At 42.1% G+C, this 144,179-nt stretch overlaps 1 protein-coding gene across 1 annotated transcript; it reads right to left on the reverse strand.

Moving 5' to 3' along the window:
- Positions 1-1,795: 1,795 nt before the first annotated feature.
- LOC124798250 (putative ribosome-binding factor A, mitochondrial) lies at positions 1,796-74,947 on the reverse strand. Its single transcript, XM_047261571.1, has 7 exons — positions 74,502-74,947; positions 63,667-63,853; positions 48,954-49,122; positions 28,407-28,546; positions 8,759-8,878; positions 5,295-6,158; positions 1,796-5,132 (listed from the first exon to the last, which is right to left on the reverse strand). Exons 1-6 carry the CDS (start codon positions 74,657-74,659, stop codon positions 5,841-5,843), a joined length of 1,092 nt encoding a protein of 363 aa, XP_047117527.1. The 5' UTR covers positions 74,660-74,947; the 3' UTR covers positions 1,796-5,132; positions 5,295-5,840.
- Between the last annotated feature and the right edge of the window lie 69,232 nt (positions 74,948-144,179).

Raw genomic sequence — 144,179 nt, forward strand, 5'->3', positions numbered from 1 at the left:
AGAAAATTGTTCACTGTGACCACATTTTGCAAAAATGCTATTTTTGATCATTATCAATATGTGGAAGATGGAATAGTAGACCTTGTATTCAGTTGTGCTTTTGGCTGATAATGTATATTACTGGAGGAACTGCACCAATGATGGCACCAGTGACACTTGACTATCACCATACAGAATGTAATAGGATAATAGCAGCGGCGGCGGTGGTGGTGGTGGTGGTGGTGGTGGTGGTGGTGGTGGTGGTGGTGGTGGGGACAATGGTGGAGATTTTGGCAGTGGGGGAAGTGGAGGAAGGAATGGGTATCAAGGTTTCTTCCTTACAAGTTCAGAAGATGAAAAACATAGTAATTATGCTTGCAAAAAGAACAAATCATTCAGTTTCTTGTGTCAAACAGCTTGTAACCAACAACATAGTAAACACAAAACACATGAATCATCAATATAACTTGCATTTAAATCACAATTAAACTTAAAGAAACAAGATGTGTTAGAAAATTAATGAGACCTTTTTTATGAAGTTTATTTTTTTTATACACAAAATAATTCCTTTCAGCAGTTTAGTGTCAGAGGCATCACTTCCAGTCTTTGCAGTGGTTCTGGAAGATTTCTGCTGCAGTGCCTTCCAGCTCATCAGTTATGTTCTACTGTATATCGTATCAGTAGGGGGCCTGAGGAATTACAGAAGAACTATTTTCTGTCAAAACTTCATTGATGGAGATTGCCATCTGACAGGTCAGACTGCTGTGGTCAGCATTCAAACGTGCAATGCCTGGTTGCACACATGCCATACTTTCCCTGAGTCTTTGAAGTAGTTCCCAATTCTAAGTGTGACTGACTAGTTATCCTGGAAGCACAAATTCTTTGTGGATAGTATCCCAGCTGACAATTAAAAAAAAAAAAAAAAAAAAAAAAAACTTTTAGATTTGCTCATTCTCACTTTCTCAGGATGGGGGAGGTGGGAGGGGGGGGGGGGGGCGTATTTGTCAAACCCGACTTTGGTGCTTTGTGTTGAGAACTTCGTCAAAAATACATGATTCATAACATGTGACAACATAACGAAAGAATTCTGGTCCATATGATCAAGACACACACCCTTCTGATTGTTGTTGTGCTCAGACGTGAGATTCTTTGGAACCTTCTTTATGCAAACCTTTTAAGTGTCCCAATTCTGAGTTAAAATTTAATGGACTTTAACCATGTTCAAATTTCACTAATTACCGACCATTCTCACCATCAACCAACAATCTGACCCCACAAGGAGGTTCAGTCTTTCCACACTGACATTATTCTTAAGGTTGAAAGTCTAATCACATGAGTTTTATCGTCACCTCCTTCCTGGCCTGATAAAAAAGACTTGTACCATCTAAACTCTTTGTTTCCTGGACATAGAATGTTCTCCATAAGCCCTTTGTAACTTTTTAACTTCAAACAACATTTGGGTGCACAGTGGTGTTGTTGGCAGGAGGGGGGGGGATTTAGGTGCTGTCAACATTCATTTCACAGTAGTAACAAATTCAAACTAGCACTGAGTCAAGGGCACAATTCAACCTAACTGCAAAATGGAGGGGAGGGGGGGGGACAGCAAAACTGTTGGTTAATGCACAGTGTTGCCAGTCTCATAACTTTTCTAACCCACCTCATATGTATATGTGCTGATACATTACTTCACGTAATTTTATATTTGTTAAATATATATATTTTTTAAATCAGTTAATAAGCAGCTGAACAATCCAATTTCAATAACATGTTTATATGAAACAATGTTACAATCCTTGTAAAGGATTATACACAGACCAATGCCAAAAATGAAAAATATTAAACAGTAAGAGCAAGCTCTCTTTCTTGTTCCTTTCCTAAGTTATGTCAATCCAATTTGTTACAAGAGATCCCATTTTCAGCAGCTCACACCAAATTTGGTATCCAAGTATAACTGCACGAATATAGAAGCATGAATTTGAACTCACATGCTTAGTAATACTGGTTTAAAAATTTCTGAAATAATGGCAGAAATTTGATTATAGCATTTAGTTTAGCTGCACCTCTTCAATTTGTTCAAAAGAAACTCACTGCTTACTCACAATGACATACCCTCTAGACCTATGCCACATGTTGTTCGCTGTTACCCATCAATGTAAATATTCTAGGAGAACAGAATGCGAGTGTTCCTTCTGGGTTAATAGAGTTTGGAAAGAAAGAAAAAAAGGGCACTTCTTAATTGTTTTCTTTATGAACAATATCATAAAGTGCCACAAATATTTACTAATTCACCATGCTCAAAATGCTTAGTAGACACGTATGATAAGCAAGTAGCTGGAATCGTAACCAGCTAATAACAATATAATGTGCAATAATTAGCCCTGCAGCTAAAAATAACACAGGAAAACTGAAATAATAAAAAGCAATAATTAAGGTTTTGGATTCCCAGAGCTACCAATCGTATAAATTACTCAAAAAAGTTTTGCACCACTTGTATATCTACAAACAGGTGTAGGATTAGATTCGAGGGGACCAGGGAATGAAACAGTAAGCCTTGTGTTGTCTGTATTTTTTATTACTCAGCTCTGAACAAGGACTCTGTCCAAAAGCTCAGATACCTTGCCTTTTTTTGTGTGCACACGCTTGTTGACTATCTTTTCCTGTTCTTTTTATTAAACCTATGATTTTTAGTTACTATTAAAGAATGAAAATAACTTTACTATGAAACAATAACAAAACAATAATCAGAATAAAGGTACTCTGTTTGAAAACCAAATCTTTGCAAATGTGTGAAATCAAAATCCATTGTTGGGTAAATTCAATACTGTGTACTGTGTTGCTCCATGCTGTGCATTGTAACGCACTCGGATCCTCCTTGACATGCTGTCCATTAGGAGGTTGACATAATGCTGCTGAATCTTCTACAGCAGCCCTCCTGAGATCATCTGCTACATGAGGGGAGTGCCCACTATGAAGCATAGCTAGTTTCAAATGGTTCCAAACAAGCTCAGTCAGGTTCACATCAGCACAGATAATGTCCACCATTCCATTTGCTAGATTCCTGCCTCCCGGAAGAAAGAAAAATTAGGATTTGACATCCTGTTGACAATGAGGACAGTGTCTATGAGACAGGTGAAGAGTGCTTATGCTTTATAATCTTGAAAGAGGAAATCTTTACCAAAATGTTGATTGTAGGTTAGGAGGATTCTGTTCTGATACTGTACAGCTCTCACATTATCCTCCAATAGCTATGAGGCATGAACTAAATGCAGAAAAATCTAAATTAATGCAGATGAGTAGGGAGAACAACCCCATAATGTCCAAATACAGCATTAGCAGTGTGCTGTTTAACACAGTCACACTGATTAAATATCTAGGTGTAATGTTGCAAAGTGATATGAAATGGAACAAGCATGTAATGATTTTATTGGGAAGAGGAATGTCAACTTTGGTTTTCTGGGAGAATTCAAGGGAAGTTCAGTTTATTTGTAAAAGAGACTGCATATAGAACACTAGTGCGACCCATTCTTGAGTAGTGCTTGAGTGTTTGGATCCCCACCAGGTCAGATTAAAGGACGACATTGAAGAAATTCACGAGGACGCTGTTAGATTTGTTATCAGCAGGGTCACTTGACACGCATTGTAGACATGCTTTGCGAACCTAAAAGGGAATCCCTGGAGGGAAGGCGAAATTCTTTTGAAGGAATGTTATTGAGAAAATTTAGAGAAATGGCATTTGAAGCTGAGTGCTGAATGGTTCTACTGTTGCCAACATACATTTTGTGTAAGGACCATGAAAATAAGATACAAGAGATTCAGGCTCATACAGAGGGTTACAGACAGTATTTTTCCCTTGCTCCATTTGTGAGTGGAACAGGAAAGCAAAACACTAGTAGTGGTACAAGGTACCCCCCACCACACACCATACAGTGGCTTGCGTAGTATGTATGTAGGTGTAGCTGCAGATGTAGAGGTTTCTGACATTCACACATCATATGAGCACAAAGCATGACCAACCCATCTCTCTGTTGCTCTCATGGAAATGCATGCCTGAGGTGTGCACTGGTAACTGGCCACCTCTACAGTCATTACGACAATCATCAGGTGTCAGTCAAATAACGCTTCCTTTGGCGAAGAGAAATTGATACCATTAATCAACATTCCAGTTCAGGTGTTCCCTTGCCCACTTCTTCGTATACCACAGTACACACAGTACTGTTGTTCATAAGGGATGCCTAGAGGCCTAAACCGATCAAGTGAAGATGGTTGTATAGTGTCTGTGGAGACACAGTCCTCCCAACTGCCCCTGCTGAACTGCACTGAAAATGTAGGTTATGCAGGTACCTGTTCACAGTGATTTCCTAAGGTTCAAGGTGTACAAAGAAAGATGATTCCCATAAAAAAACACAAATTGTCCCAGTCATGAGAGTAGTGCAAAACATTCTTGAGGCTCTTGTAGACTAATATAAATCTGCCAAGAGAATCAATGTCTGATCAAATTATCAGCTCTTGGTACTACTACATAGAAAAGAAAATGAGACCTGTTGTTTTCACTATTACTGTACTGTGTCAATACATAAAATGGCACTCTATGTGACAACATACACATTCCCAATGTATTAATTCACTACATTCTTGTTGAGTCTACAACTGGATCATACAGTCACTTCAACACAATATTACTGTGGCCCACCTTGTCACAATCTTCAGTATAAAAATGCCACAGTTCACAGCAGGAATCAGTTAATTATCTTGACACAGTATTTTAGCAGTCCATCTAGTCACCATGTTCAAGTGAGAATGCTGTTTGCTAAATCTCACCGCACCCGATTCCTGCCGTTCACAGCAGGATTCAGTTCCATTAAAATTTACCAAACTGTGTTCTCACCTGGAGACAGCAACCAGATGCACTGCTGAAGTATTGTGTCAGAGTGACTGTACGAGCTTGCTGCAGACCTGACAAGAATACAATAAAATGACAATTTGCCCATGCGATTCTACAGTGCAATTCCTTCGATAGTTTCATCCAGTGTCTTCTTTGGTATAACACCATTAACTGTGGAATTCCTCATGGTTGTGAAAGTAATTGTTCTGCAATTCATTCTTTTTTTTCTTTTTCCAGCACCTTCCTTGTTTCGGAAAGTAGACCATCAGTTCTGAAAGATCAAGGATTTATTTTCTACACTACTGATCTATATCTAGTTGAATACTATTTTATGATCGAAACTAAATAAAGTAAGTGTTCCATTTATTGCAATACTATTATTTCAGATTACGGAATATCTTATTTATTTCTTTTGAGACAATGATGCACTTACTGACTGATGTCGCCCAACGAGGACAGCTTTCTTCAGTTCCTGTTTGATGTTATGTCAGAAACCTGTATACTCCCAATCATTGAATTCTGCAGTCCATTTCATTTAATCAGTAACTCCAATTTTTCTCTTCTTTACAAGTGAATGATATATGATGCATTTATCAAGAAACAGTTTTAATTTCAAATAAGGACTGATGCTTCTGATACATGGATTACAGTGGAAATGACTGTTTTATGCTTTCACTAAAGGCAACATTGTTACAATATTTGTTAACTATAACAGCTGTTGGTTATATACACAAATCATCAACCGCATATTAAACATTGCCAAGAATCTGCTGCCATATGCACCACTTACTAAGCTGCATCATGCCAATAACTGCTAGGTATTCAACATAAAAGTCAAATACAGCATTCACTGTAAGCTCGCTATTACAGCACCACACTGAAAATATCAATTTTTAACAGCCCAATAACGTTTAAGACATTAATTTTATTTGATTATTATTCCTTGTACATTGAGCAACATCCTTTGAGCACTTACAATTCAGTGTCTTCTTAAGTAAGAATCATCATACTCAATAAAATCTTGTTCCTCTTTATCATCATCCAAAAACTGACTGAAGGAACTGCTGTGAGTGATGTTATTCACATCCAACATGTCCAAATCCACATTGGACCTTGTGCGAATCTTGTTTTTAAGATTCTTCCGTTGTGTTAGAAATTTACTTAATTCCAGTCTTTGTTGCTTTGGAGTTAGATATGCAATATTCTGATCTGTATCACTTTCTGAAAGAGTGCCCAATGGCTTTTCAGGACCCTCAAATCTATGAGATGCTTTTGCTTTTTTCATTGACCTCACTATCTGTAAAATGAAACAACATTCAAAAGACTCAAAATAACACAAATACTTTTAGAAGTTGTTATAACAGTATAAAAACAGTAAAAAAATCACTAATGACACTATTTTTCTCATTTCAAATAATTAGTCTCATTTGTACCATTCATGAATCTTAACTGATACACTCATATTAAGAGAAATTTGTAATAAATATTGGGCATTTTTATTACTAACTGAAATCTTTATCAGGCTGTACAGTAAATATTTCCTTAGGACAAAAATGATATTTATGAACTGTTAAATCTCTTAAAGCAGAAATTACCTCAGAATGTTAGTGAATTCTGTATAAACACAACAAAAATATTTTGAGTTTAGAATATTAGCTGCATGTTGGAAAGTGAGAAGCTGTCTACAACAGAGCCACATGATCTTCATCCATATGACAATCAAGTCTTGAAATGCACAGTACATAAATTAATATTTTGTGTGCTGCTTCAGTTATTAAGATCCTCATGACTGTTCATGAGACAAACTATCTATTAGCTTCAGGCACCAAAAAAGGTATAACTCACGCTGCAACACAACAAAGACATTACTCTGGATGAAGATTATGATGCTGCTGCTGATGATTATCAGGAGCAAGTTATAGGGATAGTGGTGAGCAAATGAAGCAAACTCAGTTAGTAATGAGATCATCAGAGTCAACTGAATATCTGAGAGAAACTGCTCACAAGGATAACAGAGCTGGATGAAGAATAATGACTTCAGATGGAAAACTGACACACCGCCAAAATTACTCCATACAAAAACAGAAAAACGATTAAGTGAAGTAGAAATGGTAATATGAACAGTTTAATGAAACAATGGAAACTCCAGCTTGGAATATCCCGAATACTAGAAAAAGGATAGATTTCTAATTACTGTAAAGATAGATTGCTAGTTACTGTAAAGATGATCCATTGAGTTGCAGTCTGAACAAAGCAAACCATTACACAAGTGGTTTCTCCCAAATCTGTGCTGGTTTACTGATGGACACTTATTTTCCTCCACAAAATTTCCTACCAGTTGAACTTACTATGTGCCTTATGTCTCTGCAACATATCAGTGATCTTGGTCTGTAATTCAGTGCACCCTATCTTTTACCCTTTTTCTAAAAAGGAATTACCTGCACACTGTTCAGGTCACATGGGACCGGTGCTTTTTTTTCTAAAAAAAAAGTTTGACGGTACTCCGACATTGGATATCATGCAGTGAAAATTACTTATAACTGAAGCATTGGATACCACCCGTCTGCTTTTAGCCATGACATCAACAACATGCCGGACAAAAAAAAAAAAAAAAAGGAATAAGAAGAACAAGAGAGAGAGTATCAGACTCTTCAGTTGACTCCATTTCGAAGATGCAGCAACTGTTCTCAACAGCTGAATCGCTGGCAGCCAGTTCGACAAGCATGTAGTACCCTCGCCCGTTAATAGTGGGCAATAGTAGTGCTAAACATATATGCGATATGATATAGGTTAAAATATGTGTTCGGTAATATTTCCTTGTATTGTTTTGTATGTCAAAGGGTTGATTGGATTCACCTGTTTCATTTGAGGTGTATTAGAGGTCAATTAAAGTGTACGATACCATTTTCTTTTATTGTTCAGGTGTTGATGGGAATCGCATGCTTCAGCTGAGGGGATGTAAACTGAAGTGTTCAATACCACATTCTCTTGTATGTTTGGGTGTTTCTCGGTATCGCCTACTTCATATGAGCTTAAAATGCCTGAAACAATCAATGACATCGCTTTTCCCACCAAAAACTGCACTGGTATTGTTTGTATTGCATTTACTAACACAAAAAAATGAAATAAAAAATTTACGTCCGTGAAATAAATCTTTGGCATTCTTCCAAGTTCTCAATGTTGTAAAAAAATTACTTTGACAATGAAAAAGTTTAGGGGTACTCATCCCCCAGTATTCCTCAGGAAAACAGCACTGCATGGGACTATGAGTATTTAGTAATCTGCATTTACCTAGACTGCAGGTGCGCACATAAATACCCCCCCCCCCCCCCCCCACATAACTGTTGAGAAAAATTGACTTCTTAAAAAGAAAATCAACAAATTTGTGATAGTTGTGGTTTTAGCTGTGGCTAAATACATGAAGAAATACAATAACCAGGTGCTGTCAACTGGTTGCTGTATTTATTCACGGAATCGACAAATCACGCACAACAATGGATCTGAAATAACGCCACAATAGGAATAAGAAGTTCCTCTTATGTCTGTCCTGAATCTATTTTTATATGAATCAGCATAAGAAATTTTCCCATCTTATGTTACTCAGTACACGTTTTTACATCATTCTACATTCTACACTTTTCAATTACTGTAATACAGCAAGCATCAACTCAAACACTCATTATTAACCACTTTAAGTTTCTGTTTTTATCCTCAGCTGCATCTAATTTTATGGACATTAAGTATAACATGTTATCTATCATGTTGATGTCAGCTGCAGCTTTATTTTTTATATTATTGTGCAGATTATGTAGTATGAAATGAGCTTAACAATATCAGAATTTTTTGTGAAAATGAGTAACTCTTTAGAAACAAATGACAAATTTGTTTTAAAATTACCTTTTTCATTATTGCACTATGATCAACACCCAACACATCCATTCTCATGACTGGTAAGTCCAGGTCATCATCATTATATTCCTCTTCATTTAACAAATCATCTTTACAATCCTTTTTCTCCTAAAAGCAGAAAAAAATTTATAAATGCAACAACAGTAATGGTGAAATCTAAGGGAAATAATCCAGTTTACTTTACCAACATTCTTGGTATATCTTACAGTTACAAAGTAAATATATAAGAAGCAGCAATATCACTAATCTTCAACAGGATTTCTTTTCTTTTCCTTTTGCAGTGGTGTTGCTGACATGGTTTTTTGGGTGCATGACAATTATGACTGTAACTCCCATACATTACATTGTATCAGAAAGCAACTTTTAAGATATGAAGAGATTTTTGAGCTGTTGCTCTGAAAGTAAACTTACATATTTATTCCACAAGCCAGCTTACAGTATGTGACAGAGGGTAACTTGTGTACAACTGTCACTTTTCACTAATGACTCAATATATTCACTTCACAGCGACGTTTCAAGTTTCTTACATGTCATTTTTTGGCAAAGTCTCCAGCTCCTGCCGAATTCCATTACTTATTCATTCTGGAATATGTCTTCCACCTCCTCGAGTTGCACTAAGCAAGTCAATCATGAATGCTCATGTAGATGTCTGCTGTTATGAGCACAATTTATTTGGCTTTTTACACTGATACAGTAGAAACAAAATGCAAAGACAAAAACGTACAAGTCTGACGTCACACAAACAGAAGATAGCTGGGCAATATTAAAGTCCATACAGAGTCCAAGATTACAGCTAAATTTGTCAGCAGATAGCAGCTGGTAAAGAGAACATTCAACTGAGCTGCAGCACAAGAGAATGAGAGTTCTGCGCAGCATGTGCAAGATTATATCTGATTGGAGGTCATGGGGTCCTGCCAGGTGACATAATGTGAGCTCTGGGTGTGTACAGAGTACTTCTTGCGGAGACAGCTTGTAGATTGCAGCACCACTGGCAACGAGGGCTGGAGGTAGGGATCAATCTCCAACAACTGTGACAGCTCCATGTCACTGTCAGAGTCCATTACTACAGCTTGGAAGTGAGTGTCAGTGTGTTAGTGTGCCTAGCCCTTGGCAGCAATGTGTCTCATCTATTATTGTCCGAGCACTAATCAGTGAACACCAGTGCCCAATTTTTTATACTACATCATCCTAAGTTCAGCTGAGATGGAAGCTGTTCCTTCTGTTCACTGGGTTTTCATGCTCTCTTATTTTTATTGGTTCCTTGATTACAGAAACTCTGAAGTCCCTGGCATGGTATAACATCTTTGTGTCTTCAAAACTGAATGTGTGTCCCTCAACACTAATGTGCTCCACCAATGCTGACTTGTGTGTGCAGCTGAGGTGGAAGTTCCTGGCATGTTCTACTCATCTCTCTAAAAAAACATGAGCTGCGTGTGGCCAATGTATTGGTGGTCTTGCTCACACGTCATGCAAGACACACTTTGTGTTCACAGTCCTAAGGGATATTTTATGGAGCCCAAGATGTCTCTTAATTTTGCAGACAGGGTGAAAATCACCTTCTCTTCCCTGGGTGGTACAAGTGTACATTAAAGAAATGACAGGCACTTGCTTTCATCTTTTCCTTTTTCTTCTTGTCCAGGCACTTGCTTTCATCTTTTTCTTTATCTTCTTGTCACCTGTCCTGAGAGCGCGTTTTATTTGTCCCTCAGAAAAAAACATGACAGTGCGATTCCTCCACCTGGTGATGTTCCACAAGATGAAAGACATGATTCTGAGTGGGTAAATAACAGTATCTGATAAGACCCAGACACTCCATCAGAAGATGACTAGTAAGTAATGATTTTGAAAGTAAGACATTGTCAACCGACCTGAGTAAAAACCCTGAGATTTTGGTTATATGTAAAATCAGTAAGTGGATCAAAATCATCTATTTATTTCTGTGACCACACTGGCACTGAAACTGAAGATAACAGAGAGAAGGCTGAAATACTACATTCCGTTTTCTGAAATTGTTTCCCCATGGAAGATCGTAACACTGTCCCTCCTCTCAATCATCATATGAACGTCAAAATGGTAGATACTGAGATACCCGATCGCGGAACTGAAAAGCAGCTACAATCGCTTAGTAGTGGAAAGGTGTCAGGACCAGATGAGATACCTATAACATTCTATGAAGATTATGCAAAAAAACTTGCTCCCCTTCTAGCAGGAATTTATCATAGATTGCTTGAGCAATGAAAAGTACCCAACGACTGGAAAAATGTGCAGGTCATTCCTGTTTTTAAGAAATGTGGTAAGACGGATCCAGACAGTTACAGACCTATATTGTTGACGCCAATCTGTTGTAGAATTATAAAACATGTTTTATGCTCAAGAATTTTGATCTTTTTGGAAAATGAACATCTCTAAAAATTCAACATGGATTCTGCAAACAGAGACCCTGCGAAACTTAGTTCGCTCTGTTCCTCCATGAGATCCACAACACATTGGACAATGGCACTCAGGTTGATGTTGTTTTCCTTGATTTCAGTAACGTGTTTGACACCGCCCCACATAGCCGTTTAGTGAAAAAAATTGAGCTTATAGAGTATCGAAGCAGACTTGTGATTGGATTCAAAACTTTCTTGCGGACTGAATTCGACATGTCACTCTTAACGGAACAAAATTGACAGATGTAAAGGTAATAACCGGAGTACCACAGGAACGTGTGATAGGACCGTTGCTGTTTACAGTATATATAAATGATCTAATAGAAAGCATCGGATGCTCTTGAAGGCTATTCAGAGATGATGCAGTTATCTATACCAAAGTAGCAACGCCAGAAAATAGTAAGAATTTGCAGAATGATCTGCAGAGAATTGATGAATGGTGCAGGCTCTGACAGTTGATCCTGAACGTAAATAAATCTATCATATGGCGCATACACAGAAAAAGAAATCCACTACTGTACAGATACACTACTGATTACAAACGGCTGGAGACAGCATCTGCCGTAATACCTAGAGTGACCGTAAGTGGAATGAGCCAATAAAATAGATGGTGGGAAAAGCAGATACCAGACTCACACTCATCGGAACAATCTTAAGGAACTGTAACGCATCCATGAAAAAAGTGGCTTATAAGGCACTTGTTCGCCCAATTCTTGAGTATTGTTCATGTATCTGGGATCCCTATCAGGTAGGACTTATAGAGGAGATAGAGAAGCTCCAACAAAGAGCAGCGCATTTCATCACAGGATCATTTAGCCGGCAAGAGAACGTTATGGAGATGCTAAACAAACTCCACTGGCAGACATTAGAAGAGAGGCGTTGTGCATCACAGAGAGAGTTACTATTGAAATTTCAGGACAGCACTTTTCAGGAGGAGTTGGACAACATATTACCTCCCTCCACATACATCTCGCATATTGACCACGAGGAGAAAATTCGAGAAATTAGAACCAATACATAGGCTTACCGACAATTGTTCTTCCCATGTACTATTCGCGAGTGGAACGGGGTTGGAGGGATAACGTAGTGGTACTGAATGCACCCTCTGCCACACACCATTAGGTGATTGACAAAGTGTGCTGTAAGCAGCAGAATGTTTTGGTAGCCATGTCAGGCACAAGCCGAGGTGATGTTTGTATTTGGCCACGCAGATGGAAATGGTTGATAGGCAGCACGGTTATAGCACAACAAGCTCCCTCACACACACACACACACACACACACACACACACACACACACACACACACACAAATCGCATCATACAACATTTCAAGCTCTCATCACCTGCAATCCCATGGAGGCCACTCTGAAAGTCTGTTGCAATACGGATGCGACGCAGCTCTGTACTGTGTTCTGGGACAAATTGTTGTTGTTGCACATACATTGTCCTTTCTGGACACGTTTATAGAGCCTTTTTTCGTCCATTTCTTGTCAGGAATCCATCCCTGCAGTATGTCAGTTTTATTAATGTTCACCCCGTATAAAGCAAGGTGGTAGTTTAACGTTTTTGACAGAAAGCTCAAAAAGTATGTGACGAAGCAAGCTGGGATATTTTTACTTCCCCTCTTGTTTTGCCATCTGCCTCCATAAAATTAATTTTTTTTCATTTTTGAATTAATTACCATTAACATACGTGAATATAATCTGAATTTTTATAGAAGAGAAAGATTGGCCCTCAGTTTTAAAAACACCAGATCTAACTTTGTGCTTAACTGATTTTCTAATTTATTTCAACTATTCCTAGTTAGTATCTTTTGTTATAGGGTGAAATCAGTAATTGTTTCATAACTTAAATTCTATTGTTGACATAAACAAATATAAATTCTGTACTAATTATAAACATTTGGGAGACAAAACAATAGCGTTCTTAAAGGATCTATTTGGCTCTATTCGAAAACATGTTAGCAAAACCAGCCCTTCATTAATTCCAAAGTAATTAACAGTTTTGTCAAAAGTATTGTTTACATAACTATATATGTTAATTTCATCATTTACACAAATAATTCGTCCTAAACCTTCAAGTAGAAGAAACCATTTAAAAGACTGAATTTTTTGATGCAATCAGTTAATTTAATGAATTAAGTTTTAATTTTAATTTCTGTAAATTTAACTTCAAACAATCAGTGTTTTTTTTTTTTTTTTTTTTTTTTTTTTTTTTTTTTTTGGTAGGGTTTAAGGGCGCTCAACTGCCTAGGTCATTAGCGCCCAGTCACTGGTGTTAGAGCACATGGAATCTGCTAAAACTCAAGGGGATGGGGGGACACCAGAAGGACCTGACAAAGATGCAGATAAAATAAGTAAAAAGGTTAAATGTCTTTGGACAAGCCAGTTAAAGTTATAAAATGCAGAATACGAGCAGCTGCTCAAGCGTCATCAGCTAAAACATCCGGTAAAGTAGATGGCAGGGACAGGACAACACGAAAGTGACTAAAACGGGGACACGACAATAAAACATGGCGCACTGTTAATGCCTGACCACAAGGGCACTGCGGGACTGCGTCACCAGAGAGCAGGTAGCGGTGGCTAAACCGGCAATGCCCAATCCGCAACCTGGTCAGAAGGACCTCCTCACGCCGAGATGGTCGGGAGGATGTTGTTCAAGCAGTTGGGAGCGGTTTTACTGCCCGGAGCTTGTTTCCTTGGAGGGATGACCAGGCATCCCACCACAACGACACAAGCCTCTTACATACATCCCCACGAACGTCAGATGACGGGACACAATGGGAGGCTGGCCGAGGCAGGAGGACTGCAGCCTTGGCTGCAGCATCCGCAGCCTCATTCCCAGGCACTCCTACATGTCCGGGAACCCACAGAAAGCTGACAGAACCACCATTATCAGCGAAAGAATGGAGGGACTGCTGTATCCGTTGAATCAAGGGATGGACCGGATAGGGAGCTCCAAGGCTCTGAAGAGCACTGAGTGAGTCAGAGCAGAGTACATACGATGAATGGCGGTGGCGGCGGGCATACTGAACGGCCTGATGGACAGCAAAAAGCTCAGCCGTAAAGCTGAAACATTGGTCGAGGAGCCGGTATTTAAAGGTGGCGGCCCCGACGACAAAGGCACAGCCGACACCATCGTCAGTTTTGGAGCCATCGGTGTAAATAAAGGTGTGACCGGCAAGTCGAGCACGAAGTTCGACAAACCGTGAGCAATACACTGCAGCCGGAGTACCCTCCTTCGGGAGTGAGCTGAGGTCGAGATAAATATGAACCGGAGCCTGGAGCCAAGGTGGTGTCGGGCTCTCACCCTCTCTGAAGGTGGTAGGGAGGGCAAAATCCAATTGTCGAAGCAGGCGACGGAAGCGGACTCCGTGGGGCAGCAGGGCAGACACATACAACCCGTACTGACGATCGAGAGAATCGGCGAAGAAGGACTGGTAAGAGGGGTGGGCGGGCATAGACAACAGCCGGCAGGCATACCGACACAGCAGTACGTCGCGCCGGTAGGTCAATGGTAACTCGGCAGCTTCAGCATAAAGACTCTCAACAGGACTAGTGTAGAAGGCTTCGGTCGCAAGACGTATCCCCCGATGGTGGATGGAGTTGAGCCGGCGTAAGAGGGATGGCCGAGCAGACGAGTAGACGAAGCTCCCATAATCCAGCTTCGATCGGACTATGGATCGATACAAGCGAAGCAGGACAGTGTGATCCGCTCCCCAAGATGAACCGCTAAGAACTCTGAGGACATTAAGAGAACGTGTACAACGGGCCGCCAAATAAGAGACATGTGGAGACCAACACAGTTTCCTGTCCAACGTGAGCCCTAGAAACTTAGTTGTGTCCATGAATGGGAGAACAACAGGACCGAGATGTAAGGATGGCGGAAGGAACGCTTTATATCGCCAAAAGTTGATACAAACCGTCTTCTCTTCAGAGAACCGGAAGCCATTTGCCACGCTCCATGAGTAGAGGCTGTCTAGACAACGCTGAAGGCAGCACTCCAGGAGGCATGTTCTCTGGGCACTGCAGTAGATCGCGAAGTCATCGACAAAGAGAGAGCCTGAGACATTAGATGGAATGCAATCCATAATTGGATTGATCGCGATGGCAAAAAGGGCTACGCTCAAGACGGAGCCCTGAGGCACTCCGTTCTCCTGGAGGAAGACGTCGGACAATACGGAACCCACACGTACCCTAAACTTTCGATCCGTTGAAAAGGAATCAATAAAAAGGGGCAGGCGACCGCGTAGGCCCCACCTGTGCATAGTGCGGAGGATACCTCCTCTCCAACAGGTATCATAAGCCTTCTCCAAGTCGAAGAACACGGCTACCGTTTGGCGCCTTCGCAAAAAGTTGTTCATGATGAATGTCGACAAGGTCACAAGGTGGTCAACAGCGGAGCAGCGGTGACGAAAGCCGCATTGGACATTAGTAAGTAGTCGTCGAGATTCAAGAATCCAGACTAACCGAGCATTAACCATGCGCTCCATCACCTTACAGACACAGCTTGTAAGAGAAATGGGGCGGTAACTAGAAGGAAGGTGTCTATCCTTCCCGGGTTTGGGTATAGGAACAACAACGGCGTCACGCCAACGCATGGGGACTTTACCTTCGGCCCAGACGCGATTGTAGGTACGAAGAAGGAAGCCTTTGCCCGCCGGAGAAAGGTGTGCCAGCATCTGAACGTGAATGGCATCTGGCCCCGGAGCAGAGGACCGGGACAGTGCAAGCGCACGTTCGAGTTCCCGCATAGTAAAGGGGGCATTATAAGTTTCCAGATTCAGCGAGTGGAGGGAAGGTCGCCGAGCCTCTTCTGCCTCTTTCCTGGGAAGGAAGGCAGGATGGTAATGGGCGGAGCTTGAAACCTCCGCGAAAAAGCGGCCAAAGGCGTTGGAGACAGCCACAGGATCAACAAGGACCTCATTACCTGAGGTCAGGCCAGGTACCGAGGAGTGGGCCTTAATGCCCGACAGCTGGCGCAGGCTACCCCAAACGACGGAAAAGGGAGTAAAACTGTTAAAGGAGCTGGTGAAAGAGGACCAACAAGCTTTTTTGCTGTCTTTGATGACTCTACGGCATTACGCTCGGAGTCGTTTGTATTCAATACAATTCGCCAACGTAGGATGGCGGTGAAAGGTGCGTAAAGCACGTCGTTGAGCACGGATAGCGTCCCTACAAGCCTCGTTCCACCAGGGGACGGAAACGCGACGTGAAGAAGAAGTAGTACGAGGAATGGAATGTTCGGCAGCATTGATGATAACAGCCGTGAGGTATTCGGCCTGACTGTCACAACTGGGAAAATCGTGGTCCGGAAAGGTCGCCAGGGAGGAGTAAAGTCCCCAGTCAGCTTTCAGTATGTTCCAGCTCGAAGGACGTGGGGATGGGGTGTGGTGCAGGAGACGAACGACACAGGGGAAGTGGTGGCTTGAATAGGTGTCAGAAAGGACATACCACTCGAACCGACGGGCAAGAGTGGTAGAACAGATCGAGAGGTCCAAGTGGGAGTAGGTATGAGTAGAGTCTGAGAGGAAAGTCGGGGCGCCGGTATTGAGGCAGACAAGATTGAGATGGTTGAAGACATCCGCCAAGAGTGAGCCTCTATGACAGGATGCAGCAGAGCCCCAAAGGGGATGATGGGCATTGAAGTCGCCAAACAATAAGAACGGCGGGGGAAGCTGAACGATCAGGTGCATCATGTCAGCCAGACTAACAGCAGATGACGGTGGAGTGTAGATGGTACAAACTGAAAAAGTAAAATCAGAAAGAGTAATGCAGACAGCTATTGCTTGGAGTGGGGTGGTCAATGGGATGGGATGGTAATAGACATCATCCCGAACGAGCAACATGACCCCACCATGAGCTGGGATACCGTCCACAGGGGTGAGGTCATACCGCTCCGAGGTATAGTGGGTAAAGGCAATACGGTCAGTCGGGCGCAACTTGGTTTCCTGGAGACCAAGGACGAGCGGACAGTGCAGGCAGAGGAGCAGTTGTAATTCCTCCCGATTAGATCGAATACCTCTTATGTTCCAATTAAACAACGCCATCGCTAGTCAAAAAGTTGGGGGAACGAGACGGGGGAAGAGCTGGTCACCTCGACGGCCGCAGAGGGCCAGGTTGCGAGGGAACAACGCTACAACCGACGGGAGGCGGATCCGGTTCCATCGACTCGTCGCCAGCCGCGGCCGCTGTCCCTGGTTGTGTAGGAGGGGCCGCATCATTTGCCGACGAAAGGCCGGCGGAGCGCCTGGCAGCAGAGCATCCCGGCGAAACGGAGGACGGCCGGGAGCAGCGACTCACGGATGGAGCGTCAGACGAAATGCGCCGGGGTGGAGAGGGGGATAGAGATTTCTTCTTGGAGGCCTTCTTGGAAGGCCGAGGAGGCACAGGGATGGTGGGCTGGACCCGAAGAAGGTCCTCACGGGCGGGGTCCGTTTTGGAACGCCGGACCTCGGAAGCTGGGGTCCGGAACGTTTCCCCGATGGGCACCTGAGAAGAGGATCGCTTCTCAGGTGGCGTGGGGGGAGGAGGAGGAGGAGGAAGGGTGGCCCCTAGGGCAGAGGGGGTGGGGGCCACGGGGGAGGAGGATTTGGAAGGGAGGGATTTGGGAGGTGGAGGCAGAGCCTCCTGATGGGCGGAGGAGGCGGAGGGGGGACAGGATAGGGGTGAGGATACCGCGGAAGGAGTGGATACAACTGAGGCAAACGAAGTGGTCAATGGCACGGGATGGAGGCGGTCGTACTTCTTCCGGGCCTCAGAATAAGAGAGCCGATCCAAAGTTTTGATTTCTTGTATCTTCTTCTCCTTCTGATATGCGGGGCAGTCTGAGGATCTAGGCGAGTGGACGCCAGGGCAATTAACGCACTGAGGTGGTGGGGTGCATGTATGTTCCTCACGAAGAGGACGTCCACAATCGCCACAAAGGGGCTCAGCCTCACACCGTGACGACATGTGCCCAAAGCGCAAACACCTAAAACAGCGCATAGGAGTAAGGTCGCACGTCACACCGGTAGCACATCACCTTTACCTTCTCCGGGAGAACGTCCCCCTCGAAGGCGAGGATAAAGGCCCCGGTGTCGATGCGACGGTCTTTGGGGCCGCGCTGGACTCGCCGGACGAAATGCACGCCTCGGCGCTCCAGGTTGGCCCTGAGCTCCTCATCAGATTGTAGCAGGAGGTCACGATGAAAAATAACCCCCTGTGTCCTATTTAGTGCCAGATGTGGGACAATGGATACTGGGATGTCCCCTAAGCGGTCGCACGCCTGGAGCGCCGCCGACTGTGTGGCGGAGGTGGTCTTGATAAGAACGGACCCTGAACGCATCTTGCTGAGAGCCTCGATTTCCCCGAAGATGTCCTCAATGTGCTGAACAAAGAACATGGGCTTGGAGGTGGCGAATGTCCCCCCATCGGTTCGAGAACAGACCAAATAGCGGGGGAAGTACTTCGCCCCAAGCCGGCGGGCCTGTCCCTCCTCCCATGGAGTGGCCAAGGGGGAAAGGGCAGGAGAACCAGGACTAGAAACGGTACCTTTTCTTTTGAAAGACTCGGCCGCAGAGCGACCTGATACGTGTTGATGTTTCATCTGCGAAACGTCCGCCCCGATACCACCCACTCCGACCAGGGGCTCTCCCCACGGGCGCCACCCAGCCGCAGCAAGGGCCACCTGCCAGGATGACCATTGCCGGGAGTCCTGATGCCCCAAGGAGACGGGCATCTACTCCTTGGCCGACGTGGGGAGGGTGCAGCTCAGGTATCGGCAGTACGATCCCTGTGTTGTCAGGGGGCTACAACCTAGAGGGTACATGACGACCCCACCACAACGGGCTGGCTACCGTGCTGGATTTCTGGTGCCATGGTAAGTCCATCATGATCGCTGGTGCAGATGGAGATGCACTATGGGCGTAACTTGGACAACCCATCAGGCGTTTAGGCCCAATTTGAGGAATAGTGGGTATGGTTACAACGCCGATGCAATGCTGAGTGCCAAGGTCTTAGTGCACTTAGGACCAGTGGTACACCACGTAAGGTGTCCTTCCCCAAAAGGCTCCTACTTCAGTAGAATTTTGAAAAAACGGAGGTCAAACCCCAAGTGGGACCAACACATGGAAGGCCGAAATGGTTGAAACTCCTTTTAGTCGCCTCGGACGACAGGCAGGAATACCTCGGGCCTATTCTTACCCCGGACCCGCAGGGGGGACAATCAGTGGTGTCAATAGTCCGTATGAACCACAAAACTAGTGCTCTGTCGAGTCTCCATCTTAACTTTACTTTAGTCAGTTCTTTGTTATACTTCATACTGTATGGACACAATGTCAAGTGTAAATACCGGGTTATCAAAAAGTCAGTATAAATTTGAAAACTGAATAAATCATGGTATAATGTAGATAGAAAGGTACAAATTGACACACATGCTTGGAATGACATGAGGTTTTATTAGAACCAAAAAAATACAAAAGTTCAAAAAATGTCCGACAGATGGTGCTTCATCTGATCAGAATAGCTAGAGTTAGCATAACAAAGTAAGAGATAGCAAAGATGATGTTCTTTGCAGGAAATGCTCAATATGTCCACCATCATTCCTCAACAATAACTGTAGTTGAGGAATAATGTTGTGAACAACACTGTAAAGCATGTCCAGAGTAATGGTGAGGCATTGGCGTCAGATGTTGTCTTTCAGCGTCCCTAGAGATGTCAGTCAATCATGATACACTTGCGACTTCAGGTAACCCCAAAGCCAATAATCGAACGGACTGAGGTCTGGGGACCTGGGAGGCCAAGCATGACGAAAGTGGCGGCTCAGCACACGATCATCACCAAACGACGCATGCAAGAGATTTTTCATGCATCTAGCAATATGGGGTGGAGTGCCATCTTGCATAAACATCATACGTTCCAGCAGGTGTTTATCAGCCACACTGGGGATGATGCGATTCTGTAACATATCAGCATACCTCTCAGCTGTCACGGTAGCAGTTACAAAACCAGAATCACGCATTTCCTTGAAGAAAAAAGGTCCGATAACGGTAGATGCAGTAAATCCAACCCATACCGTGACTTTCTCGTCATGCATTGAAGTTTCCACGACAGTTCTAGGTTTTTCAGTAGCCCAAATTCTGCAGTTGTGGGCGTTGACAGACCCTCAGAGTGTGAAATGAGCTTCGTTGGTCCACAAAGCGTTACTCAACCAATTGTCATCTTCCACCATCTTTTGAAACGCCCACACCGCAGATGCCCTCCGCTCCACTAAATCGCCAGGTAACAGTTCATGATGCCGTTGGATTTTGTACGGATAGCATCGGAGGGTACGCCTAAGTGCCAACCAAACAGTAGTGTATGGAATGCCGGTGCGACGACGTGCAACTTCCCCGCTACAGTCTCCATTTCTTCCTAAACTGTCTCAGCAGCATTACACCTTGTGCTCGGTCGGCCACTACGGCATCTATCGTCTAAATAACCCGTGGCTTCAAACTTCGAAATCATTCTCGTCACAGCTGCGTTCGTCAATGGACCTTTACCCGTTCGAATCCCCTTCCTATGGTGATAGGATAGTAACGTTGAACTAGCACATTCCCCATTCTGATAAAACAGCTTCACTAAAAGCGCCTTTCCAAGTAACGCTGGCGCATCTGATTCTCTCTCTCATTACAGCTCCTTTTATACACGTCATGCGCAGTCACTGATGTTTTACTGTCCAGCACCATCTGTCGGACATTATGTGAACTTTTTTTTTTTTTTTTTTTTTTTTTCCGAGCATGTCTGTCAGTTTTTACCCCTCTATCTACAATATTCCGTGGTTTATTAAGTTTTTCAAATTTATACTGACTTTTTGATCACCTGGTATATACGTGCTACAACATATATGGGAATTAAGTTTTCCATATACCGATTACTGATCCCTATCCCATAGTGGTGACCCCGCAGTTCGCTTGTGTTTCGCATCTCCCGCGTCTGTGTTTATGCAACAGGTTATATGCACTACACAATAACCACGCCAAACAATGCCTTGTTCGAAGATGTGGAAGCACAACTCCGCTCACCGAGTTTCGTCGTTTCTTCGCCAACGGTGTATTCATCATTTATGCACAGTGATTCTTTTATGCATAGTGATTCACGTTCTCAACCAACGCCATGTGCTAACCTCATTAGTTTTCAACGGTCGACAACTACACCGTTAGAGCAAATAATGGACTCAGGTTTCGTGTCACTGGATTATACCAATCCGACAGTGAAATGTGAACTGAACAATATTTTGAATTGTGTCTCCTCAAATTGAGTGTTTCAAAAACAAAGTTATCTCCATTCATAAACGTGTTTAGCCACCCACCGGCATGCTACATCAGTAACTGTCGGACCGTGTGCAATGCCGCCACTACTACAAACCGCCGGATCCATTCCGCGCATGTGGTGTTCCAGTTGTGTCTAATTTACATGCACAATTCAGTATTTCACATAACATGGACCCCTTATCTCGTCTCAGTGGCTCCCCCACATGCACTACAGGCATGTAATGCTTCGGATAGTTTCCACGCAGGTGGCGTTCTCAACCCCCCCCCCCCTCCCAGGGGTCCTCGTTTCTGGTCGCTCAACTGCCTGCACAACACCGCCTGTGTCTGCCGTGCCAGTCTCTCGCCCTGTTCCGGAAGCGAGTCGTTTCCATCCAGCACTCGTCACTCACGGTCAAGTTTCTGAGCCCCACTCATGTGCCGTCCATCCGCCCGTTTCCATGGTGCCGTCCGTTCCTGCTGCGCCATGTTTTCATGACACACAGTCAACTAAGTCAGTTGCCGCTACTGCAGATTCACTCACCTGGTTTAAATCCAGGCCTACTGCGCTAGCCTCTGACAACCTCAGTCCAGCTGCTACCCCAGGAGACACCAAAGCCACTGCTGTCATTCCCTCCTGGCTGCCTGCCGAAGCTACTGCCCTTATACAAGGACAACCCGGCATTGTGGTTCACACTTGTCGAGCATCTGTTCGAGTTACATCATGTGTCTGGCAACAACTCAAAGTTTCTCTGCCTCATCACACACCTCTACAACCACTCGGATTTGATTTGTCACCTGCTCCTTTCGCCGCCACCTGCTCCAAAATACGAGTTTGCAAGGAAGACTATAATGGAAATGACTTGCCTGCTCGCCACAAGAGTTAATAATCAAGATTCTCTACAAGGAGCACCTGGGGGAACATACCCCCTAACAACACTGGCGCCGCCTTCGGTTGCTCGTGAACAAGCATACCAAGCCTGACACCACACTATGAGCTGTGTGGTCTGCCAAACTATCTACTGATCTACAGATCCATCTGTTACCATATTCGTTCGAATCCATCGGCTCCCGCCTAAGCATCGCTGACCAGTTGTATTCGCTGCTTCGGCAACATCAGCCAGTTCATTCCACACCGTTCATCGGCACAGCTGATCCTGCATACTGACCTTCGGGCGGTAGAGGCGGGGCTCGCTCCGCTGTCACCTTGTCTACTTCTCCTGGCAGTGTCGGCTCACTCTCTCCACTGTCTGAGAACTCCAGGATCGCCCACACACCTTATGTACCGGTTTATTTACTGGAACAAATCAACAAGGACAAGCCGTCCCCACTGTCGCAGACTCCACCTCCTCCTCATCCTGCTCGCCCTTTCTGCTGGTACCACAAATTGTTTGGCGACAACGCCAAGAAGTGCAGGTTGCCATGCCAACACCCAAAGGCCGATCAAAGGAACTAAGAGACGTCGAGTCCTGCTGGGAACCTAACAGGTGTCCTCTTACATTACACTCTGTTCACTCGTCCGCCCGGCCAGGTGGTCGTCTCTATGTTACTGACATTGCTTCACATCTAGTTTTTCTGGTCGACACTGGTGCTGACGTGTTGATCGTGGCTCGTACCTTGCTTCTGCAACTGCAGTCCACGGTGCCACCACCTAAACAAGATTGATCGGCCAAGCCTAGCTCGAACTCTCACCAGGTTAGTCCAGAAACTTTACTTGCGTGTGATGTTCCCACCCCCCACCCCCCATTGTCACGCTCGCCTCATCCAGTGCCGTGTGTTTCAAACAATGCTGCTAATGACAGTCGTGAGCACGTTGCAACCACGCCCACCTCTCGGACAGCTACCGCACGTGTTGATAAGCATTCCCCCTCTCTCACTCACTGGCCATATGACCCGGCCGTCATTGTGGCCCCACGTGCAATGCCTGCGCTGCTCTCGTCCGCACCGGTTGTCCAGTGCAAGGTTAACAGCAGACAGTGCCTTCGCTCGGCACTGCGCGTGCACCCACCCCCTCCATACAAGCACACAGCGTGCTCCTGTAAGAGACGTGTGACTCTGGTGCTACCTTTCCTCACTCGCGCTAACGGCTATGCCTCGTTGCACCCTACTTGTCCGAAGACTCGGCACCAGGACGTTAACCAATCTCATGTGCAGTTCTCAGTTTCTTCCATCACTGATGAAACGACACACAAGATAGTTACCACTGCCGGCCCTCCTATTAGGCATAAGGTCCGACGCCTCAACCCTATCAAGTTGAGTGCGGCCCAGCACCCAATTAATGAACTTTTGGCAGCAGGTGTTCTGTAAGCATCAGACAGCAACTGGTCGTCACCAATCCACCATGTCCCCAAACACTATGGATCTTTTCAAATGTGCGGCGATTACAGGTACTTAAACACTCATACCGTCATGGACAATTACCCAGTGCCGAACATCAATGACTTCACTCATATGTTATTGGGTGCCACAAATTTCAGTGTTATTGACTGTAAATGCACCTACCACCAGATTCCCGTGGCGCCGAAAGACATTCCTAAGACAGTTATTATCACGTCGCTCATTTTATTCCAATATCACTTCATGCTGTTCGGCCTGAAGAATGAGGTGCAAACATGGCAATGTTTCACTGACTCTATCTTGCGACAGTTCGAGTTTTGCTTTGCTTATCTGGATGACAACTCTCGTTTTCAGCAGCTCAGCCTCCCAAGTCTCGTGTGCAGGCTATCACGTCTCTACCGCCCCCAGCTACTTACAAAGAGCTACGCTGTTTCCTCAGCACCATCAATTACTATCACTGCCATCTGCCCTCCGCCACTGCTGTTCAGGCACCCCTGATGTTTGCGCTATCAGGCAAACAAATTTCCGGTATCAAACCCGTCTCTTACACTGCTCCGATCAGGGTCGACAGTTCGAATCCTCCCTTTTCACCATCCTCTGCAACATCTGCGGTATTAAAAAAATACACACTACCACCTATCACCCACAAAGCAATGGGTTGGTGAAGAGATGGCATCGCACCCTCAAGACAGCCATTCGATGCCATGATTGTCTCTGGTTGGAAGCTCTCCTATGGGCGCTACTTGGTCTATGCTCAACCTATAAACCTGATCTACAGGGGACTATACCCGAATTTGTTTTCGGTGAGAATCCGGTCCTACCGGGGGAACTTATTCTTCCCCAGGTTAGTGAGGATCTTCCCCCCTCGCCGGATTTCATTTGTGGGATGCGCATGCATTTGCAACAAACGCGTTTGCACCCACCCATCAGTCACTCACTGCCAGAGACTTATGTTCCCAACACACTCTCCGATTGCTCCCACGTCATGCTGCATGATGATGCAGTTAGGCAGCCTCTTCAACACAACTTTTGATATCATAATAAAAGACCACACATAGACAGTTTCACTGCATCACCTGAAACCGGTTTTCGTCGACCCTGATGGTCTCACATCGCCGCAGTCAGACTCTGCAGACGATCCATCCTTGATCGGGAACGAAGAGACAAATAGGTGCTCCCATCTAGCTCACCGCACACCTCTCCCGCCGAAGACTGTTTGCCACCGTTCACTGATTTCCCAACCTCGCCTCCTGTTTCACCCTGCATAGGTTTCACACACACACACACACACATACACACCTACTATCAGTTTGACCTGCAGCATGCCACTGCACCGAGTGACCAACGTTTCTATAGTATGTTCGACAACCAAGTGTAAATTCTTTTGAAAGATACCGAGGTCCCGTCATCGGACGGTCCCTTACACGTCAACATTGCACACAACCTCTCACTCCCGTGCGAGTGTGACCGAGCATCTCTACGTGCTTTCATTTCTATGGACGGCTCAATCCACTTAAAGGCCACACACGCCTCCACCACCCTGCCCACTTACTCCCAGGCCGGCTGCTGTCTCATCCAGCCACGGTGGCTGACTGACTACAAAGTGGACCTGCCTGTTGCCACCCCACCGGCACAACCCACCTCGTTCGAGATGGAAGTACCTGTGGTGCAACTGCCTATGCGCACGATTTCCACCTTCACCCTTGGACATCTGTTGTACTCTGCAATGCGGGGGGGGGGGGGGGCGGGAAGGGGGGGGGGCTGTGTGGGAGCCTCCATCTTTACTTTAGTCAGTTCTTTGTTATACTTCATTCTGTAAGGACACAGTGTCAAGTGCAAATATATACAAGCTACGTCATACATGGGAATTAAGTTTCGTATATACCGATTACCGATCCTGTTCCCATAAATGTGCAGTTTCAGTACTTATTATTGTGATGACATATAAGGGCCTGATTTCTGGTCCCGAGTCAGTCAGTCCATGGCTGAGTTTCAGACGAGAAACCTGTGTTGGTTAGAAAAACAACAATGCTTCAACTTGACTGTGGGATAAGTGTTAAACAATTAGGCCTTGTGTAAAAACAACAACAGTGTCTGTTCCATACTTACCTTTCTATTCTTCAAGAACTGTGAATGTTGTTGATGTTGTTGTTAGGTTTTTACTGCTCATAGATGTCCAATAGTAAACTATTGTAGCAGTATGTGGAGGTTTGCCTGCACACTATTAATGAGGCTTATCAAAAGTTAAACAATAATGCACTGGCCATATAACTGTGTATTATTTGGGGGTTGTGATCAGTGAAATTAAAGTACTGTGAAACACAACCGTGTACCTGTCACCTTCATTATTTACAGTAGTCAGTGTCGGAATCCACAACCAATTTTTCAGCCAGTGTAGCAATGCAGTATGTTGACACCGAGGACAACAAACAAAGAAACAAAGTAGCCGAACTGCTACAAGTTTTTGACAAATTTACTTCAAATGTTTATATGATACTGCACTGAACATTCAGAGGGCATGGGCATGGTTGGTTGTTTGGGGAAGGAAACCAGACAGCGTGGTCATCGGTCTCACTGGTTTAGGGAAGGAAGTCGGCCGTGCCCTTTCAGAGGAACCATCCCGGCATTTGCCTGGAGTGATTTAGGAAAATCACGGAAAACCTAAATCAAGATGGCCGGACACGGGATTGAACCGTCGTCCTCCCGAATGCGAGTCCAGTGTCTAACCACCGCGCCACCTCGCTCGGTGCCATGGGCTAGATATTTTTTAAATAACAATGTACAGGTTTTCTGTTAAAACTGGCTGCAAGAAAGGAAATGCTGTGCTGTGAAAATGTGTGGTTTAGTTTTCTTTCTCACAGTCAGCTGTGACTATGATAGTGGCGCATTTAAACCATTAGACAAACTGCTTCTCTAATTTATATAATTATAATACTTAGCAGAAATTGTATACACAACAATGTGCTGTTTCGTTTTCATCCTCACAGGTGGTTTCAACAGAAACCAGAAAAGTTGTGTTCACACCTCATTGGCTTGTAATAAGAATACTCCTAAGGAATCTGAATAATATAACACTTTCTAAGGCTACCTGTTCGCAGGTTAAAAGTATGTGAGACAATGTCACTGAAGCTACTATCCTCATATATCCAGCAGTTGGGGAGGTCTCCTGCATACCAGTGATCTCAACTGATTTACCCATTCGTTTTAAGCAACTTCAGTTCCCAATCAAGGTTTGTTTGCAACCACAATGTACAAGGCTGAGTTCCGAAAGAAGGGGGAGGATATGACACAAAAGAGAGGGGATGACGAGGAGGAGGATATGGACACAGAGCAGGGAGGAGAAGCTGGAGGAAGATAGAGGGAGGGAGGGAGAGACCAATGCCATTACCCTGAGCTTTCGGGATAGAACTTTAAAAAATTTAAGTGTATACTACAAACTTATTCTGCAACATAACAGAACAAAATAGGGTGCACAACTTAATGGAACAGGAAACTATCTACTAACTCACTCTTATAGGAACATACACTCTCATAATTTTTATAGTAAACCACAATGATGCACAAAACCTCTTATGGCATTTAGCACTAAAGACGTATCATCATCAAAGTGACACTTTTGCACTAACTAAACAAATAAGTTATGAAACATACTACTCCTACTTGGGTCTTCTGTATTTCCTCCATTAATCCCATCTGGTGACAGTTCCACACTTATGAGCAATACTCAAATATCGGTCAAACGAGGTTTCTGTAAGCTATCTTCATCACGGGTAGTTTTCACTTTCTAAGGACTCTCTCAATGAATCTCAGGCAGGCATTTGCCTTTCCCATGATTAATTTCATGAGGTAGTTCCACTTTAAACTGCCATGTAAAAATACTCCCCGATATTTAACAATAATGACTGTTTCCAATAATTGCTCAGCCGTCACGTAAACAATGATGGATCTCTCTGCCTATTTATCCATAATAATTTTGTTGATGCTGTGAATTGATTACCAGTTTCTGCACCAAGGATCAATCCTCTATGGGCCTTCTTGAATTTTTCTAAGAATTTCTGGCTGCATGACCTCTCTACATACAACAGCATCATCTGCAAACAGCATTAGGAGCCTTCCAATATTATCATATAGTCCTGTAACACTCCCATGGTGTATGCCCAAAGCTCCTTTTCAATCTGAATACTTCAATTAATGAAAACACACTAGTGTTCTCTCGGTTACAAAAGTTTCAATACGATCACAAAGTTGACTCAGTATTTAATATACTCTTATGTTGTTCATTACGCAACACTACAGAATTGTATCAAATGCCTTCTCGAAGTCAAAGAACAAGGCACCAAGCTGTTTGACGGTATCTACAACTTTCTGGGTCCCATAGAGTGAGTCAAGTCTTTTACTATTTTGTCATTTGTGGTACCCATGTTGATTCCTACAGCAGAGATTTTGGTCTTCAAAACATAATAACATGTGAGAACAAAAATGTGTCACATATTTCTTCAGCAATATAGCTGTATAATTGTGTGCATTAGTGTGACTTCTTGGACGTGGGACTGAACTGCACACTTTCCAGTCACTTGCAACACAGCTAAAAATACTATTTACCTCTTTCCTTTGATTTAGTGTGTATTCTTCTGTAAATTCTGATCGGATCGAAGAACCATCGGCAGAAGGAACATAATCTTCACCAAAATCTGCAGTTTGCAACAGACGTTCAACTTCAGCTGTTTTTGAGTAATGTTTATCTGGAATAACAATAATAATATTTTTTTTAAAAACATACTTTTCAGAAGTTAGAAAGAAAGATGTACAGAGAGATGTATTCAATCACAATGAACGAAAGATATTAAAAGCTTTCACCTTCGAGGGACTGTTACTGACTTGTGACAGGGGTGCTACCCAATGCTATTTCTTTTCTCATGTCTCAAGATTAATTCAAAGCCATTTAACTGCCTTAGGAAGTAAATTAGACATTATTAGTCCAACACTAATCATATTCATGCAACAAACCACTGCCACTGATTGTCAACCATTGAGGATTGTTGTCTATTGTCTACTCATGATTGCCAGCGGTTTGCAGCTTCAGTTGGTATATATTGGCTTGTTTAGATAAAGAATCATTCATTGTGATCTCAACTTTTCAAATTTCCAAGTATCTGGCCTTGGCAGCAAGAGACAGTTGTCACATGTGTATGAGTTGCATTTGTGTGAAGGTTGTCTAATTCAGAAGGCGTTTAGCCTAAAAGCTTACTTGTTTATCTGTCGTTTTGTTGTGCCTGCCTGTGACTCGGTATCTCACTATATGGTGATTAGCAATCTATCCTTTACATTATATCATTTAGTAACATATAAGGCAGTATTATTTATGTTACTCTGACAGATGACTTAGGCTACAGTTTAAATAAGGCAAATTTAAACTCAAACACATTTATTAAATAAATAAGTATTGTGATGTACAATACCGTGATTCTGACAAATGTGTTAAAAGAGAAATTCAAGCAAGCTACTTGTTCTCTTTAATATACACTCCTGGAAATTGAAATAAGAACACCGTGAATTCATTGTCCCAGGAAGGGGAAACTTTATTGACACATTCCTGGGGTCAGATACATCACATGATCACACTGACAGAACCACAGGCACATAGACACAGGCAACAGAGCATGCACAATGTCGGCACTAGTACAGTGTATATCCACCTTTTGCAGCAATGCAGGCTGCTATTCTCCCATGGAGACGATCGTAGAGATGCTGGATGTAGTCCTGTGGAACGGCTTGCCATGCCATTTCCACCTGGCGCCTCAGTTGGACCAGCGTTCGTGCTGGACGTGCAGACCGCGTGAGACGACGCTTCATCCAGTCCCAAACATGCTCAATGGGGGACAGATCCGGAGATCTTGCTGGCCAGGGTAGTTGACGTACACCTTCTAGAGCACGTTGGGTGGCACGGGATACATGCGGACGTGCATTGTCCTGTTGGAACAGCAAGTTCCCTTGCCGGTCTAGGAATGGTAGAACGATGGGTTTGATGACGGTTTGGATGTACCGTGCACTATTCAGTGTCCCCTCGACGATGACCAGTGGTGTACGGCCAGTGTAGGGGATCGCTCCCCACACCATGATGCCGGGTGTTGGCCCTGTGTGCCTCAGTCGTATGCAGTCCTGATTGTGGCGCTCACCTGCACGGCGCCAAACACGCATACGACCATCATTGGCACCAAGGCAGAAGCGACTCTCATCGCTGAAGACGACACGTCTCCATTCGTCCCTCCATTCACGCCTGTCGCGACACCACTGGAGGCGGGCTGCACGAGGTTGGGGCGTGAGCGGAAGACGGCCTAACGGTGTGCGGGACCGTAGCCCAGCTTCATGGAGACGGTTGTGAATGGTCCTCGCCGATACCCCAGGAGCAACAGTGTCCCTAATTTGCTGGGAAGTGGCGGTGCGGTCCCCTACGGCACTGCGTAGGATCCTACGGTCTTGGCGTGCATCGCTGCGGTCCGGTCCCAGGTCGACGGGCACGAGCACCTTCCGCCAACCACTGGCGACAACATCGATGTACTGTGGAGACCTCACACCCCACGTGTTGAGCAATTCGGCGGTATGTCTACACGGCCTCCTGCATGTCCACTATACGCCCTCACTCAAAGTCCGTCAACTGCCCATACGGTTCACGTCCATGCTGTCGCGGCATGCTACCAGTGTTAAAGACTGCGATGGAGCTCCGTATGCCACGGCAAACTGGCTGACACTGACGGCGGCGGTGCACAAATGCTGCGCAGCTAGCGCCATTCGACGGCCAACACCGCGGCTCCTGGTGTGTCCGCTGTGCCGTGCGTGTGATCATTGCTTGTACAGCCCTCTCGCAGTGTCCGGAGCAAGTATGGTGGGTCTGACACACCGGTGTCAATGTGTTCTTTTTTCCATTTCCAGGAGTGTATTTTTCACTTTACTGGAGACAACACGCAGAATGTTCAATACCGCTGTGAAATTCCTTTGCAGGGACACAAAGACACTCACTGTAAAGTAAGTAGTGTTTTGTGACATATATACCAGTTTCCTTCTGTAGACCATAAATCTGTGAGAAAAAATTCTCGAATGTCCTCCTATCAACAACCATCACAACTATGAAAGTTGCAAGTTTGTCCATTTTGCTGTTTCCACTACATTTTCCCCACAGTACCAAATGAGATATATACATGGAACAAAATGTTATCTACAATTTGTGTAGAAACCAATCTGATGTTCTGTGAATCGAGAAACATGAAAGGCAGGTAGTAGCTGAGAAGAGACTGAGATACGATTGAAAGCAGCCTCCTAACAACCAAAGAGAAACTTGGGAAGGGGATTGAAGTACAGGGAGAAGAAATAAAAATTCGGAGGTTTATCAACAACACTGTTATTCTGTCAGAATGTGTAAAGAACTTGGAAGAGCAGTGGAACAGAATGGATAACATCTCGAACAGACGTTATACGATGAACAGCAACATGTAATGTTGTGAGTATGTAGGTCAGCAATTTGGCTGCCTAGAGTTGGCAGGAGGTATGGTGAATTTGCGTGTGCAGGCCTGGGGCTCAGGGAACAACGTGGTCACTCAGTCAAATGGCTGCGGATGGTGAACCACAGTAACTGGTACAGACCAGCCAGGTGCAGAGTTGAGCAGCACGGCCAGATATGGGTTAAATCCCAGTACAGGGAATTTTGACGTGTTGATAGCTTTAGAGGACAGACAGTGCTCCAATAATTGGCGGGGTGTCAGACTAACTGAAAGATCATTTCTTACAGCTCTCTGAGAGTCTTAGAATAGTTTGCAATCAAATATTAATGCAAATCTGAATACATCGGCAATCCCAGAAAAATGAGAGGCCACCAATATTACAACAATAATTTCAATATCTGTAAAACAACAAAAGTTAATAATTTACAATGAACCTCTGAATTAACATCGTTTAAACACTTCATTTGATTTCAAAGAATGATATCTCAGATAGCTGTTGTTATAACCTTTAATCACCAATAATTGTGTGGATATTCAAACACACTCACTTAGAAACAATAGCTGGTTACATAATAACAACTCAGTATCTCTTATTCGACTGCCATGCCGTGACATGCGGCCGGCGCCGTTCGTAGCTAGGTGACGCTCCCGCGCTCAGCCGAGTTGCAGAGCGCCTCTATCGCCGTTTGCGCGTACTGTCGTGGTGACACTGTTAAATGTCGTGGCACTGTCACAACACTTTTCTCCCATTGAAAAAAAAAAAAAAAAAAAAAACTCTCACTTCCTTGGAGACATGGACAGTGCGGAGACATCCATGGCCTCTTGTGAGGCCCCGAGAAGATCCCGCGGAGAGACACGAGAGTATGGTTGAAAATGTCCACGACGGAAGCTCGTGCGTGGAACGTGCCTCCTGGATGAGATGATGGGTGAAAACTCCGGAGCAGCATCCATAGGTGTCGTGGACCTGGGGGTGTGCTCCAGCGAGATGGGTCCCGGAGAAGGCAGCGTCGCGACTGGGGCCGGTTCCGGCGTACTCGGAAGCGGTAGCAACATTGGCTGCATCAACACGTACGGTAGATCGGCAGCAGTGACAGGACTGGCTTCTCGGGCTGGTGGAGGCGAAGGAAGGGGCAGTGGCACCAGCGTGGCCACCACTCGTGGGCGCATCTGGTTGTAATGGCGAACAACCATGCCGTCGTCTGTAAGTATTTCACAAAGCCGGCAGCCGCGAAGAGCCTTGACCACCCCTGGAATCCATTTAGGGCGAGATCCATACCCTCGTGCCCACACGTCGGCGCCCACCGAGTATTTTCCCGCACTAGGGGACACAGCACAAGGCCTGACAGGGTGAAGCAGGTGAAGTAGAGTGCGCGGTTGGCGGCCATGCAAGAGTTCAGCAGGGCTGCGATCACCCAGACGCGTGAAGCGATAAGAACTCAGAAACGGCAGCAGAGCGTCATCTGTGGAAAAATCACTAAGGAATGTTTTCATCTGGCTTTTGAAAGTGCAAACAAGGCGCTCGACCTCCCCATTCGATTGCGGATGGAAGGGCGGTGCTGTAACATGATGAATCCCTTGTCCAGTACAAAAATCACGGAAGGCCTGCGAAGAGAACTGAGGGCCATTGTCCGTGACGATCGTGGATGGAAGACCTTCTAGCGCAAAGATTTTGGACAAAGCCAGCATCGTCACCGCAGAGGTGGGAGACGGACATAGAACAACAAACGGAAACTTCGAGAAGGCATCAATCAACAGTAGCCAATAAGTACCGAGGAAGGGGCCGGCAAAGTCAGTGTGCACCCGTTCCCATGGCTGCGCCGGATCAGGCCACGGAGAGGGCATTGTACGAGGTGCTGCCAGTTGTTGAGTGCACTGACCACACACAGCAACCATGTGGGTGATGTCACAATCAATACCAGGCCAATAAACGTGCCTGCGGACCAGGGGCTTAGTCCGAGAAATACCCCAATGGCCTTCATGCAACATTTTGAGAACATCTTTGCGAAGAGAGGCTGGCACCACGACCCGTGGAGATGCGCCATCCGTGGCCAGAAGAACAACACCACCACGAACAGACAGATGAAGGCGCAAGGCATGGTAGTTGTGAAGGGGATCCGATGCCCAGCCCTTGGTCCTGTCCGGCCAACCCCGTTGAACAAAACCGATCACCTGATGCAGGACCAGGTGAATCTCATAGTGAAAACGAGACAAGTATAAGGCCCAACGTTGTGGGCGGTGAGCTGCCTTATCCGGAAGCGACGCCGAGGGGCTGAACAGAGAGACCAGCGGCTTGTGGTCAGTGATGAGGTTAAACTTAGAACCATACAAAAAGAACGCTGAACTCTTTTAGAGCATAAATGATAGCGAGCGCCTCTTTTTCGATTTGAGTGTAACGCCGTTGCGCATTGTTGAGGGTCTTGGAAGCATAGGCGATGGGTCATTCCGACCCATCCTCATACCGATGGGCGAGAACAGCCCCTAGGCCATACTGTGACGCGTCAGTCGCCAGAATCAAGTGCTGACCTGGACGGAATGTGGCAAGACAAGGCGCCGACTGTAAATGAGCCTTCAGGCGGACAAAAGCCTGCTCACACTCATCGGACCAACAGAAAGGGACGTTTTTGCGTCACAGCTGATGCAGAGGATGAGCTACCGCCGCCGCAGATGGAATGAATTTGTGATAATAAGCAATCTTGCCTAGAAACGCCTGAAGTTCTTTGACTGTAGATGGCCGGGGTAGAGCGTTAATGGCCGCAACGTGCTGACGTAGAGGACGTATACCCTCACGGGACAAGTGGAAACCAAGATACACAATGGAGGGTTGGAAGAACTGTATCTTGTCCAGATTGCACCTCAACCCAGCCGAATGCAAAACCCGAAACAGTGAACGCAAATTGCGAAGGTACTCCTCAGTGTTGGCCCCCATGACAACAATGTCATCCAGATAGTTTATGCAGCCGGGAACGGAGGCCGTGAGCTGTTCCAAAAACCGCTGAAAAATGGTAACCGCTGGTACTGATACAACCCACAAGGAGTGTTGATGACGAGAAATTCCTTGGAAGAAGCATCCAACGCAGACTCCCGTTTGGTTTAGAAACTACCACGATTGGCGATGCCCATTTGCTGGAGGTAACAGGAAGGAGAATCCCTGAAGCTGTTAACCTGTCTATCTCAGCCTTGACACGTGCACGCAACACCACCGGAATAGGGCGTGCCCTGAAAAACTTAGGGTGAGCTGTAGGTTTAAGAGTAATGTGGGCTTCAAAATCCTTGGCACAACCCAGACCAGCAGAGAACACAGACGAAAATTCAGAACACAATCCATCCAGCTGTTGATACGGAATATCCTCAGGTATGAGGTGCACATCATCATCAATGGAGAACCCGAACAACTGGAAAGCATCATAACCGAACAGGTTTTCAGTGCCTGCATGATCCACCACATAAAACGTGAGGGGCCTAACAACAGACTTGTAGGCAGTGGAAGCATCAAACTGGCCAATGATAGGAATTTTCTGTTTATTATAAGTTCTCAGATTTCGCGTAACTGGAGACAAGGGAGGGGAGCCCAACTCCAAATACATGCGAGAATTAATGAGAGTTACTGCAGAGCCAGTGTCCACTTGCATGCGAATGTCTTTATCCAGAACACGAACAGTAACAAACAACTTATTTGTTTGAGAAAGCACACAGTTAACATCCAAGTCCGATGCCTCGTCCTTGTCGACAGGAACTTTAGGGGACTGACACACAGAAGCAATGTGGCCTTTTTTCCTACATAAATTACACGTGGCCCAATGTTTTGGACATGCGGCCCTGTCATGCTGTACGAAACAACGTGGACAATAAGGAAGTGCGGAACGAACCTGCTTCTGTGGTTGCTGTTTTCACTGCGACCATTGCGGCCCAACGTGATGTTGTTTACGCGAGTGAACCGCCGCCACCTCTTCATTCTCCTGTGAAACAGGCAAATTGTCCGTGTCAAAAGATGACTGTACAGCGCCTACATCACACCACGCGTCTATTTGCATGCCAGCAGCGTGAGACACTTCAAAGGATTGAGCGATGCTTAGAACTTCCGCCAACGACGGGTTTGGCAGTTGTGGGGCACGTTGCCAAACTTCTTTATCAGGAGCAAGCCGAAGAATAGCATCCCGAACCATTGAATCAGCATAAGACTCATGATGAGTGTCAGTGACAAACTGACATTTCCTACTCAGACTGTGTAGTTCCACCGCCCAAGCCCGGTAAGATTGATGGGGCTGTTTACGACACCGGTAGAACGCCACGCGGGCGGCAACGACGTGGGTGTTTTTTCGGTAATAGTTAGACAATAAGTCACACATTTCTTGGAAGGACAGAGAGGCAGGTTCCTGCAGAGGGGCTAACTGAGATAGCAGCTGATAGATCCATGGGGAAATCCAAGATAGACCATAGTGCTCCGAGCCAAATCCAAGATAGAAATAACGACTTACACATAGGAGCGTCGACAACGCCAAAAGCCAAGAAGTGTTGCCGCAAACACTTCTCATAATCCTCCCAGTCTACAGCGGCCTCGTTGTAAGGAGGGTATGGAGGCGGGGAAGAGGAAGACAGACGATGAGTAAGTAACGTCGACAACGCCTGAATAGCAGACGTCAGCTGTGTTTGTTGTTCAATGAGCGCTTGCATAAGCTGTTCCATGTCTGCCCCGTCACGAACACACAAATCCACAATGCAGTGAAAATATCCGACCTCGTCACCAAAAAGTGTTATAATAATTGCGTGGATATTCAAACACACTCACTTAGAAACAATAGCTGGTTACATGATAACAACTCAGTATCTCTTATTCGACTGCCGTGCCGTGACATGCGGCCGGCGCCGTTCGTAGCTACATGGCGCTCCCGCGCTCAGCCGAGTTGCGGAGCGCCTCTATCGCCATTTGCGCATACTGTCGTGGCGGCACTGTTAAATGTCGTGGCACTGTCACAACAGCTGTCATCCCTGAAAGTCGCTCATCTGCATCTGTTTTATTTCCTGACTTATGATATCTTTTTATTATCCAAATTTTTGTCAGAATGTTGTACCCTCTACAATAAAACAGCAAATGAAAACTTGCAGTAAATTAATTTAAATAATAATTACACTTGCTAATACACAATCATGCTAATTTAAGAAGTGGTCAACTGTATGTATTAGTTTGCACCATCTTTGTAGAACAGTGCCAAAAGGAGTTTCTGACAAGCATGCCTAAATAACATCTACACCTACATTTACATGGCTACTCTGCAATTCACACTTAAGTGCCTGGCAGAGGGTTCATCGAACCATTTTCATACTACTTCTCTACCATTCCACTCTCGAATGACGCGCGGTAAAAAGGAACACCTAAATCTTTCCGTTCGAGCTCTGATTTCTCTTATTTTATTATGATGATCATTTCTCCCTATGTAGGTGGACGTCAACAAAATATTTTCGCATTCGGAAGAGAAAGTTAGTGATTGAAATTTCATCAATAGATCTCGCCACAAAGAAAACCTCCTTTGTTTCAGAGACTGCCACCCCAACTCGCGTATCATATCAGTGACACACTCACCCCTATTGCGCGATAACACGAAACGGGCTGCACTTAGCACTTTTTCGATGTCCTCTGTCAATCCTATCTGGTGAGGATCCCACACCGCACAGCAGTATCCCAGCAGAGGACAGACAAGTGTAATGTAGGCGGTCTCTTTAGTGGGTTTGTCGCATCTTCTAAGTGTTCTGCCAACAAAGCGCAGTCTTTGTTTCGCTTTCCCCACAATATTATCTATGTGGTCTTTTCAATTTAAGTTACTCATAATTGTAATTGCTAGGTATTTAGTTGAATTGACAGCCCTTAGATTTGTGCGATTTATTGTATACCCAAAATTTGTTGGATTTCTTTTAGTACCCAAGTGGATGAGCTTACACTTTTCTTTGTTTAGTGCCAATTGCCACTTTTCGCACCATACAGAAATTCTCTCTAGATCATTTTGTAATTGGAATTGATCGTCTGATGATTTTACTAGACAGTAAATTACAGCATCATCTGCAAATAATCTAAGGGGGCTGCTCAGATTATCACCTAGATCATTTATGTAAATCAGGAACAGCAGAGGGACTATGACACTACCTTGCGGAATGCCAGATATCACTTCTGTTATACTCAATGATTTACTGTTTAATGACAATCTGTCAACATTTATCGTGAGTGCACTTGCGCAAGAATACTTCCTTATTTATTTATAGACAAACCTTTATTTATACTTGTTGTGAATGGTCCGAGAGGCCAAAAGTTTATAACATTTATTTAGTTGAATATTGTCATAATATATTAGTTCAGTCTGGGAAAAGTTGAGTCAAATTATGTTTCTAAAACATAAGAATTATGTACTTTTGGTGGGGAGGCCCTTCAACCAATGGAAAAGCAGACAGTAGCGAAACATTACGGAATTAAGAGGAGACTGGGACTTTTTGAGTGAAGAGCGCAAGGGAGTGAGTCTGGCGATTTTTACGTGAGTTCTGGAAGAAGTCAGACCTGCCCATGCTAACGAGTGGTATCTATTCATGGAGGTGTTTGATTTAGGGCGCTGAACAGCTGCTACCATACTTCAGCTTCAGAATGGAATTTATGTTTAGAGATGTCTGAATATATACCAGTGTAGGATTTTTTCCACTTGTATTATAGAAATGAGGCTAGGCAGAGTATGAGTTACTGTTCTTCGTATTGTATATGTTAATTAGTGAATCGTCATGTTGAACTCTGAACTGTTTTGAGCTGGTGAATATTTCATGTGTTGTAGTTATGAAGCAGATTTATTTTTCACATATTTTTGATCAAAATTTAGTATGGGGATTTTGCTACTATTCTCGTAACACTCTCAACCTAACTTTACTGCATTTGATATGGGTATTTTCTTTCTGTATTTTAACTGAACATTGTAGGACCATTCCCATTTATTTGAGATATCCTTTCTTGAATGAACATTATTCAATATAATTCTCTATCATCTACATCAATTACAGACGTTAGAATAGAACACTGTTATTAAATCATTCATTTCACTCTTATTTTGTATTTTGGCGTATTTTATTAACTCGCAATTCTAGCCAATGCACAGACTATTTGACTGCAGAATCACCGTTACAGATTATTATTTGGAATGAATTAGCTGCGGGGCTTGAACGCAGATGTTTGCAGTTTGATCCTATGACTACATTGAGCTATTATTTTTAATCAGAGCTGCGAACAGCCCAAGTACCTAAAGTACGAGTAACCGCTGGTAAAGACATAACTGGTATGCTCTTATGGGATACTGTTAGGAAGAGCAACTACGTTAACTGTAGCCATCAGGAATGGTTGTAATTGGGGTTTTCTCATCCAGGATATGAGTCAAATCACCTTAGAATTGCAGTCGTAATTCTAACGCTCCAATCATAAGGTTTTGCAGCAGTTACATGCATGAGAATCAGGAGCAGAAGTCAGGTGTTGGGAAGTTGGAACTTCAAGGAAGAAGAAAAAGGCTAGGCAGTCATGATGAGTTCATGTCTGCAGCAGCCAATAGCAGTGGAGATTTCAATGACATGCAGGCAGCAATGGCGGAAGTGGCAGCTCAGGCCACCAGCAGCGACTTCGAGTTCATCAGCATTGACACTTCAGGCAGCAAAGGTAAAGCATCAGCAGCTAGTATGACTGATAAGTTAAGTACTTGAACCATTAGCATTAATATGTGTGGTTCAGACAATGTGAGAGGGCCAGTTAGTCTAATTCCCTCAGCATCACCTGATTTAATTTGACTAAATTCCATTATCCTCGTTTTGCTTCGGTTAATGTTCATCTTATATCTTCTTTTCAAGACACAGTCCATTCCATTCAACTGTTCTTCAAAGTCCTTTGCTGTCACCTTTCCTTTTCATAATATTGTTACATTCTATCCTGGATTTTCCACTGAAGAATTCATGTTAGTATTCTGCAACTGTGGCTTATTAAACCGATAGTTTGGTAATTTTCACACCTGCTTTCCTTGGAACTGGTATTATTTTATTCTTCCTGATGTCTGAGGGTATTTCATCTGTCTCACCAGATGGAAGAGTTTTGTCATGGCTGACTCTCTCAAGGCTATCAGTAGTTCTAACCGAATGTTGTCTATCCCGAGGTGCTGTTTCATCTTTGGACTTTCAGTGCTCTGTCAAATTCTTTACACAGTATCGTATCACTCACCTCATCTTCATTAATGTTCTCTTCCATTTCCATAATACTTCCCTCAAGTACATCTCCCTTGTGTAGACCCTCTACATACTCCTTCCACCTTTCTGCTTTCCATTCTTTGCTTAGAACTAGTTTTCCATCTCAGCTCTTGATATTCATACAGGTGGTTTTCTTTTCTCCAAAGGCCTCTTTAACTGTCTTGTAGGCAACATGTATCTTACCCCAGGTGATACATGCTTCTACATCCTTACATTTGTCCTCTAGCCAATCCTGCTTAGACATTTCGCACCTCGTGGCAACCACATTTTTGAGACATTTTTATTTCCTTTCACCTGCTTCATTTATTGCATTTTCATATATCCTCCTTTCAATTAAATTCAATATCTCTTTTGTTACCCATGGATTTTTACTAGCACTCGTCTTTTTACCTACTTCATCCTCTGCTGCCGTCAGTATTTCATCTCTCAATGCTACCCATTCTTCTCCTACTGTATTCCTTTCCCCCATTCTTGCCAAAACGCTCTCTCTGGAACTCTACAACCTATGGTTCTTTTAGTTTATCCAGGTCCCATCTCCTTAAATTCCTACCTTTTTTGCAGTTTTATTCTACAGTTCATAATATAAATTGTGGTCAGAGTCCACATTTACCCCTGGAAATGTCTTACAATTTAAAACCTGATCCCTAAATCTCTGTCTAACCATTATATAACCTTCCAGTGTTTCCAGGTATCTTTCACGTATACAGCCTTCTTTCATGATTCTTAAATCAAGCATTAGTTATGATTAAATTATACTCTGTGCAAAATTCTATCAGGCGGCTTCCTCTTTCATTACTTTCCACCAGTCCGTATTCACTTACGACTTTTCCTTCTCTTCCTTTTCCTACTATCAAATTCCCCATGACTATTAAATTTTCGTCTCCCTTAACTATCTGAATAATTTCTTTTATTGCATCACAGTTTTCTTGAATCTCTTTATCAGCCGCTGAGTTAGGTGGCATATAAACTTATCATCTGTGGTGGGTGTGGTCTTTACATCTTTCCTGGCTACAATAATGTGTTCACTATGCTGTTTGTAGTAACTTATTCATGTTCCTATATTTTTATTTGTTATTAAACCTACTCCTGCACTACCCCTATGGGAGTTATAACAAGAATAAAATGGGGAACAATTTTAAGCAGTCCAATCATAAAGAGGGCACAAGAAAAGTTGTAAAATATGGAGAGAAATTTGATAATGAGGATTCTTTCTCTTCTTCTGTGGCTCTACAACTCATTATGAGCCTTGGCCTCTTCAATTGCCTCCTTTCATTTATCCTGGTCCCTTGCTAGCATTTTCCAATTCCTGTAACCCATTTTCCCTAGGTTTTCTATGACTCCATCCTACCCTCTAGTTTTCAGTTGACCTTGTCCTCTTTGTTGTGGGCTTTCAAATAATGAAATGCAATGATGTGAGGTGGTGGTCCTCAACTACATACCCTCCTACTCAGAGTTGCAATATTAAAAGTCTCAGCTGGTTTCATAGTCTAGGGGCTGCGATATGTAGTTGCTGCATTAGAGGCCAAATACTGCTAAGTCTACAGTATACGATAAGAATAGACACATGAATCAAATGGGCCAAGGTTTCTATCACTCAGCAATTGCGAATTATGAAAGTAACATATAAATTCATAAACGAAAGATCTCAATTAAATAAAATCTGCAGGTAACGCCTTTAAATGATGAGTACGATAGTAGAAGCACTTTTGAGAATGCAGTATATTTCTGCAAAACACTTATTTGATGTCGATGGTCCAGCAATTAAATAAAATATAAGTTAAATAACAGGGAGACAATAGATTCCTACTTCACATAATTAGTTATGAACAACGACATAGCTCACGAGATATTCACTTCTGAAGGCATACTACAACTCCACTGCAGAAGCCCCGGAAATCACACAAGAGCACAGGTCAGCACTCCCAAACATTTCTATCCTCTGCGACCTTGCGCAAATTGCTCCACTGTCCAAGTCTTTCCTCCGACTCCGCGTCTGTCGCGCCATCACGTCCAGCGCTTCCCGTGTCCTGTGCCCTACACTCCAGAACTCCCTGTCCTCTCTCGAAATGATCCTCCTCCCCCATTTCCATACAGTCTCACCATTAATTAGCGCTGTGATTGGCTAGAGCATTCCCTCCAAGTCAACGTACACTCACAAACATATTTCAACTCATACAAAATACTGGAGTTACATTTAAATAACTTGAAATTAAATAAATATTCCTACAGCTGGACCATAAACACGCTCTAACACACATTATTAAATACATAAACAAATTAACATCCCCCCCGCCCCCCCCCCCCCCCCCATGCACCATGGACCTTGCAGTTGGTGGGGAGGCTTGTGTGCCTCAGCGATACAGATACCCGTACCGTAGGTGCAACCACAACGGAGGGGTATCTGTTGAGAGGCCAGAAAAACGTGTGGTTCCTGAAGAGGGCAGCAGCCTTTTCAGTAGTTGCAAGGGTAACAGTCTGGATGACTAACTGACCTGGCCTTGTAACACTAACCAAAACAGCCTTGTTGTGCTGGTACTGCAAACAGCTGAAAGCAAGGGGAAACTACAGCTGTAATTTTTCCCGAGGGCATGCAGCTTTACTGTATGGTTAAATGATAATGGTGTCCTCTTGGGTAAAATATTCCGGAGGTAAAATAGTCCCCCATCCGGATCTCCAGCCGAGGACTACTCAAGAACACGTTGGTATCAGGAGAAAGAAAACTGGCGTTCTACGGATCGAAGCGTGGAATGTCAGATCCCTTAATTGGGCAGGTAGGTTAAAAAATTTAAAAAGGGAAATGGATAGGTTAAAGTTAGATATAGTGGGAATTAGTGAAGTTCGGTGGCAGGAGGAACAAGACTTTTGGTCAGGCGAATACAGGGTGGTTGTTGTTGTTGTTGTTGTGGTCCTCAGTCCCGAGACTGGTTTGATGCAGCTCTCCATGCTACTCTATCCTGTGCAAGCTTCTTCATCTCCCAGTACCTACTGCAACCTACATCCTTCTGAATCTGCTTAGTGTATTCATCTCTTGGTCTCCCTCTACGATTTTTACCCTCCACGCTGCCCTCCAATGCTAAATTTGTGATCCCTTGATGGCTCAAAACATGTCCTACCAACCGATCCCTTCTTCTAGTCAAGTTGTGCCACAAACTTCTCTTCTCCCCAATCCTATTCAATACCTCCTCATTAGTTACGTGATCTACCCACCTTATCTTCAGCATTCTTCTGTAGCACCACATTTCGAAAGCATCTATTCTCTTCTTGTCCAAACTGGTTATCGTCCATGTTTCACTTCCATACATGGCTACACTCCATACAAATACTTTCAGAAACGACTTCCTGACACTTAAATCTATACTCGATGTTAACAAATTTCTCTTCATCAGAAACGATTTCCTTGCCATTGCCAGTCTACATTTTATATCCTCTCTACTTTGACCATCATCAGTTATTGTACTCCCTAAATAGCAAAACTCCTTTACTACTTTAAGTGTCTCATTTCCTAATCTAATCCCCTCAGCATCACCCGATTTAATTTGACTACATTCCATTATCCTCATTTTGCTTTTTTTGATGTTCATCTTATATCCTCCTTTCAAGACACTGTCCATTCCGTTCAACTGCTCTTCCAAGTCCTTTGCTGTCTCTGACAGAATTACAATGTCATCGGCAAACCTCAAAGTTTTTACTTCTTCTCCATGAATTTTAATACCTACTCCGAATTTTTCTTTTGTTTCCTTTACTGCTTGCTCAATATACAGATTGAATAACATCGGGGAGAGGCTACAACCCTGTCTCACTCCTTTCCCAACCACTGCTTCCCTTTCATGCCCCTCGACTCTTATAACTGCCATCTGCTTTCTGTACAAATTGTAAATAGCCTTTCGCTCCCTGTATTTTACCCCTGCCACCTTCAGAATTTGAAAGAGAGTATTCCAGTTAATGTTGTCAAAAGCTTTCTCTAAGTCTACAAATGCTAGAAACGTAGGTTTGCCTTTTCTCAATCTTTCTTCTAAGATAAGTCGTAAGGTTAGTATTGCCTCAGGTGTTCCAACATTTCTACGGAATCCAAACTGATCTTCCCCGAGGTCCGCTTCTACCAGTTTTTCCATTCGCCTGTAAAGAATTCGCGTTAGTATTTTGCAGCTGTGACTTATTAAACTGATAGTTTGGTAATTTTCACATCTGTCAACACCTGCTTTCTTTGGGATTGGAATACAGGGTTATAAATACGATATCAAATAGGGGTAATGCAGGAGTAGGTTTAATAATGAATAAAAAAAATAGAAGTCTGGGTAAGCTACTACAAACAGCATAGTGAATGCATTATTGTGGCCAAGATAGACACAGTGCCCACGCCTACTATGGTTGTACAAGTTTATATGCCAACTAGCTCCGCACATGATGAAGAAACTGATGAAACGTATGATGAGATAAAAGAAATTATTCAGGTAGTGAAGCGAGACAAAAATTTAATAGTCATGGGTGACTGGAATTCGACAGTAGGAAAAGGGAGAGAAGGAAACATAGTAGGTGAATATGGATTGGGGGTAAGATATCCGTCTGCACATACACAGACACAAGCGGATGGATATGAGTGTGTGTGCGAGTGTATACCTGTCCTTTTTTCCCCCTAAGGTAAGTCTTTCCGCTCCCGGGATTGGAATGACTCCTTACCCTCTCCCTTAGAACCCACATCCTTTCGTCTTTCCCTCTCCTTCCCTCTTTCCTGACGAAGCAACCGTTTGTTGCGAAAAGTATTATTACCTTATAAATGAATAAATAAACAAACTTTTTTATTTTAAATTCAGTGCATTAGTATTTGTAAAACAACTCTTTCATATAGTGTTCATTAAAAAATGATGACCATTCCACTTGGAACCTGTGGAATGGTACATTAGCTTATTTGTTTTAGTTGTAAATATTTGTCATGTATTGTTGTTTTTCTGACATGTTCTACATCCTGGAGGACCTCCTCACTACGGATCAATTGGAATGAATGTAAACCTAATCTAAAAAAATTGTTCCCCTATTCAACATATCTGCTTCTCTCATCACCCTCTAAAATGCAGCATTGAATAGGAGGGGTGCCAATTCATCACCTTTTCGTACTCCATTGAATTTCCAAAGTATTGGAGCACATTCATCCAGTTTTTATGCTACCATGCATTCCCCTCATTGTCATTTTTATTATTCTTATTGGTGGTTTTCTCTCTCTCTCTCTCTCTCTCTCTCTCTCTCTCTCTCTCTCTCTCTCTCTTTTTAATACCAGTTCACCTGGAGCCTGATACGGTTGCTCTCTGTCTATACTATCATACATTTCTAAAAACAAAGATGATGTGACTCACCAAATGAAAGCACTGGCGGGTCGATAGACACACAAACATACACACAAAATTCTAGCTTTCGCAACCAACGGTTGCTTCATCAGGAAAGAGGGAAAGACGAAAGGATGTGGGTTTAAGGAATGACTCCTTACCCTCTCCCTTAAAACCCACATCCTTTTGTCTTTCCCTCTCCTTCCCTCTTTCCTGATGAAGCAACCGTTGGTTGCGAAAGCTAGAATTTTGTGTGTATGTTTGTGTTTGTTTGTGTGTCTATCGACCTGCCAGTGCTTTCATTTGGTAAGTCACATCATCTTTGTTTTTAGATATATTTTTCCCACGTGGAATGTTTCCCTCTATTATATTCCTATCATATATTTCTTGACACTATGACTACATCAAGCTATTCTTGTTCAATAGAGCCATGCCTAGCCCAAGTACCTAAAGTATGAATAACTGCAGGTAAAGATATAACTGGTTTGCTTGTATGGGATAGTGTTAGGAAGAGCAACTACACCAGCATTAACTGACAGGTACAGTCACAAACAAAACTAAAACAAATTACTTGGTACGAGGAGCAATCACAGTTGTGATGACACATTTAGCCTCATGAAAACTACAACAGCCGCATCAAACTTATTTATTAATCACAGTTAGTTTTATGACATTACAGTCATATCTTCATATAAAAACTGTTTACCTAAAAAGAAGACACAATGACTGTAATTAGAACTATCTTAAAACTATATGCTGAACTGATAAAATTCTGACTGACATGTGAGCTGTATGGACCTTTCAGTAATGTCCTTGAACCTCAATCAAGGTAGGTGATACAAATCCCCTATCTTCCAGCATGAAATTGGTGCCCCAAAGTACACAGCCATCATGAATAAAATAACCAGAGAGAAATTCGGAAACAAGAAAAGGTGAATAAGAGCCAGAATCATAACCATGGAAACAACCCCCAAATCAAAACAAGATGACTGACTTCTTAACATAATTTTACCTGCCCATTATTACCAAATCATCTAAAATGTTAAGCATATGGCCCTTAGATTCATTATGCAACATTTTTAAATTTTTGGAACCATTAGAAATAGAGTGTCTCTCATCACATAAGTGTGTACTGGGTGTTGTTTTTTATTTCTTCCTAGCTAATTGTTCTTTTAATCCAACCTTAAAACTTCTCCCCATCTCCAAAACATATTTCACTGGGCAACAGATTCAAAAAACCCTATACACACCTGTACCACTGAAGGGGTTAGAATCCAATGTCTCTTAATGTCTCATGGAAGCACCAACATTCTTGGGTATGAAAAAAATAAGAATAACCTTCTCTGCACACAATGCTTTGCCAGTTCCTTCAGATGTTCTACCAAGATAGAGGATACTATGGTACATCCTATGTCAAGGCTCACAGTCTAGAGTTACAGTGATAAAGTGATCAGAGCTGGCCTCAGTGGTCCCATGCAATACTAAAACTGAGGAATGACATAGTGAACATCATAAAGGAACAGTTTGGGAATTATTAAGACACAAGAGAAAACAAATGAATGGTTCAGGCAGAACACTTGATAAAGAGATGTAATTATGAATGCTATGGAAGGGTGGGCAGAACATACAGTTAGGTGAATGTACAACAGACAGACTAAGAAAATTTTAGCTGCATTCCAAGGGATAAGACTGAGACTTCAGCATAACGGACAGTGGGTTGATGAAAGAAAACATGCAGGAGCCACCAGGATGAGTACAGCTGAAAATCGTAATGTATGCAAAAGACTGGAGGACATCCAGCAGGGGTTGTCAAATGGCGGATGACGATGTGATGGTTTGGGGGTATGTCTGAATACAATGTTGTGACCATGTGTAATATATATTATGATACGAGGGCAGTTCAATAAGTAATGCAACACATTTTTTTTCTGAAACAGGGGTTATTTTATTCAGCATTGAAATACACCAGGTTATTCCCCAATCTTTTAGCTACACAACACTATTTTTCAACGTAATCTCCATTCAATGCTACAGCCTTACGCCACCTTGAAATGAGGGCCTGTATGCCTGCACGGTACCATTCCACTGGTCGATGTCGGAGCCAACGTCGTACTGCATCAATAACTTCTTCATCATCCGTGTAGTGCCTCCCACGGATTGTGTCCTTCATTGGGCCAAACATATGGAAATCCGACGGTGCGAGATCGGGGCTGTAGAGTGCATGAGGAAGAACAGTCCACTGAAGTTTTGTGAGCTCCTCTCGGGTGCGAAGACTTGTGTGAGGTCTTGCGTTGTCATGAAGAAGGAGAAGTTCGTTCGGATTTTTGTGCCTATGAACACTCTGAAGTCGTTTCTTCAATTTTTGAAGAGTAGCACAATACACTTCAGAGTTGATCGTTTGACCATGGGGAAGGACATCGAACAGAATAACCCCTTCAGCGTCCCAGAAGACTGTAACCATTGAGGGTATGGCTTTAAACTTTTTCTTGGTAGGGGAGTGGGTGTAGCGTCACTCCATTGATTGCCGTTTTGTTTCAGGTTCGAAGTGATGAACCCATGTTTCATCGCCTGTAACAATCTTTGACAAGAAATTGTCACCCTCAGCCACATGACGAGCAAGCAATTCCGCACAGATGGTTCTCCTTTGCTCTTTATGGTGTTCGGTTAGACAACGAGGGACCCAGCGGGAACAAACCTTTGAATATCCCAACTGGTGAACAATTGTGACAGCACTACCAACAGAGATGTCAAGTTGAGCACTGAGTTGTTTGATGGTGATCCGTCGATCATCTCGAACGAGTGTGTTCGCACGCTCCGCCATTGCAGGAGTCACAGCTGTGCACGGCCGGCCCACAAGCGGGAGATCAGACAGTCTTGCTTGACCTTGCGGCGATGACGACACACACTTTGACCAATGACTCACCGTGCTTTTGTCCATTGCCAGATCACCGTAGACATTCTGCAAGCGCCTATGAATATCTGAGATGCCCTGGTTTTCCGCCAAAAGAAACTCGATCACTGCCCGTTGTTTGCAACGCACATCCGTTACAGACGCCATTTTAACAGCTCCGTACAGCGCTGCCACCTGTCGGAAGTCAATGAAACTATACGAGACGAAGCGGGAATGTTTGAAAATATTCCACAAGAAATTTCCGGTTTTTTCAACCAAAATTGGCCGAGAAAAAAAATGTGTTGCATTACTTATTGAACTGCCCTCGTAAATCACAACAGCAGCTGCCATACAGAGAATTTTAAGGCCAAGGTACTGACTCCATCAGGCAATTTCACATCATAGTTCAACAGTTCAATGACAAGTCACATGAAGAGAGTATGTATTAGCAGTCTTCAAAAAGGAATTGGTAGCCCTTTTCCCATGGCCTGCACTTTCAAAATTGATGAAGAATGCAAGCTTAGGCTTTATTGGTGTCAGTAACAAGGTGACTACAGGCAAAGCATAAGGTCAGATAGGACAAATCTGAAGAACTAAACTGATGATATTTTAATTTTTGAAAGATACCACCCCAGCATTCAGCTTAAGTAATTTAGGGAAAGCAGGAATTCCAAATCTGAACAGCCAAGCAGGGATCTGAACCATGCTCCTCCTGAAAGCTAGTCTAGCTCATGTACATATGACAAGTTGTTCATCAAAATTGGTTTGCAACTTGTATGCTGAACCAACAACAGTTTATGCTTCATAGACTCATATTTGAACTGTATGGTATAAAATTCTCAACAAAAACCTCCACGTGGTCTTTAATTCCATACCAAAACATTCAGAAGTCCTCAATCGAGTAAACACAGACTTCACAGTATACTGAATTTTGGAAATTGGTGAATGTGCACAGTGCTGTATTTATCATTTGTGTATTGTAATGTAACTAAAGAGTGGTATAAAGGTAATTAAATTGCTTGTATTCTTCTTGGTGTTGCAATGGAGTGGAACGCAATTGTTACTGAACCTAATGTATCTGAAAGAGACGCCAGAAGGCTTCGAAAGGAAGTACAAAAATTTGCTGGCCTACTAGAACGACAGATAACATCCACTTCACATTGGAAATGCTTTTAACATAGTATGCCTAGTATACCTTTAACAAACTGTATCCTGGGCACAACACCCATCACTCTAAGCTGAGAAAGTTCATGTCGAAGCTGTCCTGCCACTGACTGCAGTGTTTTTTCAATGTCTTCATCACCTCCATCTCCCTTTGCACACCAGTATACATTTACCAGATTAAAGTCAGATGCCACTTTCACCTGCAAGCAAGTAACTGACAACGTTCACCCAACCAAAATCTCTGGTTTACTTAACTGTAGCAGTAGGTATAATATTGTAGTTTAGATGTTACAGACATTAAACTGTGCAGAGTTATTAGTAAGTATCTTAGAGATTTCACAATAAGACAATGTGACAAATACAAGAAATACACAAATAAGGACACACAAATGTAGCACAAGTTTTAGACATACATTACAAGTGTTCAGAGTTATGCAAGGCTTTGACTAACAACAAAATCAAAATTTCAGATATAAATGACTCATCGAAATCCAGTATTATAACATACATATAGATAGTAAAAATTACAATTATTCACATGACATCATATACATTGACTTTTGCCAACTCTCAAACTGTCACCTTTCAACCCAGCCTAGACCTTGGGCCATGCTACAGATCAGTTCATTACCACAAACTACATTTCAAAAAATAATTTAAACAAAAAATAAATATTATATGTGTCAATTCTCTTTCTGTTTATGTGCCTGTGACATGACTTGCTACAACACCATTACATCATAAGTCAAAGCCAATGTCTAGTATCGAGACGCTCAGTTAACCCCATATTTTCAGGTCTTTGTTACAGCCAACAAACAAGGCAATGCTGCAGAGGAATGAGAACACACTTTGCTGGTGGAATAACTAATTATTGAACATTTCAACAGAGGCAACGTGCTAGTTTTATAAGCTGTAAAAAATATGTGTAGATGGTATAAGCTCACATACACTGCAACCATTAAGTAGCTGCTACACAAATTTGTAACTCATAACTAGGATTATTTCTAAGTAAGAAAATGTGACTGTGCTCACAAAATGTGAAGTTTTACAGCAATATCTTATTCACTGTAGAATTGATAAAATAAGCAATGTGGCCAGTTTCTTGCATTTGTCATAATTGTGATAATATGACTAACCATAAAACAATGGAAATACTGAAACTGGCCATAGATAATTGATCACAAAATTACAATCTGATTCGTGCCTCATCAAAGTTGACACTACATGAAAAATAACTGTAAAAGCATTTACGTCATTCAAAACAAGAAACAACACTCTTTACAAAATTAAAGAATACACAACTGCACGATTTCTGCTCTGCTGTGGCATTGTAATCCTAGTTGACGTTTTTAATGACATTAGCTGCATTTGTGTACTGAAATGAACCAATGGTAACAGGTGAAAATTTATACCAGACATGGCATCAGGAACTGCAAGAAAGGTGTTTGTGGGCAAGTGAAAATACATCGGAACTGCTCAGATGGCTGAGGCAGTTAAGGTAACTGCTCACATTAAGTGAGAAATCCAGGTTCCAGTTCCAGTCCAGCAAAAATTTCACCTGTTGCCATTTTAATGCAAAAATGTGGCGATGTAACCAAAACCTTTGACACTATATTTGTATGGTTGCTGGATCAAATAAAGGTGTTTATTCTGTTGGACATGACCAAAAGAACAGACACGACAAATACTATATAATTCTCCTCAAGCGAGCTGAACTTGGAATGAGGTATAAGTCATCATGAAATGATTATACTGAAAGGTTAGATTCCTATTCACCACACATAGGAAGTGCTAGTGGCAAACAGGCGCACTGACCAAAAAAAACTGTACATGTTACATAAAAAAAAAAAAACCATTACCCCATGGGCCTTGCCGTTGTGGAGAGGCTTGCGTGCCTCAACGATACAGATAGCCGTAACGTAGGTGCAACCACAACGGAGGTGTTTCTGTTGAGAGGTCAGACAAACGTGTGGTTCCTGAAGAGGGGCAGCAGCCTTTTCAGTAGTTGCACTGGCAACAGTCTGGATGATTGACTGATCTGGCCTTGTAACACTAACCAAAACGGCCTTGCTGTTGTGGTACTGCAAACGGCTGAAAGCAAGGGGAAACTACAGCCGTCATTTTTCCCGAGGGCATGCAGCTTTACTGTATGATTAAATGATGATGGCGTCCTCTTGGGTAAAATATTCCGGAGGTAAAATAGTCCCCCATCCGGATCTCCAGGCGAGGCTACTCATAGGATGTCGTTATCAGGAGAAAGAAAACTGGCGTACTACGGATCAGAGTGTGGAATGTCAGATCCCTTAATTGGGCAGGTAGGTTAGAAAATTTAAAAAGGGAAATGGTTAGGCTAAAGTTAGATATAGTGGGAATTAGTGAAGTTCGGTGGCAGGAGGAACAAGAATTTTGGTCAGGCGAATACAGGGTTATAAATACAAAATGAAATAGGGGTAATGCAGGAGTAGCTTTAATAATGAATAGGAAAATAGGAGTGCAGGTAAGCAACTACAAACAGCATAGTGAACACATTATTGTGGCCAAGATAGACACGAAGCCCACGCCTACTACAGTAGTACAAGTTTATATGCCAACTGGCTCTGCAGATGAAGAAATTGATTATTATGATACGATAAAAGATACGATAAAAGAAATTATTCAGGTAGTGAAGGGAGACGAAAATTTAATAGTCATGGGTGACTGGAATTCGACAGTAGGAAAAGGAAGCGAAGGAAACGTAGTAGGTGAATATGAAATAGGGGAGAGAAATGAAAGAGGAAGCCGCCTGGTACAATTTTGCACAGAGCATAACTTAATCATAGCTAATACTTGGTTCAAGAATCATAAAAGAAGGTTGTATACCTGGATGAAGCCTGGAGATACTGTCAGCTTACAGACAGATTATATAATGGTAAGACAGAGATTTAGAAACCAGGTTTTAAATTGTAAGACATTTCCAGGGGTAGATGTGGACTTTGACCACGATCTATTGGTTATGAACTGTAGATTAAAATTGAAGAAACTGCAAAAAGGTGGGAATTTAAGGAGATGGGACCTGGATAAACTGAAAGAACGAGAGGTTGTACAGAGTTTCAGGGAGAGCATAATGGAAAAATCGACAGGAATGGGGGAAATAAATACAGTAGAAGAAGAAGGGGTAGCTTTGATGGATGAAATAGTGAAGGCAGCAGAGGATCAGGTAGGTAAAAAGACGAGGGCTAGTAGAAATCCTTGGGTAACAAAAGAAATATTGAATTTAACTGATGAAAGGAGAAAATACAAAAATGCAGTAAATGAAGCAGGCAACCACGAACCTACTACGGTGTCGTAGCAGGCGGAGAGGTGATACTCCAACGTGGCGCGTCCCAGGTGGCGGATAGGGGGGTCCTCACCGGTTTACCGGCGGACTTGAGCAAAATAAAATAGCTCTCGCGGACCAAACACTAAACAACCTCTACGGCTAACAACCGTAGTTGTAACTCGGAGCTTGCTCCATACAAGGTTGACTACCTTTGAAAGTCAAATATGGAAGGAAATCTTTCAAGGAATAATCCACCGCTTGGCAATAACCAAGGAAGACTGCACTCGGATACGGTGGGCAGTAACCTGAAAGATAACTTGGATGAGTCGGAGCATCTGAAAATACCCAAAACGGACAGATGACCAAAACTCAAGACAGGACAAATAAACTACATTGCGACACACAATATAAATTCCCTCATACAACCAGGCAAACTCAAAATTCTGACGGATGAAATGGATCGCAAGGGGATTCTCATAACCGGACTTCAAGAAATGAGAAATACTGATCAGGAGCCGATAGAATCACAAGGATATAGGATTTATAAGGGAATACCAGGGAAAAGAGTCATGAAACAGTGTCCAAAATTTGGAACAGGATTCGTGGTGAGTCTGAAAATAATAGAGTCCATAATAGAATTTAAAGCACAATCTCCCAGGCTCTCAACATTAACTCTAAAAGCTGCAAATAAAATGTACACAATAATAAATGCCCATGCCCTGACAAATGATAAAAATAATAAAAAAGAACACAGAGAAGAGGTAGAAAAATTTTGGGAGCTCTTAGATCAAACGACGAATAACATTAATAAAAATCACATCAAAATTTTAATTGGAGACTTCAATGCCCAGTTAGGAAGAGAAAAGAGATATAGAGACATAATAGGGAAATGGACAGCACAAAGAAGAACAAACAAAAATGGCATAAGACTAGTGGAATTTTGCAGAAACCATGACATGATCTCAAAGTCGACGTATTTTAAGAGAAGACCAAGTAAACTAAAAACTTGGAAACATCCAGACTGGAAAAAAGGAGAACGGCAACTGGACCATGTCTGCATGGATAAGAATTACCACAAGGAAATTTACAATGTGAAAGTACTGAGAGGGACAGATACCGGATCAGATCATTACATGATAAAAATTAAAATTAAATTAACCCCATTAGCAAAGAAAAAATCCCACCAGAAGAAGAAGAGAACCTATGACCCTCATAAACTGATACAAAATGAGGATTATGAAGCACAAACCAGGGATATAAAAATAACAGATGATCTGGAAGAAATAATTCCCAAATTGAAACAAATAGCTGAACAAGTTGCCCCTATAAATCCAAGGAAAAAACACCAGTGGTGGAGCGATGAATGTGATGAAGCAGTGTTGGATCGACACCAAGCCTGGTTAAGGCATCAAAATGAAAAAACAGAAAAATCATATTTGGAACTCACAAAACAAAGGAAGACAACACAAAAAATAATAAGGAGAGTTAAACGTCAGCACCAAAAAGATATACTTCTAATGATAGAAACAAATAGTGAAAAAACAAACTCAAGAGACTATTACAAAATATTTGGCAGACAATTACAAAGATATGATCCTCCAACATTAATGTTAAAAGATAAAGATAATAACCTAGCCCATAGCAATAGTAAAAATACAGAAATTCTAGCAGAAACATTTAACAAGTTACTAAATTGTGAAGATCCCCCAGAACTTCTTCAGATAAACACAGAAACCCCAATTAAAACACCAGCAGAAAATATAAATCCACCTACAATTAATGAGGTCTACAGAGCTTTGAAAGAACTCAAAAACTACAAAGCAAGTGGAGAAGATCAAACGTTTGCTGAACTTTGGAAATATGCAGCAGAACCAGTAAAGATAGCATTACACCAATGCATAGTAAAAATCTGGAATGAAGAGAAATTACCAGAAAATTGGACTACTGCTATAATACATCCATTACATAAGAAAGGAGAAAAATCAAATCCAGACAACTATAGAGGAATTTCCCTTTTGGACTGCACGTATAAGATCATGTCAAGAATACTACACAACCGCTGTAAAGATCAATTAGAACTGGAACTGGGAGAATATCAAGGAGGATTTAGATCCTGGAGAAGCTGCCCAGAACAGATAATCACATGAAGTTAGTTATGGATGTCTACAAAAGAAGGCAAAAACAACTAGTCATAACCTTTGTAGATTTCAAAAAGGCGTATGATTGCATCCATAGATCTTCAATGATGAAAATATTAAGCAATTTTGGACTTCATCCTAAATTAATAAAAATGATACAGTTAACCTTAACAAACACCAAATCCAAAGTAAAATTTAGAGGAGAAATATCTGAACCATTTACGATTAAAACAGGGTTGAGACAGGGAGATTGTTTATTACCATTGATATTCAATTGTGCTCTTGAATATGTAATGAGAGAATGGTACAAGGAAAATCCTATGAATATTAAAATTGGAACTAAGAAAGATAAAATAAACCTAAATTGCTTGGGATTTGCTGATGACCTAGCATTACTAGCTAATAATATTCAGGAAGCCACGAAACAAATAACAAGCTTACAAAATATAGCACAAAAATTATGACTCCAGATATCATTTGAAAAGACTGAAATAATGGTAACGGATCCACTTGTAATAGATCACATCACAGTGAACAATAGGGAAATTAAAATAGTGAAACAATTTAAATACCTGGGTGAAATTATAACACATAAATTGGACGAGAAACCTGCATGGCGAGCAAGAACTAATAAAATGATAAAAGCTCAAAAACTAACATGGTCTACGTACAATAAAAAATGTCTATCAATTAAAACAAAATTAAAACATTACAAGACGGTGGTTCAACCAGAGGTTACATACGGAAGTGAAACTCTTTTTAAAGTCACCCAGAAAAACAGAATCGACAAAATTTTAAAAGTAGAGAGAAGAATTGCTAGAACATGCATAAATAAGAAATATCAAAAAGCTGGGCAATGGCGGATAGTTCCAAATGAGGTGGTATACAGAGAACTGGAGCCCATCACTGATACTATACGAAAGAAAAGGATCTCTTTTTGTGGTCACATTCTGAGGACACCAGAAACCAGATTATCAAGGAAAATTATTGAGAAACTCTGCAATTTGAAACAACAAGGAAGATGGCTTAAGGAAATAAGAGAGGATATGGAAGAACTGGAAATACACTCTTGGAAATGGAAAAAAGAACACATTGACACCGGTGTGTCAGACCCACCATACTTGCTCCGGACACTGCGAGAGGGCTGTACAAGCAATGATCACACGCACGGCACAGCGGACACACCAGGAACCGCGGTGTTGGCCGTCGAATGGCGCTAGCTGCGCAGCATTTGTGCACCGCCGCCGTCAGTGTCAGCCAGTTTGCCGTGGCATACGGAGCTCCATCGCAGTCTTTAGCACTGGTAGAATGCCACGACAGCGTGGACGTGAACCGTATGTGCAGTTGACGGACTTTGAGCGAGGGCATATAGTGGGCATGCGGGAGGCCGGGTGGACGTACCGCCGAAATGCTCAACACGTGGGGCGTGAGGTCTCCACAATACATCGATGTTGTCGCCAGTGGTCGGTGGAAGGTGCACGTGCCCGTCGACCTGGGACCGGACCGCAGCAACGCACGGATGCACGCCAAGACCGTAGGATCCTACGCAGTGCCGTAGGGGACCGCACCGCCACTTCCCAGCAAATTAGGGACACTGTTGCTCCTGGGGTATCGGCGAGGACCATTTGCAACCATCTCCATGAAGCTGGGCTATGGTCCCGCACACCGTTAGGCCGTCTTCCGCTCACACCCCAACATCGTGCAGCCCGCCTCCAGTGGTGTCGCGACAGGCGTGAATGGAGGGACGAATGGAGACGTGTCGTCTTCAGCGATGAGAGTCGCTTCTGCCTTGGTGCCAATGATGGTCGTATGCGTGTTTGGCGCCGTGCAGATGAGCGCCACAATCAGGACTGCATACGACCGAGGCACACAGAGCCAACACCCGGCATCATGGTGTGGGGAGCGATCTCCTACACTGGCCGTACACCACTGGTGATCGTCGAGGGGACACTGAATAGTGCACGGTACATCCAAACCGTCATCGAACCCATCGTTCTACCATTCCTAGACCGGCAAGGGAACTTGCTGTTCCAACAGGACAATGCACGTCCGCATGTATCCCGTGCCACCCAACGTGCTCTAGAAGGTTTAAGACAACTACCTTGGCCAGCAAGATCTCCGGATCTGTCCCCCATTGAGCATGTTTGGGACTGGATGAAGCGTCATCTCACGCGGTCTGCAGGTCCAGCACGAACGCTGGTCCAACTGAGGCGCCAGGTGGACTACATCCAGCATCTCTACGATCGTCTCCATGGGAGAATAGCAGCCTGCATTGCTGCAAAAGGTGGATATACACTGTACTAGTGCCGACATTGTGCATGCTCTGTTGCCTGTGTCTATGTGCCTGTGGTTCTGTCAGTGTGATCATGTGATGTATCTGACCCCAGGAATGTGTCAATAAAGTTTCCTCTTCCTGGGACAATGAATTCACGGTGTTCTTATTTCAATTTCCTGGAGTGTAACTCTGGATGATTTGCAGAACAAAACGCCAAATTTAAAGAAGTTGAGGGACACAGAAATAAGATTTAAACCAAAAATTGACAAATGACATACAATGAAAAGGGTATTTACAGATAAGGAACAACGAAAAGCATCGGAACGAATGAAGAGATACCGGGCCACTCGGAAGGGGAAAATACCAAAGAAGAGGACCAGAAATGATTGACTGAAGTGGTCCAATGAGGCCGTAAAAGCAGAAGAAGAAGAAGCAGGCAAAAAGGAATACAAACGTCTCAAAAATGAGATCAACAGGAAGTGCAAAATGGCTAAGCAGGGATGGCTAGAGGACAAATGTAAGGATGTAGAGGCTTATCTCATGAGGTGTAGGATAGATACTGCCTACAGGAAAATTAAAGAGACCTTTGGAGAAAGGAGAACCACTTGCATGAATATCAAGAGCTCAGATGGAAACCCAGTTCTAAGCAAAGAAGGGAAAGCAGAAAGATGGAAGGAGTATATAGAGGGTCTATACAAGGGCTATGTACTTGAGGACAATATTATGGAAATGGAAGAGGATGTAGATGAAGATGAAATGGGAGATATGATACTGCGTGAAGAGTTCGACAGAGCACTGAAAGACCTAAGTCGAAACAAGGCCCCGGGAGTAGACAACATTCCATTTGAACTACTGATATCCTTGGGAGAGCCAGTCCTGACAAAACTCTACCATCTGGCGAGCAAGATGTATGAGACAGGCGAAATTCCCTCAGACTTCAAGAAGAATATAATAATTCCAATCCCAAAGAAAGCAGGTGTTGACAGATGTGAAAATTACCGAACTATCAGTTTCATAAGTCACAGCTGCAAAATACTAACGCGAATTCTTTACAGACGATTGGAAAAACTGGTAGAAGCCGACCTCAGGACAGATCAGTTTGGATCAATCTGTACAACTTGTACAGAAAGCAGATGGCAGTTATTAGAGTCAAGCGACATGAAAGGGAAGCTGTGGTTGGGAAAGGAGTGAGACAGGGTTGTAGCCTCTCCCCGATGCTCTTCAATCTGTATATTGAGCAAGCAGTAAAGGAAACGAGAGAAAAGTTCGGAGTAGGTATTAAAATAAAAACTTTGAGGTTCGCCGATGACATTGTAATTCTGTCAGACACAGCAAAGGACTTGGAATAGCAGCTGAACGGAATGGACAGTGTCTTGAAAGGAGTGTATAAGATGAACATCAACAAAAGCAAAATGAGGATAATGGAATGTAGTCGAATTAAGTCAGGTGATGCTGAGGGAATTAGATTAGGAAATGAGACACTTAAAGTAGTAAAGGAGTTTTGCTATTTGGGGAGCAAAATAACTGATGATGGTCGAAGTAGACAGGATATAAAATGCAGACTGGCAATGGCAAGGAAAGCGTTTCTGAAGAAGAGATATTTGTTAACATCCAGTATTGATTAAAGTGACAGGAAGTCGTTTCTGAAAGTATTTGTATGGAGTGTAGCCATGTACGGAAATGAAACATGGACGATAAATAGTTTAGACAAGAAGAGAATAGAAGCTTTCGAAATGTGGTGCTACAGAAGAATGCTGAAGATTAGATGGGTAGATCACATAACTAATGAGGAGGTATTGAATAGGATTGGGGAGAAGAGAAGTTTGTGGCACAAGTTGACTGGAAGAAGGGTTCGGTTGGTAGGACATGTTCTGAGGCATCAAGGGATCACCAATTTAGTATTGGAGGGCAGTGTGGAGGGTAAAAATCAAAGAGGGAGACCAAGAGATGAATACACCTAGCAGATTCAGAGGGATGTAGGTTGCAGTAGGTACTTGGAGATGAAAGAAGCTCGCACAGGATAGAGTAGCATGGAGAGCTGAAATCAAACCAGTCTCAGGACTGAAGACCACAACAACAACATTACATAAAATAAGGGAAACACAACCACCCACTACAGCAGACTGATGTGTGGAGTGCAGAAACACATAAGAGAAAACAAGAGCACCCTCATGGGTAAAACATACAACCACATCAGCCATTTTGGTGTTGTCCCTTAGCACCAGCGGCAGTGTGTCAGCAAGTTTAAAGTTTTGTCGTAAGGTGGCCAAACTGGGGCAGCTAAGTAGGATGTGGGCCACCATCAGATGGACACCACACTGACAAGGGATGGATCCTCACTTTGTAGGACGCGGCCATGGGTCAGCAAAATGAGGCCAATGTGAAGCTGACACAGAATTGTGGATTCCCGGTGAGAAGCATTAAGGAAGACTGCCACATGGCTGTGGCCTCTTCATTGCTCATAGTTTGAAGAAACCAGGGTGCACTATCCATGTCTCAAGCCTCCAACAACTGATAGTGTTGAGTTGATCGAAGGTCCAGTTCCAGTACCCCAGCTCCTAATTTAGCATCACTGTAGACAACTTGGCCAACCAGTCAGCATCCTAATGTGACCTGGGGTCGAGACAAAGATGGCCAGCTGTCCGGCTTGATGATGGTCAAAAAGGAGATCCTGGATAGCAAAAACCAAGAGGTGTTGAGGGTAGCACTGGTCGATAGCCTGAGGACTACGCAGGGAGTAACTGCTGATTACGAACATCTCAGCAGTGCATGAACAAACATGATTGAGGGCTAGAGATATGGACACCAATTCTGCAGTGAATACACTGCATCCACTAGGCAGAAAGCATAGTTCACTGCATCTTACATACCAGTAGGCAAAACCAGTTTACTTGTTGACTGTGCAGCCATCAGGGTATACCATGTCCTGACCCAGAGATGCATAAGGGTATCAAGGAACAGATGGTGAAAAACCATGGGTCAATAGAGTCTTTCAGTAGAAAGGACAGGTCAACACAGATTCGAGGATGGGTCATGCAGCATAGTGGTGTATACAACTGTTATCTGGAAAGAGGCAACAGTCGGGGAAGTTGGATTTCAAAGCAGAGACACTGTATGCAAACTGTGATAATGACTCCGGACGTGGGCCACTGTTGTGCGAAGTGGATCTCCCTCCCAGGGAAAAGGGTAGTAGGAGCACTCCCAACCACCTGGGGACTAGACAGACTCAGACATCCCTGACGGCCTGATGTAAAAGACATGAAGGGCAAGGGCACTTCTGCTACAAAGGAGGATCTCATTGTAGCCACAGTAAATTTCATCATCATATATACAGGATGCTAACAATCACATTTCTTCTTGGCCTCCTGATACATGATATGGTTCAAAATCTTGTATTCTTGGATTTTCTTTTTTCTTTGGAAGACAGGGCAGTCCAGTCAAAAAGGGAAATGGTGCTTCCCACAGCTGACGCAGACGGGACGAGGGCCACAAGGAGCGTTCATATGCAACTGACATCCACAAACCCTGCTGACGAGGCTGGCATTCAACTTGGAAGTATGTGCCAGAATACTATGCATCTGAAGCACTGCAGGGGAAGGGGAACATGTAGTTCAACATCACTTCGATACACCATTATGTGACCCTTTTCAGATAAGTCACCTTCAAAGGCCAAGACAATCAACCCTGCTGTCCTCTAGTCCCTGCTGGACATGACAGACAAAATGTACACCCCACCACTCCAAATTAGCATGCAACTCTGTAAAAGAAGGTCATGGTGCACCATAGTAAGACTGTTAAGTAGAGGGCGGCACGGGAGGAGGGGGTAACAGTTACAGGTAAATCACCCAGCTTGTCACACAGACAACAGCACCCATGACTCAGCAGCGTATGCTGTTTTATCAGAACTGAACCATTTTTCATTTTCGAAATCACTGTCCTCAAAATGTTCAATGAAGACTAATGGCTTTGTTGCCATAAAGAAATCCTTGTTGGTCTTAGAGTAAACTAAGTACTGTGGGGAGTATTTTTACCCTCCACACTGCCCTCCAATACTAAATTGGTGATTCCTTGATGCCTCAGAACATGTCCTACCAACCGAACCCTTCTTCCAGTCAACTTGTGCCACAAACTTCTCTGCCTGGACTCTCAGCCTTAATGCTCCTCCCACAGCACAGGCAAGGAAGGAAACATTGTGGTATCATCCCTCTCCGCATTTTAGCAATTTTTTGCTTTGAAAGAGATTGCTGGGGCTATGAGGCCACAACTGGGAGAAAATTTATGCCGCTTCAGTTGCAATTCAGCCACCCACTTCAAATGGGATCTCTCCCCACAGGCACCATCCAGTCATAGCAACAGTAACCTGGCTGGTTTACCATTGCCCAGACTCCATGTGCCAAGACGGGCACATACTCCTCGGCATAACCAGGGGGTACCATCGTGCAGATACAGGATAACCCTCCCACAATGGGATGGTTACCATGTTAGGTTTTGGTGGTCAATCTCTAGCCAGAAACGAATGTTGCAAAAACAGAAAAGCACAAAAGGTCGAATGTACACCATATTAGGTGATCTTCCCTGCATAGTCTACACTTCTGTAAAAATTGGATGAGGAATGGTAAGTCAAACCCAACCATAGGGACTGAGTAGTGAAAGATGAAAAGCTGTGTAAAGTGTTGGGGGAGAAGGGTGGAATTCTTGTGCCCAAAATTATAAACCAAATCAAAGCATGGTCCTACAACAAGAAGGCTGTCCAATGGAAAGACAGAGGGGTAAAACAATATTAGAAGGATGGACTTGCAGTATGGAAAGCGAAGTAACACACAACGTCCAGGGCACTGTGCTGCCCAAGCACATACTCATAAAAGAGATGTGAGCTCTCTGTGGGGGGAGTGGTGGTGGTAGTGGTGGTGGTGGTGGTCGGGGGGGGGGGGGGAGACCTTTTGACTTTTTCTGCAGCTGCTGAGTCATCTGTCAAAATACCTGCCACATTTTATCCCATTATCCCCTCCTTGCCTTGTGTGTCCTTCCCTACCTTCTCCCCACATCCATCATCCCAGGCAACCACCAAGCAAGAAAAACATTGGGTTACATTAGAAATTAGAATTAGTTAGCTCAATGGATTGAACTATGGCAACTATGGCTTAATGGTAAAAATGGGAGGATATAGAAATGGTTGTATCAATAAGCACTGCCTTTTAGTATTGATGATGATTGCAAGACTTAATGCAGTTTTGCAATAACATAACCCTATCACCAGCCCCCATAATTTTTCTACTATTTTGCTTGGTACATATCATCTTTGTTTCCTCTTCATCCCATCCAGAAGTCTTTCCTGACTGGCATTCTGGGCGGCTTTCTCATAACTCTTCCCATTTCCCAAATGTCACCAGTCATTTTCCTTTATCCTCCTCCCTTTCCCTTCAACCCTTCTGCCAGAAGAATGAGCCACTGGCTCTGAAAGGTCATGTTTCCACATCTTTTGTGTGTCTTCACCTGCTTCTGCTCGGTGAGTAGATTTTTTATCTGCCCATTTTATATTTTCAAACATAGACTATTTTCGTTGATATCTTTCTTTATTCTGGTCACACTATACCACAATATATCGAACAGCCAAAAAAGTACCACATTTGTCATGTCAGAGGTCACCCATTTCTGCTACCCATATCTGACAAGTTTTCATGCACCACCACTTGGGAAAAAATGTAAATAAGGGCATGTGTTTTCAAGTTTAATTCAAGATAAGATAACAGCCAGATTGTAATGGATATGCTCCTGCACTTAATCAACATAAATGACCTACTCAATAACTAAAACCATATACACCCATGTGACTGCTGGAAAGACTTACAAGCAGTCAACATTAACACTGTCCAATATCAAACAAACAAAACTAACTTGCTGGTACCATAAATAAACATTAAGGGTTGCATACTCTATTAAACAAAATATATATGAAATTTCTCAGTGTGTTAACAAAGACCAGGGTGCTAACTTATTTTGCATACATCCAGTTGCATTACTGAATTATCATCTGAAATTAACCAGCTAACATGAAGTGGGCATTTATCAAGTGAGGAGTAGTAATAAAGTATATAGCAGATAGCTGTACATATTACAGATGCCTCTTCAAAGTTCATTAAATTCTTACACTCTCTTCCCACTGTACTTACTTCCTAATGATATGCCGACTAGTAACACATATTACTGCCTTTTGATATGTGCTTCACGAAATCAGAATACCGAATGACAAACATAGTGTTCACATGGACTGTGCCTCCTTAGGGAGAGTTCCGAGTGGGGTTCTGCATTCTGGAGCAAAGACTGAAGACACTGTTACCTCTACAACACTAATGTTCATTATAAACAGCCCTCTATTCTTACAGCAAATAGATAAATGATTATCTATGATAAATATCGATGCAGTCCTCCAAATATTAGGCTAGGAATGAGAGATAAGCAGTCACTAGTTAATGCAAATGACCAGTTAGAATCTTTTTAAAGTGGTAGATTTTGTGCTACAGTACGCCTACTTTTACTGTGTTGAATTCAGCTTGCAGAAGCAGAAATTGCTGGCAGCAGTTATCTATTATTTACACAATCTACAACATGTGATCGATTGGGATGGATGGATGAATGGAAATTGCTATTCTATGCCAGTGATCAACTCTCCATTTAATAGAACATTCTTATTTTCTCCTGCACAGTAATCCATCTACATCTAGTTACAGAATGTGGTACAGACATGGACTATTTTGGCAACAAACCTTACAAAAACAACAACTCTGACAAACAAACTATTTTCATATAAATTATTCCACATCTGCTAAAGGATGTTTAATTATTTTTTCTATACTACCAATTACTGTCTCTTACCATTAAAACACTAGAAATATAGCACAGCCTCCTAAAGTCTGTTAATTCCAACAGGTTAAACAGTTGGATAGCATTAATTTATCATTCATTTGATATTCACAACATTAAAATAAACCCTGAACTGACTACTAGTAAACCTGTATGTGGTACAAATATTTACCTTTGAGATTTCAATTCCTTTCCCAATAATTTCTGCAGCTACTTCTCCTGTTGCCATCAAGCCTGTTATATTTTTCATAAATAATTTATTTAAAACAGCCACACGTTTTGCACTTTTCCCTCCAGTTGGACTTGCCATCTGTGTAGCAGAAGGGACAGAGTTGTCTTCAAAGGAACTCCAGTATTTCCTGCAAAATAAATTTTTATACTGAATTAAGACATATATCAATTAAATATTTTTAAGTAATGATTCACCAGCTCCAGTTTACTGTTATGTGCATTAAGTATTTTCAGCAGCAGGGCACTGTACACATTTTCATCATGGGTGGGCTTCCGAACAGTCTGTTCTAGGTAGTCGTTAGAAAACACATTTAGTAATGTTGTCATGTGCATCCACAGCCTTTCAGGACTGATTCAAACTCTGGCACTTTGTTGTGAATGCTTTGACAGTTAATCACTAGAATTGTAGTACTGTCCCCATATGGTTAGTTCTATAGGCCCTACAAAACACATTACCATGCCTAATAGGGCCCGGGAAACCTTTTGGCATTCAAAACAGCTTCCAGTCATCTCAGAATAGGTAAATACAGGTCCTATATGGTTTTCAAGGGAATCTTATACCATTCTTTTGGCACAATAGTGGCAAGATCTGGTAATGATGATGGAGGCAGACAGCGATCCCACACCCTTTGCTGTTACTTTGCATCTGTGATAACATGCTGTGTCCTTACCATCAAGAAATCCTCAGTCCAGTCAAAAATTTTGCTTGGTACCCCATGTGATCGCTTTTAATAATAAACAGAGACATGGTTCTCAGTCAAATGTTTTACCAAATTCAAGAGATACTGTATCTACCTGACCATCTTTATTCATTGCTTTAGGATGCCATGTGAGAAAATAACGAGTTCCGTGTGATTGATGTTTTCAGAATCCATAAGGCTGGTACATAGGAGGACATTGATATGTAGGCAGACATTCTGTTCGAGATATGTCGTTACTTTTGACATCAAAACTTGTTGCAAGAAAGTGGATGTCAAGTATATTGGACTGTAGTGTTGCGGACCACATCTGCTACCCTTCTGTTCGAGGGATCTTCAAAACATAATGGTTAAAATATGTTATGCAAAACAGAAATGTACATTTCATAATTTTCCTAGCAGATTGAATGTTCAAACAAATTTTGGGCTCGCAACCGGTCATTGTCTAAGTCATCCCACGATATTTTGACTGGCAGGTGCCCAACTTAAATACCATGGGATGAATTAAACAATGACTGGCTGCACGCCCAAAGTTTGTTTGAACAGAAGTGTCTTTTACATCAGGCCGTCAGGGATGTCTGAGTGATGCACATGACAACATTACTAAATGTGTTTTCTAACGACTACCTAGAACAGACTGTTCGGAAGCCCACCCATGATGAAAATGTGTTGGATTTAACAGAAGCAAATACACCAGACATCTTTAAGGATTCTGCAAAGAAACTTGTATCAGTGAGCAGGAGGGAGTTGAAGCAACAGTGATTGCCAAAATAGCAAGGGCAACTAAAACGTGTAGAAGGATCTATAGGTTCACCAAAGTAGATGAAGAGGCAGCAGCGATGAGCTATCTAAATAAGGCACTCGAAACATTTTTAGGCTACAGAGGACATGTAGAAGAACTATGGCTCAGGTTTAGAGGAATAGCTGATCACGCACTTTACAGATCAGCATATAGAAAAACAGTTCATGATGGGAGAAACCATTCTTAGTATACAGTCACCATAAACAAACAATGACTATTGCATAATAGGTTTAAAACAAAGCATAGGGCTACAGACAGGGAGATGCTGAATGAAACACATTGGGATGTAAACAGGGCAATGCAGTCTTGAAAGACTACCATAGCAGAATATTATGAAAGGATCTCTCACAAGACCCAAAGAAATTCCGTTCATATGTAAAAGCTGTTAGTGTCTTGACACCCATGGATGAGACAGCAATTGAAACTGATGGTAGCAAAGCGAAATCAGAAATGCTGAAGTCCATTTTCAAATGTTCCTTTAGAAATAAGAATCAAGGAGTATTGCCCCAATTAATTACCAGACCACTGCAAGGATGAGTGATACAAATATTAGTATCAGTAGTGTTGAGAAACAGTCGAAATCACTACAACTGAACAAAGCTCCAGGGCCTAACAGAACCTACAAGAGTCTATACCAAATGTGAGAGTGAACTAGCCCTTCTGTTAACCATAATCTACCATAGTCTCTTGAGCAAAAACCCATCGCCAGCTGTTGGGAGAAAGCACAGATCACACCCGCCTACAAGAAGGGAAGCAGATGTGATCCAAAAATATCCTTTACATCCATTTGCTGTAGAAAGTTAGAACATATTCTGAGTTCAAATGCTGTGATGTATCTCTAACAGAACGACCTCCTCCATGCCAAGCAGCATGAATTCTGGAAACATCAGTCACACGAAACAAAGCTCGTACTTTTCTCACAACATCCTGAAAGCCCTGGATCATGGCAGCTGAGTAGAAGCAGTATTTTTCGATTTCCGAGAGATGTAAAAGTGTGCATGTCACAAAATAACAAAAGTACTATCCCACGAATACGATATCAACAGGTCACAGTTGGAATCAGCTAACATAAATACAAATATTAGGTTGTCGCACTTTGCAGGGATATGAAATGGAATGCTCACATAGGCTCAGTTGCAGTTAAAGCAGGTGATAGACTTTTGTTTATTGGTAAGTTACTAGGGAAACACAATCAGTACACAAAGAAGACTGCTTACAAATCACTTGTGTGGCTCATCCTAGAATATTGTTCAAGTGTGCGGGACATATAGGCCTAACAGAGGATAAATGTATACAGGGGAGGTCAGGATATATGGTCAAAGATTAGTTCGACTCATGGGAGGGCAATGCTGAAGAAACTGAACTGGCAGGGACTTGCAGATAGATACAAACTATCCAGTAATTGCCTATTTAAAAAGTTTCATGAACCAGCCTTAAATGACGAATCTACAAATACATTACACCCCCTACATGTTGTTCCCATAAGGGATTTTGAGGACAACATTAGGTTACTTACAGTAGGCACAGAAGCATTTAAATGCTCATTCTTACAGTGTTCCATACACAAATAGCATGTTTGTCGTTTGGTGAAGTGGCGCCTGTTTATAGTTTGTCCCCACCCAAAAACCCCCAATTTCCAACGCTTGTCCCGTTAGTTTGATTAGGTTTTTTGTGGAAGGTGTGCGTGTTGGTTTTTCGACGTATTTTCGTGTTTGTTGTCATGTTTTACGTAATGATGTCATAGGCGTGATATTGGAGTCATACTGGATGGTTGTTTCCGCCATATTTGTGACGTCTTGAGTCAAAGCAGATGGGTGTAATTGGACGCTTCCGTATTTCCGTGTGTGTGTGTGTGTGTGTGTGTGTGTGTGTGTGTGTGTGTGTGTGTGTCATTAGTTTCATTTTATTTTTGGAGCAAGACACCATAATGTCATTTTTATTCACATTTGTTGATATGTGTAGGGAGTGACATCACAATCACTGTATTGTATACATTGGAACTTGCCGTATTAATAATGATGTGGGTCAAAGCAGATGGGTGGAATCGGATGCTTCTGTAATGCCCATTTCTTTGTACTGAGTCTTGCAACAATTCAACCATAATCAAATTGCTTTGAACTATCTGTTTATGTTTTTGAATGCTTCATTAGCTGTCTTTTCAGTGAGGAGGCTGGTACTATTTTATATTCCTATACTTGTACCATCTGCAAAAAGTACAAATTTTGCATCTACTGACACTGCATGTGGAAGATCATTTATGTATGTCTTTGCGTGTTTTTGGGTACTTGCATTGTTTAATTCATAAATTTCGGGTGTATTATAGTATTTAAGAGATGTAGCATCGCTTTTTAGTACCTGAATAGTGTAAAATCGTGTAGTCTACTCCTGCCGCCGAGCAGTGTGTCAGCAGTGCACAAGTAGCAGCATTACTGCGTTTACTAAGCAATCTTGTATTTTAATAACCATTTAAATTTTGTGTTGAATTGTTTGCGCTCTCTGTAGATTAGTTCAGACATTCCTTGCACAACAGTATTTAGCATGGATAGGGACTGCGACTGCTGTGTTTGTATGCAGGCTGAGTTGGCATCCCTTCGCTCCCAGCTTCAGGCAGTGTTGGTTTCAGCCACACAGCTTGAGGCTGTTGCCAATGGGCATCACTGTGGAGGTCCAGACGGGGTTTGTCGGGGACGGCCAGCTCATCCCACGCATCCCCGATCGGACTACGGCTGTGGCTGCCCGGGATACTGCCCACATTGAGGCTGACCCCTCACCCGTGGTAGAGTGAGAGGTCATCTCGAGGTGTGGCAGGGGGCGAAAGACATTCTGGAGGGCTGAACGGAAGGCCTCTCCAGTTTGTCTGACGAACTGGTTTCAGGCTCTGTCTCCGGCTGATACCGATCTTCGGCCGGAGATGGCTGCTTGTCCTGTTCCAGAGGTTGCCCCTCTGCAAGATCTGGCCGGTCGCAGAGGGTGGGCTTACTGGTAGTTGGGAGCTCCAATGTCAGGCACGAAATGGAGCCCCTTAGGGATATGGCTGCAAGGCTGGGGAAGAAAACCAATGTGCACTCTGTGTGCATACCAGGGGGAGTCATTCCAGATGTGGAAAGGGTCCTTCCGGATGCGATGAAGGGTACAGGGTGCACCCATCTGCAGGCGGTCGCTCATGTCGGCACCAATAGTGTGTGTTGCTATGGATCGGAGGAAATCCTCTGTGGCTTCTGGCGGCTATCTGATTTGGTGAAGACTGCCAGTCTCGATAGCGGGATGAAAGCAGAGCTCACCATCTGCAGCTTCATCGACAGGACTGACTGCAGACCTTTGGTACAGAGCCGAGTGGAGGGTCTGAATCAGAGGCTGAGACAGTTCTGCGACCGTGTGGGCTGCAGATTCCTCGACTTGCGCCATAGGGTGGTGGGGTTTCGGGTTCCGCTGGATAGGTCAGGAGTCCACTACACCCAGCAGTCGGCTAGACAGGTAGCAGGGGCTGTGTGGCATGGACTGGGCAGTTTTTTAGGTTAGATGGCCTCGGGCAAGTAGAGAAAGGACAACAGCCTCAAAGGGTGCAGGGCAAAGTCAGGACATGCGGGGACCAAGCAGCAATCGGTATTGTAATTGTAAACTGTTGAAGCTGCGTTGGTAAAGTACCGGAACTTCAAACGCTGATAGAAAGCACCGAAGCTGAAATCGTTATAGGTACGGAAAGCTGGCTGAAGCCAGAGATCAATTCTGCCGGAATTTTTACAAAGGCACAGACGGTGTTTAGAACGGATAGATTGTATGCAACTGGTGGTGGCGTGTTTGTCGTTGTTAGTAGTAGTTTATCCCGTAGTGAAATAGAAGGGGACAGTTCCTGTGAATTATTATGGGTGGAGGTTACACTCAACAACCGAGCTAGGTTAATAATTGGCTCCTTTTACCGACCACCCGACTCAGCAGCATTCGTGGCAGAACAACTGAGAGAAAATCTGGAATACATTTCACATAAATTTCCTTGGCATGTTATAGTCTTAGGTGGAGATTTCAATTTACCAGATATAGACTGGGACACTCAAATGTTTAGGATGGGTAGTAGGGACAGAGCATCGAGTGACATTATACTGAGTGCACTACCCGAAAGTTACCTTGAGCAATTGAACAGAGAGCCGACTCGTGGAGATAACATCTTGGACCTACTGATAACAAACAGACCCGAACTTTTCGACTCTGTAAGCGCAGAACAGGGAATAAGTGATCATAAGGCCGTTGCAGCATCCCTGAATATGGAAGTAAATAGGAATATAAAAAAAGGGAGGAAGGTTTATCTCTTTAGCAAGAGTAACAGAAGGCAGATTTCAGACTACCTAACAGATCAAAACGAAAATTTCTGTTCCGAAACTGACAATGTTGAGTGTTTATGGAAAAAGTTCAAAGCAATCTTAAATGCGTTTTAGACAGGTACGTGCCGAGTAAAACTGTGAGGGACGGGAAAAACCCACCGTGGTTCAACAACAAAGTTATGAAACTACTGCGAAAGCAAAGAGAGCTTCACTGCAAGTTTAAACGCAGCCAAAATCTCTCAGACAAACAGAAGCTAAACGATGTCAAAGTTAGCGTAAGGAGGGCTATGCGTGAAGCGTTCAGTGAATTCGAAAGTAAAATTCTATGTACCGACTTGACAGAAAATCCTAGGAAGTTCTGGTCTAACGTTAAATCAATAAGTGGACCGAAACAGCATATCCAGACACTCTGGGATGATGATGGCATTGAAACAGAGGATGACAGGCGTAAAGCTGAAATACTAAACACCTTTTTCCAAAGCTGTTTCACAGAGGAAGACCGCACTGCAGTTCCTTCTCTAAATCCTCGCATGAACGAAAAAATGGCTGACACTGAAATAAGTGTCCAAGGAATAGAAAAGCAACTGAAATCACTCAACAGAGGAAAGTCCACTGGACCTGATTGGATACCAATTCGATTCTACACAGACTATGCGAAAGAACTTGCCCCCCTTCTAACAGCCGTGTACCGCAAGTCTCTAGAGAAACGGAAGGTTCCAAATGATTGGAAAAAGAGCACAGGTAGTCTCAGCTTTCAAGAAGAGTTGACGAGCATATGTGCAAAACTATAGGCCTATATCTCTGATATTGATTGTTGTAGAATTTTAGAACATGTTTTTTGCTCTCATATCATGTCATTTCTGGAAACCCAGAATCTACTCTGTAGGAATCAACATGGATTCCAGAAACATCTATCGTGTGAGACCCAACTCGCTTTATTTGTTCACGAGACCCAGATACAGGTTCCCAGGTAGATGCCATTTTCCTCGACTTCCAGAACTATCAGTTCAATAAGTCACGGCTGCAAAATACTAACGCGAATTCTTTACAGACGAATGGAAAAACTAGTAGAAGCCGACCTCGGGGAAGATCAGTTTGGATTCCGTAGAAATATCGGAGCACGTGAGGCAATACTGACCCTACGACTTATCTTAGGAGCTAGATTAAGGAAAGGCAAACCTACATTCCTAGCATTTGTAGACTTGGAGAAAGCTTTTGACAATGTTGACTGAAATACTCTCTTTCAAATTCTGAAGGTGGCAGGGTAAAATACAGAGAGCGAAAAGCTATTTACAATTTGTACAGAAACCAGATGGCAGTTATAAGAGTCGAGGGACATGAAAGGGAAGCAGTGGTTGGGAAGGGAGTGAGACAGGGTTGTAGCCTCTCCCCGATGTTATTCAATCTCTATATTGAGCAAGCAGTGAAGGAAACTAAAGAAAAATTTGGAGTAGGTATTAAAATCCATGGAGAAGAAATAAAAACTTTGAGGTTCGCCGATGACATTGTAATTCTGTCAGAGACAGCAAAGGACTTGGAAGAGGAGTTGAGCAGAATGGATAGTGTCTTGAAAGGAGGATATAAGATGAACATCAACAAAAGCAAAACAAGGATAACGGAATGTAGTCGAATTAAGTCAGGTGATGCTGAGGGAATTAGATTAGGAAATGAGACACTTAAAGTAGTAAAGGAGTTTTGCTATTTGGGGAGCAAAATAACTGATGATGGTTGAAGTAGAGAGGATATAAAATGTAGACTGGCAATGGCAAGGAAAGCGTTTCTGATGAAGAGAAATTTGTTAACATCGAGTATAGGTTTAAGTTTCAGGAAGTCGTTTCTGAAAGTATTTGTATGGAGTGTAGCCATGTATGGAAATGAAACATGGACGATAAATAGTTTGGATAAGAAGAGAATAGAAGCTTTCGAAATGTGGTGCTACATAAGAATGTTGAAGATTAGATGGGTAGATCACATAACTAATGAGCAAGTATTGAATAGGATTAGGGAGAAGAGGAGTTTGTGGCACAACTTGACTAGAAGAAGGGATCGGTCGGTAGGACATGTTCTGAGGCATCAAGGGATCACCAGTTTAGTATTGGAGGGCAGCATGGAGGGTAAAAATCGGAGAGGGAGACCAAGAGATGAATACACTAAGCAGATTCAGAAGGACGTAGGTTGCAGTAGGTACTGGGAAGAAGCTTGCACAGGATAGAGTAGCATGGAGAGCTGCATCAAACCAGTCTCAGGACTGAAGACCACAACAATAACATATAAATGACCTAGTAGATAGTGTCGGAAGTTCCATGTGGCTTTTCGCGGATGATGCTGTAGTATACAGAGAAGTTGCAGTATTAGAAAATTGCAGCAAAATGCAGGAAGGTCTGAAGCGGATCGGCACTTGGTGCAGGGAGTGGTAACTGACCCTTAACATAGACAAATCTAATGTATTTCGAATACATAGAAAGAAGGATCCTTTATTGTATGATTATATGATAGCGGAACAAACACTGGTAGTAGTTACTTCCGTAAAATATCTGGGAGTATGCGTACGGAACGATTTGAAATGGAATGATCATATAAAATTAATTGTTGGTAAGGCGGGTGCCAGGTTGAGATTCACTAGGAGAGTCCTTTAGAAAATGTAGTCCATCAACAAAGGAGGTGGCTTACAAAACACTCGTTTGACCTATACTTGAGTATTTCTCAACAGTGTGGAATCCGTACCAGGTCGGGTTGACAGAGGAGATAGAGAAGATCCAAAGAAGAGCGGCGCGTTTCGCAGTGTAGCCTGCGGTCCAAGTTTTGAGAGGGTGCGTTTCTGGATGAGGTATAGAATATATTGCTGCCCCCTACTTATAACTCCCAAGGAGATCACGAATGTAAGATTAGAGAGATTTGAGCGCACATGTAAAGTGCCCTCCCCCACACACCGTTGGATGGCTTGCGGAGTATAAATGTAGATTTAGAAACAACAGAGGACCCAAAGTTTACCTTGTGGCCCACCATGTCTCATTGCATCTAATTCTGAGAGCTTATTGTTATGTGACACATGGAATTGTAAGACATTTGCTTTATGTTATTCACTTACGATAAAAACCATGAAATTGTTGTGTCTGGTATCTCATAATATTTTCGGTTTTTCATTAGGATAGCATGGTTTGCAGAATCAAATGCTTTCCCCAAGTCATAATATACTTCCAATGGTGACAATTTCTGGTTTTACTGATTCTAGTTTATCACCTGTCAAGGTACATATTGCCTGGTCAGTTGATAGGCCTTTACTAACTATGTATGAAGTTTATTGCACAGTACATTATTATCTCAAACATTTTTCAAAATGCAGGCAGTAATGAAATTGTTCAGTAATTCTTTACTAACATTTTACCTTATTTTTTGTGAACTGACTTAACAACAACATGTTTAAGTCTCTCTGGGGAGGTACTGCTGTGAAAAGATTCAGCACAAATGTCAATTAATATAGGCTTATTGCTATGTAGAGCAGAACATTTAATTTTTTTTTTATCACCAATTTCATCTTAGACACTTGAACATGCTTTGAAGATAGATGTTAACACTGAAACCTCAAATGCTAGTTGTAGTTGAATTTTGTGAAACTTGTTTTGGAAAGCATTTCTTAGGAACTGTGGGCTAAATTATCTGCTACTGACATAGAAAAGTTGTTAACAGTTTTTGTAATTTTTGGGGCTATGTTTGGTCAGTTCATTATCTACCTTTACAGAAACTGCTACATTTTCCTGATTTGTTTTTATTGTCACATATCTTACTCTGTTCCAAACAGTTTTTATATTCTTGCTGAAGAAGCTTATTTATGCTTTATTCTTGAAAGTACTTACATTTTGGTGATCTTCTGACTTTGCTTAGAATTTTGAATTACAGTTTGTAATGTAATTTAACCATGTTATAATCTGTGCCCCTTGATGCCAAATGGAGTCTCTTCTTAGTTTCTTGCTATGTTTTGATACTATTTGTAATCCAATAGTTATGCACATTTAATCTGCTTAAGAAAACTCTCTGCAAAACAGCCTATGACTATGTTACATTTTATTTTTCATTGACACCAGATGTGTTGTGCACTTGTCAGTATTTCACATATTATTCTTAAATTCCTTAATTCCACTTTTAATTTATTATTCTTGTAGTTTTCCAATTATTTTAATATGAATCATGTAGGCTAATCTGATTTTAAACATTAACAGTGGTCTGAAAGACCATTAACTGTGAGTATTACATTATGACTCTAGTCTCAATGCATTTATAAATGGGTTCTCAACAGCAGTGCTAATGGTTTCCACAGCCCTCATTACAAATTGTGTGAGGGTCAGCTAAAGCTACCAAAGCTGTACTTCTTCAATGTTGGGCTTCTTCATCTTTCAGAGCAGCCAAAGTACAGAATGATCCTGATATTCCGTTGTTCTATAATCACATTCGAGTGTGTGGTACACATATATAACATTTAATATTTCGTCATAGGTTAACTTCTGACACGTTCACATGTTACTAAATTACAAAATGTAACTACTTGGCGAGCGCCAAATACTACTCGAATATGGCTACAGAGCAATGGGATACCTGGATCATCCTGTAATTCGGTTGTTCTATTCTTAACTTTTATGAGTATCAACATTAAACAAAAACAGGTTCAGTACTGTGGGTTTCGTTAGCAACACTGCACCGCGCAGAATGAACATGCATCTAATATACGTAACGTACCGCCTTCTGTATCACAATGCTTATGTTGCAAAAACAAACGTAAGGTCTCATATTTTCAACAGTGTGGAAACGTTTATCTTACCGGTGACACATCGTGGAACACGGTTTTCAGTGTTCATTTGTGTAAGCCAGTATTGACATTACAATAAATTGTACTAATGCAGTATTACCTCTGCAATGTTAAGATTTATAATGAAGCAGTATACTCAGATGACAAAAGGAAACTCACTTCTTCTTAGGACCTGATTTCATGACCTTTGCCAAGAATCGTCCTTCCCGTGCCGCGTATTTGTTCATTGCCCCACAGGACAGACATAGGCTCCTTGCTGTTGATTGGTAAGCAAAAGTTCTCAGTTTGTTAGAACACACTTGGCGAACCACCTGCATCTTGAAAATGCTTAGGAATGGGGGCCCTCGTCTTCGTACTAAAAGATCACGTAAAAACCGGGGTAATGCTTGCCAAAAGTTATTCTCTCATGCATCCTACATGGAGTCAAATGTGTGTACATTATTTCCACCGATACAACACAATACTATTAACTTCAGCTAATAATGTACCACATGTTCCTAGATCCCTAACTCTATTCCCTACAAGTAAAGTAGTAAATAAACAAACATACAATTCACAACATCGAAGTTCTCAAAGAATTTCATGCTGAAGATAAAAGTAACCACAGACGAGAATGTTTTTATGTGATCGGAGGCTTTGTCGGCGTGTGTGTTGTTTCCAGGGCTCTCATGTGCCCAGCCGGATGCGATCGTTGAACTCTTATCATATTTCGGCTAATATTCTCCAAAATATCGAGGGACTTCAACGATCGCATCCAGCTGGACACCCGAGAGCCCTGGAAACAACGAGAATGTTACTTCCTGGCAGATTAAAACTGTGTGCCCGATCGAGACGAGAATGTTTCTGATGTATTTCAGCCACAGTCTAACATAACAGTCGCGACACTTCGCCTCGATTTTGTTGCCTTCAGCGCCAGCAGCGCTCCAAGCGGCTGGTAGGTTGAACTGTGAGTTCGGCGCGATCGTGAAAGCGAATAGTGATTGTTTATTTTGATTTATACAATGGTTTTTACGATCGGGAGCGTTTGTAACGCAATAATTTGCAGCAGCAATAGGCAGAAGACACCACAGCCGTCTTTTTTAGATTTCCTAAGGATCCTGAGAGGTATATACCATCATGTTACTAAACTGTATCGTCATGATTCACTTGCAAATGTATGTGTATAAATGATGAATGTTTCGTTTTAGGAGCAAAAATATGGCTAGTTAATAGCAGACGAGAAGACCTTATGAAGAAAGACCCGGTTTACCTGTATAATAATATTAGGTTTTGTTCGCTACATTTCGAACAAAACCAGTTCACGGACGCAGACAATAACAAACTCGCGTGAAATGCAGTACCCACACTGTTTGACATTCCAAATAAGCCACCTCAACTGACGATGAAGAGGAAACTGCCACAAAGATTCGACAGTCAATCTAAAGCTGTAAAACAGTCCTATGACACAGAAGCAGCCAGTTCAACTCTCCATGTATTAGTGCCAGATTCGTGAGAATCGTCAACACAGACCTGCTTTGACGATGAATTGGTTAGATTAAGTGCAGCTGTTCGTGTCTTACAAAAGCGTGTGAAGTGTCAGAATGTGCAGATCGCTAGACTTCGAGCGAAACTGTCAAGGGACAAGGAGAGTGCCTACAGACAGATTGTTTGAAAATTATTCAAATATTTGATTTTTCGTGAAATGTAATGTAATCAGCTCATTATAATGTTTTCAGCATATTTCTCCCACTATTTGTCAGTTGCTTAGAATAATATAAAGATGAAGCTCGTACTTGTGGCAACAGGCGACAATGACAAACACAGTAGGCCTACAGAACGATAAACGAGCTGTCCATCGCTTTTGCATGTCTGTGCTTCTTACATGTGAATCTGTGTGTTTATATTCTTTTGATATTAACGTGGTAAGCTGCAATTCTGCCCAATGTCACAAGTGTTTCTTCACGAATGTGTTGTAGCTTGCCATACTATTCATGGTTTTTGTCCACACTTGCGCTTATTTTAGAATCATTTTTAGAAACATATATGCCTTATGATACTACATAAACTCTTGGAGGCAAGAAACTAACTCGAATAATTCGGAAATTACGTAGGAAACGGATGCTAACAAACATTATGCTTACGACGTGTCTGACGTTCACCTTACCTGCCGCTTGGAGCGCTAGTGTCGCTCCATCTGTCAAACGGCAACAACTTTTACAGCAGTGAGTGTCGCGACTGTTATGTTAGACTGTGTTTCAGCGCTCAACAAATGTGTGATCGAAAGTCTGATGCCGATACATTGCCAGTGAGTGTCATCGATTATGGTGAGATCACAGCCAAAACCAATCAATATTGTGCTATAGAATTAAACAGACTAAACCTAGAAGTCTGATAAACCATTATATTCCCCAAAAATTCAGTACATACATAAAAGATCTTATGAGAACTCAAACTTACATTCTCGCTGACAAATATTGTTCAGCATTCCATAATAACTACATTACGCAAGTGTAGGATAAACAAAGAACCAAGTCAACAACTGTAAATAACGAAAGTAACTATGCCGACGACGGCAAAGATGTTTTTTACAGTCCACGATAATTTCCTTCTCTTACTGCAACGAAGCGTATCGGGGTTTCGCTTTATCAGCCACCCCCTTGCCTCTTTCTTAAAAACAAAAATGGGTGCCTTCAGTATGTGAGGGAACTGGCACTTAATCTGTCTAGCACAGGCAAAGATTGCTCCTGGTCTGTGGTAAAACCTTCAGTGTCTTCTACTGGTTCCAAAGCTCCAGCCTCTTCATTGGAGTCAGATGTTGTGGTGTGAGAAGAGAACATACACTCGTCAGTATATGCAGGCTTGAATCGCTCTCTTCATACTGTCTCTTGTTTATGGTCTTTTTCAGTCTTGGAAGTGTGGCTTCAGCTTGCAATTACTCTGTATGGTCCTGAATGTGGCGAAACAAAGCATAGATGTATGACATCATACCTGAGCCACATGTGGAGCAAACACCCACTGGTGTCTGACAGGAGCGGCATGTTGAATAGACTTCGTTGTGAGCCTGAGTTATTGTGCAAACTGTGCGTATAGCTCTGGTACAACATTGTGCAGATACTACCGAGATCAATTCTCCCAGAACCCATAGCTGCTCACTCTTGACCAATTGTGCTGGTGAGCACTGGAGGTCCTCCTCCTTCAATGCTGTTGTCAACCTGGGCAAAACTAGTGGCAATGATTCTGATCAGGATTATGAACTGCACATTAGGGCCGTTTTGAGTACATGGTGGAATCACTCTACAATGCCACTGCTCACTGGATGGTAGTTTATAGTGTGGAGATGGCTGGAGCTGCACATAAGGAGAAATTCACTGAAAAGCTGGCTTTCAAATTGTTTCACACAATCTGTAGTTATGTCTTACAGTATGGCAAACCTGGAAAACCAAGTGTGCAGCAAAGCTCCCAAACCAGTTCAGCGGATTTATCTTGTATCGCGACGATCTCTGACCACATGGCAAAATGATCAATCATCCTTAGCAAATAACAGTATTTGGCAGAGGGTGGTAGTGGTCATAAGACGTCCAAATATGTGTACTAAAATGTGGTATATGGCACCTGGAAGTACACAACAGGTGTGGAGAGATGCCTACCAATCTTATTACCGCAGCATGTCAGACACGTACATGCTAGTGCATGACAAATTTCCTGGCTACAGAACTTTAGTAGAGACTAACTTTGCTGTCGCTCAGACTCCTAGACATACTAGTTTATGCAGTGTGTCGAAAACTTCCGGACAGTATTGTCCCTGTATGTAGGGTCACAGCTTCCCTCTTGCTATGTCACATGTAATACTGTCTGGCGCACAAACGAGCTGCAGTGTAGTTCACTGTTCCTACATGAGACAGCACAAAAGAAGATTTTCCTGTTGCTTTAATGCTGTCTCTGCCTAACGAATATATAAGCTGGCACATTTTCGAGACAGTCAATCTGAAACCATGTTGTTTCCCCTGCTAAGTGCTGCATATTTCTTGAGAATTGTGCAGTGCACTCGACATTCCTGCAGTGAGTTGAAATCACTGTTGCACTGAAAGTTGGATGGAAAAGATGGATGGAAATGCTTAAGTGACAAACACATAGCAAACAACTCATGATCAGTTGCACTCATTTTTGTTGACACTGAGTCACGTTCTTAGAGAAAAAGACAAGTGGCTGCCTGTTGCCCTCGACTTTCTGTTGTGTCTGTTTGGCTCACAACTACCACAAGTGTCATGGGGGTGTTCAATCATGGGTGTCCCAGGAAGATTGCCTATGCCTATGTTTCTTGAGGTCTTGTAAAGCTGCTTCAGTATCTGGAGTCGACAGTATTCTCGCTAGCGAGAAATGGTATTAGCGCCTATAGGATGGCAGTTAATTGAGGCACGTGCCATCGTCAAAGGTTCAGCATGTCTAAGAATCTGCAAAGCCCCCTGTAAGTTGTGAGAAGAAGTACAAAAAAAAAAAAGGTGCTGAGCACTATGGGACTTAACTGCTGAGGTCATCAATTCCCTAGAGCTTAGAACTACTTAAACCTAACTAACCTAAGGACATCACACACACCCATGCCCGAGGCAGAATTCGAACCTGCTACCGTAGCGGTCGCACGGTTCCAGACTGTAGTGCCTAGAACCGCTAGAAGAGGTACATCACACTGCTTCGACCTAATCTGGCAAAGGTGACTGTCCCACTGGGGAGAACAAGTATCACAAGAATTTCCCCAATACACACTTTGCTATGATAATAGTTATGTCATTTTCTTTTGTAAGGCACCCAGATTTTATGGACCTTACATGAACTTTATCCATAATAACAGGACGATACAGTATGAGATCCTCAGAAAATAATAATTATAATACACTCCTGGAAATGGAAAAAAGAACACATTGACACCGGTGTGTCAGACCCACCATACTTGCTCCGGACACTGCGAGAGGGCTGTACAAGCAATGATCACACGCACGGCACAGCGGACACACCAGGAACCACGGTGTTGGCCGTCGAATGGCGCTAGCTGCGCAGCATTAGTGCACCGCCGCCGTCAGTGTCAGCCAGTTTGCCGTCGCATACGGAGCTCCATTGCAGTCTTTAACACTGGTAGCATGCCGCGACAGCGTGGACGTGAACCGTATGTGCAGTTGACGGACTTTGAGCGAGGGCGTATAGTGGGCATGCGGGAGGCCGGGTGGACGTACCGCCGAATTGCTCAACACGTGGGGCATGAGGTCTCCACAGTACATCGATGTTGTCGCCAGTGGTCGGCGGAAGGTGCACGTGCCCGTCGACCTGGGACCGGACCGCAGCGACCCACGGATGCACGCCAAGACCGTAGGATCCTACGCAGTGCTGTAGGGGACCGCACCGCCACTTCCCAGCAAATTAGGGACACTGTTGCTCCTCGGGTATCGGCGAGGACCATTCGCAACCGTCTCCATGAAGCTGGGCTATGGTCCCGCACACCGTTAGGCAGTCTTCAGCTCACGCCCCAACATCGTGCAGCCCGCCTCCAGTGGTGTCACGACAGGCGTGAATGGAGGGACGAATGGAGACGTGTCGTCTTCAGCGATGAGAGTCGCTTCTGCCTTGGTGCCAATGATGGTCGTATGCGTGTTTGGCGCCGTGCGGGTGAGCACCACAATCAGGACTGCATACGACCGAGGCACACAGGGCCAACACCCGGCATCATGGTGTGGGGAGCGATCTCCTACACTGGCCGTACACCACTGGTCATCGTCGAGGGGACACTGAATAGTGCACGGTACATCCAAACCGTCATCGAACCCAACGTTCTACCATTCCTAGACCGGCAAGGGAACTTGCTGTTCCAACAGGACAATGCACGTCCGCATGTATCCCGTGCCACCCAACGTGCTCTAGAAGGTGTAAGTCAACTACCCTGGCCAGCAAGATCTCCGGATCTGTCCCCCATTGAGCATGTTTGGGACTGGAGGAAGCGTCGTCTCATGCGGTCTGCACGTCCAGCACGAACGCTGGTCCAACTGAGGCGCCAGGTGGAAATGGCATGGCAAGCCATTCCACAGGACTACATCCAGCATCTCTACGACCGTCTCCATGGGAGAATAGCAGCCTGCATTGCTGTGAAAGGTGGAAATACACTGTACTAGTGCCGACATTGTGGATGCTCTGTTGCCTGTGTCTATGTGCCTGTGGTTCTGTCAGTGTGATCATGTGATGTATCTGACCCCAGGAATGTGTCAATAAAGTTTCCCCTTCCTGGGACAATGAATTCACGGTGTTCTTATTTCAATTTCCAGGAGTGTATATCAACAAAAGGTAATTGCAGTTAACCTCATGTACCGAAAACTAACAAAACAATATCTACCAATATATGGACTGGCATTAATAAACAAGTTAAAGTGAAATGCATTTTAGGGATAAACCGAACAGTTGGTTAATGATATTGTAAAACTGCCACTTAGCAAGAGAACGGCGAGCTTCAGCATAGAAAGGGATAAGGTCAGAACAGTATGTTATTCCTTTTAATGTACATAAGGCCAGGACCAAGGGTAAGTGGCTGCACATCAATAACAGGGCTAGGCTGCGACCCAGCAAGAAAAGTAAAAATGTATTCACCTCTGGTGAGACAGTGAGTGGCTGAATCCATATTTGGCGACGCAGACATGACACGGTGGGGAGATCACCATTACATAAAAGCATTTTGAGAACTAAAATTAACACTCTCTCTCTCTTTCTCTCTCATCTCACAGTGGACTGCACAAGTGTGTGGAAATAAGTGAGGGCATTGAGAGCTTTGCTTTCTGCAAAGTGAGAACGATAAGCTTAAATTATTGTAGCGACAGATAGCAAAGTAGTAGTTAATTATACCTGCAGGATTTTTTCAGACAAAGAAATTGTGCACATTGATCCAACCCATAGCGAGTGTGCAATAGCCTTTATTTCGATTAGGGAAAGATTAATGTTGTACGGAACACAGGAAAGTTGGGACTGAGTGAATTCAGTCTAGGTCAGTGTAGCGAATTAGCGTTTCAGATCCAGTATGGAGAACGCCTTTGCAGGTGCTGCTTGGTAAAGTACCATCTCGCATTAGGCCACAGTAAATATTGAGTCTAAATTTTACTCACTCCAACTTGTGTATGCTTTGACCACTGAATATCAAAAGCTTAGATACTAACCTATCCTCACATTGTGTACATGAGAGTCTTTTTTCATTGGTTTAAAAAGTAATTTTACTCTCCATCATCTCAGTACATTGACCAGCTATGACAACATAGATTTACATGAGTTGATGAGGATTTTTAATAATCATTCTTTCCTGTGACAAAAATTTTTTCGTGTGTAGAGATAATGATTTTAATAATCGTCATTTCAATATGTCCAAGAATTAAATATTTTGTTATTGAGTGTCAAAAGTACTTGAACATAATTGTTGTTTATCACTTGACCCTGAAAGCAACAGTTGATAAATTATAGGTAAATAAAAAGGGGAATAGCTATGTTGTCTTTCTAGATTAGACACAAAACTTTCACTTTTATTAATGTATGCATTCTAGGTATGACAGCAGCATTTCTAATGATTTTATTATGATCTGCACCTGATATTAGCTGCCTTATAGGGCCAGGGTCATATTTATTTAGAATGTCTGTTTGTCACCCTGGGCTTGAGAAGACAGTTCAGATGTTTGATCCATTTGTGCACTAAGTGGTAAGCTAAGTTTGCACACATTAGTACACTCACTGTGCAGATACAAAGGTCAGACGTACGACAAAATGGCGACCCTGCCAGGATGCGAAAGTGTGCCATTCTGCAAGATTGAGGGTTTGCTTTTGATAGGTACAAAACACATAAGCCTCCCAAACAATAAGCCGAAGCAAATTGGAGCAAGAAAATGTAACTCAACTGTGTAGTAAGGGTAGACAGTATTGTATTCATGTATTTCTTAGTTGCTGATGCACCACATCGTTGAATTGGGTTGTGCTGAGTTCTGACTCAACTCCAGTAACCAAAAGGCTATATAAAAGACGAGGAAATGGGTTCAAATATTGAGTATAGGACTGTGGTTGATATGTCTTATGATCAGATGTTAACGTGCAGTCAGGTTAGGAAACTTCTCGAACAGTAACGCTTAGTGGAACATTCAAAAATGACAGAAAATAATCGATTAAGACAGAGACAAGTCATGGAAGATCTTGATAGGATCGAGTTGGACACACAACAGGTACATCGGCGTGAACAGCACGAGACAGAACACGCAGAAATACCGAATGAGACCGAAAATGTAACACATGATGTTCAACATGGTCCAAAGAAATGAAATGAGAACGACATTGCTAAGGAATCAGACGCCGAGTCTGTAGATAGTGATTTACAGCATATTGAACCAAACATAATCATATTGAATCAGTCAGGCTTGCAATTGCATGGAAGAATGAGTGTTAGTGCTCCTACCCTATGTTCGGTAGTGAAGGAAACGGCTCACGAGAAATGAGATAGGGAATGGTTGCATCTGATGGCAACTAGCGAAAATGGTGTAGATGAAAAAGCCAACATATTTGGACTGTTGCAGCGTTTATTACAACAATATCAGGAATCAGAAAAGCGTATAGAGGAGCGCATAACACATTAAACTACACAGTTCCAAGAATCAGAAAAGCATACAGAAGAGCGCATAACAGATGGGCAAAAAGAATTAGAAGGGAGCATAACACTGAGGCTGAAAGAAACTCGCAAGAAAATACAAAAACGCGTGATAATATTCAAGGCCAATCAGATTAAAAGCGAACTGAAGCTAAGGAAGCAGAAAACACGCTTCAAACGTTCGTTATAGAGCACAAACAACTGAGAACATACATTGACACTGTCCAAAGAGACATGGTTACGTTGCGTGAAGATATGTAACGAAGTGTCAAAGCGACGACGAAAGCGAAACATGTTATTGCTGAAACGACATCTCGTAATAGAACGACAAAAGCAGCATTAAAGAAATTTTCGATGCTCATATTCTAAAAATACAAGAGAAAAACGAACGCCAATTTCAACGACCGAGATCAGAAGTTTTACGTTCGATCGAAAGTCGTGGTGACGTAGAAAGCGTTAGTGAGGACTTGCAGACGACGACAGAATCCCCTTTAGTGTCAGTAGATACTACTATGAATACTGCAAAATTACAGTTGCCGATAATACGAGAGAAAGGGTACCCGAAATTACGTGTGACGTAAGACGGAAAGGCACTTGTGGATGCCAGTGCTAAACCGCCAACCGCGAACGGAAATTAGTCCAACCGAGCGTATGCCAGAACATCACGGTAACCGTAGGGAACAGTTCGGATTGCGACCACTTGTTCAAGAAAGAATAACTGGTCAATCTGGAATAAAAGAGCGTGATTTGCAGCAAGGTTCAGTACGTCAAGCACAAAGGGTGACATACGCTGATCAAAACATAGTGACGCGTTACGCAACGACACAACCTGTAGGACGAATACCGACGGGTTACAGAATGACGTCTAACAAGACAGAATTGCTTACACGTCAAGATACAGAGCCGGCAGCGGCCGTTATGCACACATACTGCACAATGAGACCTGCAAGTGATTCTACGACACAAATGTCACAGAATGAATCAAGTTACACACGTTTGCGTAGATTTGACGCAAACTAAGGTTAGAATTCCAGTCTTCAAAAATGGTTCAAATGGCTCTGAGCGCTATGGGACTCAACAGCTTAGGTCATAAGTCCCCTAGAACTTAGAACTACTTAAACCTAACTAACCTAAGGACATCACACACACCCATGCCCGAGGCAGGATTGGAACCTGCGACAGTAGCAGCCCTGCGGTTCCGGACTGCAGCGCCAGAACCGCACGGCCACCGCGGCCGGCAGTCTTCAAAACCCAACAGGTGCATCACAGAGACAATCGAGAGATTTTGATGATAACCACTGTCCTACAGAGCGGGATATACCAGTACTATAAGAAAAATGCAAATATTCTCCACCCCCGCACATTTATTGGCCAATTTAAAGTAAGAATACCGACACATTGGCCGTTGAAACATAAGTTAGATTTTATTTGCGCACATATGGAGGGAAGCGTTGCTGAAACTATGCAGAAGATAGCACAAAATTGCGATTCGTATGATTCGTTTAGAGGTGCCTTTGTAGCAAAATATTGGTCTCCTGGGGCTCAGATGAGAATAAAATACGGATTATTACAAAACGTCTCATTCGAAAATTCGCATGAGAAAACAGCAGGCAGATGCTTTGAGAATAAGGTTAAAAGCAACCATTACTTAGATAACCCATATAGTGACGGAGAATTGATTCAAATATGCAAAACGAAAGTGCCAATGAAGTATCAACAAGCCTTGATAGGACGTGGGGGTGATAATGTAGAAACTTTCAAAGGTGTTTTGAGAGAAGTAGAAGACGTTGCGATTTAGGACAGAGTAATCCTGAAAGAACACGTAATATTAAGGAGAATAACAATAATGGTAGCGATGGTATTGGGATTGAATCTTGGACAAAATGGGAATAATTAAAGAAATGGGAGTAGTGGAAACACTAGGCCACAGCGTAATGGATATGGTTTTAATAGTGGTTAGAACAGTCGGTGTATAGACGAAAACAGGATTGGAAACTAGAGAACTCGGGATAACCGACAGACTGACTTTAATCAGCGATCTCGAGGTCCATGAGGAGAGAGCAGAGAACGCAGCCACAGACAGATACTTCGGGTAATTACCGGAGAAACGAACCACACAGACGGATATTGAATTACGACCACCAAAGCGTGAGGATTGACTGACGTTTGGTATTGCAGGAGTTCAAACAGACAACACACTTCCTGCAGAATTGGGTGACAAGGCGTCCGCAGCAATAAGTAGGTTAAGGTGCGACGTACAAGAGTAGGAATTGGGAACAGGAACGACAGAACGATCAGCAAAGGTATCCGCACAGATACTACAAATAGGGAGGAAGTCACAGCTGAAGTAGCCCGCCGCGGTGGCCGTGCGGTTCTGGCGCTGCAGTCCGGAACCGCGGGACTGCTACGGTCGCAGGTTCGAATCCTGCCTCGGGCATGGGTGTGTGTGATGTCCTTAGGTTAGTTAAGTTTAACTAGTTCTAAGTTCTAGGGGACTTATGACCTAAGATGTTGAGTCCCATAGTGCTCAAAACCATTTGAACCAGTTTTGAACAGCTGAAGTGTTGGGACGAGATAGGTTGGACTGACAATGACGATGAGGATGAACTCCCAGCATTACCTGGTAATGAACCATTTGATTATGATGAAGCATTAATGTATATGGTACATATGTTTGATTCTGCACAGACGAAAAATTATTTTCAGCAGGATAATACATATCCTACTGTAACCTGTGACAATACGATTGATAATGACGATAGGATTAACCGACAAAATATGGCTAATACTGGTCATAGAAAAAAGAAGGAAGTACGGATAAGTACACCTGATCAAAACTTCGACACGCTACAGGATCTTCTAAATACCTCCCACAAAATTTTGGAAGAAAAGGCACTGAGGACTGCCTGAGGCACTGTGGACTGCGGGAGTTGAACAAAATCGGCAAGAACAAGTCGATAATGGAGAGGAAAATGACAGGGAAAATATCCCGTCGCAATCGGAAAACGAAGCAGATTATAAAGTATGTGGACAGTCTGATAAATCAGATTCAAATGTATACAATTTTGGCACATACGAGGACATAGTACGGCAGTATTACCGAGACTATGTAACTATCACACCAGACACAGAAAACAGCGACGTAACAAATGACTACACAACTCAAAATTTGAATCTGCAACTCTCAGTGGCAGATAAAAAATGTGATAACGAGTTGAATCAGACACACTTAACGTAGAATCTGATGACTCCCCAGAATCTAAGAGTGAAGTACTGTCACGCTTAAAGAATACTTACCAGGCTCTAAAATCCAAATTAAACACGTTCACACAGATGCGTGACGAGGAGACAAACTTAAAGGAAGTAGCAAGGTGTGAAAATGAAGATTTAAAATATAGATTGGTTACTTTAGAAGCTGATCTAGAAGCAGCGAGACCAAAGTTGGAAAATTTAAAAAAGGGAATTACTTCTCCCCAAACTCTCGATGAAGACCAAATTGGTATTATTACATAAGAGGAGTTCCTTTTGAAAACTACATGACAACAGCTTTCTCAAACATCTCGAACGAACAGAACAAAGTCCCAGAGGTGTTAAGGGTCAAACATAAGTGGAAGGACAAGAACTCGGTTGACATTCGTCAGCATTATTTGCTGAAGAATGACGTGCTGTTCTACAGACGAGACCCAAGTACAAGTTTATGGACAGTATGTGTTCCTGATGAAGTCGTGAACAAGTATATATGGTACACTCGCTTAAGTAATGGGCACTTTTGGGTGAAGAAATGTTTTATGAAACTTAAAGAGACCGCACATTTCCCCAACATGGAAAGACGTATTCGGCAAGTACTCAAAAAAATGTAAGGATTGCCAACGTGCTAACCACGTTACTTTTCAGACTAGATCACCATTGTCACCCATAATACCAAAAAAGCTAAAACATCTAGCAGGAACAGATTTGATGAGACCGTTACCAAGGACAAGGAATGGGAACACGTTTATAGAAATTCTTCCAATCCATCTGCGGCATGAATTAGCAAAACAGTGTTTAATAGTATTAGTTGAAAACAGTATTGGTTACAATTTTAGTCTTTTTATTTATCAACTACGCGTTTCACCTTATTTAGGCATCTTCAGGCAGATTTTAATTTGGTATTTCTTAGGACGATCCTTCAGACAGTGTAGCTAAAGGGCATCGTCGTGTACATCAGGCCAATATCGCCTTCGTTAACCTCAGCAAATACTTTCTAGATGGACATGAGTGACTCCAAGAACTGCATAACGTGTAACTGCATAACTGCTAGTATTAGCACACGACGCTGAGGTGCATTATGCTAACTACTTAAGCCCCATCTCATTCTATTATTTGCTCCTGTGAACGTGTACACGTTATGCGGGTCTTGGAATGACTCTTGTCCATCTACAAAGTATTTACTGAGGTTAACGAAGGCGATATTGGCCTGATGTACACGACGTTAACCTCAGCAAAAACTTTCTAGATGGACATGAGTGACTCCAAGAACTGCATAACGTGTAACTGCATAACTGCTAGTATTAGCACACGACGCTGAGGTGCATTATGCTAACTACTTAAGCCCCATCTCATTCTATTATTTGCTCCTGTGAACGTGTACACGTTATGCGGGTCTTGGAATGACTCTTGTCCATCTAGAAAGTATTTACTGAGGTTATCGAAGGCGATTCTGGCCTGACGTACTCGACGATGCCCTTTAGCTACACTGTCTAAAGGATCGCCCTAAGAAATACCAAATTAAGATTAGCCTGAAGATGCCTAAATAAGGTGAAAAGCGTAGTTGATAAATAAAAAAAAAACTAAAACTACAGCCAAGACTGTTTTCAACTAATACTACGAACACATTTATCTTTGTAGTTTTAGAATTGACATCCAAGTGTGTCACTTTGACCCCTTTGAAACGTGCAACTGGTGCTACGATCAGTAAGACACTACTACTTGAGTTCCTCAAGCAGGTAGGGCCTGTAGGAAGGTTAATTTTATATAAAGGTCCCAATATAGATCTGAACCTTGGTTGGCGACTTTAAAAAGTCATCAAATGAAACCCATCTTAATTTACAGGTACAAACCAAGCGCCAGTTATTAAAATATTGAAAACAAATCACCAAGGTCTTAAAGGTTAACTGCTAAAATACAATTGCCACATTAGAATTTTAAGACAAGTAGCGACAGTCACGGCTGTAGGCCTTTAAGCCAAGAATGGCAATTATTTTGCAATAGCAAAAGTTAATTTAAAAGACAGGCATCTGATCACCAAAAAGGTGAGACAAATAATGGTAACTTGGCAATACAATAACAAAATAATAACACAACGGCTAGTCACAGATGGTGCTCCTGGAATCGACCTCTGTGTACGTCCAGCCAAAAACACTTTCATGAGTGATGGGAAACGCAGCCAAGAGTTGCATTCACTTCATAAGGGGGTAACTCAGAATAGTGGCAGTCTAACGGATGACTAATGATAATTTGCTGAAGCTACCTTACGTCCAATAACCAATGCAACGATGGAACGCCACGCCAAAGCCGGAAACGGCGGTCAGCACTACGTCCTCAGAATGCTGTGTTTAGAGCGCCCGAAAGGAGAAAGGAACCACTACTATCAGAGTAGAAGAAACACCAATCGACCTACAAATCACGGAAACTGTCAAAACTACACGCCTTACCGGACAGCAGCGGCAAGGCGAGGAAACGTACACTGCCGTTACACACACTGACCTCCAGGGCAGGTCACTGGGGCGGTAGTGACCACCAGGCAGGAAAAATACCGCTGGTTGAACTTAACAAATAGTAACACATAGAATGCAGCAATTAGTAACAAGAGGTCGAGGACAGCTAATTAGATCCGCCTTCACCAAGCATTCCACTCGCTGCTATTCGTCTCGGCGACACTGCGAGTAGCAACACGAACCCAAGTCACTGGAGAATCGCGAGATCTCACAATGATGGAGGCTTCACTGCTAGGATTAAAATCCACTCAACTTAATCTTGATGGATCCGGTTGACGACTAGGTCGTGTACAGCCCTTCCATCCACCAGTGCATGCGTGCTGCCAGCGGTCCCAGCGTGTTCCTCACACTGCCCTCTTGGCTCCTCCGGAGTCCCCAACCGAACTGGCACATTCACACGACCCGGAAGAACGACAAAGTCACTCCAAAAATAGGGCCACAGTTACTACATATCGATAATGCTGATGCTGCCACTAGTGGACAGGCAACGCTTGCGAAACCAAGTGGCGCCAGTCAACACAAGAAGAATACAAACAATCGCAACCATGTCAACTAAACGATACAGTCTGGCCTCCAACAGAGGATGGAAACCTACAACAGCACCAATGCGAGCCGCAGCATGGCTCACTGGCACCATTTTATGAAGTCGGCTGCTGTCGAAACCTCCTTCAGTAGTGGGGCTTGATACATGTCCGCAGCAACACCCTTCATGAGATGTGCCACTTTATCTCCCTCCTTCATTCTAGGGTTCAATTTTACACAGTTCCAAGACGTCTTGAATGTAGGATGCTGTAGTTTCTACTGGATGCTGTGACCTGCACTTTAATTTATCTTCAGCCTTACACTTCTGTCGTTGTCTGTCGCCGAAATACTTGAGCAGTTCCACCTGGAATACTACCCAGCTTGTGAACTTCTCCTCATTGTTCTCATACCATTGCTTGGCAGTGCCCTCCATGTAGAAAAGTACGTTAGTCAAACACACAGTGTCTTTTTCATAGTTTTGCTTTGTTTCATGACGACTTAAATATGTTTTAAATAGGGTGTTCTTCTTCAAGAGAGGAGAATATTTAAAAAAAGCGAAAATGATTTAGTTTTTACAATAACTGAACAGAGCAAAGGTCTACCGTGTGTATAAAAAATCACATAAACTAAAAAAGCGATTTTCACTAAATCACCTCTTTCAAGTGATAAAGTTACCTGCATTGAAGGTGAAAAATACCATAGTCTAGATTTTTCTATCTCATGAGCTCCATTTCACCGTTTGTATTAATCTAAGGAAAAAAATATCATGCTGACTTTCCATCTAGTATGAATTAGCTAGTTTCATGTTCCATGGACCATTTTTATGACCATTTGTAATGATGAAGAATGTCATTTTACATTCACATTACACATTCATCTGGCAATATGGCTGCATGCTGACCATTTTCTTTTTTAACAAAGATGTGATTTAATAAGTCTATCCATTACCTTTTACACGTTTCTATCATAGAAATTCTTCTGCAGAATACCAAATGTTGTCACAAAGAAACTGTTTTGGTTTGTTTTCAGATTTAAATTTGCTGTCTGTCAGACGTTCATTACTACTGCTATTCAGAAAGTCAGTTCCGATTGATCGCGAAATGGAAACCACTTTGAAAATCAGAAATATTTTATATGCAACAGTTAGCTAAAGCATCCAGCCATTGCTCTACATAGTCACCACTCCGACTTACACATTTGTTGTAGCGTTGTACCCACTTTCCAGTACCCTCGTTATAGAAGGCAGCCGCCTATGCTTCCCGCCAATTCTCTACTCTCATCCGTAGCTCGTTGTCTGTGCGAAAATGTTGTCTGCATAGCCAGTAGTTAATGTGAGCAGAGATGAAACAGAGAGGGAGCCAATTACGGGCTGTAGTGTGGGTGATCAAACACTTCCTTTCTAAACCGCTGCAGGAGCATTGTCATTGCCCCTGCATTTTGCGGCCGAGAGTTGTCACAAAGCAGGAACCGTCTGACAGTTCTGTAATGTGGGCTGCATAACATCAGGCAAAATCTCTCACCAGGACCTCATACTTGGCGGGAGACACTATTTTCTACGCATCTTAATGAGCTTACCAAGCGCTCAGAACTGAAAAGAGCGAAGTGATGTAACCGACAGGCGAGACGCTCTCGAACACATATGTGCAAAGCTTTATTAGATTTTCACAGTGGTTTCCATATCTTGACCGATCTGAACTTACTTTACGAATATCCCTTGTATCACTGGGCAAGTAATAGAATTTTTTTTTGTTGCGACACTGTGCACCCGTTTTGGTGCTAAAGACAACATTAATGTGGGGTAATGAACGTCATTTTTCCTTTTGAACTACAGTGGATTGTACTGGATGAACATTAATAATATCAACAAACTGCAAGGACGAAATGGAAACTGAGGTAAAAAGGTCCTATGAACATGCATGCAACGACACTAATCGTCCCGAAACATAACAGAGAACTGCGTCGCTTCCACATCACAACAGATGTTCAAAGTGGCCTCTATGGGATGCAATATGCATTCATAAATCGCATAATGATTTGCCACACTCTTTCGCACGTTACTGCCGCTGTGTGAAGTGTCACAGGTGTTGTGAACACGTTGTTGAAGGGTCTGCACATCAGGAACTAGGTCAGTATACACAATGCTTTTCAGATGCCCCCAGGAGAAAAAAACCAGGGGATTTAAAGCCGGTGATCTAGCAGGCACTACTACAGCATTTTTGCGTCCTGACCAAAGTCCAGGGAAGATGTTGAGGTGACAGCAAACTGTAATGCGGAAGTGGTGTAGTGCTCTGTCATGCAGAAATCACAATATGTGTCTTATTGCCTTTGCGTTCTCAAGCAGCCCCATTCCAGAGAAGTTCAGGTACGTTCCTCCGTCAAAGAATTTTGAAATAATAACTAGTCCAAATAAGTGGTCGCCAAGAATCACTGCCCACACATTGATGCTGAACCGATGCTGATGAGATCCCTCAACCATTACCTGTGAATTGTCTGTAGCGCACAGGAGACGATTATATAGATTGATGATGCCAGTTCTAGTAAAGTTTGCTTCGCTGGTAAAGTGGACTGTTGACTGAAATCTTATAATTGTGATGACCTGGTGCAAAAACCATCGACAAAATTCTTCTGATAATCCTTGTACTTACTGCAGGTGATAGGGACAGTAGCGGTTGTCATACAGGATACGCACAATCGTACTTTGGCTTACATCATGTTGGCAGGCCACTTGTCTGGAGCTTGTTGTAGGATTTATCTCAACATACTGTACAACCCTGTTCTCCACATCTACTGTACACACAGTCTGCTGCCTCCCTCCACATTTGTATGTCTGAAAGGACCCATGATCGCACATATGCCCAAAAAGGGCTTGAAATTTTGTATGATGCCGGCCAGAGTGGCCAAGCGGTTCTAGGCGCTACAGTCTGGAACCGCGCAACCGCTACGGTCGCAGGTTCGAATCCTGCCTCGGGCATGGATGTGTGTGATGTCCTCAGGTTAGTTAGGTTTAACTAGTTCTAAGCTCTGGGGGACTGATGACCTCAGAAGTTAAGTACCATAGTGCTCAGAGCCATTTTTTTTTTTGGCCTATGATGTGGTTGGTGTTTGTGAAGGTATTTGTTTTGGTATAGCCGTGCTGCCTCTCAGTCATTTCCGTCTGCATGGCTGTAGACAAACATCATCTTGGCTTGTTCCTGACACGAGTACTGGACCATTCTGGTGCTGACAGTAGGCCACGTAATCACACAGCCTGCAATGAACAAGGAACACATGGCAGGTGGTCAGAGAAACTTTCATACTCAGCGCCATCTGTCATGGGAACAATGCATTTCCAGACGTTTGTAGGACTTTTTTCCTCTATTTCCAATCAGGAATCCGTCCCAGCAGTTTGTCGATTTTATTAATGTTCACCCTGTGTACAACAAACTTCATGAGGGAATAAGTATACTGTGAAGCAGTATTGAAAATGCCTAACTCCTTAAAGAAATGTCTGTTATTCTTTCAGCACATTTTTGAGAATTGAAGATTTATTTTATTAAATGCCACTGGCCTGGTGCTTGTACTAGGGATCATCTCAACATCCTGTAGTACCCTGTTTTCCACATCTAATGTACACACAGTCTGCTGCCTCCCCGCACATTTGTCTGCCTGAAAGGACCCATGATTGCACATATGCACAAAAAGGCCTTGAAATGTTGGTGATGTGGTTGGTGTCTGTGAAGGTATTTGTTTTGGTATAGTCATTATTATTCCATAGGACATTTTTAATGAAAATATGTCAACTTACTGATTTATCTACCTAGAACATCTGGAATGATTCAAAGCACGAATGTGGCTGAACAAAGCTGTTTTAGGAGTTCCAATATGTGGTTTTTCCAGATTAAATTCTCATAAATATGGACACCTACAATTTTTGAACTTCCAACCTTAGTTATTATATCCTTACTGTGTTGAGCTGTGGTAAAAACTGCTGTTTTGAAGAGCACGCCACAGTGTGAAGCAGTCGCCCTCCGTTTCTGGCAATGGCGTCGCTGTGGCAATCGCAGCTTTGGTGTCTCCCTCTGGTGGGAAAGGGGGAAAGGTTGCTGTTCACGTGCATTTAAGGGGCGCTATGAGCTCGCCAGTCAGTCAGTCTGGGTCAGTCTCTCCTCCCCAGCTTGCTAGCCTGTCTCTCGTCCGCATTTGTTAGGCAGTTAGTGTCTGTCTGTCGTTCAGAGACGCCTCTGTCAAGTTTGTCGGATTTGGTGTGTTAACGAATTTATTGCTTGGAGTGTAACGGCCTAATTCCCGAAACATGTTTTGATCTTGCCTATCATCTTGAGAGGCGGTATCTGTGTACTGTAGAGCACCTTAACTCGTTTGGCCAACCCTGTAGAATTTTATATAAGATTGCATTTAATGGGCTTTTATTTAAATGATCATTTGAGTACATAAAGTTGCCACCCTTTACCGTGAGACTTTCTTAGAAGTGCAAATCAAGTTGCACCTTCGGTGGCAAAGTTAATATTTTAATTTTTAGCGTTTTGTACCATTTCCATCCCTCCTACCGGGGTGCGTAGTTTGTGTGCTTGTGAAAATTGTTAAAACTTTTAGTTTAAAGTAATCTGGTGTGTTGCAGATCTGTACCAGTGTAGTCCTTCAGAGGCTGTTGTGAGCGGTCGTAACTACGGCCATGTCAAAAGGGAGCGGCAAGGTTCTCTGTCCAAAAGCTCATACAGTCTAAACTTGTTTCTTTCTGCCTCTGAATAAATTGTAACGTGGTATTTAGAGGGTGCTTTCTGATTATAATTTTAAATCTGTTTCTTTTAAAAAATGCTTTTAGGCACTAGTAAAGTGAATAAAATTCCCATTTGTTGAAAGCAATTTGGTTATGGTTTCATCAGTTACTCCCTGGCAACTACTTCCATGCTTACATAGTGTGATTAAATGTGTTAATGTTCTTGATGAATCGCTAGTAAACAAAATAAATTCTTAAGAATATTCTTTGAAAATAAATCATAGGTCACATGTGTTACAGTTCCACTGGTGCAGTAGTACTTCTAAAAGTGCATAACTGAATATTTTCTATCTGTTTAAAACTGAGAGTGAGAACTTTTGCAGAAAACCACTCAATAATAGTTTTAAAACATTGCTGATTATGTCTTCTGTTGCTATATATATGTTTGAATTGATTCCAATACTAGTGTCATCTGTAAAAATAACTAATACTGATTGTTGTATATTAGATGAAAAATCGTTTACACATGTAAGAAACAATAGTTGGCTAAGGCAGAGCCTTGTGCAGCCCTATAAGTGATTTTTTCCCGATCAGAAGGATCTTCCCTATTTACAGTTGAATTATTGGTTACAACTTTCTGCAGTACTCATTGTTAGTGAACATATAAACTGCATTCTCAGCTGAGCAACTCTTGTGAAATCTGAATTATGATCAACTGACGATACTATTGTTGCACAGGAGCAATACTTTTCTGGAACACATCACCTACAAAATTTTGGAAACTGATGTCATAATGAAATGTGTCAGTAGTTTTTAACAACTCTTCTATAAGCTTTTATGTAGAGAGATATTTAACAAAGGATTTTTCAGTCTCTCTGCAAAAAATGCCCTGAGTTAGTGATACACTACATATTTCACAAATGACAGCACTTACTACACATGTGATATGGTATGGTATAGTATGGTATGATATAGTATGGTATGGTAACAAGTCTTTAGAACTTTGCTGGAACACTCGATCGTTAGATGGTGATGTCCCCTGACTTTCTACTCTGTTGCATTGCTGTCTAGTGCGAATGACACATTTCTTAAATGGGTTCACTTCTCATAAGTTTATCGTAAAAAATATTTCAAGAACATCTGTTATGAATTTTATTTTGCCCATTAATACACTTTATCATCTTTAGTTCTTTAATTCTCACACTACAGTCCGATTTTTTTGTATCATGAATGGTATTTCATAAACTCACTTTCACCATTCGGCACTGGGCTTAGCAATTAAAGTTTTATTGGTGTACTGTCTAGTGTGAATATACCATGGTTTGATGGTGAAATTGCACTCTTTTCCTTTCTGTCTAACCCTTCCACATGTGCATTTTTGTAGCAATTCAGCAAAGATAATTTTTTGCTATCCCGTTAGAATTGTGATCAACTGACTATATTTATTTTCTGATAATTTCATTTTTGTGATTTAGGACCAAAAACTATGGTGGTACATATATCACCATGGCACCTTTGTGAGGTATTAAAACTATGATGGTAAATGGATTTCCCACTTCCTTTTTGTGACCTGTTATGTGTTGCCATTACACATTAAGAAGTAATAAACAGTGTGTCCTGTTTTTATTTTATGTCTCCTTTCACTTTATTTAAGTATATTTGTTACCGACATTAAAGTTTACTTACCACCATGTGAATACAATCCTTGAAACTTTATCACACAATAAAGGTACGAGCTAATATATATCACAATAATGCATATTGCAGAAGTGAAACAGTGTCTTCCAACAACAGCTGTGATCCCATGACAAACAGAAACTGATTGTTGTAGCAGTGTACTAATAAAATATGTTACACATAGACAGAGTTGATAAAACACATTCCCAAAAGCTTTGGGATACCCCTTCATTGGTGGCAGGAATGCTTCCTGAGGACCACAAATGACAGATTAATTTTATGGCAAGTGTACTTCCCAAGCTCCTTCCAGAAACTACTTTGGAGATAGCCATACTTCGCAATAACCATTACAACACCACTGTTTGGTTGGATACATACTTCCCACTGTCTTGAAGGCTATATTTTACAACAAACAGAAACTACAACTGGTGCAGCAGAATGCCACTAGATGCCTGGAGCATACAGAAGTGGTAACACATATTCTCTTAAACACTGTAAAGAAATACATTTAGTGGGAAGTATATCCCACGTGGCCTGTAAAGAGTTAAGTTCAGTGTTAACTGGCCCTTACTTACTACACTAATAGTTATTTCATGTGACTAAGGAGAATGACTTTGGTAAAAGTCGAGTGGAATGTGTGTAACTGATAGTGTATAAGGCAACGATTGACCAATTTATTGAGTGTCTTTTCGAACAGAATCACTGGTTGTCTGTACAGTGAAGAAAATCGATAACTGAGTTTTAGACAATTTCTGAAGGTGATAATAGAAAAGAACCTTTCTTTCTTTACCTTATCCTCCCTCAAATGAGGTTAACCAGGAGATATAAAAGAAATTAATGACATACAATTAAAGGAAGTATCTACTGAAAATGGAAGTCGTTTTTTTTGTAAATATTTATTATTACTAAATAGGTTCCAACATGGAAGACCTATCAACATCAGAGCTAACATTTGTTCATGTAAAAGAGGCAGTGAATCATAATAATGGTATAAAATCAAGTATCAAACACAGTTGTGGTAGCTGTGAGACAACACACTGTTGAGAGGTCATAAACTATATCTTTCATCAGTTTTTCATATCCAATATGATACACAATAAGTTTCATTATTCAAGGTATGCTATTTGTGAACATAAGAGAAAAAAATATGTACTAACTGAAACTTTAACTTTCATGATCTACTTATTATTTGTTTCCCTCAAAGCAATTGATTATTGTACTGGTATTGCAAAACTCTTATTTACCGATTGATTTCAAAGGATCAATATCGTTATTGTAAATTACATTCTTAGATAAGTTTAATCCAAGCATTTTAGTGTAATTTTAGTATCCTTGAAGAAGTAGGACATGGAAAAGCTATTGGTAATCGAATCACCACAGAAAATTCTAATAATGAGGAACTCCAGTTCTTTGCATAAGGGTTGCTCAGAATCTGTGTCAGGGGAAACATGGCTGGCGACAATCTACAGACAAAAGGATCGTTTCAGTTCTCTACAGCTAGTGTTGCATTTCATGGTGAGCTAATTTTCTGACTAGTGTTTTTCTACCTGGACTTTTCTCCACTTGGTTGTTGTTAAAGCAGTATTTTAGCTTCTGCTACGGGTATGGACTTTGTTTGAACATTCTTATGACTGACTGTAATTTAACCTTTGATGGCTCTGTTGTGCAAGGCTTGATAGTTTAAACAGAGTTGTGTGTTGAAAACATAAAAGTTATTGATGTGATTGGGTGGTCTGGGTAGAATGTCTTGCACACATCATATAAGGTTTAGGTGCTTCAACGTAGATGGAGGAACTGTGGCAGTGCAAACAAATTAGTGACATACATATATACACTTTATACGTTGTGATACTTAAGTTGTATAGCAACTCATTGGAAGTGCTTGTAGATTGTTACAACTAAGCAGTGGCATATCAAGTCATGTGTTATTGAATACAGTGTCCTGTGTGCCATGCTGTCTGTCAGTGTAGTAAACACTAGCCCCTATGTGAAGACTATAGGTGACTCCATTTGTAGACCAAGTCTCACAGGCTGATCTCCAGTATGAACTACAAACAGCAACCCTGGAACTCTGTACTAGAACTGTTGTATGCTAACACCAAACATGAACCATCTGTGCTGCCTGGGGACGCCACTGAATACAACATGGAAGTCATTTCATTGGAAGTGGCATGGAGGTTGCTGATTGGGCAACACTGCCCGTGGCGCCAGTCAGAAACTGTCTTGGTGCGCCAGCTCCCGTTGTGTCCATTGACAAGGACACACTAGTTATGATACATTTGAGTCTCTTCTATTTTGAGTATTTGGTGGTAGATTGTATCATATGGTTTACAAGATGTGCAGTTTGAACACATACAACTGGAACAATATTTATATGAAGCTTAGAAGGTTTGTAATAGCATAAGATTTTTTTCTATTCAACAACCTTTGATTAAACTCATTTGTCTTCTGCAAATATAAATGAAGGGTAAGTTGATTATTTAGAACTGAACTAGGAGTGGCTCTTTAAAAAGTCTGTAGTACATATTGTGTTAGTGTATCCCAGTTAAATATTATTTCACTGTGTCTGAAGTGACAGATACCTTTCACCTGCCGTTTTGCAGAAGATTTTCTACCTATCAAAATCTGCTGTCGGCATTCCCATAATAATCTGATTATTACGTGAGAAAGGTATGGTTTATCAACTTGAATACCTTTGTATGGCCATAGAAGATTTCTGCACTTTTGCTGGTGTGAACTAATGCTTTGCTGATATTTTCTACATTTCTTAATTGTGTTCATAGTGGTTTTTCGTTATTGGATTCACATATTAAAATAATACATTCTGAATCCAAACTACACATGCTTCCACCACGACTTCGACTTTCTCAAAGTACGAAAGATGAATATAAGCAGCATATTCATGCCCTCAGCACATGCTGTGCTGCAATCTCTACCTGAAACGTTCCAACAATATTGGACACGCCCACTATAAACTCACACCAACCTTCACCTGCAGGAATGGCTTTTTTTCTGTGCTGTAAATAAGCTGGCATAAAAATGAAATTGTCATTAATGTATTCCACAGGCATGGAAGTATTGTGGTACAATTTAATTTTATCTCTAGTTGTCGGTCTTCCTTCTACAACTGTATTACTTTCATAAAGTAAAGAACAATCACCTTCAGTAACAATCGTGATTGTATTTTAACATGCAACGTATTTTGAGCTCTGGGGACTCATTTTCAGGTGCTCCGACAGTGCACATAATTTTTTTCAGATTTAGATTAATTTTGGTCTGTTTCCAGTAGTGGATACGTGTCTTTGACGCACAGTATGAGTAAGCACATTTATTTACATATATACACCTTCCACTCAACAGCACTTTTATAAACACAAGCATAAAAGAGCGAGAAATCAATGTGTTTATAAATATGCTGTTGACCTGAAAGTATACAAATGTATATAAATATGTTTACTTACATTGTGCTTCAAAACCATGTATCCATTACTGGAAACAGACCATAATTAACCTAATGACCTAGACACCTGAAGATGAGCTCCCAGGACTCTGAAGATGAGCTCCCAGGACTCTATATGCATCGTGTATTGAAATGAAATCATGATTGTGACTGAAGGCAGTTGTTCTCTACTTTACTGGAATATTATTTTGGCAGAGTCTGGTCAAGGCGTTGACGGTGTAACGATTTCCACTTATGTCAGTCTATATTTCACAGTCAGTAATGCAAATTCATTCACACAATTGTAATTCTCACAGTGAACAGCACGGAGCATCGTCAGCGTTGCAGTTGTTTCAGGTGGCAAGAAGGAAACGTTAGTGACAGCCGCGGACATTTGCACAAGCCCCACCCATTTAACCCCCTCCACACCTACCCCCCCTAGACACCAACCAAGAGGAAACGTTAGCGACAGCCCCGGACATTTGCACAAGCTCCGCGCATTTAACCCCCTCCACACCTACCCCCCTAGACACCAACCAAGAGTGCATCGATATCATCTTTGGTCGTCCCCCGCATGATCCAGCATCGTTGTTAGTGAGCGTTTGTTCGTCGCTTTTTGCATAGTGAGAATTTGTGTGTTCCCCGCTTTTTTGTAGTCCATGTGTTTTTGTTCGTCGCTATTTGTGTTTTACCGCAGTTGTTCATACTAACAGTGTTGTGTTGTTAGTATTTCTTAGAGATTTGTGTATTTAATTTAGTGACAGCCCCGGACGTTTGCACAAGCCCCGCCCATTTAACCTCCTCCACATCTACCCCCCTAGACACCAACCAAGAGTGTATCAATACGATCTTTAGTCGCGCTTCGATATGATATCTGGTCGTCGCCCGCATGATCCAGCATCATTGTTAGTGAGCGTTTGTTCGTCGCTTTTCTATAGTGAGAATTTGCTTGTTCCCCACTTTTTCATAGTTCATGTTGTAACCTCCCCCTCACTTATCGACCTTAATGACAGTGAAAAATTAAACCATGTGCACCTAATGGAAATTTGGGAAAAGCAATCGTTACTGAAGTTAATTTGTCGGTAAAGAGGGAGGAAAGGGTCACATCTAAATGAAAGGAAAAATGCAAATGAAATTGGTGGAAATTAATTTTGAAAAAGGGTGAAGTTAACGAAGAAAGTAAATGTGCAGTTGTTACATTAACAATTAACTGGCATTAATTAGATATTTGAGATCTGGGGAAAATTACGGTCACCAGTCCTATGGACAACTACTATAATAACTGAAAAAGAAAGGTTAACGCACATATAATTAGCACTAAAAGCGTGGCAACTGAAGGTTGACACATGTGTGAAAACTGAATGTTTGTTAGAAGTAATAAATTTCGCTACACACTGACTTAATTTAGCAAAAGAATTAATAAAACTGGAAAATTGAAAGTTAATTTAGTGACTGAAATTAATGGTGAACTTTGCTTCTGAAGCGCTACAAAATTAAATAAAATAAGGTTAGTGTTGGGCTACCTCAACAATCATCTCAAAAGCTACTTGAATCTACGCAATTTAGAAATAAGAGATTTAACTTTGAACTTGAATTAAGTGACTTTGAACAATTAACAATAGTAAAGTTTAGTATGTACCAAGGCCAGATGCAGTCACAGGTAAGCTAAAATATGGTAACAAAACTCGCAATCTTAATTTGTGCTTGTGTAATCTAAATATTGTAGCCAGCTATGAATACTTTAGCTGAACTTTGTAATTAAAGCAGTGAAATGGAATGATATTACTTTAATGTTGGCCTTTGAATATCAATGACACTCAGGTTCATTTCAGAAAAGGAAGGGACCTTGCTTGGTGACGCAATTGGGACAATGAGCAACAAAGGTTCAAGCTAAGTTGCTGTATTTTAGTGATGCAAATGAAACAGTTTCAAAAACTGAAGTCTGCCGTACAGTTCTGAAACTTTACGTGCTTTCAGTCTTCCTTGTTGGTTGATTGAAGGTTTGAAGTCGTCGATCGAGGAGGTGGCGCTGTTGCAGAAGCTGGATGTTGGCGCGCCTTCTTCTCGATACGGTCACCAGGCGAAATGGGCTCTTGATGTGTGCCAGCTAATGCTACCCGTCCGCGACACCGTGCCAGAAACTATCATAGCAAGTCGAGCGCAGTTACATGCTGCCAAACTCCAACTCGCGGGAGCGTCACTCGACACACCTGCTCCACCACCCTACTCCAGCCAGACTCTGCTCTGCCCGCGCTCCACCTGGGAAAGCCAACACTACCAAAGATCCTAAACACTTTGGTTCTCCACACGACCTATCGATGTAATCATTCGATAGCATAGTTTTCCCTAGGCAAGACCCAGCGCAAAAATACAGATAGTATATACAAAACAAACCACACACACACACACACACACACACACACACACACACACACACACACACATATATATATATATATATATATATATATATTGTAAAACAATTACAATATATAAAGACACAGAAATGTCTTATCCTCAGGTAACAAAACAAGGAAAAAAGTTATAGTACAATAGATGGAAGTAGGAGGATATGCATTCCCGGCGTTACAGCGTGTTTCTGTTCGTCGCTTTTTGTGTTTTACACCAATTGTTCGTACTAGCACTGTTCTCGCCACTGACTCTAAGCTTAGCAGGGATGTGTGTTAATGAAGTATCGAACAAAAGTGCTGCAGGAGAGACCAATCATAATATATGTGATGTAAGCAACATTGCGTCAGAAGAAGTAGATGATTGTGATATTAGCGAATGTAGTGACAAGTTACTAAAAGGGAGTGTTAAGTGGCAAATACTAAGGAAATGCTGAGAAACCTGAACTGGCAGACACTTAAGGACTGACATTAACTACTCATGAAACCACCCTTGCAATGTTTTAAGACCCAGTGTTAAGTTATGAATTCATGAATATACTGCAGCTGCCTATTTATTGCCCCCAGTGGGGCCATGAAGATAAGACTACTTAGGCGTGGTTCACATTGAGATGATGTGGTATGCTGTATGACATGCTGGATCAAAGCTCGCCTGATGCGACACTTTTTGGCGTGACACTCGCATTCCCACTGTGATCATATGATATGCGATATAATATGTGATGTGTCTCGCCAGGCAACAAGCAACAAGACAGCATGAGTAACGTTTTTCTTTTAGTTTCAGTTTCAATCGTGTACTCTTCTGAAGACGACGTTAATGTGGCTTATAATTATTTAAAGCTCAAAAACTGAAAAAGGAAAGGAAGTACTGAGTGCATCCATACAATGCAATGAAGATAAAACACAGTTTCACTGTGGTTTCTCCTGAGCTATCCCAGCACAAACACAAATCCTACGAATCCTGTAGAATGAGTCCAAACAGTTTCTACTTTCTGGAGCAATTAGTATCAGCTGCTCTGACAAAACTGGACACAAATTGTCGACCTGTTACTTCTCCTGCTGAGAACCTACCCATTACAATAAGGTAAGTTGGGGTAAGTGTTTGAGTGATATTAAAACTGCCATTTTATAAGACAATCTGGTATCTCATTTTTCGACGACATTATTCAGTGTGATACGTATATAAATAATGGTTACAAATTAATAAAGATATGATCGTATTTTTACAACTACCGTTCGGTTTCGAAAAGTAGTATGTAATTCAGCCTGAGGAGTCTTCAAATAAAAACGTTGTTGGATCTGAAGAGAGCTCAGTCACCATCGATGATGTAGCAGGGCATGATGAATTCTGTATATGGTAGACAGTATGTTTGAAGAAATGGAAGAAGTTCATGATGAGAAGCAAAATCCCGATGAGTCCTTCTCAGTTTTGTCCAGCTGTTGTTTCATAAGTAACAGGAATTTTTCCATCACATCTCTTTTATGCCTGTCAAAAAGTTTCCTAAAATTGTAGAGCACAGACTGACAAAAATATCCAGCCACATCATCAACTAATGGGTCCTAATATCTTTTCACGTCAGTAAGCTTTTTCATCTCCGGCTTTGGCTCGTATTGGTAGCATATGAGGAAGAGAAACACGAGGCAGCTCGGCACTGTGCATAGCAGGTGGCGACAGCCTGACATATGGCACCTATCTGCCAACACCATCGTTGACAACCTCCAATATATCTCACGTATTTTCTTGAGAGTGGAAAGAGGTACCACTCTCTTTCCACCCATAAAAAGAAATTCGATATGTTTGCAATTTGTATGCAGCAACGGATGCCATAAAATGCATCAAACGTAAATCGGCCAGGGATCACAATTTTTACTGCAAACTTTTCGAAATATGACCTGCATTTTACTTTACTTTTAAGTACCATAGTAACACTGGCCAATAACGAAAATAAAACCAGCCCATTATCAAACAGTGACGTCAGACTGTAAGATGCGAAAAAATCTGTTTGTTTACCGAATAGTTTCCTCAAAATCGAATGCGAAACACTGCACGGTAGAAAACATGCGAGAATCCCAAAACTGTGGTCTTTAATTTTTTATGCAAAACATGAAAATTTTACTCAGAAACTAAAGAGAAAGGTGTAGCTCTGCGTCATCTACAGAAGATGCATGCGGGTTGCGCTAAGAAATGTGGTAGGGATGTGTATCGGTAGTTAAGTCGCTTCCACTATGTTTCCACGTGCTGCACCAATGCGGGTTGCTTCTGTATCGCATCACATATGGTATCGCACCTTATGGTGCACTCAGAGACATTTCAGCAATCCTTATTCCTGCTCTACATACATCGATCGGAAGGAAAAAAAAACCGTGCTGTACAATGGAAAGTGCCTTCTCCCATGCAATTCTCTGTCGTTTCCAGAGCATGCATGTAGATGTAGACGGAGAATATGTAAGCGTTAAACAAGAAACGTCAGCACACTGGAGTATTGGGAAAAAAAGGTAAGTACTAACTGTACACAGAAAAATGTAAATGTAAAGGTTTTTCCTGTCTCTATGAGACTTCAAGCAATGAACAGTCATGTATGTAGGTAAAATACCGCAGGTCAGTGGCATTTACAAGAGGGATATATGGTCATATGACGAGAACAATTGATCACTATCGCTGACGTCCGCCTGTTTCAAGGTTTTGCTTGAACATTTTCTTGCCCAAACATTATGATATCTCTCAGAGAATCAGCACAGCTTCAGGAAAAACCACTCGTGCGAAACACTGGTTACCTTTCACTGTATAGTTTATTTCAGTCCCTGCTCACGTAAGCTGTATAATGGCTATGCCAGTTTCGGCAGACTAGGCGTAATCGATAGGCCACGAATATCTCGTGGGTGATTGCTGCATCAAAGCATTCTAGGAGTCAACATTTAATTGAGTTTAATAGAAGCTAAGAAATACAGGGAAGTTATAAAGTTCATGAAACAATCAATGTGTGACGTGTACATGTCATCTTGACTGTTACAGAATTGGTAATTTCTTTCTTTTATACATCGATAGGCACTTATCAGACTGTGAGCCATGTTGATCCACGGACTTTGACCGTTTTACCACACTGTCTGTCCCAGAGGGCAGTGTGTGTGTGTGTGTGAGAGAGAGAGAGAGAGAGAGAGAGAGAGAGAGAGAGAGAGAGATTACTGGTCGAGGTGGGTTGGGAAGCAAATATGGAACGGAATGCTCAGGAAAAGTTTATCTGGGTTTGAGCAGCTGAATATTTAATACAGATTTACTGGAAATGCTTGAATAAGATGACTATGAAAGTATTTATGGGAACTAAAAAGAGTTTTGTGAAGAACTGTGACTCAAAATAAATCTGCATCTTTCCGTACTCGCACATAAGTAGCATTCTGTTGTAAAATCCGTTGTCGTACCGAGATTTGGTTGAAGCATGTATCTAATGGATTGCTCACGGCTAGAGAAGATACTTTCCTCCCCCATACACACATTTTGTGAAAAATAGATGTCCTTTGGGTAGGTTAAACTGTCGTGCAAAGTAAATTTTTGAATACTCAGTCAGTGAGAATTGTGCTCTAAAACCAGTTATTTTTGTATAAAGTCAGTGTCGTTCATGATCTTGAAAGCGAAGCTATAAAGTAATTCTTTAGTATAAAATTGTTTTAGAAAAATCATTTGTAGAACATTAGCACCCAAAATTACTTCCACGTAAGGAATACTGTGTTGCACATAGCGGTAAGTATGGTTTTGAGTAGCATTTTAGTTCTCTATTTTGATTTAGCTTTGCTGCGGCGCTGCTTGCCGTGCTCCACTTTCGAGAGAAAAGTTTTACTATAGCGAGGAAATGCAAGAACACTTCAGGGCCACAGTCATACAGTTACGCTATACATACAGAACATTGTCATTACACAGTTAATCAGTGATTAGGTCAGATAGGTTGCATTCAGTTTGGAAGTTATTTTAGTGTTCAACAAAGCACATTTCAATGAACAATGTGATATATTCGGGTGTGAAATATTTTTCATATTCTGAGTTTTACTTCGCAAGCTAGCTACGTAAATCGGCAGTGGACTTCTATTGACGTAATTTGGTTATATTATTCAGACAAAATTTAGGAGTTCATTTGGTGAGTAATTTTATTGGTTTTATATCGGTTTATTTTCGAGATGTTGAAAACTGTCTACTGTTTCGTCATGTAACCCACCACTGTTCACTCGACTGCGCGATACAGAGTTTAAGTAATCACATTTTACACATACACTCTATACTTCACACACAGAGTTATAAAGAAGAAAAGTTACAAACGCTAAGAAATTGTGAAAGACAGACTTTCAGGCCTTCGAACTTTTTCATTACAATGTTTATACATTGAAGCGCCAGAGAAACTGGTAAAGGCATGTGTATTCAAATACATAGATATGTACCAGTAAACAGGCAGAATACGGCTCTATGGTCGGCAACGCAAGTGTCTGGCGCAGTTGTTAGATCGGTTACTGCTGCTACAGTGGCAGTTTATCAAGATTTAAGTGAGTCTGAACGTGGTGTTGTAGTCGACGCATGAGAGATGAGGCACAGCATTTCCGAGGCTGCGACGAAGTGGGGATGTTCCCATAAGACTATTTCACGAGTGTACCGTGAATATCGGGAATCCGGTAAAACATCAGACCTCCGACATCGCTGCGGCCGGAAAAAGATCCTGCAACAATGGGACAAACGACGACTGAAGAGAATCGTTCAGCGTGGCAGAAGTGCAACCCTCCTGCAAACTGCTGAAGATTTCAATGCTGGGCCGTCAACAAGTGTCATCGTGCGATCAATTCAACGAAACATCATCGATAGGGGCTTCCGGAACTGAAGGCCCACTTGTGTACTCTTGATGACTGCTCGACACAAAGCTTTCCACCTCGTCTAGGTCCATTACCACCGACAATGCACTGTTGATGATTGGAAACATGTTACGTGATCGAAAAAGTCTAGTTCCATATTGTATGGAGCGGATGGACATGTAGGGGTATGGAGACAACTTCATGAATCCATGGACTTGCATGTCAGCAGGGGACTCTGTAATGGTGTGGATTGGGTGCAGTTGGAGTGATATGGGACCCCTGCTACGTCTAGATACGACTCTGACAGGTGACACGTATGTAAACTTCCCGTCTGATCACTCGCATCCATTCATGTCCATTTTGCATTCCGACGGACTTGGGCAATTCCAGCAGGACAATGAGACACCCCAGACGTCCAGAATTTCTGCAGAGTGTCTCCAGGAACACTCATCTGAGTTTAAATACTTCGGCTGGCCAGCAATCTCTCCAGACATGAACATTATTGAGCATATCTTGAATGCCTTGCGACGTGCTCTTCAGAAGAGATCTCCACCCCCTCGTACTCTTATGGATTTATGGACAGTCCAGCAGGATTCATGTTGCCAGATCCATCCATCACTACTTCAGACATCAGTGGAGTCCATGCCACGTCGCGTTGAGGCGTGCTCGCGGGGGACCTAGACAGCATTGGGCAGGTGTACCAGTTTCTTTGGCTCTTCAGTGTAAATGCTGTATGTGTCCACCCTTTGTCACACTGTCACATCTAATCAGTAGTCGAATTCTGCTCGCGCAAGACGCTGCATATCAGGAATGACGATAAGAACAGCCTATGCAATGCAGTGTCACAAGTCTTCGAGGTTCTGCGGTTCAGGTGGAACATAAACGCGGTCCTTAATGTAACCCTATAAGAGAAAATCGCAGAGGTTTAAGTGGACCGTTTTGGCCACTCGCTTAGCGCCAGGTCACAATACGGCCTATCCATCGACGTGGCCACGTCCCATTCAAGTAGTCTCGGATACAGTTGTCGATGTGTGGAGGTACATAATTTTGTTCAAAATGGTTCAAATGGCTCTGAGCACTATGGGACTCAACATCTGAGGTCATCAGTCCCCTAGAACTTAGAACTACTTAAACCTAACTAACCTAAGGACATCACACACATCCTTGCCCGAGGCAGGATTCGAACCTGCGACCGTAGCAGTCACGCGGTTCCGGACTGAAGTGCCTAGAACCGCACGGCCACCGCGGACGGCGACATAATTTTGTTCAAAGATGCAATCCTTGCTTGCAGTTTCTAGATGTGGCACGAGTCACAGTTACACCATATCGAGATAGGGAATACTATTGACAGTTTTCTCAGAGAAGCAGAAGGGTCAATAGACTGTTTTGTTGGACACAGCACAGAATACGTTAACTTTCTCCGAATCCCAGACGTGTCCAGCAGTTGCCTGTGGATTCTCTGTCCACCATTTGCATGTGTTGTGTGGGGTGATCTTCCCCGAAAGATGAAACGTCATTTTGTCGCTGAAGATTAATTTACTTGTGAACCTGTCATTTTACAGGCAGTTCTGCATGTCAGTGTTTAACACCATACAGCGCAAACATGGCTTACATCTTGCAGCAGATGCGGTTTTTCCAGCTTTACTCTTAATCGCTTATGAAAGACTTTCCTCGCTATTTGCTGATGGATGTTCAGTTCTGCACTATCTCGATAGATAGACATTTTGGGACTCACATCAAGTCCTTCACACGGTCCACTGTCTGATCTGACACTGTCCATTGGCCTGAACGTATCGGTTCGCATAAAGAACCATCCTCTTCCAATTTCTTGTAGCACTTTTCTATGCTATTGTAAACTGGTGGAGTCTTGAGAAATTTTGCGACGGAAACTTCTTTGCATCCGAACTAGCGATTGGCAGTGAGCACATTCTAGCAACGAAATGGCTTTTCTGCCTGGTTCGTTGCCATTTTCAGCAACTACAGACGGTCGCGCTCATGTCAGCTATTTAAAGTGTATCAAGGATTTTTGAACTACTCTGTATTTATGGTCTCTCTAGTTTGTCAAAACCGGTGTAGCCACAGAAATAATCTTTGTGATCGTTGACTGAAATAAACTTCATAGTGGAAAGTAGTTTGCCCAATGATGCTCTCATTCATTAGCGTGGCAAATACAAACGGCCAATTAATTTGTCCATGGCTGTAGTTCAGCAACTGCAGAATGTTTCAACAGAGATAAAAAGTCAGTTGTGAGTAGCACGAGAAAACCTTTACTTGGTTCACTTTACCGGTTCCGAAAGTTTAAACCATTGGATTCAGAAGTGAAATAGGCTCAAATCATTCGTAGGGCGACATCAGAATAAGAATCGGGCGGTAGGATCCTTTGCTTCACAGTCAATAAAACAGTGACATCTCTAACAATATGTGATACGTGCGATGAGTGGCAAAGAGTTAACTGTCAAATTTCACTTCGAACATAATGCGTGCGAGAAAAGTAGACCATCAAATTGATTGACTCTGTAGCAAAGGACATTACCGTCCGATTCTTAATCTGATGTTGGTTGGTTGGTTGGGGTTTAGAGTAAAGGGACCAAACTACAGGGCCATCAGTCCCTTTTTGACGTTGGCTTACGAATGATTGAACCTATTTCACTTCTGAAGATGACACCTAAGCTGTTAAAACAGGTGAAATGAACCAAATAAAGGTTTTCTTGTGCAGCTGGCAACTGACTTTTTATCTTTGTTGAAACAAACACCTCACTTTATTCATTCATGATATCTTGCAACCAATTTGATGCTAGACAACAGGCATATGCTATCTTCCTAGATTTCCGAAAAGAGTTGAATATTGTAACACATAGTGGGCTACTAACCAAGACATAGTGATAAAAATATTTTTGCGGGTATATGCTCAATGAATATTTGACTGTCAGAACTCAGTGCGTTATACAGGACAGCGAGTGTTTAAGAGAAATGAAAGTAGCTTTGGGCGTAATAGAACTTCTAATGTTACCTATATATGTCAGTCGTTTCAAAGTGTTTCAATCAAACGTTTAGGTGTGATAGATCACGTAATTGGGAATAACTTTTGTTATAGACAAAATGTTCGCTGATGCTTTCCGGGGACACCATTGGTCCTTTTGTAACGTTTATGTCCGTGAGGGCGCTGTAGTGTAGGCACTCTGTGGAGAGCGTGTACCTTGTGTGTGAACTATAATCCAGTTATGTTCTCTGTGGAAAATGGGGTAGCCCCAAGAAAATTAAAATTGCTTACTCGTTTCTAAAATCTTTTTCTCCGCTTAGAGACATTCATTCTTAAGGTTTTCTTGTTGGAAATTATTCTGTCAGTTTACTGGAGTGGGCAGTATGCAGCAAACCTGATTAGTAGATCTTGCTAGTTCAGTGAAATCTCGTCTCCCAAGACTGGCGAATCCTAAAGAATGTCTAGCGAATATTATTCCTCTAACCGGAGTTGTTCCTCATTGTGTGGTCTATCACCTCTAGACGTCTGATGCAAAGACTTCGAAACATTGTGTGTAAATGATTTATCAGACATTGTCAGCAGCACTATCGGACTGTTCGCTGACGAATCTGCTATCTACGGGCAAGTATCGCTCTTTGACGATTATAAGAAAATGAAAAAGACTTGGTCAAAGTTTCCACTTGCTATAATGAACGAATGGTAGCTCTCTTTACATCTGCGTGATTGTGGGATAATGCACATAACTAAGAGAAAGAACCTGATAGTATTCTATGACAAGGTTATTGGTGAATACCTTAAGCACGTCACATCGTACAGTTATTTAGAGGTAACACTAAGAAGCGAAACAAAATAGGACGATCATTTAAAATCAGGATTAGGGAACGGTAATGGGAAACTTAGATTTGTTGGAAGAGCTCTAGGATAGAGGAATGCATCTTTAAAGGAAAGGTATGTACAAGACGCTAGTGCGATCACTTTGAGAGTATTGTTCCAGCAGCTGGGGTCCCTATCAAACAGGCATGCTAACAGACGCGTAGCGGATTTAAAGATGGGCTGGTAGGATACTAACAGATCGTTATAGCCCGTAGGAAAGTGATATAGAGATTCTCGAAGAACGTAAATGGAAATCCTTAGAGCAAAGGCGATATAGTTCTCGAGGAAGCCCTGTTGGGAAAATTAAAAAAAAAAAAAATTACATCCGAGGAAGACTGCAACCATTTTGCTGCCGCCACTGTATGTCACGCATAGGGATAAAGGATGTAAGTCAGTGGAAAATAGGGATACAGAGACATATGAACAGTTTTTTTCACTCGCTCAAAATACAAATGTAGTACAAAAAATTGTAGTATACGTCAGAAGTAACCTCCGCCACCCACTTGTTTTAATTGTGTGCTTGTTTTTCCACGTAGTGCGATGAAAATGTCCCGTTCTTTGGCTTTTATAACATGGAGCAGGTTTCTTCTTTTTGTATTTTGAATGCAAAGACATTCTATTGTCATGGATAGGATAGTCTTGTAGGGGAAGGCGGGGCAAGATGGGAAAGCTAACTTTAAACCCTTACAAAAGGGACCAAAATAAACAAATTCAAGTAGATTTGATTATCATTTGTTTACTTAACCATTGAATTAGAATAGCATGCGAAGAAACCTGCAAACTTGTTACATTTAGTTAGAAATATCTCGATTTGAAACATAAACTACCAATTCCCCGTCTTGCCCCATATGCGGGGTAAGATGGGGAACTAGCATGAATTCATCTCTAAAGCTTAAATAAGGACTGGAATAACAAAATCATGTGACGATAAGGCTTCGAAACATGGTTCTGCGAATTGTAGAATCAGGCATTACGTTTTATTTAGACCTCTCACTTTCACAAAGTGCACAAGTGTGGACAGCCTCGTCATCATCACTTTCTGTCCCTGCCACAAGTGCCGTGGGCCCAGCGTCCGCAGCTAATACACCGTATCCAGCCTCCTCCAGAGAAGCCATAGCAGTATAAACATTCTTCACTCTCTTCCTCGTTGTCATTCGACCTCAGTTTATTATCCCTTGAGCATGAAGGGGTGGTTAAGACGTCAGTAACGTTCGTCATTTTTTCGTTGTCATTCTGTCCTTTTGGTGGTATCCCAGGTTTATTAAACGTGTTTGAGAAAAGTTTACGTGTACATGCAGCACGTTTGAGACACCTTTTCGTTTAATTTCTTCAGATTCTTCACTCCTATAAGGAGATTCGGTTAAAACAACGGGTTATCCACGCCTGTTAGATGGTTTCCTTTTGGTTTTTTATCCACCTTTGGAATAGCTAACACCATTTCAGGGCTGGTAACCTGAAAGTTAGACGAAACAGAGGTTTGATCGTCAGTTGTTAATTGTTCAGATGTTTTTTGTCTTGACAACATCTCTGGTATTTGGTCTTCCGTTTCTGTAACTTCAGATGTGTGAGCTTGATGAATGTCTGTAGTTGAACAGGGAAGGAAATCACTTTCTTGAAACACATTTCTGTTTACAGGCCAAATGCCTGTTTTCCGAAACCCGTTCACTGCTGTGGACATTGTAGCTGAATGAATAAAGGCTTTGCAGAATAAACTTGCGATCTGATGCAGCGTAACAACTTTTCCAGGATGGGTGCGAAACCACGATCTTACTTCATCTTCGTAAAATTTACTGAGAGGCTTCATAAATGCAATGGTTGAAGACGGTGTGAGCAGTGTGGTGGCAAACACAGCAAGACAACCCCATTTTCGCGGGCCACATCTATCCGTTCTAAATTCTTGGTGTGCGTTTTGTGGCCGTCCATTATGAGAAGTATTGGTCTTTCCTTTGACGCTCCAGTAAATGCAATAAACTTCTTAAACCAAGTCAAAAATAGTTCTTTCGTCATCCAATCAGTTTCTTGGACTTCTGCCCAGGCACCATGGGGCAGGCCAGTCTCAAACGCTTGTTGCATTCGTTTTCGAGGATAAATTAACATAGGTGGTACGTAAGACCCCGACGCTGGAACACAGATTTCTGCAGTCACAGTCTGGCCTCCTTCTGCTGAAGTAACTGCTCCCACCTATCTGCGCCCTTTCAAAGCAACATCCTTTGTGTGACCTTTTGGAATGACTGTTAAACCAGTCTCAACGCAATTGAAAATTCTGTCTCCCGTGAACTTGAATGTGTCTAATTGACTTTCTAACAGTTCGAAAAAACGATCTACAGCAACTCGATTAAACCCCATTGCTCGTGCGATTGATGTGGCCTTTGGTTTTCGTATTGTTAAGGTAGGATTTCGTGCAAGAAACCAACCAATCTCTTCCCGCAGATTTGGCTTCAGTATTGAATGGATGTTTGTTGTTGTTTCGTTCAGCTAGCTGAAAAGCACGTTCACGAAGTTCTTTAAGTGTTAGGCCAAAATACTGTCCTTCCATCTGTGTTAAGTAGTCTTTAAGTTCTGCCTCTTGTTCTGGCGTAACCACACTAGGGATTGGTCCTAACCTTTTCACAACTGTATAGCCAGGATTAGCACGTTTCTTTGACACATGTCGTTCAATCGTTGTCTGTGACACGTTGAACTGTCGAGCAGCCCTGAAGGAACCCATATGACCTTCTATAATAGCATTTACAGCGCCTTCCATTGACTCCAATGACCAATCTTGTCTAGACGTTTGTCGCCGATACTTGCGAACCATCAGAAATAAAACACGCTGAACATACTAATGAGTCAGATCATTCCTGGTAATCTATATTATATAGTAAACACCATATTTCCAATAGTCAGTCGTTAAAGCATAGCAAGAATACTGACATTGCACGTTTTGTGTATTTTTATTCACCATGTAGCCTAAGGCATACTGTGTAATTAATTAGGAAACGTTGGAATAATGAATACCATTCTATTTACAAATGTATTCAATGTATAATGTACGTGTTCAAAACCCGCAGCGAGGTAAGCACATGAGACAATAAGAACGTAATGGTTGGACAAATAGTAGGGGCAAGATGGGGAATCTCCCCATCTTGCCCCACCCCGTCTTGCCTCCTACCATGCTGTCAGGTTTACGCCTACGTGAACCCTATTTAGTGAACATTGACTACTGACACAGCAGTTTAGTGTTAATAAGACGTACTATTCAGTGCTATATACACAGTCTGGACAAATGCTCACGAAACACATGTTTTAGCACCTTGAAAGGTGTAAAACATTGCAAATCAGTATAACAATTGTATGTACCTTGCAAAGCTCACAGAAACCGCCACGAAACTAAGTTTCAGCAATGTCAACACACTGGGACCTGTGTATTGATGATGTTGGCATAGTTATCCACAGATGGCAGCACTCTAACTGTAGCTTATAGCCCTTCCCCGTTTTACCCCACCTCCCCATCTTGCCCCGTCTTCCCCTACATTCTTTAACATCTTGTAATGTCTTAACTGCCACTTGTAATTGGTGTCCCTGAACCCACTAAGCCCATTAGCATGGGAGAGTTTTGGTCAGATAGTCTCACTAGTAACAAGGTACCAATCCATTTTTCAGCAGTGTCGAATCCAATATTTCTTAGATGAGTCGAAGTGGAGAAGATTTTGTTCATGTATTCATCAACATTTTTACATTTGTCTGATGGGAGGTGGTAAACTCTCATAACAAACCCATTTCCCTAGTTAAACCTCTGTCTTCAAAAGTTCTTAGATTTTCCCATACTTCCTTCGCCATGCTGGCCTCTTCTTATGAAAGTAATTTACAGGATTATCTAGAAGAATTAATTTGGATTTTGCCTTACGACTTTTATTCTGGAAATCTGAATCCGTGGACTTTAAGATTCCATCAGTGATGTCGACAGGTCGTCCCTCTGTAGATAAGCTTCTACTACAAACTTCCAAACTGCATAATTCTCTTGACCCATGAGCTTCTCAGTGTGTGGTATTTGGGCAAAAGCCATTTGCACAGTTACAATATAATTACTGTAAACTATAAACGGCACACAAACAATATTAGGTATGCATTGACTGACGGTTCTGTCTGTTCTTGGTAGAATATTTTATACGAGTGAAACAGGCACAAAACAGGTGTAATATTCTATTGTAGAGTGTGTGTATGTTGTGTGTGTTTCATTCACAAAATATTAAGTCTTACACCATTCACTGAACAAATTTATTCAATTCAATTTTCCTGGGCGCATAACCAGTTGGACTATATATTTGTGGAGAAAAATAATATTGACAGAGACTATTTAGTAACATATGTTTTACTATATTTAACTATATCTAGGGGATTCCTAGCAATTTATAAATTCATACTATACAATGCAAAATACACATAACATGTAGCATAGATACTCAAGAACACATATAATAAGCAGAGAGGTTTGTATACATTAACTCACTACCAGCACAGACAGCAAATATTCTTTCCACCAAATTCCATCACAAACTCACAGATTTTCATTCCGTATGAGCTCGGCTTAGTTTACTTCCTCTGGTTAGTCAATATTCACTTTGAAATTGTCACGAACCGGCTCACGAATATAAACCCAATTAAACTTGTACAATCAGTCATAAGAAGTGCTTTTTCCCTGAAGGTATAATTTTATCACAGTTCTTTCCTGGGCATGATGATACTCAGAATTAATATCACATCTGTGGTAACCTGTAGCGTACTGCAATACTAGTATTCCTGCTTGTTTAAGCTTCACTTTACTTGCAAAGATAATGTCTGTATTGTTATTTCGGAACTGTCACTCAAATACTTTTTTTCACTTATATTGACTTTTATTCAGTCCACAATTCAAATAAAATCTGTGTAGCCTTGAAAAAGTGCTATCATAACACCTTCTCCAAAATATTTTGAAATAAATCGCCTAAAACTTAGTAGGGTAACTACAATAATCCAAAGATGTTACTATTCGGTATCAATTCCTGTGAGTTACATTTTAAATAGCACTTTAGCTTAGAACACTTCACTTGATCTGAAAAACATTCATCTAAGCCAACGTTTTGTGAAAATGTTCTTTGGGTAACATTAAAATCTTCAAAACAGTTTAGCTCACTTTCTGAATCTTCCGCTAATATCGACACATTCAAACGTCAGTGAAATGCATTTATTGCATCTAATTAATTGTGACAAAGCTGAAAATGAACACATCGCATAATTTTACTATTCAAAGTACAATATTATCTGTTGTCATCATTATTAGCGCAGAGTCAGGCGAGCTGCTTCGGGACGTCTTCTCTGGAAGACGGCCGTCGACCCAACGCCAATGTAGTTCAGCAAGGATTATGGTGTCTTGACAGAAGAAATGTACTGCCACACATCACGCTTGTAACATGCAATACAAGAAATGACACATTTTTTTTACAGCATGATATAGTCATATTAAATATGTAGAATATTTGGTTTGTGTTAATGTAACGAAACTTAGTTGTTTACTGTCCATGTATCGTGTGGCGGAGAATTACCGATGGTACGCTCAACTAACCACCATATTATCACAAGGTACAGTCAAAGTGTAATACACTGCTGGCCACCGTAAATGCAGCACCCTGAAGGAAGCATCCGAATCAAGTGAAATTTACACCATGGGTTTGCAGTGATGAGATATGCAACTGATTAGAATTTCAGCGCAGACGCACATCACGCGCGCCTGTGGCGCCACCTCATAGCGCCATTTAAGGCTTGGCGATTTCGACGAGTGTACGTTCGGCACGTGTGTTTACCTTGGGGTTGTTTCACAAGACGATCAGTTATGCCTCGTAGACAACAGCGAACATCGTTTGATCAAGTATCCGAGTTCGACAGAGGAAGGATAGTGGCTTACCGAGATTGTGGATTATCATACAGAGAAATCGCTAGTCATGTTGGACGAAACCAAACAACTGTAATGCGGATATGTGACCGTTGGATGCAGGAGGGTACGACGGACCGACGTGGTCGATCACATTCACATCGGTGCACCACTGCACGTGCTGATAGGCAAATTGTGCGCATGGCAGTGACGGATCGCTCAGTGACATCCCGAACCATAGCACAGCACATTGCGTCTGTAACGCATCATCCAGTGTCTGCGCGTACCATTCGACGCCGTTTACAGCAGAGTGGTCTGTCCGCAAGACGTCCATTGCTTCGTCTACCATTGACGCAGAACCACAGACGTCTCCGTCGCCAATGGTGTGATGACACACGGATGTGGACGGCAGAATGGAATGACGTTGTCTTTACTGACGAGGCACGCTTCTGTCTGCAGCACCACGATGGTCGGATTCGAGTGTGGAGACACCGTGGAGAGAGGATGCTAGACAGCTGCATTAAGCACCGCCACACTGGTCTTGCACCGGGTATTATGGTATGGGGCGGTATTGGATATTACTCTCGCACGCCTCTAGTACGCATTGTCGGTACTTTAAATAGCCGGCGCTACATATCCGAGGTGCTGGAGCCAGTTGTCCTTCCTTACCTTCAGGGCTCGGGCACAGCCATATTTCATCAGGATAATGCGCGACCACACGTGGCACGCATTGTCCAAAGGTTCTTCGTCAATAACCAGATTGAATTGCTTCCCTGGCCGGCTCGCTCTCCGGATCTTTCGCCGACAGAAAACATGTGGTCCATGGTTGCTCAACGAGTGATCCAGATTACATCCCCAGCTGCCACACCAGATGATCTTTGGCAACGTGTGGAAGCTGCTTGGGCTGCTGTACCCCAGGAACACATCCAACGTCTCTTTGACTCAATGCCGAGACGTGTGGCAGCGGTGATCTCCAACAATGGTGGCTACTCTGGCTACTGATTCTGGCAGGAACCACATGTCACAGACGTCTGTAAACGTAATCATTTGATACTTGGTCAACATGTTATCTACCAAATAAATTTTGTTGTGCTACCTCTTGTCTTTCTTGGTGTTGCATTTACCGTGGCCAGCAGTGTAGAATTCAAGTACTGTCTCTTTCCTGGTATTGTTCGGGAACGTTCTTTTAATTGTGTCTGACATATGTAAGTACCTCTGCGTTTTATTTTCAGCATTATTACCGTAAGTATAAGAGATATCACAGCCAGGTGTTGACTATATGGACTTGGTGCAATATGTTTTTCTCGATATTAATTTGAGGTCTAAGATGCTATTATCCACAGAAGGCCATAACTTTAGTTTTCTTTATGGAAGTAGTCTAATTGTTTTCCCGTTACATGTGAAGACAATACAGCTCGTTGTAACTTGTTCATCTGAAAAAAGATTTGAGTTAAATACTGCATATTTCTGTGGGTAATTATCTTCCCTCTTCTGTTCCTCTGTGTGATTCTTTTCATCCCTGTCCCAATGGTTGAGCCGACATGTATCTTGTTATCAGTTACACGTCGACTCAGCTGTTAGTACAGAAATGAGAGAAGCTATACAAGGAGTCAGACAAGGGTGTCCTTAACCATCCATACTCTTTAACTTTATACAAAAATCACATTGTCAATAAATAACAACAGAAAATGGAAAATTCCTACCCTCTGAGATGTGCAGCAGATTTCGAATATGTTGACGCTTGTATATGTAGATAAATATTTGTTTACAGCAAGTATACCTGAAACGATAAAAGGTACCGCCGCATCCTATCGATATGTTGGCCCCAAGAACAAACTAGGTAATGAATGGTTGTTTAGTTCATGGTTGCTAATGTTTTCCTAAGGTCCTTCTGGTGAAGGGAGTTTGCAATAGGAGTCCTTCTTACTGCTGACAATTTCACAGATGCTAGAATTCGTTAACAGCGTGGAGTGAAATATTTCCTACAAACAGGAATAATTCATTGCTGCCTTCTGTGAGAGCACTTTTTATCACCTGTTGACCTCCAGGGTGGATTACATTCCTGCACCCTTTCACTGCGTGTCGGAATTTGTTTAGACCTTGAGTGCGGTATAGTTAGCAACTTTCAAAACTCTGCCGCTGTCTTCTTAACTTTCTTTGCCATCTCAAGTTTGTCGTACGAATCAATGTCACATTTCTTTTATTTCGCATTACGTTCATAGGACTCCCTTGCCCCATTCCCCGCCCCTTCGACTGGAATCTGGAGTACAGAATTTTTATTCATTATAGAATTCTCGGACACTTCTAGAAGTGATTTCCTGTGATTCTGCTTCTGTCACCTATAAAATTTAGCTCTTGTGGCATGTCACGTCGCTAAACTGACCAACTCGTTTAAACAAAAAAAAAAAAAAAAAAATGACAATTTTAGACTCTTGCCCTTTCCTGGATAAATTTCTGATTACACTCATTGATTGCGTTCTAAAACATCAGTTAACTTTTCCGTAAGTACTGTCTGCACATTGCTGTTAATGTTTGCCGATTCAGAAGAATATGTTAACTTACACATTAACTCAGTTCTCTACTAACAACGAGACCAAAGACCTCTTTTTCACGTGGGAATGTATGTCGCGTGCAATGGAGGACATGCAAAGATGCCATTAACGAAAACGAGTAAAAACTGGTTTGTGCTTTTGCTACCACTGCCTCAGACCTGCTAGATGATATTATGACAGCAACGTAATATGTTGGCAGCTTTTGTCGCCGTAATTAACGCATTTACCTGGTATTGTTGCGGAAACTCCAGACGGCATCGCAAGAGTGAACAAGCGGTATGTTGCCATACGCCTCTTTTATGAAGTTTCAGGACACATCTAAAATAATACCCCATAAATATAGGTCACTAATTTCACTTGGAATACGGATCGTAACGTAAATAAAAAAAAAGTTTGACGCAAAATTGGGACCTAACTTGTCAGACACACTTGTAGAAAAATTTGTCTCTAATTATATTTACATTATAGTTTATTGAGAGTGTCTGCACATAAACACGTTACGAACGTTAATCACAATGAGATTTACTCATTGTTTGCATACTGTCCATGAGATATTGCTAAAAATAAGAAACGTCTAGAAAGGAAAAAGAGTATATACATTTAAAATGTTCTTACACTGGTCGACATTATGCCTGATTTACAGACACACTCAGGAGGCGCCTTTTTAACACGTAGAGTCAGGTCACGACACTCGAATCCCATAGAATGTAGAGTCGATTTACCTTCGTGATACAACTAGTCTTTTCCAACCATCGATTAGCTAAAAAGTCTACGTAGGCTCCCTATTATTATCGCCTTTCTCTGTCGTCAGGTGGTTGCATTTCGGAACACCATTAATCTGAATATACACTGAAGAGCCAAAGAAACTGGTACACCTGCCCAATATCGCGTAGGGCCCCCTCGAGCACGCAGAAGTGCCGCAAAACGACGTGGCATGGACTCGACTGATGTCTGAAGTAGTGCTGAAGGGAACTGACACCATGAATCCTGCAGGGCTGGCCATAAATCCTTAAGAGTACGAAGGGGTGGAGGTCTCTTCTGAACTGCACGTTGCAAGGCATTCAAAATATGCTCAATAATGTTCATGGCTGGGGAGTATGGTGGTCAGCGGAAGTGTTTAAACTCAGAAGAGCTTTCCCGGAGCCAACGCATTGTACTGCTGGAATTGCCCAAGTCCGTTGGAATACAAAATGGACATGAATGGATGCAGGTGATCGGACAGGATGCTTACGTACGTGTCACCTGTCAGAGTCGTATCTAGACGTATCAGAAGTCCCATATCACTCCAATTGCATACGCCCCACACCATTACAGAGCCTCCATCAGCTTGAAGAGTCTCCTGCTATCATACAGGGCCCATGGATTCATGAGATTGTCTCCATATCCGTACACGTCCACCCGCTCGATACAATTTGAAACGAGACTCGTCCGACCAGCCAACATTTTCCAGTCGTCAACAGTCCAATGTCGGTGTTGACGGACCCAGGCGAGGCGTAAAGCTTTGTGCTGTGCTGTCATCAAGGGTACACGAGTGGGCCTTCGGTTCCGAAAGCCGAGATCGATGATGTTTTGCTGAATGGTTCGAACGCTGACACTTGATGGCCCACCATTGAAATCTGCAGCAATTCGCGGAAGGGATGCACTGCTGTCACTCTGAATGATTCTCTTCAGTCGTTGTTGGTTCCGTTCTTGCAGGATCTTTTTCCGGCCGTAGCGACGTCGGAGATTTGATGTTTACCGGATTCCTGATATTCATGATACATTCGTGAAATGGTCGCACGAGAAAATCCCCACTTCATCGCTACCTCGGGGATACTGTGTCCCATCGCTCGTGCGGCGATTATATCACCACATTAAAACTCACCTAAATCCTGATAACCTGGCATTGTAGCAGCAGTAACCGATGTAAGAACTGCGCCAGACATTTGTGTTATGCAGGCATTTCTACCGCAGCACTCCATTCTGCCTGTTCACATATCTCTGTATTTACATATGCAGTTTCTTTGGTGTGTTAGTGTATTTTCGTCTGGTGTTACAACAAACACCTGGAAGGGTTATGTAGTGAGAAATCATGAGACTTAATTTGAAACGGAGTGTTTTGTATAGTTTTAAGCAGAACATACTATATTTTCGGAAATACTTGTGCCACTCTCTTTCCTATAGCGTATTAGAAAATTATCAAAATACGAGTGCGTTAATCTGTATGAGGTAGATAAACATTTAATTTACTTTGGTTGCAGTAGCAACCAATACATAAAATATGAGGGGCGATCGAACGTTTCCGTTTGAGGGCCTTGCTGCAGCGTGTTTGCAACGTACCACGACTCCGATGCGGGTGTGTAAGCATCGACATATAGGCAAGGGATTAGTGTGGCTTTCGTGTTTTTCCAAAGTGCCTGTGGTAAAAGCAGAAACGTGAACTAATGTGATGCTATTACCAAATGTGTCCCAACAGGACCAACGTGTTGTTATTCGTTTCTTGGCTGTCAAAGGACAGACACCAGTAGACGTCCATCGGAGACTGAAGAATGTGTATAGGGCAGCATGTCAGTCAAAAAGTACCGGTTAGGAAGGCTGCGCCAAGTCGTTTTGCTGCGCCGTGGTATCACACGTCCCCATATCGCAAATATCGTAACACAGAGGTTACGCCAGCTCAAGTAGCAGACACTCCAGCATCCACCCTATAGTCCTGATCTCTCCTCATGGGATTATTACGCCTTCGGTCCCTTGAAAATGACGTTGCAGGGTCGTCGATTCCTGTCGCAAGAGGGTGTGCAGCAGCCAGTTACGAGCATCTTCTGCACGCAACAGGTCACTTTGTTTTACCAAAAGAGTTTCTTCAACCACGTGCGTCGGTAGGATGACTGTCTCAATGCTCACGGCGATGTTGCTAGTTTGGCGTACCGATCCTGCACCGTAGGGACATCCCAGTGTACGTTATCAGAAAGACGACATCCCCTTTCTACATTTCTTTTACAATCTTGCTGACAGTTGTGAATTCCCTCATTCGTATTATGAGCAAGTCAGCCGTTGTGGCCGAGCGCTTCGAGGCGCTTCACTCCGGAACCGCGCTGCTGCTACGACCACAGGTTCAAATCCTGCCTCGGTCATGGATGTGTATGATGTCTTTAGGTTAGTTAGGTTGAAATAGTTCTAAGTCTAGGGGACTGATGACTTCAGATGTTAAGTCCCATAGTGGTTAGAGCCATTTGAACCATTATGAGCAAGCAACAACAAATTTATGCACTGAATGTGCGTCAGTCACATACAAAACGATCCGTGTATAAGAGTTGTTTGTTTGTAAATGTTGTATAAGTTTAAATTACATGTTTAAATTATAAATTAATTATAGAAGGTCTTTTGCAATTTCCCAGGGGTAGGTTTCATTCCTAAGGTGGTCAGTTAATGTAAACCTACCATTCATTACTGGTAGTTTATTCAGATTTTGGTAATAACAGCCATAATCTGGTCATAAATGGACATAAAGTTCAAAAAATTGGGATCACAAAAGAACATTCTGTAGACCAGAAGCACGATAATTTTTATTTCAGCTCCTACTAATGGAACGTGAATCTCTAAAGCCGAAATTTGTGTATTGAGAAGTGGTTGCAGATTTCTTTATGATTACATTGGTGCCTCTACGGCATTAGGTATCATGTGATAACGAAACCAAAAGCTTCGTACCTGAACACACATGCGTGGTACACATCTGTAGTAGTCTGTTCTGGGTTGGTAGTAGCCGACGTAACAGGGTTTTGTTAGGTTGGTAATAGCTTACGTTAGACGCTTTCCGGCCAAGTTAACGGCAGGCAGAATTTTCGCGGATTTTTCCTGGAATGGAGAAGACTGCTTTTGCATGCACCCCGATCTCTAATATTTTGTAATGTCATTAATGCAAAATAATAATGTTATGGTTTATTCTTTTGGTGTCATATTCATAATTAGAAAATCATTGCTTTGGTAGCCTCTACACGGCATCCACACGGACCTTAGCATTAGTTTGGATAAGTCCATTTAAGCCTATAGCTCGGTTCCGAATGAAAGATTATAGTGATAATTATTATGTGGAGTCATACTTTCATTCTAAACGCCAAATGATGTTATTTGATGCGTTCACATAGTGAACACTTGCAGATGCGGATTAATGAACTTTTGTGGGTGGGGGCGGTTGCCTAGAAGAGGAAAAAGACCCAGGTGTTCTCTCCTTGAAATTCAGGAAAGAAACCTTCAAAAACTACTCTTTTAAGCTGTTTTGATACTTAAAAATATCAAATTATTGCAAAAATGTATTTTATTTTGGACAAAAGAAGTTTTAAATGTCTTGAAATGTGTAGCATTCACAACCTTTTGCTGAGTAACTTCTTTTATATAATTGTTAACGCACAGCAATAAGCTCATAAACCTTTTGCTAACACAGAGTTGATAACAAAATTAAAAGTAAATAAACTGAAATTAAGAATGAAATATAAAACTGTAGTTCGTAATTTGTTTTGAGAATACTGAATTAAATGACGAAATCCACTGACCAAGACTCTGAAGTCGCATCATTAACTTTGGCTCTGATTACGAAAATTATCATTTGATTTTAATTTAGTTTCAACCTTCGGAGGGGACGATGGCTCCCTCCGCCCTCCTTCCCCCCCCCCTCCCTCCCCCATATATTCTGAGTTAAGGGATGGCCAGTGACCTCTCGTGACGGATGTGTTCTGGAAACTGTTGTACCATCCCTTCCCTTCTTAGAGTGTAAACACACGTATTTCATGCAGAAATCTTCTATGAATATGTGTGATGATGTAGCGTTTCTGTGATCCACGCCTATACCCACGTGGCTGCCACTGACTGGCTTGTCTAAACGAGCAGCACGCTTGAAACTTAGTATGTAAATGGGGCTCATTAACCACGTATTTGTTTTTCTAGTTTCAATACAGATGTTGCGTTGAAGTACATGTTTGACTCACATTACCTCACGACTCCACTCTCCCCTGAAAAACCCCACGGCACGTAGCGCACTCGCATTACACGGGAGAGAGATTTGTTTCAAGGGCAGATGTAGACGGTTTTATTGCCGGTCTGTAGCAGAGCATAGCAAATCTTTAGCTCTGGAGGCAAGATTTTTTGTTTGAGGGTCACAAGGAGCAGTTTCTTTTGTGTGTTTTGCGGCAACAGAACACATTCAATTCTTTGTAAGTTGTAAGGTAGAATCACAAGGAATAGGGAGAATGGTTTCATAGATTATGACTTTCCATGATAGGCTCATTAGTTGGTAAAGGCAAGTTTAGCATACCAAAATTTCTCTCGGTAAAGCCGAAGAACAATTTCAAATTAACGAAGTTTCGCTTTTAATAAGCACCACATGCGCATTTATGGGTTTCAGTATTGTTTGGTATTTACAACACCGTTAATGAGTGAAGTTCTATTTTTACTAACTTGCGTTAAGCAAGACAGCATTAAACAGGACAAGGAATGACTCTTTGTTTCATCAGTGTACTTGATAGCTATATGCTATATTTGCACGTAATCCGATTTGGACTCAACATTTGACTGTACTGTTACTCTTTGAAAGTTTGATAGCGAGGAGTTGGGAGAGGGAGTTCCCAGACTTGGAAAATATTTATCCTCAGGGAAAAAAAAAAAAAATTCTGATTTTTTAAGCCAATAATGTACCAAAACAGTAAAATGTGCACAAGTTTATTACTGTGGGGTTTAACAATAAATACAAGGAATTAATCACGTGCCTCAGTGACACTTGAGGAATTTGTACCAATGCGTGTTAATGCAGGCTGTCTACAATCAGGAACCAGCCCCTGTCACCAGGACTGGACGTGCGCCCTGCCTCGCAAAACCTGACAATTGCATGCAGTAAATTGGCCGAACATGGTAACCTCGAAATTAAAAAAGAAATATCTCTCATAAACCACGAAATGATAAATCATACATCACAGTAAACATATGAAAACATATAAGTTTGGATTACACATAGTGGATGTGAACTCCAAAATTTCGGAGCTCTGAATAAATATTTACAGAAACCCGTTAATATTAAATAAAACAGCTAAATTAGAATAACACGTAACCTAGCGTGATTACACATATACATAGACAAATGCCACTTATTTGCAACTTTACGGATTACAGTAGAAACACATGGCTAGCCAGAGCGCACTGCAGCGATACTGAAGAGGCCAATGACGCCTGGGAAGTAAAACGATTTTACCTAAGGTTTGTCTGACGCAAACAGATAAGTCACTCGTTGTGGAACAGAGAACATTTGTAAGGGTGTTTGTTTTACAAGGCTTCTGACGAAATTAATTGTCTTCAGCGATCATCTGGCAGCACAGTGAGCGAAGTCGCCAGTAGCTGGTTTCTCAGGCGTAGCTGACCTCGGTCTGTCACTAGGCTGACCCTTTAGACCGTAAGACATCTGGATTTTACTTGGGCTTGATTCATAACTACAGTACGATACAGTATCAGATCCTCAGAAAATAATAATTATACTATATCAACAAAAGACAATCGCAGTAATCTCATGTAGCAAAAACTAACAAAACAATATCTACCAATATGGAGTTAAAGTGAAACGCATTTTGGAGACGAACCGACCCGGTGGTTAATGGCATCAGGAAACCCCACTTAACAAGAGAACAGTGAGCTTCAGCTCAGTAAGGAATAAGGCCAGAACAATACATTATTGCCGCCCGGGGTGGCCAAGCGGTTCTAGGCGCTACAATCTGGAACCGCGCGACCGCTACGGTCGCAGGTTTGAATCCTGCCTCGGGCATGGATGTGTGTGATGTCATTAGGCTAGTTAGGTTTAAGTAGTTCTAAGTTCTAGGGGACTGATGACCTCAGAAGTTAAGTCCCATAGTGCTCAGAGCCATTTGAACCATTTTTGAACCAATACGTTATTCCTTTTAACATAAATATGGCCAAGACCGAGGGTAAGTGGCTGGACGGCTTTAACAGGACTATGCTGCGACCCGGAAAGAAAAATAAAATTCACCTCTAATGAGACGGTGATTGGCTGAAGCCATACAGGGCGACACAGACACGACACGGTTGGGAGATCTCTTATTATATAAAAGTATTTTGAGAACTATAATTTCTAGATCTCTCTCTCGTCTTGCGGCGGACCACACAACTGTGTGGAAAATAGCGAGGGCGTTGAGAGCTTTGCTTTCTGCAAAGTGTGGATGATACGTTTTATTTACCGTGGCGATAGATAGCAAAGAGGTAGTTAATTATTCCAGTGGGAATGTTTGCGGGCAAAGAAATTGTGCACGTTGCTCCAACCCTTAGCGAGTATGCAATAGACATTATTTCACCTAGGGGAACTTAAATGTTCTACAGAACACAGGAAAATTGAGACTGAGTGAATTCAGTCAAGACCAGAATAGGGAATTAGCGTTTCAGATCCAGCATGGAGACAACGCCGCTCCAGTTGCCACTTGGTAAAGTACCACGCCACAGTAAATGCTGAGTCGAGAATTTGCTCACTCCAATTTGTGTACACTTTGACCATTGAATATAAAAATCTAGGATATTAACCTACCCTCTCATAGAGTACTTGAGAGCTTTTTCGTTGGTTCAAAAAGTAAATTTATTCTCCACCAACTCAGTGCATTGACGAGTTATGACACTGTAGATGTAAATGAGCTAATGAAGATTTTTAATAATCATCCTTTCCTGTGATAAAATTTTTTTCATATGTAGAGATAAAGATTTTGATAATCGTCAGTTCATTATATCCAAGAGTTAAATATTCTGTTATTGAGTGTTGAAAGTACTTGAACATGGTTATTGTGTATCACTTGACCCCTGAAAGCACAGTTGATAAATTACATGTACAATAAAAAAGGGAATAGCTGTTTTGTCTTTCTAGAATAGACTTCAAACTTTCACTTTTATTAATACATGCATTCTAGTTAAGCGACAGCAGCATTTATAATGATTTTTGTAATGATCTGCACATGATATTAGCTGACTTGCAGGCCCCGGTTCAGATTTATATAGAATATCTGTTTAACACCCTGGGCTTGAGAAGCCAGTTCAGGCGTTTTGTCCATCTGCGCACTAAGTAGTAACCTAAGTTTGCACACATTAGTGCTTTCGCTGCGCAGATACAAAGTGCGGACTATCCCACAAGACTATTGCACATCTCCTCCAGTGCAGTTTCCCGAGTGACTCTGTAACAACACCAACGTTATACTATTGTACATATAATAAATTTTTTCTTCTGATTTTCGATAAATTAGTGTAATCGATATTCTGATTTCATTTCTTTTTCTTTTCATGTCATTGTGTCAAGAAAAGTGTAAACAAATTTCGATGTGAATATTAATGTTTATGTCAAATGTTTAAGCAATATTATAACAGAATTGAAATGTAAGAAATGTTGAAACTGTTGTAAGATGTTAAAGTTGTAATTGTGCGTCTGGTCCATACGTAGGCAATGTATTAGGATATGTAGAATGCAAAACCTCTGGTGAATACCCTGTCTGTAGAGGAGCGGTAAAAGGTGGATGGCAGGCGAGCGCGGGAAAATGCACACGGGCGCTGTACGGCATAACGGGCTCAGCAGTAGTAGTCGGAGTTGGGCATCTGTCTGAGAAACACGTTCTGGATCGAGGAGGCTCTCCTGGAAAACGTGATTTCGTTAAGCCTCGGATGTGCCGTTTCCGACGCCTATACAGCATGGCAATATTCCATAGGCACTAAACAGAAAAGTATTGCGACGCCAAGAAGAAGCAAAGTACCGATACATCAAGAGCCATTGCTGTGACTGTATGTGTGCTCTGTGCCTCACCATCTCGCCGCCCGCCAACCGCCACATCGATACAAACAGGTTGAACTTTTTAGTACTGTATTCGTGTGGACCAGTGTTACTTTTGTTCCATACTGTTCAATAACAACTTAAATTTTACCAGAACTGTCCTATCAGTTAATTATCCTCACAACTAACCTAGACAGGGTCCTTTCCACATGTTGTGCAATCCGAGTGTTCCAAAATGAAGATTTAAAGTTTATGTTGATAATAACTACCTGCAGACCTATCTATGTTAGAATGATGTTTAAAGAACTTTGTTGTTAATGAATATATAGGTAAATAACAAAGGTCTGACAAAGTTGGAAGATAATTTTGAAATTGAATTAGTAATGAAGTTTAATTATTTTGAGGCAGAATAATGGTAGTTAAATGAGTAGGAAATAAGGCAAAAAGAGTAGTAACTCATATATTGGAAATCTTGAGTGCTTAATGATTTTAATAATCATTATTTTCAATACAGTGATCATAACAGTTTCAGGGTCCCCCCCCCCTCTTTCTTATTCATTTGAATTCTGAAGTGTACCGAACTGATGTGACCAGCAAAGTTAAAGTCAATATAAAACCAAAATTTATCAGTGTTTTACCTTTTTCAAAATTGACATTGTATGTGTGTTTCGAAAGTGCTATTTCTAGGGTAACCTATGCCCGATTTTAATCAGATCAATAAATAGTGCGAAGTTTGTAGTAAACATTATAGTGTAATGTGTATTTATGGCTTGTCCATATTAGTACAGAAAGTGAAATTATTAGTTCAGTAGATTTTCTGGTTCTAAAATTTACCATATTATGCAGTGTTATTACGTGTTGTTTTGTATGAACGTACATCAACTTGTACAGGGAAGAAACTCAGTTAATGCCTAATTAGGCTGGCGACCGTATTATTAACAATTTGGTAGCATCTGCTGTGTTGTTTCTTGTTCGTCCTAACGTGTGGTTGCACTCCGGAATTGCTTGACGTATCATTATTACTACTGAGTGGGTGTAAGTCTGATTTTGCCTCCATTCAGGTACACGCGGTCAAAATTTATACAAAAATCCTTTCTCTTAAGGTGAAGCCCGTCAACTTACCATAGTACAGGCTTTGAAGAGTATCGTGTGCATTAGCGCAGTGTTACAACTCTTCTCCAGCGGGCTAGTGCGAACAGCGTGGCGCACGGCTGGACCTCGGCTTGCAGCCGTTGTAATATTAGTAACTTTCGCCTCACAAACATTAATATACGCTTAATAGTATACGCCTGATGGCCTAAAGTTATCGAACAATTGTAAAGTAAAAGAAATGAACCATCGCATAGCAGCGACAGAATCTATTATTCTTTATCTTTGCCGTTCTTGCGCGGTGCCTGTAAATCTCTATGTACATGTATCGGTTAATGACATGAAAAAGAATTCTGTTGTTTCAAGACAAATGAGGCATTGGGCGCCTCACCTTTTACTGTTTGTATTCCACGAAAGGCGGACGCGGACTTGCTGCGTTCCGCATCGGTACTTTATATTTTATGTGAAAATATTGAGTGACTATGCTAATTGTTATTTTTCCAATCAAAAAACATGTAGTTTCTTGTAACTGATTACGAACAGACAGCATCAAGAGGACATTTTGACTGTTATGTATAAAGTATTTAACCACAACGGTCATCTATTGTAATTTAATATGAAAAGGTACGTAGCATTAAAAAAAAGTGTGTTAGAGATAAGTGTGCTTATTTTAGTAAATTAACCTTGATGATTTCCATCATCCCATTTACTTGAATGATAATTATTTTGTCTTAGTTCATCACCAGAAATTACGATCACGCTGATGGGCCGAACGCAGCATGAGGCAGAAGGAACATTATCGTTTTCCTATTACTCCTGAACCAACTCCTTTTATAATTGTGTAGTGTTGCATTTCTTTTAAAGTCTATAAATCTTCTGGTCCCTTAGTGTTGTTCCGGGTATGACTACATCGCGACTATAAAAATTCACCGAAATGATAATGTTTCTTCCGAACGATCTCTAATAAATCAGTATGCCGCTCTTATTCGGGTATTTAATGCTCAACGTATGTTATTATAATAGTGTAATCAATCCCTGATTCTGTTGCCAAGTGGCCCACCAAAATATTCATTTTTTCGACATTTAAAAAAAAACAATTATTTTTCTTTTCGCTCCCCAAGAGCAACGCTACACCGTATACACTCGCTAGCGGCGGCACGAAGACCCCAATCCGAGGTACTGGAGGCGGAACGCACAGAGGACAAGACTTTCGCAGTTCTCTTAAATTAGCCATGAGGGGCATGGCGTGTCATTTACCGGGACGCTATAATATTTATTTGTTTATTCATTTATTTAACCTGATCAGATTAGGGCCATCAGGCCCTCTCTTACATCGGACTAGTGTTCCACACATGCAGCATTTCACACATCAGAGTTACATCATGACAATAGTTTAAATCAGAAAATTAGATTACTCTAGTCACAATATGAATACAGAGTAATGACTAAGACCTAATAAAGTAAATGCGGCAGTATTTTTACAACAGGTGCTATACATGCAGATTATGATAAAAGCAATGGAAATGGAAATGTCGTGTGGCTAGGGCCTCCCGTCGGGTAGACCGTTCGCCTGGTGCAGGTCTTTCGATTTGACGCCACTTCGGCGACCTGCGCGTCGATGGGGATGAAATGATGATGATTAGGACAACACAACACCCAGTACATACAGATTATGGTGAAAGCAATAATAATAACAGTAAAAAAAAATCAAATAATAATGACAAACATGAGAAAGATTGGCAATAGTAATGGAGGTTTGTGCAGATGTACATTAATATCTTGGTGTGTAAAGTAGATGGTTAACAACGTCAGTGATGTTGACAGTGGTGTAGCACAACAGCACAGTGCCCACATATAAGTTTTTTCCTGCTCTGTCAATTATGTACATTTAAATGAAGTGTAGAAATATGTGGTGTGTATCATTATGATGTATATATGTTTGAATAATTTCCTGGGTGCAAAAATAACCAATGAAAGAGAATGTAAAGGACTGTAGTAGACGCACTGGCCAAGTCAGGGAATATCGTTATGTAAACCAAACAGATTATTGTTATTGTCGTATTGTCGCTGGACGCAGGTGCGCGGCGCAATCGGACAGTGTTTGGCAGGTGGTATCGCAAGTCGGTTAGTAGCGAGAGAGGGGGTCGGACGCGAAGGAGGGATTCTGCTGCGGGAGGACGCCAGATTTGTTTCCCAGCGAGATCACGCGTACGATATGACCAGGCGTAACATGGAGAAGTAATTGGGCACAGCGCAAAGCCTCAGGGTTAATCAGTGTTTAAGAAGAGCGCTGGGGTCCCGAAGTTAATTGTGATGAAGACCCTGCGGTCGCACATTGTCGTGGTATAATGGACCCAGCCGCACCGACCGCACGCGAAGTAAGACCCGACCGGTGTAACATTTAGAATTGTATGCATAATTAACCGTGTGTGTCAGTAACTAACTGAAAATAAATGATATGAAGAGTGAAGTGTATCGAATGATTAATTTAGTTTAAACGAAAGTGAACAAAAAGGTTAGTTTTCTTGGACTTGCTAATTAGGTGCTGATTATTGAAAAATAATTTGACGAATCAGTATGGTTAACAAAGCCCGCCCGATTAGCCGTGTGGTCTAACCAACGCCCCCGGGATAACAAGGCCGCCCAGCAGTGTTAGTGACGTCACACTAAGCGGCCCATAGCCAACGCAGCAGTCCACGGACACCTCCGTACAGACGCGCCTGATACTAACGATCTTCTGTCCGTCATACAGAAAGGAGCAAACTATAATTCGAACAAAAGATCAAATTATATATATTCTTGTAAACAGCATAAAGGCTCATAACGAAATACCGATTACATATACGGGCAGGAATAGGTTCTAGAACTCCTCTGAAAAGTGTTTATCTTCTGTACCAGAATGAACATCAAATTGTCAGGTTTTCTAAATAGAAAAGCACTTTGTTAGTAACAGACAGCAATAACGAGACTTGCAGTTGGTGATTTCTACGTGGAAAAGGAAATAAGCTTTAGAGAAATTGAAAATGGTAAGTAAAGAGAGCCTCAGCCTTTTGCTCACATTCTTACATGTAATGCACTTGGTTGTTTTTCATTTCCTTACCTTTCATAACATTTTTAATATTGTTTCAAGAAGTGTATCTTCAATAGCAGAGTGAACTTCAAATTGTCAGGCTTTTCTTAAAGGAAAGAGCAGTCCCTTAGTATCACAGTGCAAGACAGAATCTTGTGCTCAGTGATGTCTATGTTAAAAGGAGAATATTTGATATCTATCTTTTGTTTCCATTCTTTATTACTGGGGATACACTTGTAAAAATTCTTGAAAAGAGCTGTCACCATGAACATATGAGTAAATTCACAATAGTCATGTGTTTTATGAGATAAAGCGAACTCTTGTTACCTTATTGTAAACGAAAGTTGTGAGGGTTTTGCTATGTATGACAGTGTTTAAGATAATTTACTTTCAGTGTAATAGCTCGAAAATGTTAAGTCCTGCTGTCAGTTGGCATTTGTCACCATCTGTATGCGAGTTTTAAAGCTAAATAGTGATCTGACAATTATAAAATAGTGGCAAAGTTCCTCAATCGATTAAACTTATTCCTGCCCATATATGTACTCGGTATTTCGTTATGAACTTTTATGCTGTTTACAAGAATATATATAATTTGGTCTTTGGTTCGAATTATAGTTCGCTCCTTTCTGTATGACGGACAGAAGATCGTTATCATCAGGCGCGTCTGTACGGAGGTGTCCGTGGACTGCTGCGTCGGCTTTGGGCCGCTTAGCGTGACGTCACTAACACTGCTGGGCGGCCTTGTTATCCCGGGGGTGTCGGTCTAACGCAGTGCTTTCCGGGCGGGAAGGCGTGCCGGTCCCCAGCACGAATCCGCCGTGCGGATTAGTGTCGAAGTTCGGTGTGCCGGCCAGTCTGTGGATGGTTTTTAAGACGGTTTTCCGTATGCCTCGGCGAACGCGGGCTGGTTCCCTTCATTCCGCCTCAGTTACACTATGTCGGCGATTATTGCCCGAACACTGTCTCCACGTATGCGTACACCATAATTACTCTACCATGCAAACATTGGGGTTACACTCGTCTGGTGTGAGACGTTCCCGAGGGGGTCCACTGGAGGCCGAACCTCTCAACAACCCTGGGTTCAGCGTGGGGTGGCGGTGGGGTGAGTTGACTGCTGTAGCCTGTTGTGGGGTTGTGAGCCACTGAGGGCTATGGCGGGGGCGAAGCCTCTCCGTCGTTTCGAGGTCCCCAGTTCCACACAGTACAATACAATACAATAGTTAACAATATTTAATATTCAGACAATTTTGCTTGAGAGGTAATTTATGTAACAAAAAGTTATTTGTTTTGGACTCGCTAGTTAAGTGCTGATTGTTGACAAGTAATTTGCCAAATCAGTATATTTAGCAATACATCATGTTCAGACAATTTTGTATCAGAAGTAATTCACGTAACAATAAGTGAAAGTAACGAACTCCGTTATCATTTTAAAAACCATTTATTATTGTAGAACAGTCAATTTAAATACTAAAATTATTGTTTTCTAAAAGATTATCTTTCGGATGCAAAACAGTTTAATAGCACTATCATCCCAGTGAGAAACGCATTTCAGTTGTTGAGTAACTGGTAGTGTAAAGAACTAGTATTTAATTTCATGACGTAGTTGCAAGACTGCTTTTGTCCACGACTGAAAATTTTCTAGGTGATCATTGTGTTTTGATAACGAGAGCGAGTCAGTGCCTTTGCGACTGTCCACGGCTGCCAATATGCTACAGTAGTAGCGTAATTTAATTTCAAAGTCAAGATTTTTAACTGATTTCGCTCACACTAAGAGAGCTGGCGACCGTCCATTTACAGTAATTTTCAGACAGAGTCAAATTAACTCAATTTCGGACCAAAATTTCACTATCTAGTTCCCGTATTACTTTGTACATTTTTTAAAATTTCTGCCGATCGTTACTGCGCGAAGCAAATAGTACAATAACGATCAAGTTATGACTGCACCTGACTTCTTCTGCGTAATACTTTGACTTCGGTTTCTATGCCCAATTCCAAATTAATATCAGATCATTAGCAAAACGGTAGTTCTTTAATTAGTCTAGCACCCGGAGAGGAACGGGAGTGTTACTGTGGGAAGATCGACATGAGCCGATACACGTTTCACTCTCATTTAGTCATTGGTAGCTAATGGTTCAAATGGCTCTGAGCACTATGCGACTTAACTTCTGAGGTCATCAGTCGCCTAGAACTTAGAACTAATTAAACCTAACTAACCTAAGGACATCACACACATCCATGGCAGAGGCAGGATTCGAACCTGCGACCGTAGCGGTCGCTCGGTTCCAGACGGTAGCGCCTAGAACCGCTCGGCCACTCTGGCCGGCCATTGGTAGCACTTTACTGGACTAATTTGCATATTGACAGTGACGCATATTGACAGTGTTCCAGATGATGCAACATCGACAACAGCACCAAAAGAATCCTTGGAAGACGTAACTGAAAATGTAATCTTCTTACTAGAGGAGTTACGGAGTTACACTTGCCCATATATATATGGTGTTACAAAAAGGTACGTCCAAACTTTCAGGAAACGTTCCTCACACACAAATAAAGAAAAGATGTTATGTGGACATGTGTCCGGAAACACTTAATTTCCATGTTAGAGCTCATTTTAGTTCTTCCACCTACGTTCAATGGAGCACGTTATCATGATTTCTTACGGGATACTCTACCTATGCTGCTAGAACATCTGCCTTTACAAGTACGACACAACATGTGGTTCATGCACGATGGAGCTCCTGCACATTTCAATCGAAGTGTTCGTACGCTTCTCAACAACAGATTCGGTGACCGATGGATTGGTAGAGGCGGACCAATTCCATGGCCTCTACGCTCTCCTGACCTCAACCCTCTTGACTTTCATTTATGGGGGCATTTGAAAGCTCTTGTCTACGCAACCCCGGTACCAAATGTAGAGACTCTTCGTGCTCGTGTTGTGGACGGCCTTGATACAATACGCCATTCTCCAGGGCTGCATCAGCGCATCAGGGATTCCATGCGACGGAGGGTGGATGCATGTATCCTCGCTAACGGAGGACATTTTGAACATTTCCTGTAACAAAGTGTTTGAAGTCACGCTGGTACGTTCTGTTGCTGTGTGTTTCCATTCCATGATTAATGTGATTTGAAGAGAAGTAATAAAATGAGCTCTAACATGGAAAGTAAGCGTTTCTGGACACATGTCCACATAACATATTTTCTTTCTTTGCATGTGAGGAATGTTTCCTGAAAGTTTGGCAGTACATTTTTCTAACACCCTGTATATATATGAGGATGGAATTTAAATAGCCGGAACTGGTCGTCAGATCTAAAATGGTGAACACATCTTGAACTTTTGCGGGGTAAATGGACCCTTTTGTTGTGAATAAATTGTACGTCTACCGCTTATAGGCATGTTTCTTTTTGGTTGGCAGGTATGGATCATAGGTACATTCCGTACATGTACATATGTGTCCTGTCAAAAAGCATGAATTTTGTTTGCATTTTACCGCTATACTATTGATGTGTGTACAAAAAGTGTACGCACATGATTGTGTTATAGTTAAATCTAAGATAATGCGTTAACGACAGGGGTAAATCGCCGTCCACTTTATTTCTTGCTTTCAATCGTAGAATATTGTGAAATGTTTTTACGACGTTCTCATAAATTTTCTGATAAATTTGGATGGTATTTACGACACTCCTAAACTGTATTCCTGTCGCAACTGATTGGTGCAGCCATTTCCTACCTTTTAGTGTAAGAAACTGTATTGAAATTCAATATTGTAGTGCCTTTGCTGTTATGACGAACGACACAATGTTTCTTCGGGCGTGCATTGCACGTCTGAAGGAATACTGCCACACTCTTTTTAGGAACACAGGCACTTCAGCGTCGTATTTATCCACCGATAATGGGCAGCGACTTTCAATTAAAATGTTCTCCCCTGTATGGGAATTACATAAAGTGTGTACGAGTGTGCCGGCCGCGGTGGTCTCGCGGTTCTAGGCGCTCAGTCCGGAACCGCGCGACTGCTACGGTCGCAGGTTCGAATCCTGCCTCGGGCATGGATGTGTGTGATATCCTTAGGTTAGTTAGGTTTAAGTAGTTCTAAGTTCTAGGTGACTGATGACCACAGATGTTAAGTCCCATAGTGCTCAGAGACATTTTTTTGTGTACGAGTGCAGTTTGTGACGCAGGAACGACGACTTATGGAAATTTGGGTCAGGTGGTGTCTGGTGCACGGATGGCTAAAGCGGTTAATGAGACCGTTCGTCTAAAGGAGGAAATCCAAGTTCAATTCCCAGACCAGCATAACTTTTTATTGTCGCCATTCCCTAATACAACTGATGGTTGTTCGTATTAGAAACTGCGAATACATTTCATCTACTGAAATTGTTTTAAATTTTAATTGTAGATTAACGTCACCTTCGCATATAAACAGAAGGGCCTGAATCAGACACTCAGACGGTTTTGCGACCGTGTAGGCTGCAGATTCCTCGACTTGCGGCATAGGGTGCATGGGTTTTTGGTTCCGCTGAATAGGTCAGGAGACCACTACACGCAGGAGGCGGCTATACGGGTAGCAGAGGCTGTGTGGCGTGGATTGGGAGGTTTTTTAGGTTAGAGGGTTCCGGGAAAACGCAGAAAGGACTTCAGTCTCAAAGGGCGCAGGCGGAACATAGGAATAACGTGGATACAGGAGCCATCGGTGTGACAGTTGTAAATTGTTGTAACTGTGTTGGGAAAGCACCAGAGCTCCAAGCGCTAATAGAAAGCACTGATGCTCAAATCGTTATAGGCACTTAAAGCTGGCTAAAGTCGGAGATAAGCTCAGCCGAAATTTTTGCGAAGAACCTAACGGTGTTCCGGAAGCGTAGGCTAAACACAGTTGGTGTTGCGTGTTTGTTGCTGTTAAAAGCAGTTCATCATGTCTCGAAATTGAAACAGGTAGTTCCTGTGAGTTACTATGGGTAGAGGTCATTCTTGGCAACCGGAATAAAATAATAATTGGATCCTTTTTCTGACTTCCCAACTTGGAAGATACAATTGCTGGTAGGTTCAAAGATAACTTGAGTTTAATTTCAAACATGTACCCGACTCACACATTTATAGTTGGTGGTGACTTTGTTACCCTCGATATGTTGGCGGAAACACATGTCTACGCATAAAACATCATCCGATATTGTGCTAAACACATCCTCTTAAAATTGTTTCGAGCAGTTAGTTCATAAGCCCGCACGAATAGTTCACGGTTTAGAAAACATACTTGACCTCTTAGCAACAAATAATCCTGAGTTAATAACGAGCATCAAAACGGATACAGGGGTTAGTGAACGCAGGGTCGTCGTAGCGTAGCTGAATACTGTAACCCCCAAATCCTCGAAAAATAAAAGAAAAATATACTTATTCAAAAAAGCAGATAAAAATTCACTTGACGTCTTCCTGAGAGACAATCTCCACTCCTTCCAAATTAACAGTATAAGTGTAGACCACATGTGACTTGAATTCAGAGAAATAGTATCGACAGCCATTGAGAGATTTATATTAAATAAAGTAACAAACGACCGAGCTCATCCTCCTTGGTTTACAAAACGGGTCAGAACACTGTTTCAGAAACAACGAAAAAAGTATACAAATTCAAACGAACACAAAATCTCCAAGACTGGTGATCTTATAATAGCTTCCACAACGAAACTTTGTCGCGGAACCTGGCAGAAAATCCAAAGAGATTCTCATCGTATGCAAAGTATGCTAGCGGTAAGACACAATCGATGGCTTCTCTGCGCGATAGCAATGGAAATACTATCGATGACAGTGCTGCTAAATTAGAGTCACTAAACTCAGCCTTCCGAAATTCCTTCAGTAAAGAAGGCGAAGTAAATACTCGTATCACAGAACTCCAATCAAGAACAGCCGCCTACATGAATAACTTAGAAGTAGATATCCTCAGAGTAATGAAGCAGTTTATATCATTTAATAAAAACAAGTCTTTCGGTCCAGACTTTATATCAATTAGGTTCTTTTCAGAGTATGCTGATATAACACTCAATATTTAAGAATCATATACAACCGCTCCCTAGACGAAAGATCCGTACCTAAATACCGGAAATTTGCACAGGTCACACCTTTATTGAAGAAAGGTAGTCGGAGTAATGCATCACGTTACAGGCCCATATCATTAACGTGATATGCAGCAGGAATTTGGGACATATATTGTGTTCGAACGTTATTAGTTACCTCGAAGAGAACGGTCTATTGACAGACAGTCAACACGGATTTAGAAAACATCGTCCTTGTGAAACACGATTAGCTGTTTACACACACGAAGTGTTGAGAGCTATTGACAAGGAAATTAAAATGGATTCCGTATTTCTAGATTTCCGGAAGACTTTCGACTCTGCACCACACAAGTGGTTTGTAGTGAATTGGCGTGCTTATGGAATATCGTCTCAGTTATGTGGCTGGATTCGTGGTTTCCTGTCAGAGAGGTGACAGTTTGTAGGAACTGAGTAAAACAGAAGTGATTTCTGGCGTTCCCCAAGGTAGTGTTATAGGTCCTCTGCTCTTCCTTATTTATATAAACGATTTAGGAGACAATCGCCGCAGTCGTCTTAGGATGTTTGTAGATGATGCTGTCGTTTGTCGTCTAGCAAAGTGATCAGAAGATCAAAACAAATTGCAAAACGATGTAGAAAAGACATCTGTATGATGCGAAAATTGGCAGTTGACCCTAAATGATGAAAAATGTGAGGTCATTCGCATGAGTGCCAAAAGAACGCTTAAACTTCGGTTACACGATAAATCAGTCAAATCTAAAGGATGTAGAGTCAAGTAAATACCTACGAATCACAAGTACAAACAACTTGAATTAGAAAGAACGCATAGAAAATGTTGAAGGGAAGACAAACGAATGAGTGCGTTTTATTTGACAGGACACTTAGAAAGTGTAACGGATCTACTAAAGAGACTGCCTACACTACGTTTGCTCGTCCTGTTATGGAGTACTGCTGCGCGGTGTGGAATTAACAGAGTACATCGAGAAAGTTAAAGAAATAGCAAGTTTTGTATTATCGCGAAGTAGGGGAGAGAGTGTCACTGACATGATACAGGATTTGGGCCAGGCGTTTTTCGTTGCGGCGGCATCTTCTCATGAAATTTCAGTCACCAACTTTCTCTCCCGAGGGCGAAAATAGTTTGTTGACGCCGACATACATAGGAGATCATCATAATAAGATAAGGGAAATCAGAGCTCGCACGGATGGATACAGGTGTTCGATTTTTCCTCTCATTGTTCAAGAGTGTAATAATAGAGAATTATTGTGAAGGTGGTTTGATGAACCCTCTGCCAGGCACGTAAGTGTGATTTACAGGACGTCCATATAGATGTAAATGAAACACTAAAATATGTATGTATTACGTTTCTTAGTTATCGTGTAGGAGACTGCCGTCATCTCGTGGTTCCCTGTAATAGCACACAGACCGTGTGACAGCTGCCTTGCAGGGTGCCGCCAGCTGTCAGACAGACACAGTAAGTAATACCCTGTGACCCAAATGTACTTTACCAGAAACGTTTGGGTTGGGCACAAGTGTGTTTTTATTACACATGACGTTCACGCGTTCTTTGACGAGATGTGCACCTGTGGCATGTTCTATTCATAATTTTGACGTTCAATTTTCCAAATTTTTTACTGTACTGAAGTGGCTGCCAAATAAGTTTATGATTAGATGACAGTGCACTTCACAATGATTGATGTATGTAGACGGTATGTAATACGCGTATTGGGGAAAAAGTTTTGTTTGTTCGAATACGGATTATTAGACTGATCCAATATTTAAAAAGAATTCCTACTTTCAGAGCTGAAGATGAGAATTTAAATTGGCGAAACTGATCGTCTATATACAGTCTGTTAAGTAAGATCGTGGTCGGCGCAATCAGTAGAAAAACGTATTTGACCATTGTTACGTAGCCATTTTTGTTAGAGCATGATTCTTTCCCTCAGGAATATTATCTTTTCTTATCCCTTTTACTTACGTGCATAAGTAAATATGAAACGGGTTCTTGAAGGGCCGCTGTTATTCATGTACCAACTCTAGATTTTGAACATGATGACTAAAATATAGTTGCCGTTAACTGAATTGAATGTAATTTTGTTAATTTCTATTTATTGATTGCAAAGCAAGGCTCGAGAGAATTTCGATTGTTTCCGTGGAGCGGCCAAGATAAAACTTACTGAACTCATGGAATCTGTATAATTTAAAAATTGAACTTTAACGTAAATTAATTATCTGTTGCAATTTAGAAAGGTTCTTACAACGAAATCTCTCGCATTTACAGTAACTGTTAACACTTTGAAAAATAAATTAATACTTCGGCGCGTAATGGCCGACCAGAGGCTGCACCGGAAGATGAGCTGCCCGCAGCGCAAATTACTAAAAAAATGCTTATTAAAAATAACTAGCCGCTGCGACCATATGAGGTGACAACTGTTACAAAGAAATTCATTTTGTGATAACAATAATTAGCTTATTTTAGCAGAATACCGAATGACTTACATAAAATATGTGTAGCCGCTCAACGGCTGCCTTCCGTATCGCGAAACAAAACAGTGTGAGTACCGTAAAGTACGTCCTTCCTCCTCGGATGTACAATCGCGTCTCTTTACGATCCTTTTTTATTTTCATAGGCATCTTTTAAATAATGATGCTACTTTTAAATTATCGCTGCATATCAGTTGTTTCAAGAACATTAACTGTATCTTTTATACTAATTATGTTCATAAAATACAAATACATAAAATACAAATAATTTTTGGTTCACCCTTAACAATATTGTTCACTGTTTACAACCGATAAAAATTTCAATATTTATATGACGTACCGTCACACCATAAACTAAAACATACATCGTGATTATAATTAAAATTAAACTTTCAAAACGCTGTATAAATAACACTACTAGTCAGAATGACGTCAATTAGCAATAGAATATTATCGGAGAAGGGGGAAAACGCATGGCAGAAGAAAAAAATAGTGTAGAAATTGATCAATAGATGGCGCTGTATGTGTCAGAATACGTAAATGAAAACACCTGTCATATGCACGACCCATTTAAGCTGGTATAAACACGCCGGGTACACGGATTTTCCTCCTTTCGCGTCTGCGACGTTCGCCATGACTGTTTCAACGCAGGATCGCCTTTTTCTTGTATAGCGGTATTACAAGAATGATGACTGTGCACATGTCGCTCTGCAGATGTTCCGGACATTGAGGGGTTTGAAAATAACATTGGTCCGATGACTGCTGTGGGTCTAGAGAAAATGATTCGGAAATTCGAAAAGACGGGTTCTTTTGGTGTGCAACCTGGTAGACGCAGGAAACGAATTGCTTCGACGTCAGTCGAAGCAGTGGCCACAGCAATGAAGGAGGAGACGAGTGTGGTGCACGTAGAATTGCTCGAATATAGGATATACCCGTGAGCACGGTGCGTGAAACCCTACGAAACATCCTTCTTTGCTAACCATTCAAAATTACCCATGTGCACGAGTTGCTTCCTGTTGACCTGAGAGACCTTTGCTTAAGAATTTCTTGCTCGCATGGGACAATGACTAGCCGTGGAAGGTTTTGTGGACAGACTAAGCCCGCTTCCATCTGACAGATATGTCAATACACAGAATTGTCAAATATAGGCAACGGAAAATCCATACGCAGATCAACCAGTACCACTTCATCCTGAAAAGGTCACTGTGTGGTGCGGGAGGGGGGTGGGGGGGGGGGGGTTCGACATTATTTATCACAGGGCATCTTTTTTTCGAAGAGACAGGTGCTTCCCGTCCTGTTACCTGTAACGTCACTGGTAAGCGCTATAAGTGTGTTTTGCGCAACCACGTCATTCCAGCTCTCCAACAGCGTGAATGTGTGTATGAGATCATTAATTTTTGTATTCAAGATGGCACACCTCCGTACATAGCAAATGCAGTTAAGCAGCTGCTGAAGCCTCATTTCGAAAATGCTAGAATTATCAGCCGCCATTTACCTACAGCGATCACCTGATCTTAATCCGTGTGGCTTCTGGCTGTGTAGCTATCTGAAAGATGTTGTGTTCAGTGTTCAGATTGCAAACTTAGCTGTATTGAAGGCACGCACTGCGCAACACATTCTGAACATGACCTCAGAAACACTTCGATCAGATGTGGAACATGCTGTTTCTCGATTTCAACTTGTCGCAGAAAACGGTGGGAAGCATATTGAACATGTTTTGCGCCTGTCACACGGAAATTAATAATCCGATTTGATTTTAATTGATGCTTTTTATGCGGTTTTTGGCCTCAGGACAATTAAAATACTATTATTCCCAGGCGATGTAATATGACCTTGCCGTGGTGGATGGGCTTACGTAACTAACAGTATCACACCTGTACACCCATGCACACTGAGTAGTACAGTTTGTTTAACGTCAAACGTACACCTTACCCACAGCCGGCCACAGTGGCCGAGCGGTTTTAGGCGCTTCAGTCTGGAACCGCGCGGCCGCCACGGTCGCAGGTTCGAATCCTGCCTCGGGCATGGATGTCTGTGATGTCCTTAGGTTAGTTAGGTTTAAGTAGTTCTAAGTTCTAGGGGAATTTTGACCTCAGATGTTAAGTCCCATAGTGGTCAGAGCCATTTGAACCTTACCCACAGCGTCGATAATTGCTTGGCATCTCCGTGATGTGCTTGAAAGCAAGTCGTCCCCATATTCACACGCAAGAGACATCCAAATGCATCGAGTAAGCATTGACAGCTGTTTCAAAGAGAAGATATTTTTTCCTGGCAATCTCTTTCTGATGTAAGACCGTACATTTTGAATAGGATTACCGTCAGGCGACTGTGAGAACCAGTCCAGTATCTGCACACCTTCTCCTATTTCTAGTTGCTGTAAAGCCTGCTTCGGTGCCACGGATAATTGTCCTCCTGACGTACCATCTGCACACGTCATTCGTGTGACACTCCGTGTAGTTCATTGGCCTCCAATTTTCACCTTTGTCGATGAACCTACATCTTTGATAAACGCGACGCGTAACCTGCACTCAGGGCTCTTCTTTTGTGTCCCAGTCAAGAATTCGAAGTGAACTAATGCTTTATGGATACTGCATGAAGGAACATTTGTCCTTGGGTTGTGAAAAAACTAAGGCGATGTCGTTTAGCATCTATGTGTAATGCCGACCACGCTCTTACTTAATAGGCTGTATCTGTTTACTGCGACGTGGGCAAATGAAACTTCTCTAGTAAGAAAATTGCGTTTTTCGGGTTCAGAGATTTCTCTCCTGCTGACAGTATCACGTAACCAGAAGACACAATTGTCACGCTAGATTTCGCAAAGATTAAAATTGATTAAAGTATGCGCGCGCAGTGACACAAGTAAAATACAAAATAAATATTTATATTTCTAGATAGCATCAGCGATACAGTAGAAACTAGCTCATAATGTGCAACATCGTTTGCACATGAAGTGCAAGGAAATAACTGTTTCCAAAAATTACCCTAAATAAAGTTAGCTCACCTTACGAAAAGTTAGTGATCTCCTCAAAGGAGCACACTGCTAGCTTTGAAGCGCTGCGGGTCTTGTATAAGTGTACCAGGCGGTCATACGACCCATCACCGCTGATGTGGAGAGACGTGTGGTGTGTGTGTGCTAACTGGTTGTATGTAATCAGCTCAGTAATACGAGTCGACTTGGGGACGTGGCAGAAGGGCAGTAAAGATCAGTCGTGTATGGACGTGCCTATGACCTCACTATGAATGAAGGTGCCCTGCTTGCTGCTGCATCAGTGAGTACTGTCCTACGTGTCTACGAGCAGTGATGGCACCTCTCGCCTGCCAGTAACACGGCGTATGGACAGTTGTCTTAAATTCTAACCGACGAGGACCGGAGGCGAATGTCACACCTTGTCGCTGACAACCGATTTCAAACCAACATTTCTGCTCAGTGAATGGTGGTCCATTTTAAAGAGTTTTCGAGCGAGTATTGCGAAGTAACAGCGTGCAAGATCTTTTAGGAGATGGGTATCTTGTCAAAGAGCTTTGATGATAGGGGCTCATGGAACTGCAAGTCGTCAGTGGACCAGATAACGCAGAAAGTGGGCACTGGGCAACTGGAGACACGAAGCGTGGTGCGAAGAGTCACGATCTTTACTCTTTTCAAATTACTCAAGGCGTTGAGTGTTCTGACAGATTGATAAGGCGTTTACCCTACGCGGTGTAGAGGCTATGCTTCGAGTTGGAGGTGATTCTGGTTAGTTTTGGGGTTGTACCTCGAACAACGATTTTTATCTGTTGCTTCAGGTTACCATGACTATGAAACAGGATGTTTATTTCAACTTTTGCGATGATCAATTGATGCCCTTTCTTCTACATTTTCATGATGTGTATGCTGCAGGTCTTCCAAGATGACAATAGTCGTGGTCAGGGCTGCACGCATACATCCCTGGTTTGACGAACATTCGGGCACCCTATTGCACGTTTACTGGCTCTTTGAATCGTCCTATCTTAATCCCATAGAAAACGTATGGGATTATTAGAATAGCTCAGTTGGTAGAGCACCTACCCACAAAAGGCAAAGTCCAGGATTCGAAACCCAGTCTGGCATAGAGTTTAAATCTGCCACAAAATTTCAAATCAGGCATACTAC

The sequence above is a fragment of the Schistocerca piceifrons genome, chromosome 5 (genome assembly GCF_021461385.2).
Source record: "Schistocerca piceifrons isolate TAMUIC-IGC-003096 chromosome 5, iqSchPice1.1, whole genome shotgun sequence".
Taxonomy (NCBI): Eukaryota; Metazoa; Arthropoda; class Insecta; order Orthoptera; family Acrididae; genus Schistocerca; species Schistocerca piceifrons.

What these genes read in the sequence shown, in the direction of transcription:
- LOC124798250 (XM_047261571.1), bottom strand. Translation starts at nt 74,659, where the DNA reads ATGCAGGTGGTTCGCCAAGTGTGTTCTAACAAACTGAGAACTTTTGCT. An exon ending in AAATCAGGTCCTAAGAAGAA is followed by an intron (nt 63,854 to 74,501) that starts GTGAGTTTCCTT and finishes TTTATTTTGCAG; the next exon opens with GAAATACTGGAGTTCCTTTG. An exon ending in CACTAAATCAAAGGAAAGAG is followed by an intron (nt 8,879 to 28,406) that starts GTAAATAGTATT and finishes TTCTGCTTTTAG; the next exon opens with GAGAAAAAGGATTGTAAAGA.